The sequence below is a fragment of the Wyeomyia smithii genome, chromosome 2 (assembly GCF_029784165.1).
Source record: "Wyeomyia smithii strain HCP4-BCI-WySm-NY-G18 chromosome 2, ASM2978416v1, whole genome shotgun sequence".
Classification (NCBI taxonomy): domain Eukaryota; kingdom Metazoa; phylum Arthropoda; class Insecta; order Diptera; family Culicidae; genus Wyeomyia; species Wyeomyia smithii.
In genome coordinates, this window is record NC_073695.1 from 76666949 (window position 1) to 76810135 (window position 143187).

At 39.0% G+C, this 143187-nt stretch overlaps 11 protein-coding genes and 1 long non-coding RNA gene across 24 annotated transcripts in view; 5 read left to right on the plus strand and 7 right to left on the minus strand.

The window, feature by feature from the left end:
- Positions 1 to 34166: 34166 nt before the first annotated feature.
- Positions 34167 to 57762, plus strand: LOC129725083 (protein split ends). Of its 4 annotated transcripts, none has more exons than XM_055680497.1 (11): positions 34167 to 34702; positions 37335 to 37474; positions 37838 to 37926; positions 37990 to 38184; positions 38246 to 38415; positions 38482 to 38754; positions 38810 to 39001; positions 39499 to 40257; positions 41194 to 41367; positions 41463 to 41587; positions 47773 to 57762. In XM_055680497.1, the coding sequence occupies exons 2-11, from the start codon at positions 37447 to 37449 to the stop codon at positions 55137 to 55139; spliced, it is 9372 nt and encodes a 3123-aa protein (XP_055536472.1). In that variant the 5' UTR covers positions 34167 to 34702; positions 37335 to 37446; the 3' UTR covers positions 55140 to 57762. The 4 variants fall into 4 exon arrangements, with proteins under 4 accessions (XP_055536472.1, XP_055536475.1, XP_055536474.1 ...); XM_055680500.1 differs by having other exon boundaries at positions 41230 to 41367; XM_055680499.1 differs by having other exon boundaries at positions 34167 to 34694.
- LOC129725084 (uncharacterized) lies at positions 57566 to 59475 on the minus strand. 2 transcript variants are annotated; one of them, XR_008728013.1, is made up of 4 exons: positions 59305 to 59475; positions 58828 to 59245; positions 58482 to 58778; positions 57566 to 58417 (listed from the first exon to the last, which is right to left on the minus strand). XR_008728013.1 is itself a non-coding variant. In XM_055680501.1 (4 exons), the coding sequence occupies exons 2-4, from the start codon at positions 59243 to 59245 to the stop codon at positions 58088 to 58090; spliced, it is 1032 nt and encodes a 343-aa protein (XP_055536476.1). In that variant the 5' UTR covers positions 59305 to 59475; the 3' UTR covers positions 57566 to 58087. The 2 variants fall into 2 exon arrangements, 1 of the variants encoding a protein (XP_055536476.1); XM_055680501.1 differs by having other exon boundaries at positions 58482 to 58765.
- Positions 59476 to 60291: 816 nt separating this feature from the next.
- Positions 60292 to 71257, plus strand: LOC129725085 (major facilitator superfamily domain-containing protein 6). 2 transcript variants are annotated; one of them, XM_055680502.1, is made up of 7 exons: positions 60292 to 60422; positions 60593 to 60724; positions 67879 to 68054; positions 68127 to 68921; positions 68983 to 69152; positions 69209 to 69512; positions 69572 to 70207. In XM_055680502.1, the coding sequence occupies exons 2-7, from the start codon at positions 60658 to 60660 to the stop codon at positions 70028 to 70030; spliced, it is 1971 nt and encodes a 656-aa protein (XP_055536477.1). In that variant the 5' UTR covers positions 60292 to 60422; positions 60593 to 60657; the 3' UTR covers positions 70031 to 70207. The 2 variants fall into 2 exon arrangements, with proteins under 2 accessions (XP_055536477.1, XP_055536478.1); XM_055680503.1 differs by adding an exon at positions 71049 to 71257 and having other exon boundaries at positions 60297 to 60724; positions 69572 to 69749.
- On the minus strand, positions 71192 to 73141 carry LOC129725087 (biogenesis of lysosome-related organelles complex 1 subunit 6). 2 transcript variants are annotated; one of them, XM_055680505.1, is made up of 5 exons: positions 72508 to 73141; positions 72307 to 72429; positions 72167 to 72251; positions 72022 to 72108; positions 71192 to 71940 (listed from the first exon to the last, which is right to left on the minus strand). In XM_055680505.1, the coding sequence occupies exons 1-5, from the start codon at positions 72519 to 72521 to the stop codon at positions 71821 to 71823; spliced, it is 429 nt and encodes a 142-aa protein (XP_055536480.1). In that variant the 5' UTR covers positions 72522 to 73141; the 3' UTR covers positions 71192 to 71820. The 2 variants fall into 2 exon arrangements, with proteins under 2 accessions (XP_055536480.1, XP_055536481.1); XM_055680506.1 differs by having other exon boundaries at positions 72307 to 72426; positions 72508 to 72760.
- A 3106-nt stretch (positions 73142 to 76247) lies between these two features.
- Positions 76248 to 83184, minus strand: LOC129725088 (uncharacterized). Of its 2 annotated transcripts, XM_055680508.1 has the most exons (8): positions 82133 to 83184; positions 81756 to 81982; positions 80627 to 80781; positions 80464 to 80563; positions 79850 to 80182; positions 78488 to 78595; positions 78303 to 78427; positions 76248 to 77566 (listed from the first exon to the last, which is right to left on the minus strand). In XM_055680508.1, the coding sequence occupies exons 1-6, from the start codon at positions 82143 to 82145 to the stop codon at positions 78536 to 78538; spliced, it is 888 nt and encodes a 295-aa protein (XP_055536483.1). In that variant the 5' UTR covers positions 82146 to 83184; the 3' UTR covers positions 76248 to 77566; positions 78303 to 78427; positions 78488 to 78535. The 2 variants fall into 2 exon arrangements, with proteins under 2 accessions (XP_055536483.1, XP_055536482.1); XM_055680507.1 differs by lacking the exon at positions 82133 to 83184 and having other exon boundaries at positions 81756 to 82126.
- On the plus strand, positions 82807 to 87058 carry LOC129725089 (uncharacterized). The gene is made up of 2 exons (XR_008728014.1): positions 82807 to 83536; positions 83604 to 87058. It is a non-coding gene; the product is annotated as an uncharacterized LOC129725089 (long non-coding RNA).
- A 2592-nt stretch (positions 87059 to 89650) lies between these two features.
- Positions 89651 to 91669, minus strand: LOC129725090 (general transcription factor IIE subunit 1). Its single transcript, XM_055680509.1, has 3 exons — positions 91530 to 91669; positions 90337 to 91051; positions 89651 to 90280 (listed from the first exon to the last, which is right to left on the minus strand). Exons 2-3 carry the CDS (start codon positions 90981 to 90983, stop codon positions 89659 to 89661), a joined length of 1269 nt encoding a protein of 422 aa, XP_055536484.1. The 5' UTR covers positions 90984 to 91051; positions 91530 to 91669; the 3' UTR covers positions 89651 to 89658.
- A 153-nt stretch (positions 91670 to 91822) lies between these two features.
- On the plus strand, positions 91823 to 93119 carry LOC129725091 (rab-like protein 3). Of its 2 annotated transcripts, none has more exons than XM_055680510.1 (3): positions 91823 to 91961; positions 92327 to 92688; positions 92743 to 93119. In XM_055680510.1, the coding sequence occupies exons 1-3, from the start codon at positions 91916 to 91918 to the stop codon at positions 93094 to 93096; spliced, it is 762 nt and encodes a 253-aa protein (XP_055536485.1). In that variant the 5' UTR covers positions 91823 to 91915; the 3' UTR covers positions 93097 to 93119. The 2 variants fall into 2 exon arrangements, with proteins under 2 accessions (XP_055536485.1, XP_055536486.1); XM_055680511.1 differs by having other exon boundaries at positions 92758 to 93119.
- On the minus strand, positions 93099 to 93750 carry LOC129725092 (adenosine 5'-monophosphoramidase HINT1). The gene is made up of 2 exons (XM_055680513.1): positions 93500 to 93750; positions 93099 to 93441 (listed from the first exon to the last, which is right to left on the minus strand). Exons 1-2 carry the CDS (start codon positions 93614 to 93616, stop codon positions 93172 to 93174), a joined length of 387 nt encoding a protein of 128 aa, XP_055536488.1. The 5' UTR covers positions 93617 to 93750; the 3' UTR covers positions 93099 to 93171.
- Positions 93751 to 97076: 3326 nt separating this feature from the next.
- On the minus strand, positions 97077 to 102146 carry LOC129725093 (uncharacterized). Of its 4 annotated transcripts, none has more exons than XM_055680516.1 (3): positions 101740 to 102146; positions 99687 to 101161; positions 97077 to 97787 (listed from the first exon to the last, which is right to left on the minus strand). In XM_055680516.1, exons 2-3 carry the CDS (start codon positions 101158 to 101160, stop codon positions 97675 to 97677), a joined length of 1587 nt encoding a protein of 528 aa, XP_055536491.1. In that variant the 5' UTR covers position 101161; positions 101740 to 102146; the 3' UTR covers positions 97077 to 97674. The 4 variants fall into 4 exon arrangements, with proteins under 4 accessions (XP_055536491.1, XP_055536490.1, XP_055536489.1 ...); XM_055680515.1 differs by having other exon boundaries at positions 101679 to 102146; XM_055680514.1 differs by lacking the exon at positions 101740 to 102146 and having other exon boundaries at positions 99687 to 101672.
- Positions 102147 to 103868: 1722 nt separating this feature from the next.
- LOC129725094 (palmitoyltransferase ZDHHC16) lies at positions 103869 to 105638 on the plus strand. Its single transcript, XM_055680518.1, has 6 exons — positions 103869 to 104050; positions 104116 to 104263; positions 104334 to 104525; positions 104582 to 104699; positions 104756 to 104967; positions 105027 to 105638. Exons 1-6 carry the CDS (start codon positions 104004 to 104006, stop codon positions 105459 to 105461), a joined length of 1152 nt encoding a protein of 383 aa, XP_055536493.1. The 5' UTR covers positions 103869 to 104003; the 3' UTR covers positions 105462 to 105638.
- Positions 105639 to 114115: 8477 nt separating this feature from the next.
- Positions 114116 to 143187, minus strand: part of LOC129725095 (zwei Ig domain protein zig-8-like) — a 32487-nt gene continuing 3415 nt past the window's right edge. For both annotated transcript variants that reach the window (XM_055680520.1, XM_055680519.1), the window contains 5 exons: positions 131572 to 131952; positions 114899 to 115039; positions 114698 to 114843; positions 114422 to 114581; positions 114116 to 114322 (listed from right to left, as the gene is read on the minus strand). In XM_055680520.1, coding sequence (XP_055536495.1) covers positions 114186 to 114322; positions 114422 to 114581; positions 114698 to 114843; positions 114899 to 115039; positions 131572 to 131952 — 965 coding nt within the window. In that variant the 3' untranslated portion in view covers positions 114116 to 114185. The remainder of the gene's footprint in view (positions 114323 to 114421; positions 114582 to 114697; positions 114844 to 114898; positions 115040 to 131571; positions 131953 to 143187) is intronic.

A 143187-nucleotide genomic window follows, 5' to 3' on the forward strand; every position in this document is an offset into this window, starting at 1 on the left:
AAAGACTTCCCCGCTTCAATCGACTTGACGAATTCCACTGACGACCAACTTGTGTTTTTAGGATCCGGCCCGGGACGCACCGAATTAAGCAATATGGAAGCCCCTGACCCGCTCATCACAGTCGTGCCTCTGCAGCCTGCGCTCACCAGCCGTCCCGGTCCTGTGTTTGAGTATGGGGAAGGGGTCTTCCAGCTTGCTAGCATCGGCAAGTATTTTACTGATTTTAACGATTCAACACCTGATATTCCCGCACCTTCTAGTCATCCATCGAAAAACCAACCCGTTATTGAGACTAATCCTGGGCTACGGATTTTTTACCAGAACGTCCGCGGTCTCCGGACAAAAATAGACGACTTCTTCCTGGCCGTTACCGAATATTCGGACTACGACGTGTTTGTTATCACCGAGACCTGGCTGAACGAGGAGTTCATTTCGGCGCTGCTGTTCGGAAATCGTTATACTGTATACAGAAAGGATCGTGATGCTGAGCTTACTGGGAAAGAACGCGGTGGTGGCGTTCTGATTGCCGTTACGAACCAGCTGAAATCTAATGTTGTAGCAAACTCAACAGACAGCAAATTGGAACAACTATGGGTTCGCGTATCTACTGATGGTCATGATGTCTGTATTGGTGTGGTGTATCTACCTCCTGGTCGTAATCACGCTGCAGATCCGACGTATATTGAGCAACATATCGAAAGTGTTAGTCACGTTACAGATTCTCTTGGGCCACACGACTCTCATCTCCTATTCGGCGATTTTAATCAACCTAAACTTAAATGGAAAAATGCCCCCAATGGCCATATATACCCTGATCCATCAGAATCAACATTTAGTAGCTCTAGTTCTGTACTTATTGATGGCATGTCAGTTCTTGGTATGAAGCAGTTGAATCTGGTTGTGAATCACAAGAATGCTATACTCGATCTTGTTTTTGCTAACGAGATTGCCGCTAGGCAATGCAGTGTTTCGGAAGCCATAGAACCACTTGTTGAAATGGATATTTTACACCCTCCTCTGTCTGCTTCATTAAACTGTCCAAGGGCAGTTACCTTCGTAGATCCTGTAGAGACACCACAGTTTAACTTTCGAAAAGCAAATTTTGTAGCACTAAGCCATTCTCTCACACAAACTGACTGGACACCACTGTACACAGCAAATAATATCAATGACGCGGTCAAAATTTTTACTACCACTCTTTTGGATTTGTTCAGTCTTCATGTTCCTGCTCCCCGTCCTACTCAATGTCCTCCCTGGTCAAATAATCGACTCAGGACTTTAAAGCGAAGTCGAGCTAGGGCTCTTCGATATTACACTATGAACCGCAATATGATAGCCAAACGTGAATTTCAAACTGCCAGCAATAGGTATAGATGCTATAATCGCCTGCTATATTCACTGCATGTGAGGCGAAAGCAAAACGATCTAAAGCGAAACCCCAAAAGATTCTGGGCGTTTGTAAACGAAAAACGTAAGGAGAATGGTCTTCCGTCAATTTTGACTTATGGGACAGACTCAGCGGCCACTCCTGGTGAAATATGCAGACTATTTGCACGCCATTTCTCTAGTGTCTTCAAAGCGGAGGCTGCATCTCCACAGCACGTAGCCGCTGCTATTTGCAATGTACCAGAGGGAGTACTAGAAATGCGAAATACTGTATTCTCTGAAACGGATATTAATGCTGCCATAAAAAAACTGAAATCCTCCTGTCGGCCAGGGCCCGATGGTATTCCACCAATTATATTTAAGATGTGCGCAACTGCACTTTGCGCTCCCCTAACATCAATTTGCAATCAATCAATGGCTGAAGCATCTTTCCCTGATGAATGGAAAAAATCCATATTATTTCCTGTTTTCAAGAAAGGTGATCGTGAGAATGTATCCAATTACCGCGGAATAACATCTCTATGTGTAGGATCTAAGTTGCTTGAAACTCTTGTAAACAAAGTTTTATTTCATGAAGTTAAAAATCACATTTCGTGCGACCAACATGGATTTTTCGCCGGAAGATCAACAGTTACTAATTTAACGGAATTTACGTCATTCTGCTTAAGAAATATGGAGAAAGGAGCCCAAATAGACACCATATACACAGATTTGAAAGCTGCATTCGATCGCGTTGATCATAATTTGCTTCTTGCAAAGATTGAACGGATGGGAGCTGCACCTAATTTCGTTAACTGGGTTAAATCATACTTGATAGATCGCCGATTGTCTGTGAAGATTGGAGCCGCTCAGTCTGACTATTTTACAAATCTCTCTGGTGTTCCACAGGGCAGCAACCTTGGCCCGCTGCTTTTCTCTTTGTTTTTCAACGACGTGTGCACGATACTTCCGCGAGGGTGTCGACTTCTGTATGCAGATGATTTGAAAATCTATCTCATCATTAAATCAATCGACGACTGTAGAGAGCTTCAAAAACTTGTTGACATTTTCACTGAATGGTGTAGAATTAACGAGCTAGTCATCAGCACGAACAAATGTTCTGTGATCTCATTTACTCGTAGAAAAAATATGATTAGCTGGAACTACAACATTGGAGGCGAACAGGTAGAGAGAGTGTCTGTGATCAAAGACCTTGGAGTACATCTTGATACGACGCTCTCCTTTAGGGAGCACTATTCCGCTGTAATAGCTAAAGCTAATCGTAATCTAGGGTTTATAATCAGGATCTCCAAAGAATTTACAGACCCTTATTGTCTTCGTGCGCTTTACTACTCGCTGGTCAGATCTGTGTTGGAGTATGCTGCTGTGGTATGGAGTCCGTATGCTGATGTCTGGACATCAAGGATTGAAGCAGTTCAGTCGCGTTTTGTACGTTATGCACTTAGGTTTCTTCCATGGAGTAATCCCAATGAACTGCCTCCCTATAAAAATCGTTGCCGTCTTCTGGGAATGGACACGTTGGAAAGGAGGCGTAAACTGGAAAGAGTATTGTTCATACAAAAACTGCTAACTGGAAGTATAGATTCAGCTCGTATTCTAGCGCATGTTAATGTGAATGTCCCACCGCGTAATCTAAGAAGTTTTGATTTTATCAGGTTAGATCTTAGACGCACCGAATATGGTCAGAATGAACCTTTACGTATGATGTGCTCTTTATTTAACAATGTGTACACCTTATTCGACTTTTCTCTGAGTACAAATAGTTTTAGACAACGCTTATTGCGCACAAACGTGTTTGTTTAGTTTAAGTCATATTCATGTAGACCCTGATGTCAGATGAATGCAAATAATAATAATAATAATAATAATAATAATAATAATAATATTAATACAACATTTTGTTCGCCTTGTTTTCTGTAATAGAGGCCATACTTTGAATGATTGAAAACACTCTTGAACGCAAGAAAAAAACAACACGATAGATTCAAAAATTCACTCTAAAAAAGTTTTTATTTTTCAAACTACTTGGTCAGAAAAAAAACAAATAAGTGACTAAAAACAAAACGGATTCCATATCAAATCTAGAAAATCTATAACGAGCGTCTTAGCAGAGTGATTGAGATCAATCAAAGAAATAGTTATCGGTTTCCGTTATACTCTACTAAATTTTTTGGAAATAAATATTGAAATTCAGTCCGCAAATATATATTTCGACTGTGACGTACAGTCTTCCTCAGTGCTTATGTGGACAGTCCACATAAGCACTGAGGAAGACTGTACGTCACAGTCGAAATATATATTTGCGGACTGAATTTCAATATTTATTTCCAAAAAATTTAGTAGAGTATAACGGATTCCATATGGCAACCGGGATACGAGTAACCTTAGCGGAGATCGGATAACCAACCCCCGGTGGAAACTATGGTCGTATGCTGACTGGGAAGGGGGGTCGTACGCGGCTGTATCCCCATGTTAGGGGCGGCGTGCAACAGCGTCTGACTCGGAGCGGGTGTCTGAATCATGAAACGCGGTGCCTCGCTAACTATATCTAAGACGCTAGTGAACTCGCGAGATTTGGTATCGCAGCACTAGTAAGGCAGCATACCGAATATAAAATACTACGAAAAATCCAGATATAAATACGGAACGGAATAATCGGCACGTGAACGAAATAGGACATCGATTATTATAAACTCGGTTCTTGGAATGTAAGGACTCTACTCGAACCGGCACGTGCAGGCATCCTGGCTAGAGAGCTGCAGAAAGTGAATGTGGAGGTTGCTGCTCTACAGGAGGTGAGGTGGCCGAAAACGGGAGAACGCGAATTCCGGGCAGTAGATCCTATTGCGGGCACTTCATTCAAGTACCACATCTACTACAGTGGCGGCGTGAAAGCTGAAAGGGGAATCGGTTTCGTGCTCATAGGGACACAGATGAAGCGTGTCATTAGATGGAGGCCGATCAGTGACCGTATATGCGTGTTGAGAATTAAAGGCAAATTTTTTAACTACATTCTGATAAATGTGTACTAGGGTTGGGAATCGTTATATGGAAAAAACGAAACTTGATAGCAGGAAGCCAGAACCAAGTTTTTGTGTTCTATTTGGGGCCCCAAACAATCCTGAATTTATTGGAAGTCGATTGGTTTTGTCTCCGCTTGGCGCATTGCATTTTAAATTTATATGGAGATTAGTATGGAAAAACCAACTTTTTTGCATTTTCCATTCTAAAGACCGAAAAATGGCTCAAACCATAGGTTTCATGACTTCAAATGGTTCAAACAACTTGGCCGAAGACACTAAAGAGCTAAGGTGTGCCAAAAAAATACTAGAGCTGTTCAAAGTTGAGTATGTCTAAATTTATGTTGCAAATCATTTTTTCTGTCAACACTGCTAACAACATTACCAATGTACAGGCGTCAGTCAGATTTCCATCAGAAGTAACCTCTGAAACACGTTGTAAATTCTATTTACGCCTATTCACGCCGAATATGGACTTAAATTTGTTTGCTTGGTCCAGCTCGTTACGACAGGTTACTTCGGATGGAAATCCTACTGACGCCGGTACATTATAAACACTATATATATAGACCTGCGGACTGAATCGCAGCGAGCCAAAATGAACATAACGAAAAATTTGTATCAAACAAATAACAAGAATATAAAAAACCAGCGATTCCAGTGCTGCTACGCAGGTCTATATAAAGTGTCTATACGGTACATTGGTAATGTTGGCAGAAAACATGATTTTCTGCATTTAAATCGACATACTCAACTTTGAACAACTATAGCTCTTCTTAGGGACATTCTAGCCCTTCAGTGTCTTCTGCAAAGTTGTTAGGCATCTAAAATACTATACTCTAACATAATGTAGTGCATTATTGGAGGATTTTTGAGCTCTCTAGAAAGCTAAATGCAAAAACGTAGGTTTTCCCATATGAATTTTCATACAAATTTGAAATGCAATGCGCCAAGCGGAGACAAAACCAATCGGCTCCCGGTATGTTTAGGGTTGTTTGGGACCCCAAAAGGAACCAAAAAACTTGGTTCTGGAAAATCGATCATTTTTCCCCAACCTACTGAGTACGCACCGACCAACGATGAAGAGAAGGAGGAGTTCTATGAGCTTCTAGAAAAAACGTATAATGAGTGCCCAGGACACGACATCAAAATCGTCATCGGAGATGCAAATGCGCAGGTCGGGCAGGAGAACTTCTTCCGCTCGTGATTGGTAGAGAAAGCCTCCACTCTATTACGAACGACAACGGCCTGAGGCTTGTCAATTTCGCTGCAGCCAGAGGTATGGCTATCTGTAGCTCTTATTTTGCACGCCGGAATATACGTAAGCACACCTGGAGACACTCAAATGGAGAGGCCTGCTCCCAGATCGACCATGTTCTGATTAATGGTCTACACTTTTCAGACGTTACAGACGTGCGGTCGTTTAGAGGACCAAACGTTGACTCGGATCATTATCTCGTGGTATCCAAGATTCGCGCCCGGTTGTCCAACGTGTTAAAATCCAGGACGACATGGAGGATACAGTTGAAAATCCAGCGGTTATCAACTGGAGAAGTAGCTACAGAGTACCTGCGGAAATTTGATGAGCGGGTCGAGGATCAAGTTGGAGGTAGCCGGAATGAACAGTGGAGGCATATCCACGATGCAATCAGCACCACAGCGGGAGAAGTGTTGGGTACATCTGCGACAGCCACGTCCAATGAGTGGTTTGACGCTGAGTGCCAGCGAGCGACGGATGAGAAGGATGAAATCGCGCCAGAGTTCACATGTTAGCCACGACTGTGACTCGTCAGCCGCTGTCATGTGCAACGATAGAAAGGGGAACCTCATTACCGATAGAACGGAAGTGGCCAGGCGTTGGAAGGAACACTTTAGTGTGCTGTTGAATGATGAAGAAAACAGCGTGGTCGGAAGGAGCAGGATGGTGATTGAGGATGATGGCAAAGCTGTGGACCCATCATCCATGGACGAGGTTAAGAAAGAGCTGAGGAACTGCAAGCCAGCTGATAAGGACGGCATTCCAGCCGAACTTTTTAAAGTCGGGAGCGAGCAGCTGTATCGTGCTTTACACCGGATCATGCTGAGAGAGTGGTCCGAATTGCCTTCGGACTGGTTGGAGGGTCTCATATGTCCAATCTATAGAAAAGGCCACCACCTGGACTGTAGTAATTATCGGGGCATAACCCCTCTAAAAACCGTTTACAAAATTATCTCCCGTATTCTGTTTCAGAGACTGAGGCCGTTGTCGGAGACCTTTGTTGGTGATTACCAATGTGGTTTTCGAGGGGACGCTCCACTATGGACCAAATGTTTACCCTGCGTCAGATCGTCGATAAATTTCGAGAATTGAACCTGCAGACGCACCATCTGTTGATTGACTTCAAAGCAGCGTACGATACAGTAAAGAGAAAGTTATGGAGAGTTATGGCGAATTATGGTAAAACATGGTTTCCCAACAAAACTAATTAGGCTTATACGTGCAACCCTTGAATGCTCTACATCATGCGTCAGGATAGCCGGTGAGATATCAGACACCTTCATGACGTTAGATGGTTTCAAGCAGGGAGACGGACTGTCAAACTTATTGTTCAACATCGCATTGGAGGGTGCTATACGGAGGGCTGGCGTGCAAAGAAGCGGCACCATCATTACGAAGTCTTACATGCTTCTAGGTTTTGCGGACGATATCGACATCATTGGTATCAACCGTAGAACTGTGGAAGAGGCCTTCGGACCTCTCAGGAGTGAAGCTGCGAAAGCAGGGCTCATCATCAACTCTGTCAAAACGAAATACATGGTGGCTGGTAGAGATCGTGCTGCCCATAATTCAAAAATTGGCTAATATGCCATTTTTACCAAAATCGAGAAAACACTTTACAGATGACACCCTAAACAAGGTCCCTACGAAAGCCGATTGTCAAAAAATGCATTTGGAAAGGCAGCAAATGTGAAACAATTTTAACTAATATCCAAAATAATTGAGAAGTTGGCTAATATCCAATATGTTTCAACCTGTACACGAACCAGTGTGTTATTACTGTACTTTGTTTCGTCTAACTTTCGAAAGTGTGTGGCAGCCTGGTGATCACTGGCCTCAAGTAAGAAATCGTAATGCCGTTGCATCAAATTTTACTTTTGTTACGAAAAATATATGATTCAACAAGAATTTATTCGTTGTGCCGCAAAACCTGTGACTGTTTCCTATTGTAATGAATATTTATATTTTTAGAAATGCTATTTAGCTCTTTTATTAGAAGTTATATTGAAGAGAAAATTCAGATATCATTTTGGATTTGATGAAAAAAGGTAGGAAAGTGGATTGTGAGATTATCATGAATTAATAATATTTTAGTTATATTGTTACATTGTTGCAAGAAACAATTGTCTCGTCGTCCTTCTCGTCCTCACATGTGCTTCCGTAATGTTTTATTGAATTTAATGCCATTTTTATCATCAACGAACACGATATAATTCACATCGTATGGATATTAGCCAAATTGCACACCGGTTTGTCAACTGACCATTCGTTAATAATTGAAAAAACGGCTACTGCGTGAAAAATACTTGGCAGGTGGAATTTTCCTGCAGATTTCTCTGTTTCAACTCGACGGCAAGGTTCCAGCATATATGAAGGGTGATATACTCAATAAAAATGTTGACATGGACAGTCAAAACATGTTGTACCGACAAAAAACTTTGAAATGCGTTTTTCTCGAATTGATGCCTATGGCATATTAGCCAATTTTGACGTGGGACTACGTTTTTGTTTACTATACTGGGATGCATTTTGTAAAATTGGAAATGAAACTGGCAAATGTTGCGTCAGATTTCGAACGTTAATAACAGCATAACTACATGATGGATAACAATAACCAATATGTTGCTGGATAGATAAAATGTGTAACAATTTTATAACACGCTAGTTATCATTATTATTTCACTACTCAACGGTGAAAATTGATAAAAAGTTACAGGTAAACTTACGCGAACAATGAACCAATTACATGCGAGCATTCCTAGCACAGACGACGTAAATGGACACCATCCGTTCCCCGTGTTATTCTCTGTATCGATATCGATATAAAAATTGACAGAGTCTCCCCGTCCCAATAGGTCAATTTATTTTTGCTTCCATGAGCTTAGACTAAAATGATGAAAAGTTTGAAACAATTCCCATTCTTGAACAATTTCTAAACCTGCTTTCAAAACCTAATAAAAACTGATGTCTTGCTGCTGTTGATGGTGATTGAAAGTTTATCTCATAAATATGATTACCATAAATTATTCAACAAAAGTTGTGAATTTTTGCAACGGATGTATATTAATTTTATCTTCGATATTCACTAAATAATCGTGACCGGATAGTATCGAAAGAGTAAATTCCACACATACACATTTATAGAAGAGTAAGAGCCAGCGAATGCTTGTGAATTTTTGGTTTATTCACTAAGATTCATTAGAATTTCTTTTTACATTTCAAAATTGTTAGATGATATATTATTATTCGAAGCTTTACCATAATAAACGTATGTACATTAGCAGTCTTCATAATACTGCGAATGTAGTTGTAGGTAAATGAAAAAAAAATTGTCAAGCAAAAAACAAAAATGGAATTGTTGATTATTACGGTTTTTTGCTGGAACTAGTTAATAATTTTGTTAGACATATCTTCTTATGTTTGTCAATTAATGAACCTTTGTAAGGGCTTCTATATTATTTTGAAAGTAAGAACCATATTATAGAATTGATTTAATCAGAGTTAAATAAGACAAAACCATTTATTATAATAACGTAAGTATTATTGGATTTGGTTTTAGAGGATATAGAGTTAATAGAGTGCTTTTTCAACAAGAATGATATGCTTGTGCCTTGTCAAATACATGTTTGCACAAAAAATACTACAGGCTAATATTAATATCGCCAAATATATACGATATTCTTTCGAGTGTTGTTGAATATATTTAAAAAAATTGATTTCTAGGTGAGGCTGAGAATATAAATACGTACAGTCGCTGAGCAAACACCTTGATTCTGTCTACAGGCTCTGTATTTTTTGTAACAAAAAATCCCCTAATTACAGTGTTTAGTCCCACGTCACCATTTCATACAACCCTAGGGCTGTATACCTTGTAGTATTTGAATTATGGGCAGCGTGGTAGTCCGACGGATGTCGGTGCTAAGGTGGTGTTAGATGGGGAAACTTTTGAAGTAGTCGACGAATTTATTTACCTGGGTACACTAGTGACATGTGATAACGAGGTTAGCCGTGAGGTAAAAAGGCGGATAGCAGCAAATAGGGCCCTCTACGGGTTGCGTAACCAGCTGAGGTCCCGTAGTCTGCAAACCCGTACTAAACTCGCACTCTACAAAACACTAATTCTTCCCGTGGCCCTATACGGCTCTTGGTGTTTTTGAGCGTAGGGTTCTGCGTTCAGTACTTGGCGGCAAACTAGGAACTGGTGTTTGGCGCAGACGTATGAACCATGAAGTGTACCAGGTGTACAAATTGGCGGATATAGTTAAGCGGATAAAACACGGCAGTTTGCAGTGGGCTGGGCATGTAGCTAGAATGCCGGAAGAACGACCAGCGAAGACTATATTTAGCAGAAATCCCGATAGAGGCCGTCGACTTCGAGGTAAGCCTCGCACTCGTTGGATGTTTGCTGTCGACGAGGATGCCCGCGAAATAGGTGTTAGGGGAGATTGGAAGATAGCAGCCCAAGACCGAGTGACATGGCGACGTATTCTGGATTCGACATTAGATCGATAATCGGTCTCTCGCCGTAAAGGTAAAGTAAGGTAAGAAATTTTAATTACAGGAAAACAGGTAAATCCTAAAAAATATCTACAAATTGAAAAGGAAAGCAATTATAATAGTTGAGACCAGATACGTAAATAATAATGAAGAATAAAGATTACATGTAACTAACAAATGGAAGTCGAATGTGATTTCCGAAACTTTCATACATATTATTGCACGCATAGGAACAAATAATAAAAATATGGCTCCGTGAAAATCATCCGAAATTATTTCGAACATATCTCCAACTTAAAGAAATCGAAGGGTCAGAAATTTACATGATAAAAATGCCAAAAAATGTAAAACAGCGTAAACTCCCATAGAAATTATTTCCACATTAAATAGAAAACTGTTCGAATGAACAAAGAAACGCCTTTAAAACAAGAAAAACAAGAGAAATTTATCTTAAATTAGTATCTAATAACTTAAAAGAGCAACTATAAATCGAGAAAAAATACCAAACTCAAGGAAAAACTATACCAAGTTTCTTTTAAAATGCAGAAACACTTGTGTTAATGTAGCTTGAAACATCTGAAAACACATCTTTCAAATAGCAAAGATGATAACTGAATTTAGTTCACAGTGGTTAAAAAACGTCACTGATGTCTAGAAAAAGCCAACAATGGAAATAATGATGTATAACGCTTTATTTAGTCTAGTCTAGTCTAGTCTAGTCTAGTCTATACTAACACAACCAGTACTTGAAAGGATCCTGAAAAATGATATCCACCATTTTTATTTTTAAAATGATTTCCATACATTTTTCTTGTCAACGGCCAAGCCTACTGTGTAGCGCAATATAATACAATGTAATCTAAGAAGGGGGACAATCCGTATGTAAGAAGTAATATAATTCGTTGGGAGTGACAAAGCTAAGAAATTACACTCCTTTGTTGACCAATAATTGTGTATTACGCTTTAGTTAGACTGAAAAGATTAAAATTAAATATGATCAAAAATGAACCAAAAAGGGTTGTAAAATGTTTCCAAGGTAAAGAAGAAACACAAGAACTAAAGCGTCTCAAATTTTGTTAGAAAACAAATAAAGCAAATTTGGTATCCCGAACTACCTTTAAATGCTTAGGAACGCTTCTAAAATGCAAGAAAAAACAAATACTAAGAAAATGATCTAAAATTTGGTTTAAATTAATAATTTTATTCTATAGAAAAGGTCAAAAAGAAAATGATTTAATTTCAGTCAAATGGTTGAAGAATAGGAGCGTTCTGAAGGAAAAGGGCAAAGCAAAAAACTGATTCCAAATTTAGTGAAAAGTGGATTGATAGATGGACAAAACCTATTCCAAATTGAGCTTAGTTGGAAGTGCCTCAAAGACCTCTTCTAACGAAAGAAAATGAATTAATAAAATATATATCAGAAGCCAAATTTATCACAAATACAGCTGACAACGATAGTGAAACCAGAAGAGCAGTAAATTTTTTATTGCAATTGCAATTGATTTTTTTTTTTTTTATTTTATTTTATTGCATTTTTTTTTGGCTTATTGGCAGATTTCTATTTTTTTGTAAAAATATAGTTTCCACGTGGACGTTATCCAAATCCCCCTCTCCTACAGTGGACAAACGCGGACATTCGCGTACCACCTACCCCCCACCCCCCTCAAGTTGTCCACGTTGAATGTGGACAGCCCCTTAACAAAAAGATCGTTTGGAATTTTAGGTGATATCTCAAACATCATTGATAAAAATATTATTCTATCTAATATTAACAAATAACTGGTAATATCAATAGATCGTATATTTGTAAGCATGTAAGCTCCCAGTTGGTCTCGAGGTACGATGGTGGCCTAACATGTCAGTCGTCGTAGGTTCGAGTCTCGACTCGGGAAAGACTGTTAGTGCCAGTAGGATCGTAGCGCCTAGCCCCGCAATAATTGTCCTTTACACTTAACCGAACCGAGTTCCGAATCGAAATGTAGCACCAAGGCTTTGCTTTTTTATGCATGTATGAGTACGTACGCAATGCACGGGAAACTAATAAACAGTATCACCCTATTAGTATTAAAATGACATTTAAGCGAATGCCCCTAGAGGATACTATATTTCTGAACAACCGAAGACCCCTATGGTTCGAATATCCGATACTTCCGGGCTGGGAAATTTTTGCAGAAACCGATGACCCAAATGACCAGGACCCAGACACATACCGGCGATCATAAATGATTAAAATCCGGCACATTTCTAGCACATTCCAATTTTGCTTGACAGTGTCAGTGAATTAGTAATAGCGTGTCGTACATCTGTCGCCAGCAAAGCCATTGCAACATAGCTTGTACTAGAAACGTAATTCTCGCTTGATGCGTTCGTCTTCCGCTGAAAGGAAATGAATCCACAAACATTGTGTCGTGGTGGCTGCGAATTTGCAATCGTCCTACTGCATGTCCTTGGCATATATATCCAGGTTTGATCAAAGTTAGTTTGCATGCGACAGCCACCCACCGGAAGGAGGAAGACTGCAGTCGCCTGGTTCCAAAATACGCTCAGCAGCGCTCTGTAAACGACACTCTGCCATCGATAGTGAGGAATTGAATTATTCAGTCTGTAAGAAATCAAACAATTCTTCAAAGGAGTATTTCATGTGTGTCCCAGGTGTGCCGGATGGGGACTTAAATCGTCGAGACGACGATATCATACGTATGTGTTTGTGTACCACCCGTATCCATATCGATGCCAGACATCACCATCAACAGAAGCGGCAGAATGCAATTCGACGGTAAAGCTCTAGCTTAGGGATTTCTCCCGATCCGTGCAACCTGCTGCGGTGCAGCTGATGGTGTGTGGCAAACTGAATTTAAATGTATTAATATTACAGCAGACTGGAGTATGTTTGCTTATGCATATGTGCTCCAGACATCAGCATCGGTGCTATGTGAAACACACGGGGGGAAAGCACGGGGGATTTCACCTGGGGCTGGGTTGTATGGAGCCATGGTTTCATCAGCAATTGCATGCATGTGCAATGGTTTCGGTCTGGTGTGGAAAACTACTCTCGCCTGCATATTTTCGGGGTGGAAATTCCTGATTTACCTGGAATAAGACGTCTGATTGATGTTATAAAAGGGCTGGCATTCTCGAGGATTAGCGATGCAAATCCGGTGCACAGCGCAGCAGGTAGCGGAAAAGGAATAAATTTGCTCGAGATATTTTTGTCCTTGATTGACTGCGCTACACGGAGCAGCTTATTTTCTTTAGTTAGGAATAGAACAGTGGAAATGTCGTCGTCGTCGTTGCAAAACGCGAAAGGTAGTGGTAATCTTCTTTTTGTAATAATATGAATCCCTGAAGATTTGGATTAATGCAAAAAAAAATAGAAATACAAATTTCTGATCTCTTCGAACGGGGTTTTCAATGCAAAACCATTTTTTTAATATACAGCTTAAAAAAAGTTACTTGCAATTAGTAGAAACAAATTAAAATATGTCCAAAATCAGAGGTTTTCAGCATTTATTTTTGGTGAAGCGCCTGCATTCCATAAACAATGACCTTTCACTTATTTCGAAGTACATGTACATTAGAGATGGTCGGGTATGGGAAATTTGTTACCCGTACCCAACCCGTACCAGACTCATCGAGAATTTTCAAACCCGTACCCGACCCGAACCCGAAGTCGGGTTTGTTTGAAATACCCGTACCCGACCCGAACCCGAATAAGTTTGTTTTCAACTACCCGTACCCGACCCGTACCCGAAAAAAATAACCCGAAATTACCGGTACCCGACCCGTCCAGGATTTTTATTTTATTTTATTTTTTTGAATACCTGATTACCTCGTACATTTTATGCACTGATTGTCATATGTGGTTTCTCGAGATGTGAACGAATGTTAATGAACCAGAGTTCCAGGCGATGTATTGGTGCTCCCAGAATCCAGCGTAGCATCTGTCACTGAGAACGTCCGCTCGTCTGATGTTGAAAAATTTTATCAATTTTATCACGCAGCAAAATATCTATTCATAACAGTGTACGGGTAATTTGGGTTCCGTTAGTTACCTCATATTAAAATTGATCAGGGATTTCAATTATTTATTTTGTATGCATACGTATGATTCATATAAACTGCTGAAAATTTTTATTTTGTTAATTTACCCTACTAGCACAACTCACACAACAATGGTGAAAAATGCATGTCTGGTAGAGTATAAATTAAGCGACGAGTTTTATGTGCGCATCGTAGCAATCAGGAATCTAAAATTCGATATAACACAGATATTTCTGTACATGCGGCATCCCTGGTCACAGTGCAAATCAAGACCTGGGAGGGAGAAACGAATACTACACTAAAAAATTATCGAAACAGATGACACGCACATTCGTCGTTTTTTGATAGCGTGTAACTATTTTCCTGCTGTAACCCGAGTATGACTCGAACATCACGAATACTAAATGTGCAAATTTGTATGCAAAACACAGATTCTTCGAGTCAGTTTCTTCAGATTTTTGAGTTTGTTTATATTTACGTAGACTTGCGCAGAGTTGCAATAATTTTACAATTTCATACCTCACTATTTTGTGAAACAAAAATCAAGACTCAACCGTGATGAAGTGTATAGTTAGAAACTGTTACAAAACGACTTTTTTTTTTATACCCGAGTAATAATTACGTAGGAGGTCTGCCGAAAAGAGTTTATTTGCAAACATTGCTTACACGTTTAAACAACAAAAATGCTTTTAAAAAAATCGGCAAACTTTCAAAACTCGTAGCTTACCAAAGGACAGGAATATTATGTTTCAGAAAATATTGTTAATTTCATTGCTTGTGTGGATGTTATTTTTTTAGTTTTTATTGTTTATTTATTTCGTCAAGCAAATGTAGATTACATAAATATTTCATACAGTTATTATTTATAGTGTTTACAATGTTCTTGTTACGAGCTAAATATTTCTAGTGTATTTCAGACAGTTTTTAATTTCTTTTTTTTTTTGACATTGTTATGCCAATGGTTTTACAATGTAGATTATACTGACACATCATTCGATTTATGGGACCATTTTTTGCATAATTAGTTCTGCAATGTTTTTCTGAAAAAGTTTTCTCGTTCTAAGATGCCGTGAAGGTGTATTGAAGCTGAGTTGTGATAGTAATGCAGATTAGTCTATACGAATTGAAATAATGTCATTGACGAAGAATAGCATTGCAAATTCGTGGCGTTGTTTAAGTATTTGCAGATTAATGAGCATGCAACGTGCTTCGTACGATGACAGAGGAAATGCAGTCCAATTCAAGTTGCTTTACTTATGATGAAGTTATAGTATCATAATAAGTATTTTTCGAATAAATCCACGGTCGAGCAAAATGCAATCATTCTTCTATAGAAATAATGATACCGTTACCGATGCAACTTCGTGCTGCTTCGTATTCGCTTCTCCCTCCCAGACCAAGACTATGCTAAAACACCTAGGCTAGAAAAGTTAATAATTAAATTCTCATAATGCACGAAAATCGAATTACCCGCACCCGACCCGTACCCGACCAGTTAAGAATTTTTCAAACCCGTACCCGACCCGAACCCGAAGCCTTGGTATTTAAATTACCCGTACCCGACCCGAACCCGAAAAATATTTTTTTGGCGTTACCCGAAACCCGACCCGAACCCGTCGGGTACGGGTATCGGGTAAAAATACCCGTACCCGACCATCTCTAATGTACATGTATGAGGTAACGTTAAATCGGAAAAAAAAATAAGTCATGAGCCCGAAAAAAAGGCTTGTTAAGACAGTAAAATGTAAGTACTTTAGCTTTGTTTAGTTTATATACGAAAAGGAAATTCAAAGTTCTGCAGCGAAGCAGCGAAGATTTTGCTAACCACGATAGCGATTGGCGACGCTAAATTTACGTATTTTGTATTTAAAGATTGATATGCCTAAAATCAAATTATTTCTTTCCGTATTAGATTCTCCATTAAAGGTAGGGAACTCATTTTAAGCAGTTTCAGGAGCCGCCTGTGTATTGAAACGAAATACTCGAAATGTGTAAGGTGAAATATAAGCAGAACCGTAGCTACTCCGTTTTGCGTGCTAGGGCACAGAAATTTCACTGACGTTTTTTTGGTTAAAGGAGTAATTAGAAAAGTAATACAACTAGCTCAAATTTACAAAAGCTAATCTATAATATGTGAATAGGTAAAGTATTCGCTTTATTTATACGAATGAGAAAAATTCACTAGGGGCAATGCAAACGCGTACGGGCGGGCTAAGCCTCCCCTAGCTACGGGCCTAAATATATCTATTTGTTCATTACCTTTTCTCTGTTCTCTGTTCGTTTCAGATTGTAAAAGTGATTTAGCAAACTTTAACAATAATCAGTTCAAGTTCGCAATCGAGGGACACTATTCCCATCACCCCAAATCTGTTGTAAGCAGTTTGCATCTGTTGTACAGGGGATTTTCTTCTGCACCCTGGCCTGTTTTCCCTGGCAGGAAGACCTCCTTGGGGTTCAATAAGTAACATATAAAAAATTGGTAGAATTTCATTAAGGCGGCGCAGACGGCCGGAGGTCAAGTTTGAATTTGTGAATTGTCTGTTTTGAGTTAAATCTTACCGTTTTTTGAGATATTCGCTATTTTAGTGTACAGTTTACACCCTTGCAATCCCAACATGTGGCATTTAAGAAGGAAATGCAGGAGGTGTCTGTAATGTATAATTGAACACGTCATGTCCTCGAATATATTCTTACAATAGACATCATCATGCTTGTCTTTTTTCCTCAGAAAACCTTTGGTGCAGGAGAACATTTTGCACTGCGAAAACAACGCACATGCTAGAAAAGAGCGACAAACGATTTTTATCTGCTGAGTTTCCTGAGGGCACCGCGGTGAAATCTGAAATCTCTCTCTTGCGAGACAATGAACTATGGTGTACTTTCTCACACGTAAGGACATAACTAGGGTGGTTTACCGGTAAAACAAAAACCGGTAAAATCGGTAAAACCGATATTTTTTTCAGTACCGAAATACCGGTATTGGAGAGGCGAAAAAACCGGTATTTTCGGTATTTTTCTTTATAATGAAAAAAAAAAACTTCACAATTTTCATAAACCATTGTTAGGCTAATGAATGCTACTCACTTAGGTATGCGTTACAAATCACATGATGATGTATACAGGGTGTTAGCTCACTTTTATTCAAATCCTTTAAGGGGTGATTGAGGACCCTATTTGATGAAAAAAAAAAAATGTCTCAAAAATTCACAATTTTCGGCTCGTTAAAGGCAAACATAACCGAAAACTGAAAACAGTGAATAACTCTGCAGTAGTTGACTTTTGGTCATATGCGTAGAAGGATTTTTTTTCATCAAATATGATCCTTTATCGCCCCTCGAAGGATTTTATGTGAGCTCCCTAACACCCTGTATAATAAATACATTTAGACAGAAGCAACATTAAATATTAATTTATCCTTATTAATCTACCCTTAAATGTCAAAAAACTTCATATCAACAAAGCAAAACATTTATTGTTCAAGTAGAACAGCTAATCTCCTTACACACTCATACTCACAGAGGCAACGCGTAGGCTTTGAACTTACCAGTTTAACTACAAATTAAGAAAATCATAGTTTGTGGCAAAAATCACAATCATGTCAGCGAAAATACGCAAGTCATTATTCATTTTGTGCTATTTAAAAGTAAAACTAAAAAAAATATAATTAAATATAAATTTGGATTAGGAATTTATTTTTTGTTAATACAAAGTGTTCACAGGATGAAATAATCAACCAATGAAGAATTTCATCCTAAAAATTGCTGCTCCTTGAAAAAGTTAAATTTAAATAGCTGTAGCATGGTCGAAGCTTCGTCGCCCGTACCGCAGCGGGCTTTTATTAGCAACTCGCTGAATGTACCCAGGCTAGCCCCCTTCTTTACAACTTTTATGTAAATGACATCGACGAATGTCTGGCAAATTCATGCACGATAAGACAACTTTCAGACGACAGTGTAATCTCTGTTACAGGAGCCAAAGCTGCCGATTTGCAAGGACCATTGCAAGATACCTTGGACAATTTGTCTGCTTGGGCTTTACAGCTAGGTATCGAATTCTCTCCGAAGAAGACTGAGATAGTAGTTTTTTCTAGAAAGCATGAACCTGCTAAGCTTCAAACACAATTAATGGGTAAAACGATTTCTCGGGTTTTGGTACACAAATATCTTGGTGTCTGGTTCGACTCTAAAGGCACCTGGGGTTGTCACGTGAGGTATCTGATGAAAAAATGTCAACAAAGAGTGAATTTTCTTCGTACAATAACCGGACAATGGTGGGGAGCCCACCCAGGAGACCTTATAAGGCTTTACCAAACAACGATATTGTCTGTCATTGAGTACGGGTGTTTCTGCTTCCGCTCCGCAGCAAACACACATTTGATCAAACTGGAGCGAATACAATATCGTTGTTTGCGTATCGCCTTGGGTTGCATGCAGCCGACCCATACGATGAGTTTGGAGGTCTTAGCTGGAGTACTACCATTGAAAAACCGCTTCTGGAGCCTGTCTTCTCGCATTCTTATCAAATGTGAAATCTTGAACCGTCCTGTGATTGAAAATTTTGAAAGGTTAATCGAACTTAATTCTCAAACCCGTTTTATGACATTGTATTTCAATCACATGTCCCATAATATTAACCCTTCTTCGAATATTCCAAATCGTGTCGACTTATCAAATACTTCTGATTCTACTGTGTTTTTCGATACATCCATGATAGAAGAAACTCGTGGAATCCCGGATCATTTGCGCGTGCAGCAGATCCCCAAAATTTTTTCCAATAAATATCGAAACATCAACTGCGACAATATGTTCTACACTGACGGATCACTTCTTGATGGGTCCACTGGCTTCGGTATTTTCAATAACAATTTAACCGTCTCCCATAAGCTTGATAATCCTGCTTCTGTTTACGTCGCAGAATTGGCTGCAATTCAGTACACCCTAGGAATTATCGAAAAAATGCCCACGGACCATTATTTCATCTTTACGGACAGTCTCAGTTCCATTAAGGCTCTCCGATCGATGAAAGATGTTAAGCACTCTCCGTATTTCCTGGGGAAAATACGGGAACATCTGAGTGCTTTATCCAAAAAATCGTATCAGATTACCTTATACCTCGATACCGGGCAATGAGAAAGCGGACTCTTTGGCTAAGGTGGGCACAACAAACGGTGGAATTTATGAAAGACCAATTGCCTTTAATGAATTTTTCTCATTTGTACGTCAGCATATGATCATCAGTTGGCAAAATGCTTGGACCAGAGGGGAACTGGGAAGGTGGTTTCATTCCATAATCCCCAAGGTGTCGACGAACCCGTGGTTCAAGGGGTTGGATGTAGGTCGGGATTTCATTTGCGTGATGTCCCGGCTTATGTCCAATCACTATAGATTTGACGCGCATCTCCGTCGTGTTGGGCTCGGGGAAAGTGGTATCTGTGCCTGTGGTGAAGGTTATCACGACATAGAGCACGTTGTTTGGTCATGCCCTGTACACCGTGACGCCAGGTCTAAATTAATAGCTTCCCTGCAGGCCGAAGGTAGGCAGTCGGCTGTTCCTGTTCGTTATGTCTTGGCGTGCCGTGACCTATCCTACATGTCCCTTATATACGTTTTCCTGAAATCCATCCACGCCCCAGTTTAGTCCTACCCCCTTCCGCCTGCATCCAGCCTAACGACAAGAACACGTTAAGACCCCGGATCCGGAAACAGCAATCAGACCCGCACGATACTCTCAAGGCCCGAGGGAGACAACCCAATATGCCAGTCCGTAATATCTTGGCCCAGCAGCGGAACATGTGCTTACCTATGGCAATGAAAACCATCATACAGTAAACCAGTGCTTTTAATGCAAAATATTATAGCTTTAAGTTACATTTAGTTTCAGCTCGTAGTCGGCAGCGAGGATAAAAAATTTGCTTTTAGTTTTTAAGATACTTTAGAAAGGAAGCTACCAGATATAATTGGCGCCGTTAAACATTAAATTGTATTTGTGCCGTGTCAAATAAATTATAGATGAACAAAAAAAAATGTACCCAGGCTCACTCGTGTAAAAGTTTATGCTTTTTCTATCATTTTCTATATTTTTATATATTTTTTACCAACCTCTCATTTCAAATATTTATTTCGATTTCAGTTACAAACTTGTTCATATGCCACATTTTTCGTTTCTACATCAGGAGCTAAAGTTAATAAAATAAGTTAAAGTTAATAATATATAATTTGGACGAACTGTTCAAAGAGCATCGAACAGAATAAAAAAGTATTTACCTTCGATTCATTCGGATTCGTAAAAAGTAAATTCTGGTTTGATCGTGATTTCTTTATTTTTACTCCATTCATATACTCTTCTCAATAGTTTAAAATATTGTTTTTCTACGAATTTTGAAGTTATTCACTAATTTGAAACTAAGCTTTGCGATGTGAAAGAAAATATAATAAATAAAAATCTGCATGTTTTTTTTTTGTTATTACATGAGTTTTGGAATTATGTTCTACGTAATCATATTACTAGATTCATTCATTGGAGTTTTTCAAACACAGTTATCCAGTGTTGTATCTGGATCGTATACCACAAGAGATCAAAACAATAGTCTCAGAGGTCCTAATCTTAAAAAATCTGGATCGTAATGAAGCATAGATACACATAAATGCAAACACATAATCATTCAGCGACACGTCCATGCATAGATGCAACCTGAAACGCTGAACCTGAAAGCAAAATATAAATTTCAAATCCAAATTTATGTAGGCAACGTCTTCGGCAGTGGCTTACTTCGGCAGATTTTTGCATGAGACTGCGGCAGGAAACCGTCCAAAGAAAACCACTACCGGAGACGTTCACCTTTAATTATTTTTCAGTTTTATTTTTAAATAGTACAGAGAGAGTGACTTGCGTTGTTTTTTCGCGGACAATCATCATTACTTCCCTAAACTATGATATTAAGAATTTGGTAGCTGAAAAAGTAGGTTTAAAGACCACGAGTCACCCCTGGTTTGTATTAATCCGAAAAATATAAAAATACCGGTTTTTTACCGGTTTTACCGGTTTTTATTTTCATGAATACCGAAATACCGGTTTTTCGAAAAGTCGGTAATACCGACCACCCTAGACATAACGCACAATAATTACACAGCAGAGCTATCTGCGGTGCGTTTCACAGTTTGTTTCTTGAGCATGGCAGAAGACGAAAAAAGATTGGGAGAAAAAAAATAAACTGCGTTGCTCGTGCCGGTCGTGTTCACTCTGGTCGAATTCGTTTTCGCGGTGTAGCAACACGAGAACTACACCTTTGCCCGGCAAGTTTTTTTTCACTTTCCGGACTACTCGCCAGTGGACACTGTGGTGTACTTTTGCGTTTTCTCTGTAGAGTGATTCACCCCTCTTGTTTCTATCAGATGTCGGGTGAGTTGGGAGTGTGTTTGTCTCTCGGTAAGTAAGTGGTGAAAGCATTTGCTACACGCAGGCACATACTTAAAAGGAAGTGCGCGGTGAATTTTTTCTCCGCTCTTCCCACATACTGGGGAGAATGACAAGCATGGACATCATTATTCCTCCGAAAAGAGAGCAAAAGAAAAGAAAGGGAATGGAAAAGGGGAAAATATCAACGTTTGGTAGGTTATATACATATTATTTAAGTCGCTATGTGTGACGAGCACGTTTTTCACTATGAAAACTAATATAAAAATTAACATTGAAATCTAGCCATGATCTGAGTTGTAGAAGACAATATGTAATGATAAGTAGTCAAATAACATTCAATTCTTGGTTCAACTAGAAACTTAGAAGGAATACGTCTCAAATTTTGCTATTCTCAAGTGTTAGTATTCTTTTAGCAGTTACTCATGGGAGAAGGATTTGTGTTCAAGTTTTATAATACAGTTTTGTAATGTAATTTGATTCACGAGACCGGAACTAAACTTGAACAATTATGTGCAGTATCGCCAATTGGTGTTCCAAAAAGATGTTGAGAGCGACTGAGTTCTTGACACTTTTGTCAAATCAAAAAACTTAGAACTCTATTTTTTAACTTTTTGTACCGTGGATATTTCACCCCAAATTGATCACTTGGAAAATCGCGATAAAAAATACTAATCAAAAGATACTGATTTTAGAAAACTAGGCAATGTTTACGAGTCCTAAAATGCAACTTTTGGATGATTTACATACCTGTCAAATTTAACCCTTGCATGTCCGGTGCAATTTAACATATTTTCGAAAAAATATTAATATATATAATAACTCAGTCAAAACTCAATCAAATTTGATCAAACAAGTTTCTAAATAACAAAAAAAAGTATAGAATTTACTTGAAGTAATCTTAATTAGGGGTTGATTATGTCAAATTTGGAGAAGTGAGTAAAGTTTGATAAAAGCTCAAAAAATATAATTTTCAACAATAATTTTCCATACCATCAAAGTAATACTGATGAAATCACAGGAAACCTCAAAGATTTCAATTTCAGAGCTAATTTTTAAGCTTTTGCAACAAACCGAATTGAAATCGATTCAACAATGATCAAATGAGAGCAAATTTAGCAAACTGCAGCTCGTGAACCAAAATGAATAAACTTTAACCTGAAATATCGTTATTTTCGTTTCCAAACTACTTTTGATTGATATTTTTCAGTCCAGGAATCATCATTTATCATAAACATAAAGAAAAAAGCACATTTCCAAAAGAATGTATAGATTAGATAGGGGTGATCAATTCCACCCCGATTTATCTCATATTACCTCATAGAATTCTCGAATTTATTTCATGAAGTAGACGACAGAAATTTCACCAATAGTCATAAAGGTTTACTAGAGTACACGCCAGTACTTGTTTTAATTATATACTATTTGGCGAAAAATGTACATGAAGCTGGTTAATTGGAAAATATTATAGACATTGATCAATTTCACCCCGTTCCATGGTGTCTGAATACATAAAATTTTATCAGTTTTTTGGAACTAATTTCTATTTTTAACAACGGCTCTCACCCGTTCACATTCAAGTTTATTAAGGCAGACAATGTGTGCAGCAGGGGAAGCGAATAATAGGCGAACTGGAAATATGATACAGATTTGGAAAAATATACCGCATCCCGTGCTCGGGAACAGGGAGATTGTCCCGTTGGGATGCGGTATATTTTTTTCAAATCTGTTTCATATTTCCAGTTCGCTTATTTAAAAAAAAGCCGTTGTTAAAAATAGAAATTAGTTCGAAAAAATTTCGCCCTCTCAGACTAACTTTGTTCTCGATCACACAGGTCTATAAGAGTTATCAGCGTTAGCTGACTCTTCTGTGTGTAATGAGACATTCCTTTCTGCAAAGTTGTTTCATATAAAATGTGCTAAAACTTTGCCAAACAAAGTGAATTTTTATGTGTTAAATGAGAACAATAAAGTTGATTTCTAATATGGTAACTGCTTTAAAATGGAAAATAAGTAATAAAATAACTTGGCTGAAGACATGAAGTCCATGAAGATAAGGGAGATCAATTCTGCGTGGTTAACTGGTCAGCACTGCACTAAACTAAAAGAATATGAAACTTCATCGAATTCTCTAAAAAATAGGATACATAGGAAAGTAAAATCTACCAAAATTAGTGACGGTTTTTGGAAGATTTAGTTTATATTTATTCATCCAGGCACTCTGATTGGCCTTTACCCTTCAATGTACAAATATGTGCATTGAACTAAAACAAAGCTGAAATAAACCAAATTAAACACATTATCTACGCAACTCTATGCTACTTGCAAAGCTAACTAAGCCTCACTAGTAACTTCTGCCGCACTAGTTCGGAATACTTGTTTGTTCACATCCCCTGCTCATGAGGTGAGATTTACGGTAAAGTGAATTTCGTAGTAATCTTTCGGAAGGAAAAGCGAAAATCAAGCTTTACCCTTACGCAATGTGTCTTTCGTAATAAGTATTGAAATCAATGTGATTCAAATGTTTTAATATTATCTAGGGCACATATCTTTAGTTTTATTGTTGATTAATATTAATTATAAATTTATGCATCAAAACGAATATGAAATCGACGTTTACCACTAGTAGATCAATACATAATGCATTTCAGAAGATGTGGAGAGAACAGAAAGCAAGGACCTCCAGGATCATTCGCTTTTGAGCTAAAAAAATTTAACCTGAACCCCTAATGATCGAAAAAGAACCTTTGCTTTTAAGTTCATGGGATAAACTTAAGTAACAGGGCCCTTCCTCGGTTACTCAATAATACATCCGAGAATTTCCCAAAATATCGTACAACCAGTAACTTTTGGCTAGCGATCAACAAGAACTCCGCTAATCAATATTCAGCAATTAGTGATCAGAGACGCCTCGGTTTTTGATTATTGCACTAGTGATACGCAGTGAGCCCACCACTGAAATTTTATGACCTTTATTCACCTACACTGTTTAGGAAACTATTTATTTTATCTGGAATGAAGGGATTCTTTTGCTTCAATTTTCTTCTCAAGAACGAAGGGCGAATCTACTGAAGCAAAAATCACATCCATTTCTTCATCTAGGTTTCCAGCCACGCTTTCAATCCTGAAAATGTGTCCTTGAGGGGTATTTAATTCTAAATACGTATATCGCACAGCGGCGAACAGGGTTCGACGCTCGTTAGAAAGGATTCGATCGCTAACGAACTAATAGCGATTGAGCGAAGATGGTGAACCAGATTGCATCACTTGGACAAAGGAAAAAATGCACCTAATCCTTTTCCGTCAGTTTCCTTCGAACACTTTTCCACTTTTCTTGACCGAGCACCATCTATAGTGCACACTGGGGTAGTCACCTATGTGGTAGGGCAAATTTTCAAATATTGTTCGATAGCTCTCTTTATTCTTTATTCCATCTGGTAATATTGTTTTTTCTCTGCAAAGAATATTTAATTGATCAATTAATATTTTGTCCATCTACGACTGATGATGCACTAGTCAGTCGATTCGATATGTCTTCCACAGTCTGGCTCACGGAAGCGCAGTAAATGCAGTACACAGGGAGCGAGAATAATATTGATAATGCTTTTACCCAGCACGTTCACCACTGGGGCTACTGGAGCGCTAGCAAGACCGAATCTTTTCCGTGTCTGGTTTGATCCGAAACGCTATGGCTGAAGGATACTGTTTTCTCTCGCCAGCCGACACTGCCGCCATTGGTGCAGACGAAAGGGACGTGTAAAGCTGCTCACGAGCACAAGCACCGAACGCTTTTTAACCGGATTATTGAAGTGTGGAATATAAATTTGCCGATCCGAAACTTATCCCAGCTGATGGTCGTTTGATATCGACTGGGTACTCGAGAGCTGTTGAGTTATATTATGTTTTTCCTCCATTCATTGCGAACATTTTTCTGCTGAAATTTAGCATTGCTGAGAATAATTGGCTTTTTTAAATGTATGAATGAATAAAGGTAAGTGGGAACTATGATGATATCATTTGCATAATTTATGTTTCACTTCAATCCTTTCAGTTTTAGTAGTCAGAGCTCAAAAGGTCTTCATAACCATGCACAAAATGTCCGCTTGGTCAAGTTTAATTTTTCTTGAATATTTTTTTTTCAAATTTTGGTTTTGAAACTGAAATACCGAAGAATTGTTTGATTCTGTCGGTCAGTTGGATATACGGTGGCCACCTCACCCGAAGTCTCCGGGTGTGAGAGGTAATTTCCGGGTCTCTGGGTAAAAGCGAAATTTCTTTGAGCCAGCGAAATTGTCTTCAACTCGCTCTGGAAACGTCATAAGTCATCAATTTGGACAATTTGTTTTAAAGGCATACGCATTACCTGAAAACTCAGAAATTTAGCGAAGTAATATTGACAATATCTTCAAAGAAGCTTTGAGGGCTGTCGAATTTACGGATAATCTTCATCATTTACTAAATTCTATTGAAATATTTTGCTGACATTGTCACCAAAATCTTCGAGTTCGATCGGCAGTTAAATGATTGTCATATTATTTGTTAAAAAAGGTATTCGTAAATCTGAGGCTGTGACCCTAGATTTTCACTGGTTTTGTTTCAAATAAAATTTTCTAGTAAAGCACAGTCATTTTCGATTTATTTGCATGTCTTTTTTAGCGCACTCATTTTTATTTTGAGATTTCTAAACATTCGCTAATCGGTAATTTGATTCTGAGTTATTTTCAAAATTTTCGAATTGCTAATGACGGCAAATTATTCGACAAAATAATTTCTGATTCCAGCATTTTTCGAAAAAAGATTTGTTAGCGTTAAGCAAGCAATATTTCGGACTCTCCGGTGAAATAAACGTTATTAAAATTAAAGTCAACAGCGAGTTTACTGCTCGTTAGCTACGCAAGCAAAGTCATCGAATCGTAGCGGACGTCTAATTTATTAAATGGTGCTTCGATTCCACAGACTTACCGTCGGTAGATTCCCAGTATTGAGCAGAAACTTTTTCTTTCCGCTCGTTTTATTACTGTTGATCAATAAACATTACACGAAAAGCAAATTTCCGTGCTATAATCGAGCCAAAGTTTGATCCCTCGGTCGCTCGTTATTTTCGTTGGCCTGAAACTGTAGCGAAGGAATCTAAGGGAGGATACGAATTCCGGTATGTTGCATCTAACATATCATTCAACGATTGCATTTTCGATTCCGATATTATGATGGAACAAGCTGCAATTCCCTGCATCGGGCTCAAATTTACTGAAAGTATTTCCGCCTCGACTGCAGTGCGGTCGAGTAGAATTATAAACAAAACTGTTAAACTTAAAAGTTTATATCCGGAATGTTTTATGTTTACTTTATTCGGAATCGAACGATAAATCTGAAATTCATCTTTTACATTGGAATTTACATCACACAGAGAAACGATCATTTGTTACCAAAGAAAAGTTTGAAATAGTATGTACCTTGTTCCAAAATTTCCTTGTGTGGGGTGCTTGCAACCAGTTGTTGTACAACCCATACACGCGATGATACCAACAATGAGAAGTATTTGTCAAGTAATTTTGTACACGTATTTGGTTAAAAAAAACTGAGTATTTCTCGGGGGTGACAAAATTGTATAGCCTATAGATTTTCTGAAAGAGGGGATGCGTTAAGGCATGGGATTCACTCAAAGCAAAACTGTCTGAGGACGAATTGTAAGCAATTGATCATGCTTTGTAAAAAAATATATACAGTTTAAAATATGTTTATTTTTAAATTTTGTTGAGTTAGCACTAGATTTCAGAGCAAGATTTCTTTAAACCATAAAAATAAATCTACGTGAATGTGAACAAAACCATAACTTTTGACTATAAGGTCGGTTTGATTTGTTTTGTCTTCACAAAAATTATAGTAACATATTTGCAGCTATATTACTTTTCTTACTTTTTCTGGTAAACACTTAATAAAAAAATCGTTTGGTAATTTTTTTACAACAATTCATCGGTCAAGCGTAATATTACCGATGTTCCTGCAAAAAAACATCAAATCAACGACTATTCTGTATAAGCTGTAAGTTTTACCATAATTTTGTAAATTTTGTACCGAAATATGTGCTTAATTTTACGTTCATCGAAAGCTGCATAACTTTTTGCCGAACAATCTGTTTTTTTTGTCTATATTTTTGAGGCTTTCAGCCGGCGGCTGGTTCACCTCATAATCTGTAATATTGTCAAATTGTGAATCTGTAATATTGTCAAATTGTGAATCTGGCGGCCATTTTTCTCATACGTGCAAGACGCAAATATTTTTTTTTTGGTGCTGCTGATTTGTTTTAATTGTTTTTGTGTGTAAACATAAGATGATCATAATATGGAAATGATGAATTCTGAAACAGGACGTACGAATCGTTAACATTTTTCGTAAGTAATCTGGTTAATTTGGTTTGATTTTAAACGGTACCGGTAGGCTCATTCATAACCTACTGTTTCTGCCACCGGTATTTTTTACAGGTCCGGCATTTTTCTTTTTTCTTGAACTTTTTTACAGTTTCTTTCGGTAAATTTTAGCTCATATGGCTCATATTATCAAAAAGCTTTGAAAATTACCGACTACTCGGTTGGTGGATTCAAAAGCTATTCGGTAATTTTCGGAAACACCGAAGATTTCGCCGAACGTTCAGCTGTTGATATTCCGGTAAAATTTAACCGAATTCGATGTTTTATTTTAGGTGTGTAATCCATAACTCATTGAACAAGATCTCCCACTACAAGTATCTGAAACGGTGAAGGTTTGTGAGAGAAAAGGGAAAAACGCGTTCAATTTACGTTTGATACAATGAGGTGGAATATACCTTTTTTAGTTGGACGAAGTTCTTTGTTTATCTGAAAACCCTAATTCGAGAAAATGTGAGATGACTTTTTAGACGTTATTTTAGCCTACCACACAGTGGTGTAAATTGAAAATTTACTAACGGAAAGGGGACAAAATTTGTCACATTTAAATGTTTATAAGTATGTTTGATTTGAACCGATTTACTTTATTCTTGCAGCAATCGATTGAAGAATTATACACGCATCCGCCCAATTACAGAAAATTGTTGTTTGAGTTCGTTTATTTTGGCATGGTTGGATTTTGGCACACATGTGCCGAAAACGAGCGATTATGTCTAATCACATTTCTTAGTTTTTTTTGATTATTTAAACCAATTTAAGCTCAACATCCTCCAACAGAAGGGTGTTTTAGTTCTTTAGGTTGCCGAAGTGGATGACCGGAATCGGTAAAACGGTTTCTGGAATATGACCGGAACATGTGCCAGTAATATAATGAAAAAAAGTCATGAAAGGAGAATCGTTCATTTTTGGCATGGATCAATCTTAGCAACAGGAAAATTCTGCCGTGTCGTGTTTGGCAAAATCTAACTGGATCTGTATTTTGATTATTTATTTGCAGCACTCTATTTTAGAAGAAAAAATATTCTCTTTAACATTGATGAATGCCATTCATTCTAATACAGTCGATTTTTTTCAATACGCAAAAAGGTGGGCTTCAATACAGATCTAAATTGAGTACGATTTATTTAATATTTATTTGTCTTGGCTCACTCTCCGATCACCAAGCGGCAAAGATGTCACATAATAAAATTTTCCTGCAGTTACAATTTCATGGAAAAATAACGATAAAGAATTACAGTTTTTGAACAAAAATGTATATTCACAGAAAATTAAAAATGGACATGAGAAAAACACAGTGTAGAGTTCAAAAATAAACAACGCATTTTATCTGTACAATGAATCTAATTTATATACCCTGCTATCTGTCTCTACCAACACGTACAGAATTTTGTTGTCCCCGGAGGCGCAGCGTATTTTGCGGCATCCGAATGATCATATTGAATTCTGATATTTGCTACTATACGAAACAAACAAACAAATCAAACGGCAATTCGATTGTGTTCCAGTTCGCAAAACGACACCTACGCGGTAACCCAACACGCCCCACTGTGCGTCGACAGCGGCAATGTAGTCTTCACTTGGCTTGGCTGCACACAAATGAATATCGAGTTCTACTGCACTGATAGACGACGAGTGACCAGCGCTCTATTCATACATTGCTCTGTGCAGTATTGTTGCCTGTGCCAGCATGTTTTCCTTCAAGACATCAGTTTTAATACCAACAGCAGAACGTAAAGCTGTCTGATAGTGAAGGTGATTACGAATATTCCGAAAAAGCTTTCCCTTCAGGACATCAAATCAGTATAAGCTCATGGAAGCGAACATTAGTTGACCTATTGGGACGGGGAGATTCTGTCAATTTTTTTTTGCCACTGCTATACAGGATATTACAGCAGGCAGTTGGTGTCCACTCATGAAGTCTGTGCCAGGCGTGCTCGCATGTGATTGGTACATTGTTCATGAAAATTCGATCTTGAAACTTTTTTGAAGTTTTCACTGTTTAACATTCAAATGATAATGATAACTCTGAGAAATCACAAAATTGTCCATCATTTTATCAATCCAACGACATATTTATTATTGTAATCCATCACAGTATCACCGTTTGAAATCTTTCATTCCAACGTTACACCTTGGATTTAGTTTCCGTAGACTGTATCTCGATATAGTGCGGTTAGACGTAGTCCTACGTCAAAAACTGCTTCTGGTCAAACAAATAACATTCTTTGGTTGGTTCGTGGGACGAGTGCACGGTCCTACATGCTTGTGGTGCTTGCTCCTCTTCATCGGAACCTTGAACTTCACATAAAGTTACAACGTGAACTTCAAAACCCCTGAAATTAAAGTTCGGTTAGCATTTCATCCGTACCTTTGATCAGCACGAATATTCATGAGAAGCTGCTTGATCTCCTTCGTTGAAATCTTGAAGTTCACATAAAGTTCACGCAAGAACTTCAAAACCCTTTGAATTAAAGTTCGGTTAGCGTTTTATCCGAACTTTCAATCAGCACGAATGTTCAGGAGAAGTCTATGTCGTACTTCATTTATACTTTGAAGTGCATGTTAAGTTCTGACTGATGCTTTGCTCGACTTTGGCGAAAGAGAAGTTTTTAGAGATTAAAATTTGTTAATTAGTGATAAAAAATAAGTTTTTCAAAAACAATGAAGAAAAGTGGTATATTTTATTACAATAAGATTTTTTTATCTAAATGGACAAAGGAAAACGTAGCTATAACTCCAATAGGTAATATTATGGTGCATTAAGACATTCACTATCTGAACATTTTCGTTTGTTACCTTACAGAAAATTAATTAGGTACTAAGATACCCTGGAATGTGCAGATCAAAAAAAAATTGAACCGGATGTAAGCTGTGAATACAGGCGTGTTGCTCTCATCTCTGAGCATTTTTCTAATCTTGGGTCCTTTTCACGTTCGCCACAGCATGATGTTGCCGGTTTTGGAGGTCTGAATCCATTTCTCAGACACCAACGAGAGTTTTCTGTGTTCTAATGCGTTAGTCGTTTCGACTGAGGCCAATGGCATAACTGTTGAAGGAAACTTATTATTCGATTTTGAACACTTATCATATTTTGTGTATACTGCTTACCAGAATAATTCTCAATAAAAGTTTGAACCGAATATATTGCGTAAATAACCTTTTCTAACTACATCAACCAAAAAACTACGGCAAAATCAAAACTAACTAGAGAACTGTCAAACGTAAGTTCGCAATGCGTTCCGCGTGTACTTTTTCTGAACTCGTAAGTTCAAAAAAAGTTCCGCATCTGCCTTTTCTGAACTACCGAGTTCACAAAAAGTTCCGCGTGTACTTTATCTGAACTTCTAAGCTAAAAGAGAGACCCGGTATATTCCAAGTTATGAACAGGTAGGTAACGGAGAGAAATCAGCACATCGAGTAAAATCGATGCTTAGCTCCTATAGCGGGAACGGAGCAGTGGTATGAATCTAAGCTTCGAAGAGAAAGGACTCGAGTTCGAAGCTTGTGGTTAAGTGGGTAAGTTGCCAAAAATCAGGGAGTTCAATAATAAATAAAGCTAGGCAATTATTCTTTTTCTGATCTTGCATATTTCTCCAGTGTATGCTTATCATGAGATTATACCAACACGAATAAAATATCTTAACGATGAATTAAAAAAATACAAGTTGTTTTTTATTTTGAGTTTTTTGAAGTTTTCTTATCAAGCTGAATAGCATTCTGTGCAACAACCTAACAGAACTTAATGTGAACTTTCTCGTTCGGTTTAGAAGCTACTTTGTAATTACGGGGCCAGCGCTACGATCCTACTAACACTAATAATCTCTCCCGAGCCGAGACTCGAACCTACGACAACAGGCTTGTCAGGTCAACACCATACCTCGAGACCAGCTGGGAGGGTGGAAAGTACGGTTAATTACTTAAAAGTTGAGCTGATTAGCACTCTATTTATGATCATTAGCTTGGCAGATTAAGCTCTGAAATCTACTTTTACCCGAACTTTTGGTTACTTGGGAAGACAAAGAACAAATAACTAGAAGCTGAGGTAATCAAATCAAAAATATAATATGGATCCTAACACGGCTTGCACAGCATGAAAATAAAATGATCTCAAGGCACCAGAAAATTACATAACCAAAATTCCTGAAAAACTTGAAACAGCCAAACGGCCACAACAGAAATCAATTACAAATAAAAAAGAAAACCATTCGAAGCAGCAGAGAAACACCTCTAAAATCAAAAATCACAAGGGTTGTATGCAAAGCCACGACCGCAAGTTTAACGTAGAACTACATAAGGTTGTTTGTTGCGTCATATTGGGCTTGATTATTTTTAGGTTTGAATATGCAATAACCTAATTCTGAGACATATTAACTCTTCAATAAGGTAAATATTTCATCCTGGAAAGGATAATTTGCTGTTTAATTCAATATCGGATAAGATGCCGATCACATCTTTGCGTTATTACTGTCAGTGCGAATAAGGCATTTCTTGTGAAAGATAACACAGTAAAAACGTTATAACGTTAATGTGTTGTCAAAATGGGGCAACTTTTCATTGGATGCATTTACACTAGTGCCCGCTATCGCACAGAGACAGCATTTTACTACTGTAAGTGCCCCACTGCATCAGCTGGCACTGCTACTATCGATACTGATACCCGCTGCAACTGCTGCCGCTATTTTTTGCCACAGCTGTGGCCGCTATCCGCTGCCCCTCACACCCGTGCCCCTGATCAGCTGGCCCTGCTACTATCGATGCTAAGACCCGCTGCAGCTGCTGCGCTATCCGTTGCCATGCCAGCTATCCGCTGCAGTGCTGCTGCTGCTAAGGGAGGACTGCTCTTGTCGCTGTCTAGAACTAATATGTGCGGTTTCGGCTGAAACAGGCTCTTATATAGACCAAATAGTACATTTCAAATTACTAGGTTCATAATTCTATCGACCGTGCTTGGGAAGCAATCATATAACGACCAATCAGAGACGGAATTTTGCGTTTTGACTGCTGCAACTTTTTCCGGTTTTAGATTTTCATTTTACATCCCTAGCCGAATTTCCTGACAATAGAGCTTTCTGACAGCTCTGTGACGCACACTAAATTTGGGTTGTTTGTCTCATAAATGAGTCTTGCTTAACTCTACCGGAGTTGAGCAAATCGAAAAATATAGTCTTTTTTCAGTTGCTCGGTACAGGAAATCAAATATTCGTTTTACAAGATACTATCCGTAAACAAATCACAAAAACCGTGTAGGAATAAATTAACTTTCAAGTCGCGAACGATAATAAAAATTTCGCAATCAATGCAGGCATTTTGACAGCACTTTGTTTGCCTCATTTTCCAACCGCCTACACGTTGTGCACCAATACATGCACGATTGGAGAAATCTGGGGGTTTTTGAAAAAATATTGTGTCTGCGTGGATATTATCATTACGCCCTTCTCTTTTCTGTGGACAAGCGTGGACATTCGCCTATACCCCCCATTTCGCGTGGAATATGTGAGCGGCCCCTAAAATAAATTAGATTGTTTGTACGGTTCTAACAAATGGCACACATTTTCTTGTAATACTGCTTATTACCGACTGATCAAACAGGAAGCCACGTTAGTTAGTATTTCTTAAGTTTTCTGTAACTCGACTATTCGACTGTTAAAAGCCACACTACCCAAACATTAACTCTTCAAATTCAAAAAAAAAAAAACCTCAAAACAGATTCTTTATATCCCTCGAAGAAAGCAACGCTTTGGCGGTATCATTTTTTGCGGCGTCGACTAGTGTCGTTTACTACAAAAATGACAACCAGGGTTGCCAAGAAGAAAATCTGTTTTCAATTTAAAGTTTTAACGTCTGCTGAAAAGCATAATTTATACTCTGGCTTTTATATTTATAACCCGTTGTTACTATACTGTTTTCATTTTTTTCTTATCCTAGCACAAATAACTTCACTCGCATTGGATTCAATATGAGCTCATACCGCTCATCTCAGGCTCATACCGTATGTTTCAATTTCTGTTGTTACTATATAGTACTGGCAACCATTCCGATATGTCAAAACAGAAACACTTTCACGCACACCACTAGGCTAACTGCGTGTGCTTCAGGATGTTCGCCACTCGTCTGCCCAAAGTAGTGTCCGTTCGAACGCGATAAGTGTATGCAGCTAGAGTTGTCTCGCATACAGTAATATCGAACTGCGAAAAAAGAGGCAACCATTTTTCTCCGTCGATATCGAGTACGCGAGATTGTGCAGATTTTCCGTTTTTCATCGCTACCGTCGCGGGTGTCGTCGCCGCGGAATAGTTCTATCCGTTCGGGAACAGTGGTTTATTGGGAATATCTTCACAGTGGCGGGAATACAGGGCGCAAGGGTTGGATTTAAACTATTCTACAATTTGCTAGTGGGCCGGACGCGAAGGGTGCGCGTTTCTCTTGGTCAAAATAGCAGAAAGCACCACTGGGAGTAAAAAGTGAATTGTGATGTTTTTTATTCGTTTTGTCTTCCGGATACGACTGTTTTCGGGTGATAGAGTACCTGCCGTTCGATTAGCTTGGACCGAGCAAACTACAAAACCAACGGCTCTTGGAACGGAATTGGATAATTTGGCCTTGACTCCGATCAGTTAAACGCCATACTGGAGGGATCTGGATTAAAAGGATATCGTAAGAATGTACGGCTTATGGTTCTATTACGTTTTAGTTTTTGTGATAGAAGGTAACATTAGTCCGGAAGTGAAGGAATTTTGCATCGCTGCTGGCGTTTCATTTTTTTCCTCTTTATTTTGACGTTTTGCTGCTGTTGGTTTTGGGCCTGCTGGATCGAATCACCGAAGAGAAATTTCTTCTGAGCCAAGAAAACGCGATTCGGCTCGTCTGTGTGTGTAAGTTCCTGTGAAATCGAAATTCACACTACCAGCAGAAAAGTTCCATTCATTTGCTTCTACATATGACTTTCTGGCTAACAAGCTGGCTGCGGTGTTACGAAAGGGAAAAGTCAAATTTGCATCAGAGTTTTGAAATCGAACCGAGGATAATTGCCCGTAATGAACATGAAGTAGTGTTAGAAAGCATGAAGGTAATACAGAATCCAGCGTTATGCCTTCTTAAGTTCCAACCTGGCAGGCATCGGGCGATTCGAGGTGTTATTAAAAATCCATCCCATGCGAGTAAGAAGTCAGAGAGTAAGAAACAACGTTCTGCTCCCTTTAAAGTTGACAGCAACGTGAAGAGATGCCTGCTTATTTGCAGCGCAATGATTGAAAAATTGGCGCTGTTTTTTTAACAGAGAATCACGTAGATAGAGAAAAATATGCTTTATTTTGGTGTTGCATGTTGTGTCAATACATTGTTTTGCGCAGGCCAGTGTTACCAAACTGTTTTTTTTATTGTAAAAGTATCACTAAATCTTCAAAACAACAGGAATTATCTCAAATCTTTTTGAGTAATAAAAAATTTTTGTCTTCTTTGTTTTTGAAAATGAATATTCCTGCAGGGTGGCGAAACCTGTTTAATCAAAGAATTCATTTTTCGATCAGAAAAGAGCTTAGAGTATGATAACTGTGTGAAACTCAAACGGATGTTCATCAGGGTGGGACAAAAATAAATTCCAGCTCCCATGCACTTTTCGTGTTCCTTACGGGTCCTATAACAACCTTGTAACTTTTCAGATCGATTGGTGGAACTATATTTTTGCGCCCGATTTTTAAAGTTTCCATACGATTTTATATGAGAAAATCCACTTTTTCAAAACTTATTCTTTAACTTAGTTGGCTCCTAAAAATATATCGATTCTTAATATTTGTAGGAAATTTTCTGAAGACTCTTCTGAAGACCGTAAGGCACTACAATGCTTGTAGAAAAAGTTATTCACTCCAATCTGCTTAAATGTCTGACGAACGGCTCACCATTGCATTTTACTAGCAATACTGCTGCAGTATGCTTCCACCGATCTGAAAAGTTACACGGTTGTTATAGGACCCATAAGGAACACGAAAAGTGCATGGGAGTGAAAAAATAACCCCATCGCTTTTTTCCCGTATAACCGTGTCCCAGTCTAATGTTCATGTTTTCCACATCAATCGAATCACTAATACCGGAAACACAATTGGCATGATATATATTGCATGTGATTGAAAGTTTCAAGGATTGATGTTTGCTTTCATAAGCTTTGACCAATTTAGTGTCCTAAAGATAAAGCTTATTTGAATAAATCGTGTAGATCTGTCTACTCATTCTAATTATTACCAATCTAATGATTGAAGTTCACACAAACTACTCTTTTGTGAAACATTAAGATCAATCTCATTAAGAAAGCTTTCGTTTTCTTTTTTGCAATAGAAAAAATATTACATACATTGAGAACAAATTGACCGGAAACCAGGATTTGACCTGAATGAAATCAATGTTCAAGTAGCTGAAAGTTGCAGATTGATTGGTAACGAATTTGCACACGCCACTTAATCGTCACCAACATCATTAGCATAGAGTAATGGCAAAAATATTACCTGAGACTAGGTGTAGTTCAGTTTAATACCGCATGTTCTTTACCGATAACATTTTTAAAAATCAAACGATTGTGATGATATGTAATCAAAGGCAACAAACTGAAGCGGCCCTCTTGCAGTGAATGAATGCCACAAATGATACGCGGCAGGTGTCTCGAGTTAGTAGAAGGCAGCAAGTGTTCTATTATTCTTTTATTTTTTAATTGTTACAAATTATGTATAATAAATATTTTTTTAAATTTTAAGTTGTATGTGTTTTGAGGTTTTACAGCCTTCCTGGAATCATTCAGTTTTTACTAACATCAGAATTGAAACGTATTTTTTAATCCGGCGTTAGAGCCTATCAATACTCGTCTTCATTTCATCAAAAACTAGTGAATCACCTTAAAAAATAAAGAGTTTACTATATCTTGAAATAAGTCTAAAGTGAACTACGTCAACAATGCGTTAATATCTCGGATACAAATCACTTATTTTTTCTAAGATGATTAATCATAAACGAAATTTTAAGCCCTAAAACTAGACAGACAATTTGGGAAACGGCCAAATTTAAGTTATGATCGAAAAACTGATAGGCAAACGAAAACGCTCAATTTTTCTTTATTCAACCCATATTTGAATTTTGTGGGAAATGAAAAACACCGCAATATGGCAACACGGGTCCGTGGTTTGTTTTGCTCATGAACGCTAAATCGGTTCGATGATTTAAAGTAAAACTGACAGTATGGATCAACATTGGCTTAAGCCGTCCGATGGACTACACAAATAAAAAAAGTAAAACTCTGCTTCATATTTGCAGCTTGTCCATCACTACATACAAACACCAGGGAATCGTGGAGCTCAGATATTCTCGGTGTACAACCACGCGGGAAGCAGACAGACGACGATAACTCCGTTAGGACTCAAAGGGCATGTTTTCCACTTTCATTGGCCTAATTGGTAAGTACAGCAAACCAACTCTCATCCCGAACTTTTCTTATACTGACAGCCGACTTGGAACGAGTTTTGACACTATACAGTTTTATCAAAGTTCGACATATTTTTTTTGTTTACATTTTTTTTTATTCTACTGACATGGTGTCGACTGCCATTTGCCTCTGCAATTAACAGTATGCCTACGAAACAATTGGACACCCACCTGAGACTGGATCAAAAGTGATACGTTTGCCTTCGCATAATTTTTTTTCTGAGACTTACTAAATCATAGGATACTGCGGAACGAAAATTATCCTGACAAAACATTCACAATCAAACTTGCTGCATAGAAACTGATCGTGCCGGTTTTATTCATGAATTTTGTAGATATTCAATCATGGTGGGAGGTGCCCTGCATTGCACACTTCTGTTCGCTGTTTAGTAGCTCTTTTCAGTTGCCGGATTTTGATATAGAGGTATTTTTTTTTTAAATAATTCCATAACTTTGAATATACTGATAAAATGAATTTATATTTAAGGACCTCGAGGAAGCCCTATTGACCGATGCCGACGTTGAGAGTGAGGTTGATCTAAAAGTCTACAACGCACGTCTATTATCGGATCTTATCGTTGCACTGTTGAAGGGTTGTGATGCACTCAGCCAGATCGTAGCACACATCAGTCCGAGTAATTATCAGATGTTCCTGAGGAGACTATTTCGCCAGAAATGTCAGGTAATGCCTCGTATTCCGTAAACGCACCACTGGTTACTAACTATTTCCTTTTCATCACCAGGAGTATAACATTGACAACCCGTTCAATACTGATACCGATTTTGAGAAACTACCATTGCGTACTAAGATTCTCATTTTGAAATATCTATGCGATTTTCGGTTAGACTCGGCCGACGTATACAACAGTTTCGCTAATCTCGAAGCCGATAGCCTACGAGTGGAACCACTGGGGTATGCATTGATTGTTGCTTTCTGATATGAGCCTCGTTACTACTCTAGTTTCTTTGTATTGTCTAGCTACGACAGCAAGGGCTCCGCCTATTGGTATTTTTTTGGCACCAGATTGTACCGAGAGGATTACGAAACAATCTCCGGAAAAGGCAACAAATCGTCGAAACGATCGGTTTGGCAAGTTATTTGCTTCATCGAGGAAGACTGGCGTAACTTAGCCGGTAAGTTCCAGCGCTCCAAGAACGAGAACGAACGTGCTTTGCTGCAGCAGCTGGAGGAAAATTTTCTACCAAACATTCCAAAGATCTTTCGCGACAAAGAACGCGAGCGACGAAACAAGTACGCAAAATTTAACTTATAGCAAACTATTGCTTATAATGTACCCCATTTGCAGACTTCTCGAGCGTCGTACTTCTTCGCGCATAAAGCTCTACGAAGAACGTCGTTTAGCTGATCTCTATCGTCAACAAGAAATCGAGCAAGCGCAGAAGTCTCTACAGAGAGCAAATCGGCCGCCACCAAGGTCCGATACACCACCCTCCAAAGCTAGTATATCCGAAGAGAGAGCCAAACGTGCCGAACGACGGTTAGAAGCCAGAGATATTAAGCTATTCTAAGCAAGCAAAAATCAAGAAATCACGCAAAAGAGAAGAGCAAAACGACAGCTTCAAAAGAGCAAAACATCTAAACGGCAATCAATCGCATTTCAACAACGAGCTCTCCACCAAAACACACGCACTTTGTGTGTATCTCTCGAAACAATACGCCAAAACAATGCGAATTTAATTCCACTCAAAGCAAACCCATGCCAAATCTAGTTTATCGGAGAGCTGACTTGTGATTGAATAGATGTTATTTTGTTTCTTCTTCTATCGTTAGTTGCTGTATGTATGCATGATGTTTAAAATCATCATTTCATTATTATTTACTACAAATTTATGTTTTCAACTTCTCCAATCATTGTTCATCTCATTCTCATTTCGCTTTTTATCGATAGTTTCATTTGAAATTGGCTTAATACGTCAGGATTTTCCCATGTACTAATACTATTTGTCTGTTTGTCTATTTCCATGGCTTTTGCAGATCACGTTCGAACTCGGTCACAAGTATAGTATCAATTTACGCAAGCTCGCCAGAACCTCTCACCAGTGATCTTATCATTCAGCCAAAAGAAACCGAATCCCCAATCCTAAATACTACTTCTAGCAAGCATTCATACACAAAACTTTCGATCGCAACAGCTAATCTCCATTCCCCTGCTTCCCCATCCTCTGAATTAGGCTCTGAGCAAACCGTAAGCGCAGACCTTCTAGTGGGATCTGACAGTTCCAAACGAGATCCACAAGAAGAAGTGAACGAAGAAGAAGCAAACGCAAGTGTATTCGGACAATTAATAAACAATAGTTGCACTGAGATTATTGGCTCTAGTGCGAGTGTAGCTAGCAGTGAAAGCAGCAGCAGCGGTGTTAGTAGTCGCAACCGGGGAAAATCTCCTACATCGCCGTTGAAGGACGAACTTTTGTCGCCGCCTTCTACACCTCCGCCGCCAATTACAGGAAAGGCCAAACCGAAGCGACCTTACAAGTCAATTAGTGCCGAAATCGAGCGCCTATTGCAGTACAACCTCAATATGGCTCCGACGACGACCAAACTGCCCGGACGGCAGACCAACAACAGTCTTTCGTCAATAACCGGTCCGGTGATTTTACCATTCGCCGACACACCGCCAAAAACTTCCAGCAGTACTGCGGGCAGCAAAAGTGGCGACTCGAGTGCTGCCGCTGGTGGCGGTGGGGCAGCGAGCAGCGGTGGTCGCAAAAAGAAAAGCAAAGCCGCGCAAGTGTGAGTTACTGTCTAAATTTGATTGCATCTCTTTTTTTTTTTATTTTTACCACATATATTTTTGTATCAAGCCTTGCTAGAAAAATTAACCAGTTGAGTTTTGGTCATTGTACTACTTTATTGTGAATAAAATTGTAATATTTATCACTAGGCACCGTGATCATAATCATTCCTGTACGTTCATCTGTAGTCGTTAAGTTGAACTCATTTAATGGTAGAAACCTTTCGTCCTAACACTTAGATTAAGTATGAATTTCTTTATTAACGTCGAACAAACAGAGTAAAACCGCTTTTGTTGAAAGTTAATAGTTGCTTTTGTAAAACTGTTGTAATAATTTGAATATATTTTGAGCACTATCAATATTTTTCTTGAATATTTCAAACGATAATCTAAAAAAGTAGATCAGTTAAACCTCATTAAATATCAAAATAACTTTTAAACAGACTAATGTTCATATTTTAATGAAGTAATCTTATTGGTAGTACTTTGCATGCGTATGAAGAACTTGTAGTAAAAATTCTAGTACTCACTAGTCATTTTTCTTTCCCCGCTGCCTAATTAAACACATCCTTGTACATGCGTGGCTACCATGTAATGGAACGCACATGTGTGTTACGACCCCGATGTGTATATTTCGCACGACTATTGTGTTTATTAACAACGACCCGCCGATTGATGTGTTCATTCCTGTAAATATACCTCGGACTCGAAACCCCGGATAACCAATATAATCCCCAACCTGCACATATTGTACAAAATTCATCGCCCCACATCTTCTCACAATGGGCTATCGGATAAATATACGAAACTGGTAAAAAATGTATTGGCACAACACCTTGGTTAAATACCAACCATCACATCTGGCATTTTAACGCGCATACACCCACACGTCCTCGACCGTCTAACATCGATGGTTTATGTGTCGGAAACATCAGTTTCACTACATCTTCCACTCTGATTTCGTCGTTTAGTTTTACCGAAACCGAAGAAGTGCTACAAATTGGCATGCATAAGGTACTCGAGTATATCAAAAACCACGACGATGCGTGGCCATTCATGGATCCAGTGGAAGAGGATATTGCCCCGCGCTACTATTCCATTATCAGGAGGTGAGTAACAGCATCACAGCTGAACTAACAACTTGGCATTCAATGTGCGAGGCAACATGCGTCGAATTCGAGTAAACACAATGAATTCTTTTCAGGCCAATGGACCTGCAGAAGATGGAGGAGAAATTGGACAACGGGGAATACTCATCGTTTGGTGATTTTCGCAACGATTTCAGGTTGATCGTTAACAACTGTCGATTGTACAACGGACAAGCGAATGGTGAGTGATGCGCCAATTTGATTATTTTGCAACAAAACCCTGACGAAACAAGTTCTTTAAGTTAACAAATACGTGGATTATTCCTTGGTTCTGGTATGGAATATCTATTAACTTTGATGTTTGAATAAGTGTTGCTGCATATTAAAATCAAAGGGACACTATTCACCTTTTGAAATTCAAACGATTTTTGCGAGTAAAATGAAGCAACTGAAACAATTTCCAAATCCTTAATTCAAAAGTTTCAGAGGAACTTGAACACCAGTTTGAGTGTTCTGATTATGTAATAATTGTAAAAATTGGATTTTTTAAGTATGTTATAACTTAGTTTCCATCATCTGTATATTGTTTTTGAAAAACTAATTGCAGAGTCGATGCATCACTGTTGACATTTATCCGTGCGTCTTGATATTTTCTGCAGTCCAGCAAGACGTCCACGGTGGTCCCACAACATTCGCTTTCAGGTGGATCAGCTTTTTGGATCAGGGTAAGCCTAGTGTGCCCGATTCTCAGTCCCATTCGTCTGCTGCATTCTTATTGTCGGTCCATGGGTTGGTGGTATGGTTTATCTCGCGCAGTTTTATGCCCCGTGATGCATGATGCCAAATGAACTCCCATTGCTGTTGTATAGTGTAGCTAGTATAGGGATCTCCTGTGGGTTGTAATTTCTGTTTTTTTTTCCTCGGATACCGCTGTGAATTAGACGTTTCTGTTCCGTATGGCCTTATCGATGCTTTGGATCCAGGGGTATCTAGATCTACCGGATTCGAGAGTAGATATACAACTTGCAGAATCTGTTAGAATGGCTATTAATGATAGCGCGAGCCTCCGCAGAGAAGACGCTACAATGTCGTGGTAGCGCTTCCGATTCGGAAATGCCTACTTCGGACAAGCCTGATTCAACTGTGTCGTCGCCTTTGGACCCATCGGTATAGAGCAGCGTGTGCCTATGGAAACATCGCCTTATCTGGAGGGTCACCTGCTCTGATGTGTTGCTTTACGTCCCATATGAAGAGCGGTTTCAGAGCGTTCCATTCACGATCTGTTGTCCTAGGCCGTCGGCAGATCTTGGAAATGGCGGAATTGGGTTTTCCAGTCAACAGATCTGGAGTCCTGCGGACCCACTGGGAGGTTCGAAGCGTCGCGGTTTTATTCTCGCACTCGGACTGTTAGTCGTGCTAGAGATTGTAGGAGGAGCAGGTCGAAAGGCAGCTGGAGTGTTGCCTGCCTGCCTTCGGCCATTATAGCGACGAGAGCTTCGGAAGCGAGTCTGACCATCCGGTTGTAGGTTGGTGCTAGTAGTTTCACGGTCGAGTCTCCTTTGCTAATTAGCCTCATTCCATAGAATAAGCGTGTTGTGATAATCGTCGATCCTGCAGAAGTGAGCGACGGGCACTCCGAGGCAGTTTTGCTCCAAAACATTCGTAGTCTTGTGGTGCTCTTTTTGAAGGTCAACCTACAGTGGGTTCTAAAGCTGAAAGTTTGGTCTTAGGTAACTCCCAAGATTTTAAGCTGGTTCGTTTTTGGAACAGGGATACGGTCAATAGTTATATCTAGAAAATGGTGGATTGAACGGAAACAGTGGCATAGCCAAGGGGACTGTTTGTTAGATTGCTAAAAAGAATGAATGTTTGTTAAAGTACCGGGAAAATAAAGACCGCAAGAATTTAAGTCTGTTGCTAGCTTGATTTTTTTTTAACAAATTTTACTAAAACCTTGAAGAGAAACAAAAAATCCAGAGTTTTAAGGAGATGTGCCTTTATAGGTCAAATTTAAAATGTTCTAAAAAGACCACAAAATGAGAATACAACTTGTATAACTTGCTCATTATCGACCTGAACAGGTTCAATTAAAATAGGAAGTCTTAAAATTTTAAGTTTTCACGGAAATGAAAAAAAGTTTTCGACGTTGATTCTCAAAAACGGTTTTCTCGAAACTGTGAGTTTTGAGTTGTTGAGTTTATAATATATTTTGTTGATTTCATACTGACATTACTGAAGTCTTCCTATATGCAGGCAATATCGCGTAAAAACGCATAAATTCCGAAATTTCAGCAAGTGGAAACCATTCAACCTAATAGTGGTACGACACCCTGATAAGGCTTACATCAAATAGGGGCCCGCCACAAAAGATCAAATCTCTGGTCGCAGTGGAAAATGTACCCAACAGGAAAAAAAAAAAAACCTGTACCTATGTTAAAAATTTCACTATTGAATCAATTGAAAAATTTGATGGCAATATAGTAGCCACTGCCCGTTAACTCCAAAAACGATAGAAGCAATTTATTTGCAGCTCGCTTGCTTTTTTGTGATTATAAAAAAATGAAACATCATAGTAACTAGAATGTAACAGTAGGACTTTATTTATTTTGCATGGAAAAGATCGAAATAAAAAAATATTCAAGTGGTATCCTGAAAAAAATTATTTAAGAAATTTGAAATTTGTCGTCCAATACACCATGTATTTTAACAAAAAAAACTGCATAATCTAACACAGTAGGTCTTAAATAGAAAGTTTCTCATGAAAAATCATCAAATTTAAAATGAATTTCCTAAAGATGTTCTAAAATCACGGTTTGTTTACATAAAAATAAACCCAAAATGAATATTGTATACTTCTAGCACTCCTAGAAAAAAAACCGAAGTGTTCTAAAACACATTTAGAAGTCTTTGATTAGGCCAAATTTAAAAACAATATTCTTAGGACAGCGAAAAAAGTATAGTTTGTTGGTGGCAATATAGTTGCCACTGCCTTATTAAAGGGTCACGATGCCAGCCTTCTGAACATCGGTTGATACTTTATAAGTGTATTGGTTTCGAAATACGCTAGAGCATCAAATGCCCTGGGCTTGGTGGTTAGCCTATAGGGCGCGTACTCCCGGGTGGCGGATGGGAGTGGGAGATGAAGAGAGTTGGCCATCTGTTACTTTTCCTTTTTCCTATTATGACATCTCTTGGCTATCTCCTATGTGGGAGAATTCTTCTACTTATTTAAATATGCTTTTATTTTACAAAAAGCTAGTTTTGAAGAATGGATCTCACACGTGGACCAAACCACCGTTTTGTTGTTTTTGTTTTTCGCTTTTTTCCTTACTTTTTTTCTCTCTTTTTTTTCTTTCTATATTGTTTTTCTTTTTTTTCTGTTTTTCCTTAGAAATAAATCGTCGGTTAGATTCGGTGTTGGCGCGGCTTAAAATTTTGCAATTTTGAGTTTTCGGTGACAAACGATGCTAAATACGATTAAATTTTATCTCACAAAGACCCGTTTCAAAATTCACAAAAAATCCAGAGTTTTAATAAGATGTGCCTTTATAGCTCAAATTTAAAATGTTCTAAAAAGACCACAAAATGAGATTACAACTGGTATAACTTGCTCATTAATAGGAAGTCTTAAAATTTTAAGTTTTCGCGGAAATGAAAAAAAGTTTTCGACGTTGATTCTCAAAAACAGTTTTCTCGAAACTGTGAATTTTGAGTTCATAATAGATTTTGTTGATTTCATACTGACATTACTGAAGTCTTTCTATATGCAGGCAATATCGCGAAATCCGCGTGAAAAAAGCGTAGAAAAACGGCGTAAGGGGAGACATTAGGCCTTTGTTATGCTGGATGCCGACCCGGGCGGTCGGGCGGGATTCTTGCCGCGGGTAAATAAACAGCCGTAAGTAGAGCTGTTCATTGGCCTACGGCGGGAGTTTCGCCCGATCGTTCGCCTTGGCGTTCGGCCTGGCAGAGGCCTTAGTGTACCATTATTTATTATATACTTTTTTCTCTTTTCTCTTCTTCTACACAATAATGAGTCAGACATTATTATTATTATTATTGTTATTTTAATATTATTATCATTTTTATCAAATTTTTTAAATGCATTACAAGTGCATACATCCCAACCAATGTCTTATTATGTATGGCTAGTGATTTACTCGAAATGAGATAGTGGAAGTACTTGAGGGCTGCACGATGTCATGCTCAATTACAATGATTCGTGCAAAAATCTAGTATTGCCGTTTTGTCTTAAATCAGTAAGTTTGACAATACTGTTTTGATCCGCCTGATCGCTTTATCGTTCCATCTCCACTATTCTACTAGTATAGCATGGACGGTGTATACACTGGAGACCTGGCTCTAGGCCCCCTTCTATACTATACAATTACAATTACAAAATACGCTAGAGCATCAAATGCGTTATGCCCAACGCACATGTGTTGTACTGGTTCCAAATTTAATCAGTAAATGCGCTAATTTTCGCTAAAATTAAATGCGGTTGAAAAGCTTCATAAGTTAACTGATAAAGATAACCATCTCAGCATTAGACACCGAATTGAGTCGGGGCCTGTGGAGAAACTTTTACTTTTATCGAGTGCCCAGATAAGTTCGCTAAGGGTAAAATCCGTGTTGTACTTCTTATATAAACCGGTCGCTGGGTTAGATAAACTGCGTTCAATTTTTTTCTTTGATATTTGAATGTTGCTGGGTAGCTGAAGGTTGCCAACTTTCCGTTGTAGTTGTGATGAGCCAATATTTCAGCAACTTCTGGAGAGTCGTCAGTTGGACCTGATGAGCCTCTGATAGCTTTGGTGATATGGCGGCGCTTGCCACACAGTGTGTTGATGCATTGCCACAATTCTGCCGTCGAGTTTGCAGGAGAGATCTTTGCCACGAGGCTTTCCCATGATTGCTTTTTGACGTCCCTTACAGCTCAAACGGCTGCTTGAGCTTCTCGAACGCATGCAGAGCCTTGATTTTCTTCGGTTCGTCCTTAGAGAGCCACCGCAGGGCTCGCATAGTTTTCCTTCGAAGTTGGACAGCGGTTTTAAACTCTGGGCATCACTTTGTGACCCGTCTTTCCGCTTGTTTGTGGAACGCTTGCTTTTGCTGCCGACAGTTTCCGCTCTTCGAAGGTGTCTGAATCAACCAAAGAACCGGGTCGAATTGAAGCTGAGGTTAGCCGTTCGAACTGTCGTTTAAGATCACGAGTTTCCTTATGAGTGCGTTTTCAGCGATAAACCGATTGAGGGAACCTGTGCGACAAGATCCTTATTATTATTTTTTAGATTATTTAGATTGATTCCCATTGTCGATGTGGTTTGTAGCTGACCATTTGGTTGTTATGTTTCCTTTTGTTGTTATTGTTTAGTTCAGCGATTAGACAACCATTGGTGTCTTCTGTATTGTGAAATGTCGATGCCGCTGTAAATTCTGGAAACATTTCATTTTTCGAACCGTGTTTACCCACTGGCTTCGCGGTTGGGATTTCGGTCGAGGAGATAAAAATTTGACTGGCAATTGAGACGGCAGACTTTAACCTATCCCACTGTGTATTTTTGTCGACCGTTTCGTTGGTCTTACTGCGTCTAACTCGCCTAACTTCGGTGAAATTCACGTAGGGGTTGAAATTGTTTCCAGCGTCGGCGCTACGCACGGTGTTGGAGTTCTTAACAACGTCCGCAAGAGTTAGGCGGTCATTAACGGAGGATCTAAACGCTTTAGCATATTCTGCGAAGGTTTGGGTGAAGTGTACATTTCAGTTACAGTTACAGTGTCGGTTACAGGCCACCTGCGTAGGCGATGTACGCAGTGACATCTTCGTATTGATATGTACGTGCGCTGCGATTGGTTTGGAGAGGATCATTCTTAGAATACAAATGCCGTTGGGTACGCTAGACCAAACATCTTTTCAGGTCTCTTCTCGCACAGAGTGAAAAGTTTAATTTTCGCACAATAAAGTCAGAGATGTCGGTGCATTTTAGCCTGTTTGGAACTGCTTTGAAGTTGATGACAAATGTTCGGTCGACCGTAGGTCATTTCGTGACCAGGAATGTTGAAAATTTAGCTGTTTGAAAAAAATTTATTTGGTCAGGGTAAACAATCATACGTTGTAAGAAACGAGCTTTGTTTAACAAAATATTAGTGCCAAAGTGCGAAATATTAATTTTCCTATAATATGTCGATATCTATCAAAATGATTTGACTTTTAGAACTGGTTTGTAGAAACAACAAAGCTATCCGATCTTAAAATTAGCAGAAAACTCATAATTTTATTACTATAAAAAAATCTTTAGATAAACATGACATTAGACGCGGCTCTGCCGCTTTGTAGAGATAGAGCTTCCAGAAACATAAGTCAACCAAAAACTGCCGCTTTCCATAAACTAGGTTTTAACGATCTCATGTCAAATATCTTTGCAGAATACACCGAGATGGTCAACAACCTGCAGCTTGCTTTCGAGAAAGCGACCAAAAAATATTTCGACTCAAACTCGTCGGATGAGGAGCCAACGTTGGAGTATCCCTTATTTAAGGAGAAACCATTTGCGGCGGGTAACAGTGGAAGTGGTGCCGGGAAGAGCAATGAATCTACCAGTAGTAGTACCAGTGGGAATCATAACAATAATAACAATAACAGTAAATCTTCCAAAGAGACCAAAAGTAGCAAAAGTGGTGGGGGTAAGAAAAATAGTAACAGTGGTAAAAACAGCAGTAACACAAAAAACAGTAAAACTGTTAGTGAAGAGCAAATCAAAATTTCAACACACGGTGATGGCAAGAAGAAAGAAGAAAGTATTAAGGACATAAAGAAAGATGAAAGTGAAACCAGTGAAAATAATGCCGGAAGAAAACAAGCTGGAAACAGCGGGAGTAGTGCAAAGAAAACAAAACCTACAGAACAACCCGATGCGAAGAACAGTGCAAGTGAAAACAAAGGTTCAAATGCAAAAGGATTGAAGCGTAAGCGAAAAGAGAAAGATAAAAGCAGTAAAGTGAAAACGAAAAAATTCATGCCTAGCGAAAGTGGCGAAGAGGAGAATGAAAATGAAAAGGACCAAGAAACCGAAAAAGTGATTCCAAATGCAAAAGGAATTCGAGATGCAGAAAAAACGAAATATCGATCTCCAACCCCTGAACGCCAAGAAATGAAAAAGAAGTCCTCATCGAAATCAAAACGAAAGGAACAAAAAGGCAAAGATAAAGGAAAGACGAGAAGGTCTGAAAAGGAAGAAAAACAAGCTACTAGTAGTTCCAGTAAACGTGATTCGGTTCGAAAAGATCGTCGGTCACGTTCCCGATCTCGATCCGATGCTGAGTTCAGATCAGTATCCCCAGTCTCCAAGCGAATCAGTCCACTTCCGGGGACCTTTCTGACCCCAAAGAAAGTCGATAAACGTAGGGAAACATCGACACCAAAGCAGAAACATAGTAAAAAAAGTAGGAAAGAAGAAGAACACTCCTCCGATCAGGATGATATCAAAAACAAGGCAGACAAAACAGTTGACACGACATTTAGCACAGCTTCCCCATCACCAGTGGAAAACAAAAGGAAAAACAAAAACCAAACAACAAAGAAGCCGGTCCATAGCATCAGCGAAGAATATTCCGATAAACAGCCTGAAGCAGAGGAACGCTACAATCTGAGCACTGATGCTGATATTGAAAAAGAACCGATGCCAGACAAGAAAAACGATTATTTCTCAGAAGACAGCGTTCAAGATCAACCAGCCACAGAAAAAGAAACCAAAAGAGGAAAAAAGAACAGGAAAAGCAGCCAAAAATGTGGAAAAATAAAAGAGAAAAGCATAAATGAAGAAAAGCCTAAGAAATTCAAACAGAAGGGGAAGAATGGAAAAAGCAAAAAATCCAAAAGCAGGAGCTTCGAATCATCCTCGATGGTTTCCCATAGTAATGAAGATGAACTGAATGACTCGCTAGAAGATGAGAAGAATAAAAAAGCTGCAGCAGAGAAAGAGATTATAAGTGCCTCAAAAAAACAACCGAAGGATTTTTCCAAATACACAACCCTCCCCAGGGATAGAAGTGCGTCTAGAAGTTTTTCAAGATCTCCCAGTCCGCTGCCTTCAATCAGGGATGATTATTCTTCGTTTTCAGATCATTCAATGGAATTCGATGAAGCTGATATGGGAAGCGAAAGACACCCGGCAAAACAACTTCCTGCCCGACCAATTACACCAGATATTGTTGACAAATATGACCTTATTAAACAACGGAGACGCAATCAGGCCGCAGCTGCGCTGTCAGCTTCAACTCCAGTAGCTACTAATGACAAAGCTGCAAAGGCCAAAAATCATAAAACTCAAGAGAGTTCGAGTCGAAAGAAACAAAAAACCGATCAACCGCTAAATAGCAGTCCAAGTGCCTCCTCAATTCTGCCACTTACAAATAAAACAAAACCGAAGGTAGATGGGGAACAACCCATTAAAGCTAAAGAAACTGCTATCAAAAATAAAAAGAAACGAGATCATTCTCCTGCTGTCGGTCCTCGCTCTCATGATTCAGTGAATCCGGTACCTAAATGGACAGCCGAATCGGACCACCGTCCTCCGTTAGTTGAGAAACCACGGCTTTCGTATAAGGATGAAAAAGTCGAAAAGCAGCGAGAACCGGAGAAAAAATCAGATCCATGCGATGAGTATGATTTCGTGGACGATTCTCCAGTGGAAACCATTGCTCCGAAACAAGTGACACCCATTGCTTCACCAGTCGAGAAAATCCAGAAACCTTCCAAAAATAAAATAGATTCCAGCAGCAGCAAAAAACCCGCTAAAACTCCCATTAGCAGCTCTTCGCGTCCATTAACTATTGGTAGTACCAATAAACAGCCTAAACAATCCGGAGCCAACATGGAAGCGCTGGAACTTGAAACTGAACAAACCTTGAAGGATATCAACAAATGGTTGGAAAATACCCCTCGATTTTCCGAATACAGCTCTGCCAGCAACTCTCCCTCTCGGTACATCATGGACGATCTGGACGCAGTAACAGCTAAAATTGATGCGGCTGATTTTCGCAAACCAATACCACTTTCACAGCTCCCAGAGGAACCAGACAAACCATTAATTCCGTCACCTCAGCTGTCAATTGGCCCACCACCATTGGCGGCGCTTTCAACGAGCTCCGTTCCAAGTGTCATGTCGCCCAAACGGAACACACCTCCAATTCACGCTGCTGCTACTGCATTGAAAGAGCCCTCTAAACCTAAACTCCCAAAGGACCAACCACCTCAGGACGGCGTTAATCCAATTAAAGAAACTATTGCCAATCAACCCGCTGCTTTAACAAAACCTCAACAACAGCAAATTCCCCAGTCAACCCAGCCAGGACAACTACAAACTCTTCCAGCTCCGACTTCAAATGAAAGGCCGTTGCTGGGCCCACCACCTATCATTCCTCCCCATTCGCAGAAAAAGGAACCAAAGGAACCGAAACGAAAAAGTCTTAAAGAAAAGTTAAGTCAACTGGGTTCCCGAAAGCGGGAAACTGTTCAGCATCACCGCACAACCATAGATCGTTTACAGCCGGGTAAATCCAAGGGCAATCTAATTAGCTCAATTCAAAACCTCAACAAACCTGAGGAGTTGTTTCCGTTGGGTGGAGGTAGCGGTGTTGCCACTGGCGCTAGCGTTGGCCTTGCCGGAACGAAGCTGAAGGAGGTTAAAAATTCTTTAATCGTCAAAACGGATGAATCGAAGCCAAAGTTAAGTTTGGGAACAGTACTAAACACAGCAGAAGGTTTCGGTTTGGGGCAACAGCATGAGTTCGCGGATGAAAAGAAAGAAAATGTCGAAACGGTGGATAATGCTGTTAGAGATATTGACAAACCATTGGATTCGTTGAACAGCACTAAAGTTGATTCGATCAACAGTCAGACAAATAAGCTGTTGATTCATGATGATTTAAAAGCTGCCAAAGCAGAACTCGCTAAGACTGATCCGGCAAAAATTATGGAATCTCCAGAAAAGGTAATAAAAGCGGTGACAAAAAGCGACAAGCCATCAGCAACACCAAATTTGAGTGCTTGGTTCAAGGCTTTTGGTGGGGCACCGAAGAAACACAAAAAAGCGGAGGATGGCGAAGAAGCAGCAAGTAAAAGCTCTCCGAATGAAGGGACGAAAAGTAGTGACAATACATCGCCATCAGATGTTCCGCTAGTTCCCAGCTTGGAGAGTCCTAGCTATCCTTCCTTACCTGCTCCTAGACAAAGGAAAGCGAGTACGGGAAGCACCGTGTCAGAAAGATCTTCTTACAGTCAGGATCCGGATAGTCCGCGAATTGGAATTGATGAAAGAATTGGAGTATATCCAGCTCCTTACCCAAGTCCTATGGGCGCATCACCCGTTATGACTTCACCAAAGCTGGATGATACGCAGAAAAGTCCGTACCCAATGAATGGTGCAATCAAAGTTGGATTCTATCAAGACACTACAACCAAGAGCAGTCCCGAAAAGAGTTGCAGCCCGAGAGATTTGCCTTCGCCGTATCCACAATACTCACAGCATTTATACACGGCTAATTCTGGCATGGCCGCAAATAGTGTGTACGGGAACTACTCGTATGGAACGAATGGTGGGGTGCCTGTGACCGCAACTACCAATTCTGTGGATACCTTCAAGAGCTATGATCAGTACAAACAACCTGCTTCCCAAGAATCGGATTATAATTCATCGATGAGCCCCAGTACAAATCCAAACTCCCCATACCATAATCAACAATCGTCGCCTTACCAACAACAACCTAATTCTCCGTATCAACAACAAAATCCAACCTACAATCAGCAACAACCTATACCATCCCCGGCTTCGTCGGGTCCGCTATCGCCATACAGCAACAACTCTCTCGCGGCATCAGTACAACAAAGTCCAGCTCAGTCAGTGAGTGGCCATTCACCTTTCAATCCTTCGCCAACGTCGCCTTATCAAACGCCTCAACACCAGTCTCAGAGTCAGCAACCACCGCCACCACCACAAAAGCCTAACCAACCACAACAACAACAACCAGCGCAGCATTCATCTAAACCAAATACGCCTATTCATCAGAGTCCCAACTCACCATTCTCTCAATCAAATCACAGTTCACCGTATTCGCAGCAGGATCCCAATTCGCCTTATTCCCAAGGCCAGCTGTCTCCATTCCAGCCGATGTCGCCGAAAACTTCACAGATTCCCAGCATACCTCAGGGAACTACTAACAATAGTTTGAAGCTGGCCCCGCCAATTATTACGCCTCAACAGGCTGCAGCAGCCGCTGGAGTAACGCTACCGGAGTCACCTGTAAATAATTTATCCCAGCAACAGACCTCACCTCAACATCAGCAACAACAACAACAACAGCCACAACATTCTACCGAAACTCCTGGATCTCAGCTGCCTCTTCAGCAACCTCAGCTTCCTAACCAGATCAATACTCAACAAAACACTTGGAATCAACAGCCGCAATCGAGCTATAATCAATACGCTGATAGCTCTGCTTTAAATATGGGGACAAGTTTGCCGGCACCTGCCCACATGCATCATCACCATCAACAGCAGCAGCAGCAGTCACAATCCCAAACTCGACAGCAGCAGAAACCACAACCAGCACATCACAATGTACAACAGATGCCGCCTTCTGCTGCCCATCTGCTTTCGTCTCAGCAGCAGCAACAACAACAACCACCACAGCAAACACCACCTTGTGTGCAGCAGCAAAATTTTAACAACCTCACACCGGCCCATACGCAACCAAGCGGTGGCCAACAACAGCACAGTCATCTAAGCACTCTGCTGAGCAGTAATAGTCCGTACACATCGAATTACGGTCGACAAGCGTACGAATCAACTGCACAAAGTCAGCCACAACAGCAAGATGCTAACAGCAGCGTCAAGAATCAGACAGCCAAAGTACCTGAGCTAATTAATCTAGGCTACAACAGCGGGGGCAGTAACGAGGTCAGTAACAAGGTTCAACCACAACATCAGGAAGTCCCAATGAACATGGGCGCTAAACCAGCCGATAACACCAAAGAGAAAGAAATGGCCAAACAACAGCAAATGTTCGAACTTATGGGAGCTATGGGTTATGGGAGCCCGATGGACATATCAATCAGCAAAAGCAAGGCATTCGATATGTTCAACCGAGCGGCGACAATGACATTCCCTAGAGGTTTTCCTTCGGCAAGTGGTCAAGCCCAGATACAGCCGCAACAGCAACAAGATGCTGCCAAAATGTCCTATGGTGGATCCGGTAGTTCTGCCACCTACGATCAGATGCAAACGAATACTAATAAAGCACACGACATGAGCGGAAGTCATGTATACGGAATGCCTCATCAGCAGTCTCAGCAAACAAAAGCAAACCAAAATGACATGCTCTCGGCTGGAAATCTTCGCGGAAATTCGGCTGGATATGACCAACGGCCAGCAGCAGCTGTTGCATCTGTTTCTCAACACCAACAGCATCATCCGCAACAGCAGCAACAAAATAACATGGATCTTAGTACCGGTTACAAAGCGTTCAGTGGTCAATCCCCATCCACTCTCATGGATCCTGCATTACGTAATCTAGCCTCACTATCGTCTTTATACCAGACGGACGAACGGTTGCTAGCTTCCGGTTCATCAGCGGCTGGATATTACGATAAAAGTATACCGCCAGATGCTCATATGTACGGAAAAAATCTGTCATCGGATGCTTCTTCAACAATCGGTTCGACCACATCATCTTCGGCCTTGCAGCAAATGTTCAACACCTCGATGGCTACAACAATGGCGTACAATGCGGCAGCACGCGACCAACAGGCAGCCTACGGAACAAACTACCATCATCATCAGAGAAGCGATTTAATTGGTCAAGGGCAAAAAGTTCCACTGAACATACCTTCGGTTGCAAATCCCACAATTGCAGCACCAGAGACGACCAAACCAAAAAGAGGTCGCAAGAAAAAAGATACTCAAGACCTATTACAACAGCAGCAGCAGCAACACCAGCAGATGCAACATCAACAGCAAGCTCATCAGCATCAGTCGCAGCAACAACAACAGCAGCAGCCGAACGCAGCTCATCAAGGCTTCCAGTCGTATTCTGGCCTGAAAACAACTCAACCATCCAGTGCTTCCAATAACCAAACGACAACACCAGCTGCAACTTCGAGCATTGCAGGAGGTAATGTTGCTTCAAACTCCTCGGATCCTTCGCCAATTTCGCTGAAAACGGCAAACGTTGTTCCAGGCAGTGCTTTCAACTTTGGACCTGGGCCTGCTGGTTTAGGTCTTCCGTCAAGCTTGTACGGTGAAAACTCTCCCTATCTGGACGAATTCCGCGCCAATCCCAACCCATATCCCTATCTTACCTCTAGTCACCCACGTGGCCCGTCCGGGTCTTCTTCCGCATCCGGTGGGCCGTCGACCGACGGATCCGATAAGGTAGTTAATGCCTCAGCCGCCACTGCCTCTGCTGCTGCAGCAGCAGTAGCCGTAGCCGCAGCAGCTGTTCACCAACCTCCTCCATCAGCCGCTTCTCCATATCACCAGTTTCTGTCCCATCCATCGTCCCGCCCGTCGCCATATCCTTTTATGAACCAGCTGGAACCGCTGCACCAGCAATACATCCGCCAGGAAGAACTGCGCGCCCAAATGATGCTGAATCAAAGTCTAGGTTTGGGAGCTCCGGGGGCACATGGGCCACCCCCAGGAGCGTATGGACAACCTGGAGCCTACCATCCGGCTCTTGGCATTCATAAACCCTACGATGCAATGAACTCGATAAATCGACCACCGTGGCTATAACAAGAGCAAGATGTCACCAACGCTACCTCGGTGGTGGTGACGGCCAGGACCGGTTCTACTACTGCACACGAAGACGTTATGGCACCAGCAAATATCAATCAAGAGTCTGCTATTACTACTACTTCTACTACCGTAGAAGCACCCGAGCAAGCCCGGAACGAATCTATGGTTTGGGAAGCTCGCCGGAACCATACCCACACCTTCTAGATCGCGCAATATGTTATCTCGTGATGTTGATTTTAAACAAAGTGATTTTAAGTTTTAAAGTTTATTTTTTTAAACTGCGACGTAGATATATATAAAAGTATATACATAAAGTTTTTTTTTCGGTTTTTCGAAGAGCAGGAAACAAACTGGTTAGTTTTAGGAAAAGAGATACGATATGTATTTAAAGCATAATTAAGCTTAGGCACGGTGTTGTAGATTGTAGATACGAATAAAGCATACAACTGGACGTCTTTCAGTCGGTTTTTGTGTTGAGGATAGACAACATAATGGCTATGGCTGACGGCCGGATTATTTTGAAACTTGCAGTTGTGCTGGATATTTGAAACTGAACTCTGCACATATTCTTTCACGATTTTGAATGTTCCTCATGGTAAATAGGTATGAATAATGGAAGATTGCTCGCGAATAGACTTCTTTAGAAGAATCTTGTTGCTTGTTGGTAAACTTTGAATACTATGAGTGAAGCACACCAATGAACGCTTTTGGCTAAGCATGCATTTTTAATATCAACTCATCACAATTTTTTTTATACAGTGATTTTGGTTTTGAAATAATCTTTCAATATTCGATGTTCAATTGTGTCGGCAGCAAAATAGTAGAGACATCTCAATTGTCTTCTTGTTAATTTAACGTGCATATCCAAATATCGAACTTTCAATTATTTATCGTGCAATACCCAATTAAACGGTTTCTGTGTCAAACCTCAGTGCACTACCCTTTAGGGTGTAAAAAACCTTCATATAACCGACGAATGAATGTCACAGTGTAACCTTAGTGCTGTAACTGAAAAAGATATGCAATTTCTTAAAGTTCATTTTGCATAACTATAAGATTTTTTCTCAATAGAGTGCCAAATGGCGTCCAAAATTAGCTTCGTTATTGTGTAATGTTTTGTTGAATGCCGTAAATGAATACAAATTTAAATGACCTTTTGTAAATGTACTCTACAAATAAATTTAACTAGCCTTACCAGTACAATAGACAGAAATATTAGTTAAGCTTAGTGTGCGCAATAAAAGAGCATCAATTAAAGATCTACGTTATATATTTGTTGTCTAAATCTTTGTACACTTGCTTCCACAAAGTGGTTTTGCTTATAAGAGCAATCAGTGTGTTTTAATAGTAATAGTACTAGTGATACTTTTGATTAATAGTGCTGAGTACATGATATACAACAATGTAGAATGTGGTCTAATCACATTAGCACACCATTTTCGGCACATTATCGTTTGTTACATGTTGTCTTTTGCTTTGTTTTTCTTCACATATATTTGTAAACTCAAATCTTAGATTCGAGAATCAGCTGTCGTAAAATAACCGTAACTTGTGTACACTGTAATTATAAACGTTGAATTTTGTTGGGTTAGATTAGGTTTTATGTTTTGCTTCTAACTATGCAACTCAATGAGATTAATCAAGAAGGAATGAAGCGTAAATAACGGTTTCATTGCATTGTTTTTGAAGCAGTGCTTTGGCTAAGGTGAATCGCGTTTCACACTCTCTAAATTGCTGCATCTAGTTTTCAAACTTTCATCAAGTCGGCTAAAGTATATAACCCTACTGACCCCAATGACCAATGATGTTTGCGAGCCCGTAGAAATCACGACAGCAGAGTGTCAATATGGTTTGACACAATAGTTTAGACATGTCCTCATCGTGGTATTTTGGCGGAACATTAGTGACCTATATAGACCAATTAGCATTGCTGTTTGAATGTTGCATCTTATGGTCCTATTTAAAATGCTTCATTTGTGGAGCCGCACCAACAACTTTAATATCAGAAGAAAACTACTTTTCATAATAGTGTAAATAAAACTAATTTAAGCAATCCCTTTAAACAGAATCAAAATACTGAAAGTGTGTATATAGATATATTTTAGTTTCGCATATTTTAACATGTGGTCACAGATCAGCACCATGTTAAAAGGTACGTGTTTTTAGGGTTATAAGTCTTCTATAGAGTTATGAGATATCGTACAATACCTGTAAAGTAATTAGTTTAATTGGGAACATTAACCAGACAAATGGAAAAAGTGGATAAACACATACAGAAATGTTTACTTTATAGTAGACCATAAGATAAAAAAAAGAAAAAAAAAACATTCAAATGCAAAATTCTATGTTTACAAACTTTGGATAACAAAAAAAACATGTTGATTAATAATATGTTTAGAGGAGTAAATAAATTAAACCGTATACACAATAATCGATTTAGTTTTATATATATTATAAACCATTTACTACAAAGGTAAATCAAACATATATTATTACTGATGATGAATACTGTTATGATATGGAATAAAGTGTGAAAGTAGTAGAAAAATATACAAATAAATTGTGAATGAGACAAATGTAAAATGAAGAATGAAGTAAATATATTGAAAAACTGTAACAATCGAGTTACTTACAGGAATCCATCCGAAACTACCTGAATTTTTATTGATAGACTCCTGAAACCTGGTATTTACCAGTGTAATTCACACGACGAAATTCGCTCCCAGTCACCATTGCGTTTTTCTCATACCTACTTATGCAATAGAAAATTACTCTTACTAGGTTTGTTTATTCTTCACACAATATATTTGAATCATATGATTTTTCATCACTTTTAAACCTACATAGAATACTGATTATTAATTGTGCATGCTTGGCATCTAAGCCTAATCAGTCACATTTCCCTCAATAGTTGTGCCTAAATTAAGCAAATCGTTCCTCCGGAATCACGTTTTCCGTTGTCGACAAGCCGATCGTCGAACTTTTTTCGCTGAAGCACGCATTTTCGAGTACCGAAAGAGTCGAGTTTTACAAAACATCTCCAATTTATGGGGATCGTACGTCGGATCGCCAATACAAACAATTTTAACCAACAGCTGAATAACGTTTCCAAACTCTCGGAAACCACGCTGTGATTTCTGTCCTCGGTTTACCCCGGTCCACGTGAAGAGATTCCAGAATGATCTTGTGAACAGGAAATCGACGATGGTATAGCAAGCGTTATCTCCATTTCCGACGCACGAGTTTGGTGTGATTATTTTGGAAAAATATTTCAGCTGTAAAACAGGAGAATATATAATAAGAACACATTACCGCGACCTTCGTCCGAGGTTAACGTACATATTGTTCACAAAAATGTTCATCTGCCAATTCCGTGTTCCATTGTGAAAGCTCCTCTTCAGTATCGATAGGCTTACGTGTCTCAAGTGGCATGTCTATTTCTAATTTTTTTATTGAAACCTTCTCCGCCTTCCTTTTTGAAGGTGTCACGAGAGAATCCATTTTTGCTTGAAAGCAGTCTTCCACAGCAGTCCGAACTGCTGTATGAATTAGAGAGCTCAAGTCATCTTTCAGATCGCGTAACTCTTTTCTAAGGTCTTCACGAGTAAGTACAGCTGAATACTCTGTCAAAAATTTCTATTTACAAGTTGACTATCATTATTGAATTACAGAAACATTTGATTACCTGCTAAACTTTCCTTCGCCATATCGTCTTCGATAGGTTCCTCATCGAAGGGAAACGCTTCGCCCATTTCCAACTTTAGAGCAGAATCTGGAATCGGAGGAAGATTTGATGCCAGCTCAAACAGCATATCATCGGTACTATCTTGCTCCATCACGGAGGTATCGAATAGTATTCTATCGCTTAGAAGAACCGTTGTTGCTGCTGCCGCCTCCGCTTCACCGAAGCTTGTAAATTGTTGGCCTACAATTGCAGGAATCATTCTTGCAGGACCCTCGTAGGAATTTCCCTGGACGCGCATTTTCTCCACAACATCGTCGAACGAATCGGGCAGCTTCAGCAAGTCACCTTTGACCCAACACACCGGTACGGTAAGAATGTTTAATCTTTGTTTGTGAATAAACTGTACAACGGTAAACATCTGGAAGCAAACCTTTGGTTTTCAACACCGCGAGAAAGTTGTGCATATTCAATACTTACCACTTGTCTTTCGAAAATTTTACCCAAAGTAAATAGGCTTGGTTTGTTATAAATTTAACCGATCGTATTGTCACAGACATGCAAATGAACACAGAACTAATAAATCAAGTTTTCCCTTAAACCTAAGACTTCTAACTGGACTTCTTTCCTTTTAACTTGTCTACTTGTCTACTAGCCAGGCTTGCCAGATATACAGATAGTTGTGCATGCAGAATTTGCGATGCATTGTTTATAGTGGCAATATTTTTACAGCAGCTTAAAATACTTGATGACATTCTTAAAATTGTAAAACAAATAATACTGTCCCAAATTTATAATTATACAAATGTCAGTAATATTTGATCTTTCTACGTGGTCTACGTCTACGGCTAGAAAAAAAGAAAAGATTGAGCACAAATTTTAGACGGCATCACTGGCTGGAGCGTACATATTTGACATATAGAAATTCATTGCGATGAACTGCTAAGAAATGAATCTCAAAACGGATCAAGAAAACAACGAATCGAAACTCGTTGCATAACCAACACATAATCGACGAGCCATTCGGTACAGCGTTGCCATTGTGCCAGATAAATCTGGATTTTGCCAGATTTCGGTTTGCGCGCCAGACAAACAGATAAACCTCAGAATCTGCCAGATATTTGTAAATGAGCCAGATATTTGCCAGATTTCATCCGCGTCGTCTCGCAAAAAGGTCATTAATGCCAGATATTTGTAAATGAGCCAGATATTTGCCAGATTTCATCCGCGTCGGCTCGCAAAAAGGTCATCAATGCGAGATGGGCCGTGCCTGGCCTTTACCTACCTACACCCGGCGAGAGCAAAAAAAAAGGTCATCACTTTCAATTCTGCCAGGAATTTTATCCAAAAATGAGTGACAGATTTTTGTCAGACTTTTTATTTTTGTTTTGCCAGATTTTATTCAAAACTAAGTGGCAACGCTGATTCGGTATATGACGCGCATGAATACACATATAGTCAGTAGCTGCCGAACCGTAGCTGAAGTGAGAAGTTCGAAAATTGTGGTCTAGCGAGCGAACCTAACTAGCCGGGTACATGCGTTTTCTTATGCAGTAAACTGTATTTGTTTACTGCTTGCCAAACTTTAATTCACGATGGTAAGCTGATTGTTAGCCGCAACAAGGTTCTAAACACGACTACGGAACGAATGAAACAGAGTTGTGTTTGCTTGAAGAAAGTGTTTCAGTAGTTGCACAACTCGACTGATTTAGGAATCTTGGAATGCCCAGTAAAATGTTCAATATAAGATGACAACAAATTTTTGCAGCAAATCGTGAGAAATTTGGATAAGTAAACAACAAGATACTTCATTCAAAGTAAACAACCAGAAGCATGGGAAACATGGAGATCAACTCGAAGCTGCTGCCAATGAAGGCCCACTACTTCCTATTCAATGCAGGTAATTTTTGGTTTTCGCCCTATACGAACAGTTCTGCGAAATTACGCTTTACAATCTTCGCGGACAAGACAGGTTCAGGTTTTCGGGCGTTATGTTTTAGACAGTGGATACCCGTACTGCCGCTATTCGCATAACAGTCCTATGTTAAAGTCCTATGTTTACTTGTTTTTTTTTTTTGTTTTGCGAAAATGGGTCCATAAAATCGAGGTTGTGGGAACCAAACCTTACTTTTTTAATGGTTATTCTTGAAAAGCATGCCAAAATGGACCCATTATCGCAAAAAATAGCAAACACTCAAATTTTACATAGGACTGTTATGCGAATAGCGACAGCGTAAACATATGCTTCACATCGATAAGCATATAGCGCTAAATCGGAATCGCATTTTCGTGCAATTCAAGGACAAATTCAAAGAATTAGTTTTGCTTCCAGCTGTATTCATACGAAAAGATTGATTCGAACAAAGGCAACTAGTGAGTTTGTTGCCACCCCTATCCCAGAATGTTGCCGTAAGACGTAATTCTGCGTCAAAAAAATGAAAAACTGGAAACGCATAGTTTACCATAACGACAAACACAAGTTTAAAGCGTTTTACCCTTTCTCCCCTCAAATCCTCACTATTTCAGAAACTGTCCATGGTGGATTTCGTGCAGTGTAGAGATGGGCAAAATGGTTCTTTTCGAAGAGCGGCTCTGAATTGCTTATTCGCCATTGCTAATACCGACTCATATGAACGGCTTAAGGCTCTAATACACTCTTCGACCAAGCGTCAAATATTTGTCACTTTTTGACAGATAAAAATTTGGTCAAAGATATTTTTTTTTTTGATGCCCGTAGCAGTTCGCTATTTATGAGGCAGAAGGCTCAAAGATAATTGTTTGTCACTCTCCAATTTTAACATGGGGCAAACAACAACCATGATGTAAAATAAGTCAAATATTTGACCATTGGTCAAAAAATAAGTCAAATATTTGACCATTGGTCAAAAGGTGTAATACAGGCTTTATAGTTCACAACGATTTGCTTGCGAAGCTGACTTGTTTTTTCCGGTAAACTTTGGTTTATGAACCATCAGTTTTGGTCCGCTCCCGTACCTTGGTAATTTTCGTAAGCCGTTAACTCGGTTGTTCTTTTTTATGAACCGGCTCGTGAGCCATTCACCCATCGCTAGTTCGAAAAATCCAAAAAGAATGTTGGATGAAAAATGATGAAGAATTTTTGTTGAACAATTTTTAATTATTTAAGTTTTATGTAGAAATTTCTTGAAAAACAATAATCCAATTTTTCTGCCTGTCTGTCTTTTAACGAATCAAAAACTCCACGCGAAACTAAGCGTATTAAAAATGTTCAGAGATTAACAATTTTCAAAATGCATTTAAACCTGCCTATTATTAAAGAAAGATACAAACAAACTGTCGAAAAATTCTTCGAATTGTCGAGTGACATAATAAAACGAGAAATAGCAGATCAGCAGCGTCGTCTACCTCTCTGATGTATAAGTATATTAGCAGGAAAACGAGTTGATGTAAATTGAAACTAACACCATTCTCGTCGTTGTCGCTAGTCTGTCTATCGCAAATGTGGCAGTTTGGAATATAATCTTCCTCCTTATCTGTCTTCCAGACGTACTGACTGGTTTACGATTGTAACCATTTGCTGACAAATCGGAAAACGCGATAAGATACACGTTGAATTATTCGAAAATTTTGACAACCTATTCATTCGGAACGGTTAGGAGAAAAATATGAGTAGTAGGAGATGCTTATCTTCTATAGGTCCTTGTTTTTTTAGTCAGGGAAAAAATAATTGTTCGTGTTTTGTTGTCTTTGCAGTAATAATCTGATGATATACAAACTGGTAATGTTTTAACCTATATTACACTGATAAAACCTACAATTTCAAGCAGTGATGCGTACAGGAGCAGAACGATAGTGCAGTGCAGAATGCAATGCAATGCACAACATGATAAGCAACAATAGTGACGTGCGTTCGACGAACTCCGTTATCCGCTCGTTCCCATAATCATTGCCACATGTTGCTCTAATCAGGAATGAGAGAAATTCGATACTTTTGCATATAGATTATAGGCAAATTGGTATGAAAATATTGTAACAGATAAATAAATATATTTGCGACAACCTTTGCCTTTGAATTTGATAACTCGCTTATTAGGGATCTGCGTCAATATGGTATAAAACTAAAGAAAAACTGTTATGACTTTTAAAATGTATGATTTATTGAAAAAAAAAAAGAAAATTGTTTTGAAGATAATCTAAGAGAAATTCACATTCCAGAACATGATCGGCATTCTCAGCAGTTTCTCTGCTTTGCCTCTCACAAATTAGTTGTCCCGTCTTCGAAAAGATCCTCTCATATGGAACAGAAGCCTGGTGAGCATGATCTGGTCAAGGTTAGGGTTTATATGTTTTTCCCTTAATTCCATCAAGCGAGAGTCTCCAATTCTGAATCAATACGGATCAGCAATGTATTTGTCCAGTTCCACAATGCAGGCAGCCGTTGGACTTTTATTTGCTTGAAGTTTGCTAATGGTTTCATCGAATTGTTCACAAATTTACGATTTAGTAACAAAAGGCTGGTGCTCAGTTTTTCATTCCTCTTTTATTATAATACAATTTCGTTACATATCTCTATCCCCAAGACCCAAAGTCGTTTTACTAAACCACTGAGGTATTCATCAACCAGCTTTTTGAAGATTGGTAGAAAAGAATCAGATGATTGTTGTATTTGTTCAGTTTGATCAACCATCATGTGGGCAAGTACTGCGCTTTTGGACAAAGTGACGGATTTTTTGGTAGATGTTCCAACGGTACCGTCAAACGGGGCGACTTGCAACCCTTGCAACACTAGTGTTGACACTTAAGGTTTTTATTTTTCCCGTGCACATTTAACTTACAGGTAGTCTTTTAAAGACACACTGACAAAACACAAACTTTGAAGCTATAGGCAGTCAAAGACCAGTCCACAAGCAACCGAAAACACGTCTGATGCAGTCTCCATTCTGTTGACATTTGTGAGGTTTATTATTTGCTAACTTTTTGTAGTACAATCATTATTTTGGTTTTCTATAAGACCTCTTATTCCCTAGTTGCTGACGTGTGCGCTTAGGGGAAAGAATGCATGAAAGACCTCCGGACGCCGGATTTCTTTTACGTCCAAGGCAACCAGTTCAGCATTCTCCCAAGGCACAAGTGACCGAGTTCCAACCTTCAGCCATAAGGCGGTCCTTATAGTAAAGAACCATGTAATTGGGGTCTTGTAGCTACATTTTGCAAACTTCAGTTCTATCACTTCGTGCCTTTGCTCTTCTATCCTTTAGAGGAGAACGTTACAGCGGCCGGATTTGCCGTTGTCATTTGGTTACCGGGAACTCCCTTGAGGATTATCCCAACTTTATCCAGGCTAGCTACATCCCTGAGCAACCATCTGAGTGGGAGTTGTTCGCTGAACTTGTAGGTCGTCTTTGGTTCCTGCAGCACCGTTTCCACTTTGGTCAGCCTTCGTTCTAGTTGTTGCAGCCTGGTTACTAGTATGGGAAAAACAGGCGCGTTGCCTCGAATAGAGGGATTTCGTTCTCTTCGCTTCGGGCTTCTCTTCACTGCTACCAGTGGCGGGGTGGGCGTGACCGGGTGACACCCGGGGCGGAGAAATTGGGTGTCACCCCTTTCCCCCTGGGTGTCACCCCTTTTTCCCTGGGTGTGACCCCCACCAGGTTACAGTGAAATCATTTTGTTATCAAAAATTGTGAGAGTAGCACATTCGTTTTCAATAGCACTAAATCTAACCATTTTTGAAAAAATGGTTGAGATTATACTCTTTGGAGAAAGTTTATATAATTTTCGAGGGTTTCACCACGACTTCCACCCAATTGATAGTTAATCTCACGGATATCACCATTTTGAAGGAGACACGTATGAAAATTTTCCTCATGGGTGTCTAGTCTAGTCTACACTAACACAGCCAGTGCTTGGAAGGATCCTGGAAAATGATATCCATCATTTAAAAATGATTTCCATACATTTTTCTTGTCAACGGCCAGGCCTACTGTGTAGCGCAATATAATACAGTATAATCTAAGATCGGGGACAATCCGTACCAACCGATCCGTATGTCAGAAGTAATATACCTAATTCGTTGGGAGTGATAAAGCTGAGAAAGTACACTCGTTTGTTGACCAATCTCCTGGGATGGAACATAGGTATTTCCTCCTTATTGAAAATTTTCCTCATGGTTGTTACCCCTTAGAGGGTGACACCCGGGGCGGACCGCCCCCGCCGCCCCCACAACGCTACGCCAGTGACTGCTACCATGTTTACCATTTCTGGATCGTTTTGCAGTGCTTGGAGTCGCCTGGACATTGGTCGATAATACTTTCAACCAAGGCTCTTCACTAGAAAGCCCGGCCAGACGCATCACTCTCATCGCAATCGACGCAACGGCATAAAGGCTTTTTGAGACATCACGATGCAATTCTACTTTCGCTTCTTTCATTGTCCGACAGTTTCCACAAGCTGGAGCTGGTCTTATGGTGACATTGATGCCATCATCACTGTCGTTTTCGTTGCGTTTTGGGGTATTCGGTATGGAAGAGGGGCGGGGCCTAACGTGGTTGGTAACGTCTCCGCCAACCACGCTCGGCGCTTGGGTTCGGATCCCAACTCCGACATAGGTGTCGATGGTTGTGGGGTGGCGTGATCCACTCACAAAGTCACAACCAACCCAGCGGGTCTCGATTTGACCCTAGCCGACACCGAGAGATTTTCTGAGGCGAAAAATCTCTGGGTTAACGCCTTCCATCGCATGAGGAAGTAAAGCCGTTGATGCCGGTCCGTTAATCAACGGATCGTAAGTTAGAGTCCTGAGTGGAGTCGCCTCTCCGGGCGCCGATGATTGGCACACCAACAGTGGCGGAACTAGACCGACGGAAAATTGAACTAGTTTTGCCACAGTTTAGGTACGTTCTGCTCTTTGTGAAGCTGAGAACAGTTTTAATGTATATAACAAAAAACACTCGTGTAATATGGTGTTTGAAAATAATATGGTGATACTTTTACCACAGACAACCAGACGTGCCACTCGATGACGATTTCTTACTTTACTTTACTTTGTTGGATAACGGACCGTTAACCGGTCTAGGGCCGAACGAATTAGAGATGTCTAGCTTCTTCTGTCTTGGGCAGCCGCTCTCCAGTCTCCTCGTACACCGACAGATCGTGCATCTTCTTCCACCGCGTGCGAGGCCTACCACGGAGTCGACGGCCTCTTACTGGTAATCTACTGAAGAAAGTTTTGGGCGGCTCTCTCGTCAGGTCCAGCCCACTGAAGCCTGCCCCGCTGTATTACCTTCACTATATCAGCATGTTTGTATACCTGGTACAACTCGTGGTTCATGCGTCTGCGCCACACTCCATCTTCTAGTTTACCGCCAAGTATCGATCGCAGAACTTTACGGTCAAAAACTCCGAGCATTCGTCGATCAGCTTCCTTCAGCGTCCATGCTTCATGTCCGTAAAGGGCCACCGGGAGTATCAGCGTCCTATACAGCGCTAGTTTTGTGCGAGTTTGCAAACTACGGGACCTTAGCTGGTTACGCAGTCCGTAGAAAGCCCTGTTCGCAGCTGCAACTCGTTTCACTTCACGGCTCATATAGTTGTCACATGTCACAAGCGTACCAAGATAAACGAATTCGTCAACCACTTCAAATCGTTCCCCATCTATCTCCACCTCGGCACCAACACCACGGGGACTCCCACGCTCTCTGCCAGCTACCATGTACTTCGTTTTGGCAGAGTTAATGAGAAGTCCCAATCTCGCTGCTTCTCTATTAAAAGGCACAAAGGCCTCCTCCACGGCCTTACGGTTGATACCGATGATATCGATGTCGTCCGCAAAGCCAAGAGGTATGTTGGATTTCGTGATGATCGTACCGTTTCTTTCCACATTTGCTCTTCGTACTGCACCCTTAAGAGCGATGTTAAACAGTAAGTTGGAAAGCGCATCCCCCTGCTTCAGTCCATCCAACGTTACGAACGCGGCTGATGTCTCGCCAGCTATCCGCACGTACGATTTTGATCCCTCCAGTGTCATACGACTCAGCTTAATTAGTTTCGTAGGGAAACCATGTTCCAGCATGATCTGCCACAGCTCGTCTCTTGCACTGAGTCGTATGCCGCCCTGAAGTCCACAAACAGATGGTGAGTCGGTAAGTTGTACTTCCGGAACTTATCGAGGATCTGTCGCAGGGTGAAAATTTGATCCGTCGTGGAACGCCCCTGCCGAAAACCAGCCTGGTATTCGCCAACAAAGGATTCCGTTAACGGTCTCAATCTGAAGAACAGGATACGGGAGAGCACTTTATATGCGGAGTTGAGCAACGTTGTGCCTCGATAGTTGCCACAATCTAATCGATGGCCTTTCTTATAGATAGGGCACATAAGGCCTTCCAACCAGTCGTTCGGCATTTGTTCATCGGCCCAGATCCTTAGTATAATCTGGTGGATCGCATAGTACAGCCGCTCGCTTCCCGCTTTTAGAAGTCCGGCCGGGATACCGTCCTTCCCAGCAGCCTTGCCGTTATTCAGCTCACTAATCGCCTTTTTTACCTCCTCCTGTGTTGGTGGCTCCACTGCTTGTTCGTCACTCAAAATATGACGATGACGATTTCATCGACCATAAAAATAATTTTAAAATTTTGCTTAGTGGGCAATAATGCCGCTAGTGTCGCTATAAGCAAGCGTGCACATTCATTATCAAAGGCAAAAACCGTCAGTGATGCCGCTGTTGTTGATTTAAGCAAGCGCGCACACCCATTAACAAAGACAAAAATGGTTTTACGAAAATAATTTAGTAGGCAATAAGCTCACATAGTGGCGCATGAGTGTAACGTTTCGAATAAGGACGAAGATTTTTCAAGATTTTTCTTCGAAGAGGCACGTCTGTTTGTCTGTGCTTTTACTATAGTAAATATCACTGACCAACATCAAATTTAGCGAAATTGTCAAACCAGTTTTCGAAAATTAGGGGACTAGTTAGTTCATGGCAAACGAAAATTGCAAAATCACACAAAAAGACAAATCCGAAACATTGAAAAATTCGTTTACAGCTGCTATTTATAATTTTTCTTTCTCAATTTGCAGGAACTGCACCGGTGGTTCCCTTCATGCCAACCCTAGTAAGGCAACTCGGATTCTCGACCGTTATAGTGGGAACCATTTACACTGTGTTACCGATAGTGGGCATGCTGGTCAAGCCTCTTTTTGGCGTTATCGCAGATCGTCTTCAGCGTCAGAAGTTGCTGTTTTTGATTTTCCAGGTAGATCTCTCAAAAAAAAATAAACATAACACTAAAAAAATTAAATGCATTAAAATAATTTGATTTTCACAGATCTTATCAGCAGTTCCGTTTTTCCTTATCATGTTCATCCCGGCAATTCCCCAGGAATCAACCGTTTCATTTCACTGCCACGAAACCTCGAATTTACGATACTGTCCCCCAAGCGGCAGCTACTTGGACAAATGTCTCACCGATCGGATTGTCGAGGATCAGAATAGTAATGCCACACTGCACTGCCAAATGGAATGTCAGACGGAACCGTGGATGTGGGACACGGTTTGCAAGTACTGGCAGGTGAAAAAATATTGCGACGCAACCAATATACCCTCAAACAGAGTGCTAAGACTGACCGGTTTGACACCGATGAATCATATCAATTTGTTGGATGACTGCTTATTCTTTATACTGAAAGAAGGTGAAATGGATGGGGATCGCGTTCCTCTTTATTGTCCCGCTAACACCACGGATTTTAGAACCAATTGTCAAGTAAAGTGTGACAACACAGAAATCAACGAAGCGATTACGCAATCGAAAATTCCAGACAGTGAAGTGAAAGGCTTGTATCAATTCTGGCTGCTGTTTCTGTTTCTAATCCTCAGTTGGGCCGGTATGGCCGTAGTTGTTAGTGTCGGCGATGCTATCTGCTTCGATTTACTAGGTGACCGGCCGCACCTGTACGGCAACCAGCGATTATGGGGTTCTGTGGGGTGGGGCATTTTCTCACTGCTTGCCGGATTTTTGGTGGATCAATTCTCGAACGGAAAAACTACCAAGGACTATACAGTGGTTTTCTATATGACTATTATTATTATCGGTTTTGATATTGTGGTCTCATCTAAACTTAAGGTAACACCGGTATAACTGATCGATGAGATACGAATCACTCTAATTAACCACTTTATTCTAGCATACTCAAACAAGACTGTCTACCAACATTCTGGCAGATGTTGGAAAAATTTTCGTCTCATTCAAAGTAGTGATATTCTTCCTGTGGTGCATACTAGTAGGTTTCGGAACCGCGATGATATGGAATTTTTTGTTCTGGCACCTTGAGGATTTGGCTAGCTTGCAGCAAGGGTGAGTGAAACGTGAGCAAATAGTACTGTGTTTGTTAACACGAACTACTTTTGCAGATGCGATCATACGGCTTGGATCAAAACGCTCGAAGGGATCGTTATGTCGATCCAATGCTTTGGGGGAGAGCTTCCCTTCTTCTTCCTGTCTGGGTGGATACTGAGGAAAATTGGACACGTACACGCTATGAGTCTTGTGTTGCTAGGTTTCGGTGTACGCTTTCTTTTGTATTCGTTGCTAGTGAACCCCTGGTGGGTCATTCCAATCGAGTTCATGAATGGCATTACCTTTGGACTATTCTACGCCACGATGGCGTCCTATGCCAGTATTGTAGCGCCACCTGGAACGGAAGCTACTATGCAGGTTTGTACATTACCGCATGTATACCAAACACACTATATTGGTTTAATCTTTATTTACAGGGACTCGTTGGAGCCGTTTTCGAAGGTGTGGGTGTTTCGTTAGGCAGTTTGTTAGCCGGGAACTTGTTCGAAAAAATTGGAGGAAGTAGAACCTTCCGGTTGTTTGGCGCAACCGCACTGGTTCTATTCGTAGTACACGTAGTCATCCAATTTACGATGGATCGTTTTGGAAGAAGGGGTAAGCAAGGCGGCAAAAATGTCCCTAACGATCGAATATCAAACCACCAAACGGACACGGGTGATGGTAATAACGTTACTGCCGAAAATAGATCTTTCGGTAAAACCGGTTCAGTTCTATCCGATTCAACCGTGCAGGAAGAGTTAGAAGATGAGGTAGCTAAGAAAGTGTATGAACAAAAACAGGAGGGTTTAGAGCGAGATATGTTAGAACCTACGAGTATTGAGGGAAATAACGAATTTCAAAATGTTAGTCTGACGAAAAATGTTTCAGTACAATAATAATTTCAATCGTACTAGTTATCAGTTATACTCGTTAGTTGAGATATGACAAAAAAAGTTTTTAATTAAAATATTTTACTATTAGGAATAATCGTTTAACTATGTTATTGTAAGCGCTCCACCGATGAACCTCCAGAATGCATGAAAATAAATATTACCGCAGCTTTACATTTTAAATTTTCCTGTTTTCTGCAGATTATTTTTTGTATCGTCAACACGCTTGGACGTAAAAATACCTTTATTATTGCATTTGTCTTAAAGAGAATTTCAAGTTACATGCTGTATACTAAAACAAACGTTTGAATCAAGCCCCCCATTTGTTTTAAAAATACGAGTGTTGCTTCAGTTTTTGAAACCGAGTGAAAATTCAGTGCTAATTTTGTATGAAGCAGTTAGATATTTTTATCTCCACCTAAATTAACCTTACTGAATTGATCAGGACGAATATAGATAAAAAGTAGATATAGATTTTTATAAAAAAATCCTAATATCCCTACAATGTTGTGCGACATTGTAAAATACAGTATGACATTGTTTCCTCAATGTGCTAAAATATGTAAGAATCGTCAAATGCGCTGCTTTTCTATCAGATTACCCAATGCAACTGAACGTGAATGGCGACTCGTAGGTGTTATCATCTAAGATACGGTATCTTTTATTACTCAATCAAAACCAGTAAATCCCCATAGCACAGTTCAAAATCTTTGATTAGCGCTACGGAGATGTTTCATTAACTGCAATGTGTGACCAAAGTGAACTGCAGTATGCGCTCTAAGGTCGACAGCTGAGTGTTGACAAAGTACAATCGGTATAAATCATGTAAGCAAACCATTTTGATTCGTTGTCGTAGAAATCGATTGCATGTGTGCTCGGTATGATTTAATGTAGACCAACGATAGCGATAGTTTACAAGTTTGCGTACCAAGAGAAGCAATATATTTTTGTTTATATTTTGCACGGCTTTCACCTTCATCGTTTGAAAATAAACACCGAAATTCTAACGAAATCAAATTTTCAGGACCCATCACCGGATATACATCACCCGAAGATGCACTAAATCAAATGGACGACCATCAACCGATAGTACGAAGAGGACAGTAAACGAGGCATTCATCATATGACAGCGTCTTTGATTTCTCGATGAGGAGAATATTTGTAATATTTTGTTGTATAATTCTAAAATTTATTAGCATTAAATAGAAAACTAAATTATTCAATACAATAAAATAGATGAGTTTTTTATTTTGCATAGTATGTAAATCGATAATGACTATTTAAAAAAAATACCGAGGGAAAAAATCTTCCAATTCCACAATTCCATTTTATCCGAGTGAGCTATATAAATTCCTTAATAGAGATGATCTCTGTTTGATAATGTTTTGTGATATGATCAGATTATTTATATTTTATCAGATTGTGTAAAATTCTAATAATAAAAATAAACTAAAATGCATTTATAATTGTTGAACGATTCAACTTAGAGACTCGACAACCAATTAAATTATAGTATTTGAGAATTTTTTTAGGGATTTTCCAATCCGTGTTAATGGTTCTCTACTAACGGCCAAATCCCGAATAGTCTTCGACCAAATGCTAAAGGAATTGTTCCTTTCTGTCCATCATCATTCAAATTTGGCTAAATTCCGGCCTTCCAAGAATAATCATGAAATTCAGTCATTTGATACGAGCATACGTTGAGATTATACCGAAGTCGTTTCAAGGTTGGCTCTGCTAGCCATAACAAGTTTGGAATAAATTAAATCAGAGCTAAAGAAACTATTTCTCTAGCACTACGACTTTTTGTTCGGAGTTCGTTTGTTGTTTGCGACCAGAGACTCCTCATAGTGCAGCTGCTGCAGTTTAGATGCACACTGGTTGACTTTTAGTTCTTGCATGTCCAAGGCCTTACCCTTCAAACAGAATAAGATGAGGTTATTTGGAAGCCCAATACTATACAAAGTACTGTATATTCATAAACATAAGCAACTTACTCGTAAACTTTTCGTCCGTTGATGAACCTGGTGCATCTGAGTTTTGATTCGAATTGCCTTCTCCCTGTAGTATTTTATTTTGATGACCTACAAATAGAACAATACCGTGACTAACCTTCCTTCTGACAAGTACTGGTCATAAAACCATTTCGTTGATTTGCTGCACATCTTGGGTAGAATAAACCTGTTTTTCTTTTTCCAGCGCTTTTTGCACCTCTTCCTGTTTATTTCTGAAAGTAAAATAAATTACGGAATTGTTTGGCACATAAAAGAGCAATTTCTTACAGTAGTTCCGACAAATCAGCCTTCACTTCGTTCAGTGTGGGTTCATAGATTTGCAGCAGTCCGGAAGAAAGAGCTTTGACGGTATCACTGTAAGCACTAGTGTCCTCCCCCTCAAAATCGCTGCTTTGTTGACAAAAGACATAAATCGAAAAGCAGCAAATATAATTTCAAATTATAGGGAATAATTTATGAATTACTCACATGTCTTGTGACATTTCGCTTATATGGTTTGCTAAGAACGTTTACTGCATAAAACAGAGTAGAATGTGAGCCTTTTTTTAAGATTTTTTACAAATAAAGTTTGCGTTGTTTACGTATGTACCAGGCCGTCCTAATGAACGTAATGAACTAGCTAGCAATGGGCGATATTGTATCGGTATCGGAAATATCGATACTTTTGAGACGATATTTCGATTTTTTGGATCGATACACAAGCGTCCGATACTCGACCGTATCGATACTGAAAACCGCGATATTTGTATCGATATTCGTTTATGCATACGGACCAGCTAGCTGACATGTTACAAGGGCTAACATCTCAATGTGTACACGAGATCACCGCCACTTTTGATACGCTATGTTATGCTGTCTGTCAGCGTCAGTGGAGCCCACACATCGTAGAACCGCTGCGAGGTTGGCTGCGATAAAGCCAGGGGGAATCTATCTGTCAAATATCGTGGAACCGTGACCAACACATTTGGCAACAAGGCGTCTGCATGTTTTGTTTTTTGTCGTTTTGATCGAAGTAAAATGGAACGTTCTCTTTAAACAAAACTCGAGAAATCGCGGAAAACTTCTATTAATAATGCGTTCCGTAGTGAAATTTTGGAACAGCAACAAGTTTTTAACGAAAATTGGTGATGTTTTATCGTCACATTGGTAATTTATCAAACGTCATGGACCAACAAACTTCATGGACCAGAGTTGATCTGCGATAACGCACACATATATGAAATTTGACAGCGGTAAATTCCCCCTGGATAAAGCAAAGCAAATCGGATGGAGATGCTAGCTAGTTGATACGAGCTGGAACCACTGAAAAGCTGCCACTGTCAGTATAAGTATCGCACAAGTCTATTTGACACTCTTTGACCAAGCGTCAAATATTTGGCACTTTTTGACAGATAGAATTTTGGTCGAAGATAATTATTTGTCACTCTCCAATTTTAACATGAGGCAAACACGGGCAAACAACAACTATGATGTCAAATAAATTTGACCATTATGTCAGAAGGTCAAAAATTTGACCATTAGACAAAGAGTGTACTACAGGCTTTAGATGGAGAAATAGATAGAGAGAATGTTGTGAGCCAAACGAACTGTCAAAATCTGAGCCAAACGCAGCATAGGGCCAAATTCGAAATTTGTTTTACTTAAGCCACACATTTAAAGCCAAAAAGGAGTGCTCAATAATAACGTGTTCTCAAATACTTTCAAAAATAGGCATAGCTCTACGTTGCATTATTAAGGCACAAAACTTATATTGTTTCTCTGACAATTGATTAAAATATTGTTTGTTTACATTTATACTAAGCTTCATTTGTTTTTATTTCAATTAATTCTACTTTCTGCGTTAAAATGCATCCACAAACCCCTCAAACGAAATTCAACGTTATCAGAAATGATGTTTGGCTTCGATTTAGTTGAGCTATAATCCAACGAGCGGGAGCCCAACTAAAACGTAGCCCAACTAAACATAGCCCAACGAGCGAAATTTGACTGTATTTTAAAAACAAATATAAGTTTTCTGGTTACACTGTTCAGATCGAATATTTGCAAGCGGAAACTAACTTATGCTTTCCGTCGACACAAGTTAGAGTACAAGTGAAAAAAAAAAAATGCAATATTTTTTAGTTAGAAAAGTTCAGCGGTAGACTTCACTATCTTATTTTCGCTGACATATCTAACTTTTTTATGTCATCAACTTCCTCATCAATTAATATGGAAGTGTGTCAATAATTTATACAAATAAGACTGGAGCTTCACAGCCCATTGGGCCAGTGAATACAAATCTTGAAGATATAAGTTGTTTAATTCATTTGTTTGCCAAAGCTCAGAATTTCTGCATTACCTGTATGTATTTGTTTGTGAAGTCATTTGATTCATGCTGCTCTAGAGAATGCGGATAGATACCAGAAAAACAACAAAAAGTCGGTACATCAAATTTTCATTTTTATTGCATAAAAGTGACAGGTCGTTTGCTGCATGTTCGGTAAAACAAAATACAACTTGCTGGTTGTCAGCTATGACAATTTGCTGTTCATTCAGCAAAGCATAAATCAATTTGCTGGTTAACCAGTTAATTCAAGGGAACCATGTTTCCGTCAGGCACCAGATTCCATCCGCCCATCGGATCATAGGCAAATTACTGTTGAACTAGAGATGTATGATTATCATTTCAACTTTTAAGTTCATCTAGCCCAACAAGGACTTAGCTATGGTCCCATATTCGCTATCAGGAGCTTAGCGATGATCCTGTACCAGCTGCACAGCGATTCGGCGCGTTTTACTAATGACAGCTTGACGTAAATTTTTTGACATATCAATTCTTTTGCTAGATTCCAGCAACCATTCATTTAATATTTTCTGTTCAGCAAATAGTTTTGCTGTATTTTCGCGAATCACTGAATCGAATACTGGTTTTCAGTAAATTCAGGGTGGCCACTCAATATAAATTTTCAATTTCCCGGTTTTTTCCCGGTTTTCCCGATGATATTTAGTGAAATTTCCCGGTGTTTTATTTTAAAAACATATGAGAAAAAAATCAATTTTCACATGCTTATTTGTGCCTTGCAAAAATAGTGTTACAAAACTATGAAAAACATTCCTCCTTCATCGTGTTTAGCTGTTTGTCGACTTTAGCAAGTACCTTCATGGTGATCTGCTGCACAGTTTTCGCCCTCTTTATCTCCAAATCGTTGACAATCTTTGCCTTCTCGCGCTTTTTTGCTTCCTTCTGCATCTTTCTCTGTCAACCTTCTCTCGAGCTTGCAGTGCTTCTGTATCAGGATGCCAATGAAATGCGTGGGATAAATTCAAGAGTTGGGGCATAGAGTTTTTGTCTTCTAGAAAAATGTCCTCAGGCAAAACTTCAAGCGGACTTTGGGAAGAAGAGCCTCAGAGTGACCAATGAAAAAAATGCACATGAAACTGTCTAGATGCATTATGCAAAATGCATGAAACGTTGAGATCTGTTATTTCAAAACATTTTTTTTTTTTCGAAAAACTTCGATCCTATGACTTTAAAATTTTCGAGCTGGGGTCAATGTAATGTATAAGAAATTTTCTCATGATCCGTAAACTGACACTCTGAATAAACAATTTGAAAAAAAAATAATTGAGCTACTGTTTGTTTTTGATATAGAAAAAATCTGAGAAATCTTTAACAAATAGCTCTTCAAGGTGGCGTCTTTCCCCAACAAAATCAAGTAGTCAAAAGGTCCAACACAGAATGAAAAATTTTTTTTTTGCTGCTTGTGGTTAAAATCATACCAAAAATCGGGAAGTACAAACCGGGTAGCTCCGTTCCGGTCCGGCTCGAAATAAAATCGAGACTCGAAGTTTCCGGTCCTATTTGACTTTTGACCGGATTCTCCCCGATGCGATGTCGAACACTATTCACAAGAAGTTTCAATACGCCTCCCGCGACGCTGATAACTTTTTGACTTCTTTAAAATCTGACAATATATGTCACGGAACAGTAAATTTATCCACACGGTTATAGGATTCTAACTATGTTTAGGTTGAAACTACTCAAAACGCCCTTAAACCGCACAAACTCAGATTTTGAGTAAAACCACCATACTTGCTTCTAAGTAAAGTGATCGTACCTAGATTTGAATAACTGAACGTACCTAATAATGGCTTGTTTCTACAAGAAAGTGGATGATAAATGGGTGATAAATCTTTATTTTAAACAGACAAATAAGTCAATACTGCCAAGCAGTTTTATTTTCACAGTCCATTATACCTCATAAATAAGTAGTTGCTACAAATAATCGAATTAACTATACCCATATTCAATCAGTTTCTACTTAATATCATTAACCAAAATTGGAAAGTTTTATTTTCATGATGAGTTAGTGCAATCGACGTTTAGGCAAATTGGAGCGCTCATCACCAATCATAAATTTGTATTTTTGGCGAACAAATATTTTTACTACCCGAACTTAAACAAAAGCTAGGAAGGTTTAACTGATCATTTCTATACATAAAAACCTAGTTTTAGTAGATTCAACAAATAAATGGAAAAACCCACACTAAAAAGAAGTAGTTTTGCTGATTAAACATAACCATAACTGAATAGCTTTAGCATTTTTACAAGGTGCTTGAGCCCAAAAGTAAGTAGTTTCAGGATTCAATCACTGAATATAAATGTGTATTTTCAATGAAAGAAAACGACAAAAACACGCAAAATACATTAATTACATGCACAATTCAAACTATACCGTAAATAAGCGGACATAACGAATAAATAAATAAACTGCAATCAAAAGCAGGTACTATAATTTATTATTTATTCGTCTTAGCTTTTTATTGTGTTTAAAACGTTTCAAATTGTTTTTTCTGTTATTATTGATCGTGTTTTTCGTTACCTATAGATAATTGTTACTACTCATTATTATATAAAAATACCTAAATTTAACAAAGTATATATCTAGTAAGCGATTATATGTAGTGTTTATTATAAAAGCATTCACTTGCCAAGCAATTCGGTATTCACTGCTTATCACCTTGATTTTAAAGTAGTTTTTATTGATAATTGTTTTTATAAGCTACGTAAATTATGATGTATATAGATGAAATGGAAAATTTTAACAATGAAGAAACAGGCATTTGTTTTGTTTTATCTCAGCCTGGGACGTATTATATGCATTAAAAAAGGAAAAACTATCTAATAAAATGTTGAAGAAAATAAGTGCGGCATTTTCTGCGTTTTTGTTTTCTCTAATTCTGGTCAATCATTCAGTTGTGATAAAGCATTACAAAGATCATTCACTCTGTTACGTGAACTGTACTTAATTGTTTTGAAGACACATAGCTCAATGAGATCAATAATTTTAGCCTGGCCAGAATTAGGTTTGATGTTAAAAACAGTAAATGATTTAAAAAAAATTTCCACTGCTTTCTCACTGGTAGCAATTTCGACATGATGTGTTTCGTCTATCATAATCACGTATCGACCGGCTTTGAATTTTTCTGCAATGCATATGAGAATTGGACCTTCAGATTTGTGCTGCAGCTCCGCTCACTCATCTTCCTGAAAACACGAAATTGGAAATTGTTAGAAGATTATTATTCGATGAATTAAACCAGACACAATCGATATTTATCATATTATATAATTTATATATAGATAACAGTTTTATGAGCCTTAGTTGTACACTTTATCGCGTATTCTGTAGCAGGATTACAGTTTATTTTCAATAGAGAGCAAGATAGTTGATTACCGTCAGTGTGAGTCAGTGATTACCGTCAGTGTCAGTGATACCTCTACACTTTTTGAATAGTTGCAAGAAAAATTCAAATAAAACTATTTTTTTTTACAATAGGCGATCAAAATAACAAGAGTGATTTACTATCGTTCTCATACATCAAGTAACTGAATTTTGCTAACCTCTCCCATTGGTGACCATACCTTCGGCAGGGAAACTATGCCATTAGCGCGGGGCAGAGGGTCACTGGGTTCGGCGCATCAATGAGCGACGACTCACAGAAAGGATCTTACAGTGACGCTCTTGTATTAAGTCACATATCATAATAAAAAAAAAAACAATATTTGAACATTATAGGTACAAGAAAACATTTTTCTACTAAATTTAGATTTGTATCGATCTCTTTTCAAAAACTGAATATTATGGGCAAGATAATGTAAATCTAAACAAAATGCTTTTGGAAATCCAGAAAGTTTCAAAAAAATTAAAACAAAATCGTAATTAAATTTTTAAAATTGTCCGAATGATATAGCCATTACCACGAGAAAGAATTATTGTTACCTCAACCCATTTAATCAAAGGTGCTGCAACAATTTCAGCGGCACTCAGCATTTTGTCGGTGGTTTCCCTTTTAGTTCCTCGCGCAGTAAGAAACACGAGAGCTCTCAATGCTCCACGAATATATTCTGTAAACAGTGAAAAATATATGAATAGACATATAACTGATTTAGACATTCATTTCCTACTATCTTCCACTTCTGCAAACGTTGTGTTGCTAATAAGACAGCATCGCTTTAATGTTGCAGCAACGCTACCCCTTGTGTTGTGTTTAGTCTTGAGAATGCTTGTTGAATCTGTAAAAATTAAAATGTTTTTTTTTTTCGAATTATTGAAAAACGCATAATTAATAACTATACTATGGACAAATGTACTATACAGTATACATACAGCCGTAAGGGCATCGTCTTTTTTACGATTAGAAAACTTTGTATTTCTTTGATAATATCAAATGAAGCTTTCCTATCGTATGAAGTTAACATTGCGTGCAAACAAAAACATCTAGTCTACACAGTCAGTACAGTAACTGTTCGCTAACTGAACACGCTTTAACTGGGATTCCCAGTTAAAACGACAACAAACGTCACTAATCAGAATGAACGGGGGGTATGTAAATGTGGAACATCAAAAGATGATGCTGCTTCTTGTTGGTTGGGGATTAACTTTCTACGTTGGCCTTCTAGTTTGGGGTTTAATGGCAACATAAACAGTAACAACACGAACAGAACTTTCTGTCTGGCGATGAAAATTTAAGTCTTTGATGAAATTGTCTCGAAGTAGCATTAGCGTACTGTTCATCAGAATCCCCCTCGATGTTTATTTACGTTTGAAATGACATCCCAGTTAAGCCTGTAGTACATTCTTTGACCAAGCGTCAAATATTTGTCACTTTTTGACAGATAAAAATTTGGTCAAAGATAATTATTTGTCACTCTCCAATTTTAACATGGGGCAAACACGGGCAAACAACAACCATGATGTCAAATGAATTTGACCATTATGTCAGAAGGTCAAATATTCGACCATTGGTCAAAGAGTGTAATACAGGCTTTAGCGAGCCGATTTCAATAACTTCCCAGTGCTCTTCGCCCAGTTAGCGAACAGTTACTGTACTTGAAAGAATCCTGGAGAATGATATATTTTTCATTTGCATTGTGTGCAAAAAACATCTATGTATATGTATATCGTTTTTTTTTTCACGAAGGCGAGAGTAACCGCCAAAAATATCTTGATTTTCATGATGACATAAAAAAATAATTTTATAAATAAAACCAATATTAGCTCGGCAAGCGCTATGAGCTTTACGCAAAAATATGTAAAAACTTATGACAGTATTTTCCGGAAAATAGTGCGAGTGGTAAACGAATATTGTTTGCTTCATGAAGACCCACGCACCTTTTTCACACAACAGAGAATAAGTAGAATGAGACGCGAGCTGATGACGAACAGAAAATAACAGTTAAGTGAGTACATTAGTTCAAGTGCAGAAACAAATTTGCAACCTGTAACATCAACAACCGGAACAAATTAATTAGGTACTTATTTCTCACCATGTCTCCTTCGAATGACGGCAAATGCGGAAACACCGATATGATATCACTAAAAGTTGCTCCGGTTTTGAGGAGATATTTGTGGTAGTAAAAAGTAGATTCCATTAATTCTCCAATTCTTCTAACATTTTCCGTTACCGCACTTATCGCTGCACATAGCTCTGCTTTTTCGACAATGTCGTCATCAACTGCTGCCATAATGACTAAATCTTTATCGCGGGTGAATTTCCGTTTTTCTCGCGGAAGATCCTTTCTCATATTGTTTGTTCGTGTTTCGATGAGGCCTGTGTGCGCTCCTCTTAAATTACCGCCATTTTTCCAGAAGAACGCCGACTTAAACAAAGAAAAAAAGAAGGATCAATCAACAGGTGAATTCAAGAGCAAATTAAAATCTTAGATAAAAAACATTGTCATACGTGTTGGGTTTAAAAATAGTGAAAAAAATCTAATAAGATGAGACTTTTGGTGAGACTTTTCTGAGACTTTTGTAACTGGCTTGATATTAGGAACCAAGTCACTCAAAAAAAAACCTACTAACAGCCTATACCTATCTGGCGAGCTCACCGGTAAATTGTAAAAACATAGTGTCCCATCAAATCAACTTATTCAATTACCTCTTTCGGGGCCTCTGGCATCCGCCTTGTGCCTTCTAATTGCGGGAAAGCAACCAGTATTGATTTTGCCAAGTTCCACTTCTCATGCATTGTCGGATATCTATTAACAAGATTAGCAAAAAAAGTTATTTCCCCGAAGGTATTTTAACGGGTATTTAACTACCTATGATGTTCAATCATGTTTTGATAAAACCATCGGTTACACAAAATTCTTGTCATTTGTCGTATTTTGTTAATATCCGGTATTTTGTTATCATATAATTCATTGTAGAGTGTCGAATAAAATCCTGGAGCGTTCTCTAGCGTTTCCTTGATCATCTAAGAATAAGAAAATATTCTTTCATCAAGCATTCGAGAAACATTTATAGATAAAAAGAATAGCATTGGTAGTCTTTCTTGAGGGCCCCTACAAATGTAGAAAAAATAAGCTTTTCCCAAGCAAAACCGAACTTCAAAAGTCTTTGATCCCCAATAGGAGAACTGACTTTCTAAGCAGATTCAAAGTCTAGAAAATATTTCCTTTAAATGACACAGCAATGTGCAAATTGTATTCTAAACACTGAAACTAAATAGATGAAAAAAAACACTGAAATTACATTGCGTATTTATTTAAGCCTAATAGTTTAAAACTGAGAGGGGGGGGGGGGGTCTTTTCCGAAACTGATTGAAAATATGATTTATGGCATTTAAAAGTTGTAAATACGGTTTACTGAAGAAATTGTGTTGTGGTTTTGTAATTAGTAAGTTTTCAGCTAAAAAATCACATGAGATGTTCTGAAAATTTGTAAAAAATCATACAGTCTAAGAAAAAAATATTTATTTTTTGAAAAAAAAAGTTAAAAGAAAATTTTAAAATTAATTATCTAAAAAAGTTCATTTTATGGTATATTTTTATGGTCAAAACGACTTGTTTGATTGGCATAGTTTCCTTGGCAAAGTTGTAGATAATGATTTCATCTTTCCAAAGAAAAAAAGTGACACCCGAAAAATATTAAAAAAAAATGTGTATTTCCAAAAAACTTGTATTTGTGTTTTTCGCTTCTCAAAAATGAGTCGTGTTCCAAAAAATTCAACCAATAGCACAAAATGACATCTTTTACATAAAGAAACGTCTATGCTAAGTGTCAGCCAAATCAACAATGATAATTTTAAAATACATTAAACTGGGAACTGCTCAGCCCCCGTAATCGCAAGAGTTAATCGGAACCCCATTTTCTTAAAACTTTGTATGAAGTGGTACAACTGTTTGTCTGTGCTTCGAATAATAATCACTTTAGTCGGGCGTGAATTACCTGAACATCTGGCGATACACACGGCAGAGCAGATGATGACCCACAAACCGGTTCGTGCGATAATACAGGCGACTTATTACGTGCAATTATATCCTGCGGTTGTGAAGTAGTTGAGGTTATCACCTGGATTAAATCCAATATCACAACTCGTGGCCCCATCTCGATACCAAGCTCTACAAGATCCTCTTTAGTTAATTTAATCAAAGAATTGTCGTCAACTTTAGCGCCTGAAAACAAATACATTCACATGTCAGATTCGTAACATTGCAAAGGTGTAAAAAAGCGAAACAAAACAATCAGCAGATCAAAAACAACTAACATGCAATCAGTATAATTAGTTTTGTATTGTTATGTGAAAAAAGAAGAGGTGTATTTACCTAGTTTTGCCATCACTGCAAGTCTAGGAATTCATATTGAAAAATATATGATCCCTGTGTTGAAATCCCCTAGCTGTAGTGCACCAAGGCTGGGTGCTCCGGGTTTTCTCGAAATTTTGTGGACTCGCTACCAGCTCCGTTTTAACAGTTACTATTTCCTAAAAACTAACGAAACAACCGGAACGTGTCATTGCTACAACTAGCGCTAACGCTGCAAGTGCAAGTGCAAGTGATTATGGACACGCTTTCGCTTTTCTGTTTGTGTTATTGGAAGGCCTGTCACCGTCACATCGTCACCCAATGAAGTCTACATAGGTACAGCCTGGTTCAAATCCCAGGCTAAAACAAGGGCTCAAAGGGCTTTTTTTTGTTAACGTTGATGTCGTAGAAAATAAAGTGAATACCATCTCAAATGGTTTGGAGAGCTACGTTACAACCGAGAAGCACATGTTATTTGCCTATTTTTCGCTTCTAATACAGGAAAATGTCTGCTTCTTCCTTACCTTTATATACCTCATTGGCATGTCACAAAGCATGGAAATATAACTCACGTAACGGATAGGACTAAATAACTATTGGGGTAGGGATGGGAAAGCTAAAAATAATTATCGATAATTACCAGGTACGGTACAGAGGGTTCTAGGGACTCAGCCTCAGCTGTCAATATTAAATTGAAAAATTGGATTTTCTTTCAACAGCTGCTCTTATTAAATTACATATATTTTCGGTTTAAGATGACACTACTCTTATATCAACTAGCTAGTGGGATCTATCTGTCAAGGAATATCTTAACCAACATAATACGAAACGAATAAAGCTACCACGACAAGGGGAAATTGAAAACGAACAGTTTGGTGTGTAACATATCCCCGAAAACTATTTTTCCTAAACACATCATCCCGAATGTTTTATCCCCGAATGTACCGTTTTACCGAATGTAACATTCCCTCAAATTTAATTGCTTTTCGAAATCCCCCCACCCCCGCAGTAATCTCCTTGTGCAGACAATATGTAAAAGAGATAAGTTACTGCTTTCCAAAATTTCAATTTATACGCTACCTCTTTCAAAAGTGTACTCACTTTTAAGGTGAACACAGTTAATAGAAGACATTTGACATTTTACGCTACAAAATTGAACAATATTATCAATACAAAAAGAATATCGATATTCTCGATTAATATCGACAACTTTCCACCCCTATCGTAAAAAGTAAATAAATAATCTTTGAACAGTGAAAAGTAAAAAACCCTCAGCAGTAAATCTATGCCTACATAATTGTAACAATCTAACGTTATGAATTATTAGTAATAAGTATTGCCAAAAATCAGTTTATGCACATTCTAAAGTGGCAATTATTGAAAACTTCATAGAAAAACAAAAAACTCACAAGAAACGACAAGCAGGTAATTATTGTTGAATTTAACCAAAGAGGCATCTATGAAAGTGATGAAAATATATACTTTTTTACAGGTGTGAAGGCTGACAGGAAAAAGAGAAAAACAAAATCATCTGAAAAAAAACTGAGAATGTTAGAGCATTTGCAATCACAAAAGCAAACGATTTCAACATAAGGAAGATATTTTTTAACTGGAAAACAGCTTATTCCCCGATAGATAAAACACCGGAAGAACCTGCTCTGTTTTGATCGCCGTCGTTAGGCCTCGTTGAAAAATTTGATAAAGAAATCACAAAATTAGGTGTAAGTGTAAAACACCAAAATCAGGTGTAACCTTCAAGGCTTTTGACCTCTTTGGGCTATGCTACCAGAAGTCATAGCCAGTAATTTTCACCGATGTGAGAATGTGTACATACGTTTTTGTCAATTATCGTTATATTTCAAGCTGATGTATAAAGAATCATTATTACTGAATTTCCAGAAGTTATAGGTTTTTCTGGTCAAAAGGTTTCCTACAGACGTTCTTATGACATTCTGAGTAAAACTAGTTTTGAAAGCATATTGCTGTGCACGAAACTGCGTTTTTAACTCTTGTACTATAGCTGTAAATTGGTTGTTCAAACTTATGATTGTCATCAAGACACCGTACATTTTTTGTTACACCTCACATATTTTACAATAAAACCTGGTCGGAAATCAGTGTTATCAATACGGCAATGCTTCACTGTGGTTAATCTATCGGGCAAGTCAAACAATATGCTTTTAAATTCAAGATACTCTTTTGAAATTTGTTCTTCGCTTACAATATGAATTTTACCTAGTGTGTAATCATGTTTTAAAATATCATAATTCTGTTTTAGATTCATTCTCTTCATAAGACTATAGGTAATGTTTTTGAAATTCATACAGTTTCTGGCTATGCTTTTAGAAGCTTTGAACTTGGCTTCGAATGCCAAACAGCTTCCAAAACATATTGGCTGATTTTTCTGAAGTATCATCGGGTAGTGACTAATATGGTGAAGTTTATTTATTGGACGTAGATTAGTGAAACATCTTTTAAAACAACTGTGTAGATCAGATATACAAAACTTCAAATCCTCTAACATATCAGAAGAAACTTTACTAGAAAATGATATGAATGTAAGTTCGAGTAAATTTTTTATTATAGCCGTGAAGTCTGCATTACGGTCGAGAATATCATTAAAAACGAATGGGAAAATTCTCAATAACAGCCATGTCTGCGAAGCTGATTGACTCAAAGCATTACCTTTTGTTTTTAATAATTTTGACGATAAATTACTGGATGGTTTATCGCGAATTTCAATTGCACCATAATCAAAATTATCGATTCTTGAATTAATTTCATCACAAGTTAATAATTTTTGTTCATTTACAGAAATGTTCAATATATGTTTGATCATCATGGGAGCTATGCCCTCTAATATATCATGCATTGGATCGAAACACCAATTGTCCGCTATATTAAAATGTACTAAAGAGTTTAATATGCACCGATTGGCAACACCACTATCGGAGGGCATTTGGATTTTTTGTTCAACAGCTGCTAAATCTTTAGCCATACTTGGAGCAGTTCTTTCTGGAAACGTTGCCCCGAAATTACCCTCCATTATATCGCCCCGTGAAATGTAGCATTGCCTGCAGAAATACGATGCTTGAGGACCTAGTAACTGAAAAAAATCATGCACAGCCAGCGTATCACCAACTACATTGCATAAAACTGCTCTCAATGTGAATGTTTGTCCATTTATGATTAGCGGTATTCCTTCATCGGATTCCAATCTTTTCAAATCTCGTATTAACGGTTTTAGAACCTTCTCATAGCCATATTTTTTCAAAAGGACAGACCGAACCATGAGAATCGTATAAATGCTACGTGGTGATGAATTCACAACCGGATGAAGGTTTTGAATTTTAATGCTAATGTTGGTGATTTTCTTTTTTCCTTTCCTGGATCCCAAAGGGTTGAGATATTCAACGTCATCAACGTGTAGTGATAGGCGCAGAGCATTCGGGTATCGTTGAAAATAAGAATGGTTTTTGAACTGCCACCCATCCTTGAAGGAACATGTGCCATCATTTCGCGGTTCTTCAGTATTGACCATCTTTTTCGCATCACCATTGTTCATTATTAATCGAAGTATGCTGATAATCGATATATAATGAGCCATGTCATTGAGTTGAACAATCTTATGCCTAATTTCAGATTTTTCAGACGTACATAATTGGTAGCGGGCTCTTCGTTTCGAACCTAGACAAACTAGTTTCTTTATTTTGCGCTTCGAAAGTAACACTTCCTCAGTAACTGGCATTGCGCATTTACTTTGCATAGCGAGCTGATCTATAGTGTCGTTAAACGATCTTATGGCCCCAAAAATTTCTGGTATTTCCAGCTCATTAAATAATTTTACCACCGATGAATCATTGAATTGAATATTGGATCTTGAAAAAAATCTTTTCACAACCGTTAACGTATATTTCTGACTCAATTCCAATCCAGCAGCACAGCCGTCCATGAAATGTTGAATTTTATTCTCTGGCAAAGAGACATCGCAACGCATGCGTGTGACACGGTCTATCATTTCAGTGGTTAGCTCTTTTATACCAACAGATTTTTCGTAATAAAATCGGTTTTTTATTACATTCGCATCTCCCATTTCATTATCAAGATTTTTATCATCATTCTCTAAAATGGGATTGGGAATGGTTTTAGGAGGTGAATCGATAATTGGATGACGTTTTATTAGATGTTCCTGGAGATGATAAAAGCTGGCGTAGACTGCATTGCACATGCTGCATTTAAGCGGTGGCCAACACTTGCTGTGTGTTTTCAAGCCATGTACTGACTTGCAATGTTGTTTCATCTCATTTATATGGCCCTCGATGATCTGATCACATCCGTCAACGGAACATACAAATCGTTCGAATCTGGTAATTCAATAAAGTTCTCGATATAGATAAGTTCTTAACTATGGTCAGGCCCGGATTTGAGGAGGGCCTAGTTGCAAATGCCCCGGGCCTCCCGACTCGAGGACCCCCTTAGACGAAGTGAAGACCTCTTTTTTGGCTCGTCACCTTCCAGCGGTGCGAAGGTGTAGCACAATTTTTCGTCGAATTCGCCCCGGGTCCCCTAACGCCCAAATCCGGCCCTGACTATGGTCTCTGTTTAATTAAATTTAATTTAGGTTTAATTTCAGAATAAAAATTATTGCGTCAGCTAAAAAATCCAAGTTTAATGATATTTAATTTAGGTGTAGTTTAAGAATAAAAATTATTGCGTTAGCTAAAAAATGTTCGTTGAAACTATAATTTCTAAGTATTTCAAGAGATTGTGGGATAACAATATCTGTTAAATCTAAGCGTATCACTAACCTTTTACTTTTCAAATGTTTCGGAATCCAAAATGCGTTTTAGCTGATCCATGGTTCTGGAAGAATGAAAAAAAACATATATATCCTATAAACAGCTAGTCAAGCCTAAGGCAATCGAAAATATATATTTTTCAATTAAAGTTTAATAAATACCTTTATTTTTCCGTTAATTCGTTATGTATTTTTCAGCTTGCTCGGCCTTTAACACACTTAGTATACTGTACACCCGTTCTCGATCGCGTTGCAGCTTATATTAACTAACCATGTCTTGACAGTAGCAGATACAAAATTTTCATCCAAAATTAGGTAGAATAAATCCTTTCGAGCAGCAAAAACTGTTGATGTAAGAGATCGAAGGAAACTACCAATTTCATTGGTAAATACTACCTAAAACATTTCACTCAGAAAAAGGTATGCCGTATTTATCCTTCATGTAGGTAATTTCTACCAATTTCGCTAGTTCGAAATTACTCATAATCGATGTTGGCTTAGGCGAACTCAGAAACTGGTAGTCTTTGTACTCATAATTATGTAGCTTCATTTAACCGTGTAGCATTGGCCGATATCGTTTCGATACTTACGGTATCGATACCTTGGGCCCAAATATCGCTATTTCTTATCGATGCAAGCGACTTCGATATAAAGCTGGATCGATACATTCACCCCGATATATTTTTGATACTGAAGAGAAACTATAAAATCGGAAAATATTGTTGATTGCTACAAATTGTCTAACGGAAAAGCCTTGTAGAAGTGCGCGGACATGATCCATCGCGTTAAAGTCTTCTACAAACAGTGCAGAAATTTGGTTTGTGCTCTTTGTGTAAAAGACACCAACAGGATTGAATATACCCGCTCATTTCTAAGGCGGTTTTTCATGCCTCTTGCGAGAAAAATGCTGCCGCATTTGGTAATACTGTCTGTGCAGAGCAAAATCGTAAGCGCCGAGTTTTTGCAAAAAGGCAGGCAACTAAGAATAAGAAGCCAAGATTATCGTCTGCCCTATATTTCAAATAAGGCCGCAGACGCGCGTATGCTATTGCATTGATTTGTGTGTGTTACATATAATTCTGTCACCACTGTTCCATTCTGGTATCATTGGTCTATTGACCGCAGGGATACAAAATATGTAGATTTGTCTTCAAAACGCAGATTAATTGTATTTTTTCCAGAGTCTCTGCAGATTTTTGTCAGAGTTTCTTTATATTTACGCAGACTTTCTCAACTTCCGTGAAAATTTTTGCAGACTTTTGCCTGCGCGAACGCATTTTTTCAAATCACAGACAAATTTTTTCCAGACTTAAGCAGATTTTGTCGGTTTTTCGAATAGCTGCTTACATTTCTTAAAAACACCTGGCATCTCTGATTTTCCGTATTAATGATCAAGAAAAAATGTAGCTTTTCATAGACCTGTTTCAAGTAGCAGGCAGAGTATCGATACATCTGGTATCGATGCTCCGCCCTCGATATTAACCTGGCATCGATACCACCAGGGAAAATTTGTCGATACTCGAGTATCGATACTTCTGCAATTTTTGGCCAATGCTATAATGAACACAACCAGAGGTGCCAAACATTTTTATTTTTCTACAGTTGCCTAGAAAAAATGAAATCGATAGTATCGAAACATTGGCTTTGCGGCGATTGGAAGAAATAATTAGTTTGATTTTAGATTGGTAAAGAACATAATCCTAACTTTCTCAAAATTACATGCTCAACTCATGCTTAGAGCACTATTGACATTCATTCTTAACAGCTATCTTTCAATTTATAATTATCGGTTACATGAACAATAATTTGAAATTGCATTTTCTCATTCTAATCCACCACTATAAGCAGCGTTGTCACTAAGTTTTAAATAAAATCTGGCAAAACGAAAATAAATAAAAAGTCTGGCAAAAATCTGGCCCTCATTGTCGGATAAAATTTCAGACAAAATTCAAAGTGAAGACCTTTTATTGCTCTCGCCGGGTGTAGGTAGGTGAAGGCCAACCACGGCCCGTCCCGCAATGATGACCTTTTTGCGAGACGACGCGGATGAAATCTGGCAAAAATCTGTTTCATTTTCAAATATCTGGCAGATTCTGAGATTTATCTGTTTGTCTGGCGCGCAAACGAAAATCTGGCGAAATCCAGATTTGTATGGCATACTGGCAACGTTAACTGTAAGCAAAACCGTGAGGCGCCCTAATTCCGTTCGGCTCCTTATCCCGTGCTCTTCATATTGAAATGTGAAAAAATGCATAAATTTAAAAAAAACTCGTTTAAAGGGGTTTTCTGTATATATAAAACCATCTTCAAACATATTTTTTGGAAAATCTTATATTCGATATTTTTTTCACATTTTTATAAGGAGTGCGCGGGATAAGGAGCCGCACGGAATTAGGGCGCCTTACGGTACGAGTTTTTTTTTTCATATCTTCACGATTCTACTTTGATTTGTAAAGTTAAAAATACATTTTTTAAATTTTTGCAAAATATACCCCTACCCTACATGGGCAAACTGACTTAAGACATTTCGAGAAGTTTTTCATTCTTCAATAAATAATCGAAGGATGATAAACATTTCTTTTAATCACGTTTAGCTCAATAAAACGCAGCTTTTTTAAATGATACATAAAAACTGGTATATCTTTAGGACACAACTGGAAGCGAAACATAAGGCGTAAATGATTTTCTCATAAAGAACAATACTAAAATTATAAATTCAACATTTTTTAAATTATTCAGCTTCGATCGTCTAATCGTACATATGACTAAAATGATCCTGATACACCTGAATATACGTTTCTTTCTCCTGTGGTGTCATTTCTGCTATCAGCGTATCATTGATTTCATCCAAGGGGTACGGCCTACCGGCTACCGTTACCGTTGGCATATCGTCATCCGAATCGGTGTCCATAATTTCCACTGTGGGGATTTCCGTATTGTCAATGTCTCTTTCGTCTTCGCTACTATCACTACTGGCATCATTGTTAAGCCCTAATCCCTTGATGGCATCGTTCGTTGCACTGCGAGAACTTTGTTTCTCATGCTGCAACAGCACCGACATAATATCATCGGCTTCTCTACGATTTCGTGTGGAGGATATGACACTCGTATTAGTGACCGCCGGAGGTTGAGTGGATGTGAAGGCAGCTTTCTCCAGAATCGATTCCACCGAGTTTTCATCCAAATCGTTAGAAATAACAGTCGACTCCGTCATCCATACAGGACGATCCTTTCGTTGCGTTGCGGTTTCAACCGCGTCCGTATCGCCGATAGTGACATCTACTCGCGTTTCTTCGACAGCAAATCCACTGGTTCGTGTAGCTTCACCGGACCATTGTTCCGATGTGATCCTGTTTGTTGGTTTCGCGACACTGTAATAATAGTTATAAATATTAAACCTTCTCTCACGATTTTTTTTATAACATACCCTCTAATGGTATCGATATCGACTGGTTCCGGTTCTAGAATTTCCGGAGCAAGTTTGATGTCTTCAACTTGTCTTAACAGATCGTACAAAGGTTGCAACTGTTCGTTGAATTTGGCTAATAGCAAACGAGAATCTTTCTTCGGTAATGCAGAACTGTCTTCTTCCACAGTACTTCCGCAATACGTGCACCGAAATTCAGCGGTAGCGATATCGAACAGCTGATCTGCTTCCAGATCAGTGAATGTTTCATCACAGGAAGGACACTTGAAACTGGCGCGACTAGTTGCATCACGTTCTTCGGTTTCCATACGTTTTCGCATATGATCTAGCTTGTACTTGACGACATTTACGAACGTTTTGTAATTGATGAAGTAGTAATTCACCTTTTGTGCTTTTCCATCAGGACCGGTTTCCATTTTTAGCCTGACCTGCAGAAATTTATCATTCTTCAGAATCGATATCCTTGCTCGCAACATTTTTCGTTCGAATTTTAGTAGCTCGCAAATATCGTCCTCCTTCATGCAGGGATTTCGAACAAGCATGTCCACTACCAGGGCGTCCTCGATAGTGTAGAAGCCACGCACAACGAAGCGTGCCAGTTGCTTCAAACTGCTTGGAATCTCTGTCACGTAACGTTGGTCACTCATGGTGGTTTGCTCGGTCGAAGGATCAATTCGTTAGGAGTGTTAAATTTGCGATATTGCAGTGTATTAACCTAAAAAACAAATATCCAATTAGTATCTTCATGGTCCCGAACTAGCTCTGTTATATAAGTTATCGCATGAACAGTTATTGTATGATAGGACTATGTACTCCGCAAGATATCATTTTGACGTTACTGTGGTGCATCTAACCAAAAAAAAATCATACGCTTCCAAATAGTTTATCGACAAAGAACTTACGTTATCAATTAATCTGTGACTTTCAGCTACTTAAATAAATATTGCATTTCAGTCGAATCAACTCGCAGTTAAAACATTTTTGGTGCAAAGAACACCTTATTGAACAAGTTACATTTTCAAAAGGCATGTTTTCCTTCAAGACATCACTTTGAAGTAGATTCCAATAACAAATCATTTAATTGCTTGATAAGGGAGATTGTGATTCATGAATAGGGCAGAGTTTGCATTGATGACTATGAGTTTTTTTTTCCTTCTTATTCGACTTTTGATACTACATAGAAATCAACTTACCCCTTAACGCACGTGTCGTGGCGCGTATTCAGAGTCTAGTCGAGATGACACGATACTCTAGTTCATCCGAGATAGTGAGAGTATATACTCCGACTGCGATTCTCTCTCTCCCGCATACACCTCAATTTTATTTCCCGACCGGTTTCACATGAACACCAACAAACCGAAGTGTATCCGAAGTCGTGAGCTAATTTGACAGCTCGTACCACTCGCAAAGACCGTTGATTGTATGTCTGTTGACCAAATGAATCTTCACGCTTCTATCAGAAGCTCTCTCACTCTCCCGCGAACTTCCACTGTTCAACCGACGGTGCCTGCTTGAAGCAGTGTTGTTTTTCTTCCTCTGGAGCTAGGTTGGAGTTAATCACTGAACTACTTTCCGATCTATGGCCGCCATAGACAAAGTTCGTGTCCTAGTTGTAGGCGATTCCGGTAACGATCAGCATTATTGAACGGGGATATAACTTTTCGATCGAGATTAGGCACTCCTTCAAGCTGAAAATCGCACTTTTTCTAGCCTTCGAGCAAACGTCAAGCACTATAGCGTTTCGCCATGTTGAAAATTACCAGAGCCGCATCCATCAGTTGGCCAGTGATGCCAGTTTCTCAAAGGACTCTCAGATTAATGCTTTACCTCTTCGCGTAATATTGGAAGCTAGGGTGGTACAACAATGATAACATGAAAAATTTTGGGAATCGAATGAAACAAAAAATGTTTCTCCAAACTCCAATACTCACCAAAATTTGAATATACTTAAAAATGTCACTAACATTCTTAATTTTTTTTTCGCTTCAAGGAGTTGGCAAAACTTCTCTCACACATCTGATAGCAAACAACGAGCCACTCACTTCGCCAGGATGGACCGTGGGTTGTGCTTTAGAGGTGAAACTACATGAATACAAGGAAGGCACACCATCGCAGAACACATTCTTCATAGAATTGTGGGACGTGGGAGGCTCGATCAGCCACAAAAACACGCGAGGAGTTTTCTTTAATCCAACCCACGGAATTATCCTGGTGCATGATTTAACGAACAAAAAGAGTCACGAAAATCTCCAACGATGGCTGATTGAGATACTGAACAAGGATGGGAAAGATGCCATGAAAAGTGGCGATACGATTGAGATCGATCCTGAGCAATTTCTCGGATCAACGCAGGTACAGTTGATGGTGAAATACGGAGTATATTTCGTATGCAAAAGAAATTTTTAGTTTAAAAATTTGCAGATCCCCATTTTGGTAATTGGAACTAAACTGGATCTACTGGATGATAACCATAAAAACAAAATTCTGAACAGAACGTCTGCGGGAAGTATAGCCGAGCAATGCGGTGCAGATGAAATATGCCTCAATTGTCACGAAGCAAGAAGTATAGCGGCTGGAACAACGGATGCTGTTAAATTGTCACGCTTCTATGACAAAGTGATTGAGCGTAAATACTATAATAGGGAAACAGGGCGAAAATACGCAGGAGCTTACAATACAGCTTCATTCAATCCGTTCGGAATACCTCCTGCTTCAAATACGACATTCTACAACCAATCGGTACCCGAATCAGTTCCGTAAAATATATTGCAAGCAACTTTTAACCACTTTTATTATTCATTTGAAATGTTTATCCCTGCTTTGACAACTTGAATTTTAACCCGGTGGCCATTTCATCTGCCGACCTCCCAAGAAATGCAAATGTAAATGATAAACCGACTGTGCTCCGTTGCGTCCATCGTTGATTACGACACGAAAACCGTCACCTAGTCCTTGTTCAGCGGCAACCTTTTTACCGACTAACATCAAATGGCCCAGCAGAGCTACATCCTCTTCAGCTGCCTTCGAAAGTTGCGCAATCGGTTTTCTAGGAATCACCAAGAAATGGGTTGGAGCTTGAGGATTTACATCATGAAATGCAACGCACTGAAATGATAATTCAATATGTGTTAGCATGGAAGGAGATAATAAATATCATTTTCACCTTGTCATCTTCATAGATAAAAGTGCAGGGGATTTCCTTGCGTAAAATCTTCCCGAAGATTGTATCCTCCTCGCTTGTGGTGCTGGCCGCTTGGGCCTTTGCCACCTCATCTGCCATTTATATCACCGTATCAGTTATTATTTCGCTTTAGGATAATATTGTTCCGATAAAAATCACGAGTTTTCTCAGTTTTCTGCAATAATAGCAATAATTAAACAAAAATAATGACAGCCGGTCTACACCAGAGATGCCAGATGTTTTTGAAAAATGTCTGCGACTGCTCGAAAAACCGGAAAAATCTGCTTGAAACCTGAAAAAAATTTATTCGTGATTCGAAAAAATTTCGCTCGCGCTGGTAAAAGTCTGTAAAAATCTGCACACATTTTGAGAAAAACTGCGCAAATATAAGGAGACTCTGATAAAAAATCTGCAGAAACTATGGAAAGTCTGTGAATATCTGCAAATCAATAAAAATCTGCACACGAACTCTAAAAATCTGCACATCTGGTATCCCTGGTCTACACTGCGGTTGTCAAAACTGACTGTTAAAAAACGAATCTGCGATTTTGATACACAAAGAGAAATAAAACTGTAAATTTTGTCGACCATGTGTGTTGAGCACAACTGAATTATACATAAATGATATATTTTTATTTTTTCAGATAGTTACGTAACTGAAAAGTTTGCTCCAAATTGAAAACTTGGAGGGGGGTCAGGTTGTTCAGCGTTACGTAACTTTAAGGGGGGAAGTCATATCGAACGTTACTTATTGTTACATAGGGGGGAGGGGGTCTGAATCAAGATTTTTAGCGTTACGTAATTTGTGTACGACGCCTTATCTTACTTAGGGCTCATTCAAATAATACATAACGCGCTCAGGGGTGGGGGGTATTTAGTGAAGCGTTACATTGCGTGTGGCAAACATGTAAAATTGCGTTACGTGGGGGTGGGTGGGTATTGAAAATTGCCAAATTCCGCGTTATGTAATATTTGAATGGTTCCTTACCAAACAGTCCCAAGCCGATGGAGTGGCCTTTGCTGTACACTCAAAATATTTTTCACGTTATAATTACCGGAAAAGTTATGTGAATATTTTCCACTGTCATTTTCATGTAGATTTTACGTGATTGTCATTTAAGTTCATCATGAACTGGTGAGATGATTTATTCTGTGAATCTTATTCAGTAGACATATGCATTTCATGTGAGTTGCACGTAGAATTCAACTGCCGGTAAAGTGAAAAGCATTTGGTTGTCTGATACGTTTTATACCACGTATAATTTTCAATTATGGATTCCTAAATTTTTAAGACTGGAAATAGTTTTCAGAAATAATCCAAATGTGTTGCTTGTTAAGTCGCACGGACATGCAAAATCGCCAATTCGTAAATGAATTAAACGACATACAAAATGACAAAAAGATATTGCGGCATTCGCCGGCGATAATCACTGTTAGCTGCAATTGTTTATGTTCAGGCGATTCCTCGCAATTTGAACTGAATCTGTGTGAAATCTCTATTCCGGGTTCTTATGGTTTTTCTGAAGCTCACTTATTGCGAAGTCATTGAGGAATTCCTTTTTATGTTCAAAGACTGAATCAGACAACGGCTTCGCCGTTTCGATTTCTGTGTATTCTCGCACGGACAGTTCACGCGATACTTCATTCTGTTTGACGTTGCCAAGTAGACGTAGATGCTACGTGATTAAACATAGATTGTATGTGATTTTCACGTAGATGTTATGTTTGTCACATAAATCATGCAAAATGACAGAAAATGAATAAGTACAGGAAATTTCACGTTACAATAACGTGAAAAATATTTTGAGTGTACGTGAGAGTCGTCTCCATTCCACTCGTCCATGGCTGCAGTTCGCCAGCTCTGCAGTCTGCGTAGGGTCCGCAGGTCGTCTTCCACCTGATCGATCCACCTTGCCCGCTGTGCACCTCTCCGTCTCGTCCCTGATGGATTGGTTACAAGAACCATCTTTACCGGGCTGTTCTGCCGTTGGCTGGCATTTTGACTTAAGCGCCAAATTTTCAAATTTCATATTTTTACGTATTACTGTAGTATAGGTAGCCACCTTCAAGATGCTTGTTGCCGTTTTCAAAAATGTTGATAAATAACTGAGAAATATCAAAAATAAGAAGTGACGTTAGCGCCAGTTTGCATAGAAGTGACGTTGCGCTACGGATGCGATAGTGTATCATGCTTGTGGAGTGCATAATTTCAATTATATCCTTACTGCTGACTACCGACTAGTACGCATAGCAAACTAGACTGCTCACATGCACCGACGTCACTTTTCGTGCAACACGTTGAAATGGTTTTGCTATTTTGCAGAAGTGACGTTGGCGTTAGAACTCCATGCATTCACAAAAATACACATGTTAAAGCAATGGGATGCGTTTTTCAACATATTTACTCAAATTCTATCAGATCGGATTGCGCAATAAAGCGCTTCTGTTAATTTGCGAACGAAACGATTTGAAATAAATTACTTCTGGAGCAATTTTGTGCTTCTGGCGCTTACGTCAAAATCACAGCCCCAGCAGTGTTGTCCGACTTCCTTACAACATTCCCAACACACCGCAACCTGCCTATCTTATCGGTGTGGACGATAGATGGCTCCTCAAGCAGCTCCTGCAGTTCGTGGTTCATTCGCCTTCTCCACGCTCCGTTTTCCATCTGCAGTCCACCGAATAGGGATGGGCGATACTGATGAAAGTATCGATACTCTGGTATCGCGAAACTTCAATAGGCTTCGATACCAGGTATCAAAGTATCGATTATTGATGTTTCGATAGTATCGGTATCAGACCTGCAATTTTTTTTCGGAAATCATCATTTAGAAAGTATCGATACCGGTACTCATCTCTCGAGGTGAGTATCGATGCCAAAATACCCGATACCGCGACCCCTAGTATCGATGCTAGTATCGCCCATCCCTACCACCGAACATGGTACGCAACACCTTCCGCTCGAAGACCGCGAGGGCGCGTTGGTCCTCCACAAGCATAGTCCATAACTCATGCCCGTAGAGGACTACCGGTCTGATCAGCGTCTTGTAGATGGATAACCTAGTGCGGCGACGAATTCTACTCGATCGGAGCGTCCTCCGGAGACCAAAATATGTACGATTTGGTTTTTGAGTTTCTCTGCTGGTATCGTTGTCGGCAGTTACCAGTGAGCCCAGATACACGAAGACCGTTGAAGACCTTCCAGGGCAATGTTAAACAGTAGGCACGAGAGACCATCACCGTGCCTTAGACCTCTTCTGGTTTCGAATGGGCTCGAGAGTGCCCCCAAAACTCGAACTACACACATCACTCGATCCATCGTCGCTTTGACCCACCGCGTCAGTTTGTCCGGAAATCCGTCGACGCCTTATTGCCATCATCTTTTTGTCTCGTTTCTATTTCATATTTCTATCTCGTAAATGTGCTGAAAAAAATTTACCTGACACTTTACCACGTGGAACGAGAACCAAAATAAACCAGTTTTGACACATGCTTGTGACTGTTATGAATGTTTTGGTTAAAATAACTGTGAAAGCTAACGGGACTGGTGATACGCTAGTAAATAAAACGCGAGGTGTACTCTTCGACAGTCAACTATAAACTCATTTATTCTCTGCATCAGAACACTGAGCCAGCCAGTTGTTCAGACAGGATTGTATTCTAGGGTGGTCACCACAGTTCTCCCCCCTTTAGTTTAAACAATATTTTTCTGAAAATGGCCAAACTTCACTGCCATATAGGTATTCATTTTTTTAATGAATGCGGTTAAACATGACTGCCGCTTTAACTTTTTTTTCAGATAGTGGCGAAACAATACTGCCACAAACTCAAACTTATGTTTGTTTTAATATATAAAATCGACATCCCTTTTAGGACGCTTCGGTCTACTAGAGCGACGCAAACTTTCTGGATGACAACTCGAACTTGACGGTTGATTCGATTGCGACCACTGTCGCGTAGATGGGCTCTCCTGGGGATCAACTTCCTCAGGCGGTAAACACGCCGATGTGCCGCCACCTTCCGAATCACAAACCATTGGATGATCGTCAGATGTGCCTCGGTAGATATACGAATCTGCTGCGAAACCAAGGAATCCGCCAGCATCGTCGTCAACGCTTTCATCGTCATCGTCATCGTCATCGCGCGCTCTTTTCCGGTTAACACTCCTTCCTTCCTCCCTCGCAAAAATCAAACCGTGACGATTTCTGCGAGCTCCAACCAGCTTCAGCTGATTGCGGTGCGCCAGATACACCCGACCTCCGACGGAAGCCTGAAAAGTTGTTAAGGAAACACGTTTTAAAAATTTTGCTTCAAGCCATCGTCGAATGTCAGTAGGTTTGAAATTTTTAAAGTATACTAGATCTCCTGGGCGCAACTTGTCAATCCAGTCAGGTTTATGATAATCTTTGGTATTATATCTATACACAGATTTATCCACATTATCACGCTTCGTCAGATGATTCCTAAAACTATTCCTAGGATGGATTAAATCCAACAGCGTTTTGGGTTTATAGCTAAACAGTCTCTCTGAAGGAAAAGAACTACTACCTTGTAAACATGTATTCCTGAATGTTAGAATGTGGTACCTGCTTTAGAACAACATTCATTTGACAACACACAGAACAAGTTTTAACAAAATTTTCAATGTCAATACTCATGCCATGCCAATAAACTGTTCTTCTGGCCATCTGCTTTATTTTGGTTATTCCTGAGTGATTTTTATGTAGTAAACGCAGAATTTTCTTTTGCAAACTATCAGGAATAACGACACGGTCTTGGTATAGCAAACAACCCTCTACTACTTCCAAGTCTTGGTGTTGTGCGTATACATCTAAAAAACTTCGATCTAACTTCTGTGGCCAACCATGCTTCATGTAGTAAACAATTTTTTGCAAAAACGGATCTTTTTGTGATTCACTCGCAATCAAAGCATGGTCTAACGGAAACTCATTGGAAACATTCAAACTCTTTATGTATTCCTTTTGCAGACTTAACGGAACATTTTCAGGAAGAGGAAACCGTGAGCAAAAATCTGCGTTGCCCATCTTTGTTGACGGCCTGTAAACAATGTCAAAATCGTAAATACTCAGTTCCATTACATATCTCTGCAGACGCGTCACAAACAACGTATTTTTTCCTTCCTTCCCGAAAATTCCAATCAATGGCTTATGATCAGTATACACAGTAAACTTTTTGCCAAAAAGAAACTTATGAAACTTTTTGATGGTGCTAACAACTGCCAACGCTTCTAAGTGCAAAATTGGGTAGGATTTTTGTGCATTTGATAAACTGAAAGAAACAAAACTTATAGGTCTTTCCTCATTCTTGATTTGATGTGCGATTACGCCGTCTAACCCATAACTACATGCATCTGATACAACGACAACAGGTTTCCTCGGATCATAAAACTCTAACAGCTTTGAACTCAGCAACGCCTGTTTACAGTCTTCAAACACTCGACTACAATCTGAGTCCCAAACAAACTTAACGTCTTTTTTTAATAAACGATACAGACAGCTGAGGCGTGAGGACAAATTGGGTATGAACTTCCCGTAGTAATTAACCAAACCCAAAAATGCCTTCAGTTCAGAAACATTATTCGGAATATTAGCTTTCCGAATAGTCTCGACCTTTTCCGGGCACGGCAACAAACCTCTGTCGCTTAAAATGTGACCCAAGAATGGCAAACTTGAAACAAACCATTTGCATTTTTGCAGATTAATCTTAATATTGGCATTAGAAAGACGCTCTAATACCAAATTAAGCTTCCGTACACAGTCCGAATAGTACTTGCCCGCTATCAAAACATCGTCTAAGTAACAGTAAACTCCGTCGATATCCTTCAAAACCTGATCCATGATCCGCTGAAATATAGCCGCACTTGAAGAAGCACCCTGTGGCAAACGATTGTACGTAAACAAACCTTTGATTGTGTTAATCACCATGATTTTTCTTGACCTTTTTGACAACAATAGCTGTGTATACGCACCAGACAGATCAAGAGAACAAAAAACCTTCGCGCCAGCCAAAGAAGCAAACAAATCCTGTGTTAGTGGGAGCGGATACACATTAGGAATCAAAACTTTATTGATGGAAACTTTACAATCAATAACCATCCTAATGCCACCGTCCTTTTACACCACTTGAATTACGGGTGACGCCCACTCACTCGAATCTATTGGTGTTATGACTCCATCCTTTTCCAAACAGCCGAGGTGCTGTAAAACCTTGTCCCTCAACCTGCATGGAACGTCATAAGCACGCTTAAAAACCGGTGTATGATCTTTCAAAACTAGATCTGCTTCGAACCCTTTAATTGGCGTACATAAAGATTTATCAAAAACATTGGCAATCTTACTCTGTATCTCTGCAACAATCTGGTCCGGGCAAACTGCCAGTTGATTGCTGCTGCTTCCAAACGCCTTCCTCCAGTCAGCAATGAATACATCCAGCCAGTCTCGTCCCAACAAAGGTGTGAAGCAACTTCCACTTCGCAAAACGATCAGTTGAACAGTTTTCGCTTGGCCGTTAAACTCAACTTTTACTGTTATTTCTCCTTCCACCTTCAACTTACTGCCATTGATCACTGCTAATTTCTTGTCGCACGTCTCTAAAGGTATGTGATCGAATTCTCCCTCGTACATCTCCAAACTGATGACGGAGACTGCAGCGCCACAATCAACTTCCATCTTCAACCGCAAGCCGTCAACGAAAACGTTACGGAAACACGGTTCGTTGATTCTATTGACTGATGATATCATCAAACAGTCCATGTCGTCGTCATCCGAGACGGATCTATTCAATCGACGTCTCAAACTTTTCTGATACTCGTTCAATTTTGGCTTTGCTGCTGGAGAATCGACAAACTTCACTGACTTTTTCTTGTTTTTCAAGTCGTAACAAAAACGACGTGTATGTCCACTTCTACGACAGAAATTGCAAAACAGATTTCGTGACTTTGAAGTGGAACGATTTTTACGGTCAAACGAAACTGATCGGCTTCTGCTCCTTCCTCTGCTAGGCTGACGACTCCGTCCACGCGAGCGATCTCGGAAATCAGACCGATTGTCCCGATTCCCAAGCCTGTTCAACACGCTCGTACGGCGCGAACTGGAATCTCGAGAGATTATTTTCACCCTCTCTCCTGCTGCTTCCGTATTCGTGATGAGTTTCTCCGTTTTCGCCAAGGTTAGATCGTCCTCATCAAACAAACGCCTTTGTAGCTCCTCATCGCGGATTCCACAAACCAACTTATCGCGAATCGCCATGTCCTTAAACTGTCCGAATTCACACAACTCTGCTTGGAGCTTAACAGCTAGTATGAAATCCACAGCTGTTTTATTCGGCCCTTGTTTGCGTTTGTAGAATCTGTAGCGATGGATCAAATCGCTTTCCGTCTTGTCATACCGTTTTTTAAGAGCATCCGTAATCTCCTTAAACGATAAAGCTTTCAAATCCTTGCCAGGGAAAAGAAGCTTTATCTCGCTGTAGACTTCCCTGCTACAGGTAGCGAGAAACGAAACTTTTTGCTCTGCCGGATCAACCACCTTATGATGCGCAAACACCCAGTCCAACTGCTCCAAAAACTGCGCAAACGGAATAGTACCAGGAACGTACGGCTCGATTTGATTCACTAACGGCATACTTGACATGATGAAGAAAAAAAAATTAAAAAAAAATTGACAAACTAAAACTTGTACTAGTGTGCAAAATTACAAAAATATTTTTTTCCAGTGTATATTTCACTGGTGCGATCAAATCAAAACAAACTGAATTTGATCTCCACACAACTCAACATAAAAAAAAAACAGCTGTGAACAACAAAACACTTTTGCCTATTCCGCTTCGTGCGGAACGAAAAATACAAGCAAGAATACAATTTGTTTCGGCGGTGCGATGAAGCAGACAAAAAAATGCCGCCGATGATTAGTGTTAGTGCTGAATCAAACAGAACTTACATGCAAAACTTTAATATGCTGCTGTTTGATTATGGTAGTGCAGCATAAACTTTGGCAAAATCAAAAATGGCTCTTTTGCCTATCCGATCACGGTAAAAAACAAAATGAAGCGCAATTCCTCCTGCGTGCTAAACAGTCGAAAAAGGCTTACAATCGCACTTTAAACATGCAGTTAAAACAAGATAAACTGTGCAAAAACTTACGTGGTCGTTGACGCAAACCTGTTTGATTAAAATCAAAAAACTTGTTAAAAGTAAAACAAACCTGATTTACCAGGATAAACTGTTTTTTTTTAAAATGATTTTTATTACATTGCGGAAAAACACTACTACCGCTTTTCAACACTAGCTCTCCGCAAACACTTGGCGGGGCAAAACTTTTTTATTTTTCTGTCGCTTTTCACTCCAGCGGGAAACAAACTTTCGGCAAACTGAACGCCGCGAAACCACTTCACCAGCAAACTTAACGCCGGAAAAAAACTGTTCGTAGGCTACGGAAACACTGTCGCAAAACCAAAGAAACCGTTCGTACACACGCGAATTTCTAAGGAGGAAAAAACCGATTTCCTCGTCGCCACTAAAATAACTGTGAAAGCTAACGGGACTGGTGATACGCTAGTAAATAAAACGCGAGGTGTACTCTTCGACAGTCACCTATAAACTCATTTATTCTCTGCATCAGAACACTGAGCTAGCCAGTTGCTCAGACAGGGTTGTATTCTAGGGTGGTCACCACATTGGTAACTCCCAAAAGTGCACTCGGCTTCTTTCGGGTGTAGTCCGGGACAGAAAAAGTGTAGTTAGAGACAGAAAAAGTGTAGCCCGGAAAATGAAAAAAAAAACATTTACAGGGTAAAAAGTTTAGTTCGAGTGTAGCTGCACCGCGTAAACGATTTCGACATAAGGTATCATCGCAGACAGACGTCCAAGCTGAGTTACAAACTTGTGTAAAGATTTTTGTAGTGGCAATCCGTAACCAGATAGCGCTACCAGTGACACCTGCCTCATAAACCAGCGAAAAACAATGTATTGTAGCGATAAGGTCACCAGGCGGCGCTAGTATACAAGTGATTTATAATGCAATTCTCTTTGAAATTTTACACGGAATTTTCGATCAATTTTGTTCCTACTTGGACGTCTGTCTGTAGTATCATCTTTGTGTAAACTGTTGTGATTTTTATGTTGAAATTACCGCTCGCTTCATTCACTATACCCAGAATATAAATTTCCAATTGACACTACTATTCAAAGTACTAGTGTCGGTGCGGCTTTCAAAATGCTTGCGTTTTTCATCTGCCACTCATCGATTCTGGTACCAGCGATTCTTATACCCATCAGCTCTTGGTTGGTTTATCCATGAAACAAGAGAAATGGAATATAATGTCCCACAATTGTCATTAATTTATTCTCGAATATATATATGTTTATAGAAGGAAAAAGCAAAGATTTAACGCTTGTTTTCAGTACATTGCGCCCTTACAATAAATTCCATATTTTATGGTTATTTAATAGTTTAAAAAAATAGTTCTTTATACCGCGTGAAAATCATTAACAGAATTCCTAATACAGATTTTCACCGGTGCATGGAGATCCTGCAAATACAAATCTCGCCAAACATGTGAAATGGGCCCATGTGCCATATGTAAACAAGCCACTATTTCACGTTTTTCAATAAATACAAGCTTAATCTACCCGTACAAATAAGATTGTTTGATCAAGAGTAAATTTATTTATCAATAAAGCTTATTGGTAAGGGCAGATTTCGCTTGTATTAATCAAAAAACGAGAAAATTTGGCTTGTTTACATATGGCACATGGGCCCTTTTCACATGTTTGGCGAGAAATCGCTCCTTCCTAAATCTGGCAACGCTGTTTTGATCTAATTTAATCAAAACATCAACAAAAAGTATATGTATTAGGGATGGGAAATATCGACTAAAATCGCTATCGATAATTATCGATAATTTCCCAATTCTATCGGTAACTATCGATAATTATCGATAGTTTGACAGCTAGAAGCAGATGCAGAGAAAAAACAAAATGTTGCTTCCGTTGTGGACAGGAACAATATTTAATAGTTTATTCGCACACATCGTTCACACTTATTCAAAATTTCGCCGTTGTCCGTATGAGTTAAAGTGAGCGAAAATGATTATCTTTCAATTTTCTAACAATTTTAAAGAGGATTTCGTGTGAGAGCGAACAAGCATCAAAGTGTCTTTCAACACTAGCAAGGTCAATTTATTGTTTTCAGTTCTGGCATCATTGTGGAGTATGCATGCCACCGCGAGAGAATTATCAATAACTATCGATAACGCTTAAAGCTTAACGATTCTATCGATAGCCGGCAACTATCGATATTATCGATAATTATCGATAGGTTTCCCATCCCTAATATGTATTGCAATATTAGAAATCAGCGGATTTATCTTCCGCTACTTTCTTAAACCATACTCAATCTACAGTATTGTAATTAGTACCAGTTTGTTTTAAAATTTATCCTTGGACATATCCTATTAATAACCCATCATGAGTCGAATCCGGTGGCGCCTGAAAGAGTTTCCCGTAAAATTGATGTGAGTAACCTAAACTATGTATTATGTATCCTTCGATAACTACTAACTCCTACTTTTCCTGGAAGCAATTGCATTCGATTCCGATACCAGTATTCCATTCAATGTATCCGATCACTAACTTACAATCATCACATGAGCCAGTCGTACGCATCCGATGTCTGTTTGGAACCGATTTTCTGGTTTGTTGATAATTTCACTCATCTGCTCGGTCCGGTTCGTTTGTGAATCTACACATTCACTTGAAACAGCATTTTCGTTAACTAAAAATCATTTTTGGTTCTAGTTCTTTGTGTTTGCTGTGGTCTGCCTTACAACCACCGTAGTATTGATCTGCTATTGGATTGGACTGCCGTATTGGTGGAATAAAAGTAAAAATATGACCTACTTTCTGCTCATCGTGGGTCATTGGTTACTGATCAATGTGGTGTATAATTTTTACAAAGCGGCAGTTACTTCCCCTGGTGTACCACCTGAGGTATTGGTGCAATTTTGTTTAAAGCCATAAAACATTTAACTGTTTTCTAATTTCAGAGGGAATTAATAGTTGAGGCTGTTAGTATATGTAAAAAATGCATAGCACCCAAGCCACCGCGCACTCATCACTGTTCTGTGTGTAATAAATGTATTCTCAAAATGGATCATCACTGCCGTTAGTACAATAAGGAAGATAAAGTTATTGAGACTTACTCATTAGGTTTTTTTTAGCTTGGCTCAACAACTGCGTTGGCTACGGAAATCACCGCTATTTTTACTTGTACATGCTCTACACTACTTTGGGAGTACTATTTATAATAGGCTTTGGATTTGAGCTTGGATATAACGTCCTTATAGTAGGGGATGGAGAAGGTTGGAATGAAGTTGAACCACTACACGGACATCCAGTTCGATTCAATCTTTCTGGACATATTATCCCTGTGGTTTGTAACATAATGCATACGTTGTGTATCGTCTTTACAAAAATCTTTTTCATTTTTAGACAGAGATGAATGACTATTTAAATGATGGTTTGGAACCCGCAAAACATGATTTACCGATACCTCATGAATACAATAGTAACGCCATCAAACATCGAGCTATAATATTTATGGCCCTGATTAATGTTGCTACACTGTTCGCTCTCGGGGCTTTAACGGCATGGCATAGCTCGCTAATCACCCGTGGAGAGACGAGTATTGAAGCCCACATCAATAAGTCTGAAACTAAACGGCTTCAAGCACTAGGAAAACCTTATGAAAATCCATACAATTTTGGTCCCCGGCGTAATTGGAGGCTTTTCCTTGGTCTAGTTCGGAAGCGGACCTGGTGGAGACACGTATTGTTACCATCCGGTCATAAACCTGAGGGAAATGGACTGAGTTGGTTAACGATAAATGACTTTGCCGCGATCGATGGCGAGGACGAGTGGCCGTAGTCGTTCAGTCCGTGTAGTCTCGAGGCCCATTCGCTATAATCCAATCTTACCACATAACTAGTCTTTGAAATAATCTCGATCTCTAGCTTATTTGTTTTGCAACTAATAGATACACTAATTGTGGGCAATAATGTGAAATTATTTTGCTCTATTAAAAGTCATTGTTCATCATTTTCATTCTGTTTTTTTTGTTATGAATATGAGCCGTTGCGGAACAGAGTGCCATCGAGCAAATTGTTCAGGAGAAGCACTTTTCGGGAAATCTCTGAATAAAATTCTGTTCAACGGATTCTTTTAAACAAAATGTTCTAATATAAAGGTTATGAAGTCGTTAACATTGGGATACATAAAATTAACAGTTTCTTTGCGAAATCGGTGATTTTATCTCACCAATGTACATAGACCACTCTGACTTCATATATATTTCACTGAAATCCTCGAATCGTTTCGGAACAGAGTGGTCTAGGTACACAAACCTGGTAAATGACCATGTAAATGACAATAACTCGTATAAAATGGCTAGTGTCACATGTTATATGATACATATAGCATGTCACATGTAAAATGTCACGTGTAACATTACATGTAACACAACATGTTACATAATATTTTACATGTTACATTACGTGTGACATGTACAGAACAAGTGACATGTTACTTATCACATGTAATATGCTACATGTTACGTGTTACATGTTAGTGTTACACCGATTGACGTGCATAGACCACTCTGTTCCGAAACAGAATGGCAATTCTGTTTCGGTCGAAATTTCAACACGGTATAAATCAGCTTTAAAGTTCGATTTTTCGAAATTGTTTTAATCTCCCAACTTGGGTTTCTTGAATAGATGCGGTTCATGCAAAAGTCATTTTCGAAAAAAATGGTATTTAGACCACTCTGTTCCGCAACGGCTCATATGATGAGAACATTTGTGTAACATATCTCGCTCAGCGCCCAGGAGAGATAAAGGAGTGGGAGGGGTGTTATTCAGCGAAGCGTGATACTGCGAAGGGCCATCATGCAAAATTGGTCCCTATTATGGGTGACGAGGCGAGCAACTTGCTTTCGAGCCCGTACTCAAATATTTTTTTTAATCAACCTGAACCTTACAATTGTATTTTTGTGAACCCGAACCCAAGATTTTTTTGGGGTCCATTTTTATACTACTTACGAGCCTGCCCTAAATCTTTGAACTAATTGTATTAAAATGTTAGTGATTTTAATAGGTGCATGATGATAGACATCATTAATCCGGGCAATCCAGTAAATCAGTTGTGCGCATGTAAGAAGCCGTCGCTTCCGACGGCGAGACGGCCATGGGACAACACAGTAACCGCGGGCCGCCTTGGTTCATTGCTCGCGGCAAAGCCGCATTGATGTGGTTTGCAATAAAAATGTTCACAAAAAACTGGTTGTGTAATAATGGCAAGTTTCCATTTTATTAATCCATTATTTGATGTTGCTTAAAAGAATTGCCACAAAATGAATTCGGCTTTTCGTTATTTCTCGAGAAACATTTCAAAAGGTCCTATCTGACATTTGTAAACAAAATACAATTTATGCGTATTCGTTTTAAACAGCTTCTTGTCTTTAAGCTAATTGAAAAAAAAAATTGGTTTTGATTTCTAAAAAAAAATCAGTGTGGGCGAAAAAAACGTCCAATTTGAAAAGTAATACAATATCGCACAGCTTTCTGATTGGACCTTTTTACCTGCTTCTGTTATTAAAACGAAAACTTTGACAGAAACAAATTGGACCTCGTACCTCGGACCTCGTAAAAAAGAAAATGGAATTCGTTTCGTCCAATCTCGGTAATTTGAAGAATTATTTTGGAATTCCTTGAGTAATTTTTTATATTTCGTTATGGTAGATGCCATAATTTCTGTGAAAATTAAACTAAATTTTAAAACTAAAAACAGATTTCAGATGTTTTTCGTCATTCGACAGTCAATACCATCCCCGGCCATGTCACTACCGTTCTACTGACGGAGGTTCACCTTGTCCTGGTCCTTTTTTCCAGTCTATGCCATCAGTAGTCGGTGTCACCACCCCAACAGCCTAGAGAATAGCCATTCAACTCCTCATGATTGTTCTTTTTCTCTGTGGTAAAATTTCATGCGAAAGCTTCTATCATGATTGGATGGGATACTAATTTTCTTGATAACACGATTTTGTCAGGTTCATCGCACTCACACCGTAATCGTTTTCGTCTCCATTATGATGTTTCACGTCGTAATTAGTCATTGACGTCAGGCAGCACAGACCGTGGCCGTACTGCCGTAAGTGATCGATACCCTCAACCATTTTATTGTCATCGTTCACGTCGCGATCAGCCCTTCACGTCAAGCAGCAAAGATGAAATCCGTGGGCTTCCTGTCCAAGTTTCTGTTGTTAAAGGTTTTCATTTCATGCATATAGTGTTATTTACTATGCTAGTGTTTTACAACTTCAGGTGGTAATTCGTCGTTTCCAGTGATGTACGACCCGCAACCATCTCACAATAATAAATTAAAATAAATATACCATAAAAGATGTTTACGTTTCTTGTAATTTTTTTTAAAGAAACTAGGTATATTAAATATTTTCACATCGCATGACATATCACATTTCCCTTCTTGATTGAATTTAACATTTTCAATTTCTATTTGATCCCCCACTTCGGTTTTGCGGTCATTTCATAGACCACTACACTGCCACCGCCTGCCTAAGTGGGTACTGGATTCCTATTTATTTTAATCCACAAAGAAGAATTTTATGTAAGAATAATGTTGGTCAAATAAAAAAAACCCTTAAAAAGGTAAATAATGTTGTTATGGAAATAAATTTCGAATTCGAATATCATACGTTAATCATAAAAATATATTAGTTCGTATTAATCCTTTGGAGCCATTAAATCCAAGGTCCAATGTGTCGCTAATATTTACTAAGAGACCAATCAAATAGGTCCTATGTGATAAGGAAAACAACATAGGTTCTTTTCGGAAGAAAGTTCGGAAGTCGGAAGTCCGACTTCCGAACTTTAATTTAGTGCTGGCGCCACAATATTGATATAAATTGGCCGTTTGGAGCTATCCCTCGATGCTAAGTACACAAAAAAAAATACCCAACTATGTGTATTTTGACGTTAATAAGCCCTTCTGTGCGGAAAGGAAGTTTGAGATAAAAGGGCTATTCCCACTGCTTCCGTTCAGGGACCGGGCCGGGACCGGGCTCGTCCGGGACTTTTCATGCATTCACACTGCGCCGTGCTTGAACCGTGCCCGCGCTGCGCTCTGGCTGAGAAATGTTGATGTGTGTATGTGGAAGAACGTCTTTCTCTTTTTTTCATACCGCAGCTCACTCCGCGCGAAATATGTCACTACAACATACACGCATCCACCCGAGTGCCTTCCGTGCACTCTCCGGCCAACACAAAGTATCGTCGGCAACGATAGTTTTTCTCTCGCACTGCAGCAGCACGACGGCAACTCAACGCTGCCCCGGTCTGGGCACGGCGCGTCGGTGTGAATGCGTTCATAAGAACGCATGCAATCAATCTCAAACGAGCCCGGACGACACGCGGATCAGCCACGGCCCGGTCCCGGAACGGAAGCAGTGGGAAGAGCCCTAAAATCGGTTTACCTACATTTGAGGACGGCCAGTCATCATTTAGGCAAAATCGGATACCTTTAATCAGTGACGTAGCGTGACCGGGTGACACCCGGGGCGGAAAATTCGGGTGTCACCCCCACCAGGTTGCAGCAAAATCATCTTTTTATCAAAAATTGTGAAAGTTAGCACACTTGTTTTCAATTGCACTAAATCTAGCCATTTTTAAAAAATTGGTTGTTTCTACGTGTTCGCTTGGTAATATTTTCTTTGAGTGTACATACATGTGCGATTGGCGTAAGTATCGATTCTGACAGTATCACCCATTCGTCCAACCTTAAGGATCTGTCAACTTGCGCCTGCTCAGTTAACACCACTTACACCGTTTATATATTTGCCATTGTTCTTTATTGCAGATTTTGCAACAGTTGTTGTTTTCCTGTCAATAAAATTTATGGCTGTTAGTGATAAATATCAATGTTTTCAACGTTGTTTTACTCGAAGATCCTAATATTTCAAAACGATATGAATGCTTCCTTGCAGTCAGTTCAGTTGGACGAATCAGCGTTGATATCTTCTCCAAAAAGTACCAGTCTCCGTAGTTCGAATTCCAGCGTTGGTCCTCCTACCAATCGATACAATCTTCGTAACCGAGGTAAAAATCATCATTATACAAACAAGTATCAATCGTCAGGTATTTATTATTTTAGGACCAGCTACATTTGCCTCCTTGGCAGAAAGGGAATGCCCGATATGTTTTTCCGAAGTCTTTGACAAACCTGTGGTTGTAAATTGCGGTCATACATTCTGTGACCAATGTATTCGTCAGTCATTAAGCAAATTTAAGAATTGCCCCTTATGTAATCAGGTGATGATAAAGTCATTGTTCCTAAGCGACACTAGCTATACAAAACGGTTGACCATGAAAACGCGAAGTCCTCTGCAACAAACTATCCGTTTGCCGAACACAGGAAAGGATATCGCTTCCAGTCCTTGTAGTGCAGTTGAGAGCATTACAGATCAACAGAAAAAAATAAATGAAAAACAGATTTTGTCCGAACGGCAAGTCTCTCGAAAGCGCAAAATCAGCCAATCAAACGGTAAAGGTCTTCGTAAAACACTGCACTGAAATGGTATGACAGAATGGATGGGCATTTTGATGGCTTCTTTTATTATTGGGTTCTGAAGTTTAATAAATTAATGTAATTTTTAATTTGTATCTTTACTTTTTGTTTTTAACTGTTTAACGGGAAACAAGACAGTAACAGTACATAGTTTACATCCACAAAATTTTTAAACGTAATCTAGAAACAGTTTTGTTATGCGTAACAAAATTTTCTACAATTCAGAAAGATTTCAACGGTATCCTTCATGATTAAATATATAAAAATCTATTTAGAAGAAACTGAACTGAACGAAATAAACTCGAAAACTGCCTTAAAAAAGTTTAATCGTAAGGTAGGGTTCTGAAAAAAAACTGCTTTATAGTTTTTCACATAATTCACAATTTCTTGTTTCAATGTTAAAATTTACTGTTATACGTAGCATTGGTATGGCAAACAAGTTGAAAGCTTCTTTCAAGATGATCGTATACAAGTTTGTTGCAGATAACCAATAGAATATAATTTGGTATATTTTTGTAAAAATGCTATTTTTGAATGTACTATTTATTATGGAGGCAAGAGCGTCCAAGGAATAAGAAGGTGCTCTAATCCAGCTTTATATTCATCATGATTTCGGACGCTATAACAAAAAGCTTGTAATATTGTTAATATGTTATCCACTCTCGTGACACCTCAGCTTACGTCAGTTTCGAGTCTTTATGTATTTTAAATATCAGAACCAAGATAAATCTAGCATTTGTGTTGCTAAAACTTTGGCAATTCTAAAACTGAGATAAACAGCTTTTCATTCTTCCGTTTATTGCCTCAAAATCAGATCAATTCAAATATTTTATCAGTTCAGTAGTGTTGTACAATAAGAAAAGCAGTAAATAGGGTATATATTTGTTTATGTATTATTTAAAATGATTTTGCTAACCAGATTTTTTTTGCCTGACTTTCTGCACAGAGAACAGACGTTCATCTTCTTTTCAAAAGATGTGTAAAAACTTGCAACCGTCATTTACCACTAAGTGGTAATGCTCCCGCTATGTGGCGCTTTTGTCACTTACAAACCAAGCACTGATATCGATAAAATATCGATACAGCAATATTTATGCAGTGTAACTGAGGCACCACAAGTCGTTAGTGTATTAACGTATTTCGATTCAAATTTTTACACACGATTTTCAAATTTCTTTATATGAACATGAATGTCTGTTCTCTGTGCTTTCTGTACAGACTGGAGAGTGCAATGACACTTCGAAACTTTGTGAGAATATATTAAAGGGGCCATCCACATACCACGTGGACAGCTTGGGGGGGGGGGGGGGGGGGGGTTGGCGGTCCATACTTTTTTTTAGAATTTATATGGCAGTTGTCCACGGAAGGGAGAGGGGGAGGGGGTCAAAATCGTTGAAAAACTGTCCACGTGGTATGTGGATGGCCCCAACTAATTTTAAAAGTTTGTTTCACCGTTTAAATTTGTAACCTCTACATTCCTGGTATAAAACAGATTGTAGGCAATATTCATACCCTAAAGAACTCAACAGGACAGTAACACTCCCAACAAACAGCTTAAACAGCTCAAGCTCAGCCAAAACCCGCCTAATAGCAGCTTAACAAGCTGTAATAGATTAACTATATAAACAATATATCTCGCCAAACATGTGAAAGAGGGGCCATGTGCCATTTGTAAGCAAACCAAATTTTCTCGTTTTGTGATAATTACAAGCGTACAAATAAGATTTGTTGATGAAAGAAGTTTTTTTTAATCAAACAATCTTATTCGTACAAGCAGATTAACCTTGTAATCGCGAAAAAACGTGAAATTTTGGCTTGTTTACACGTGGCACATGGGCCCTTTTCACATGTTTGGCGAGATATGTAAAACTATACGTGGAGTACTAAAAAGCAATGATGAATGATAAAAGTATTGGAAAAAAATTGAGTTTACAACAAAAGAGTAATAGTTGTGTCCAAATTTGCGGATCGCAAAGTATTTGAAGTTAAGGCGAATACTACAGGGTGTTCAATAAGATCGAATACAATTATGTAAAAAAAATGAAAATACAAGATATTCTCAAAGTGATATTTTATTGAGGTAATATTTATTGAGAACCTTTACGACGTGTTACCTGGGACGACCATACATTAAAGTCCAGGGAATTAGGGTCCGGGAAGCTGAGAATCCACAAAGCGTTATCGAGAAAATCAGTGAAATTACACGCTTGGACGATATTCGCCATGTGGGCCGATGCGCCGTCCTGTTGAAAGGCGTTATGATCCTTCCCGTAGACGTCCGGAAGTGCTAGGGCTACAGTATTCTCCAGCACCGCGGATTAATATCAACGTTTGCATTAAAAAATGGACATTTTTCGGATGGTGACAAAAATACTAAGACAGATTATTAAGTTTGATAAATTTCCCATGGAAGGTAATTATATTAGCCTACTTGCGAAACATTCTTCGCCCTTGCGAGCGGCTTTCCGGCAGTTAACCGGAACATTCGCCATGGCGGACGAAAACATACGTGTAGGTACGTTTTTGAGTTCTTTCTTCGTTTTATTCGTCAATTCCTATTCAATTTTTGCGACAACATTGTTGGAGTAAATCTTACGCTTCAGGTTTGCCCAGAAATTCTTGATAGGACGCAGCTGGAGGACGTTGGGCGGGTTCACCGACCACATTGGTGTACCACATCGATATTCAGCTGCTACATCTCTTCCAACGATTGCTTCGAGTAGTGGGCCGACGCCAAATCCGGTCGAAATATCGCGCCTTCGCCCTTATGGTATTCCTTGAACGACGCAACTTTCAGCAAGCACCTCGTACTATGAATTTCCCCGTTCACTGCCAGTCCGGGGAAGTAAAACACGAAGTGCCCTGCCAGTCGTTGCCATCCAGGGTGGGATAGGTCATGTCGTCCATCGCGCACGCAGCGATGTAGCCACTTTTCCCTCGGTATTCCTCTTCGGCATCCTTTGGAGCTTCTTGTCACTCAGGGTCGATGGCCGTCCGGAGCCGGGCTTTTTCTATGTTCCAGTAGTTGTCTAATAGTGCCAAGATGTTGTAAATGTCGGAATAGGCGTATCTGGCGTCCACAAAGTGTTGCACGATGTCCGTTTTCGACGCGACGGGGTATCGTTCTTTAAACGCGCACTGTTATGAACGGAGTAGCTTCACTGTTTTCGCCATCACAGTTAGAGTTTGACTGATAGAGCTGTCATTTTTTCCTGCTGACGCGTGTGTTACTATGATTAATGCTGCGTAGGTAGTTTGTGCGTGTGAGGTAAGCCCATGAAAAATCGGCAATTTTTGTCCATTTCAATGCAAACGTTAATTTTCACATTTTTCTCGAAAAACATCAGCGGGAGTTTTTCACGTCTGGAACTTTACTACGACGTCGGGCGTTCATCAGGTGCGGTATACAAACAACAGATGATAGAAAGTCGACACCGTGCAAAGTATTTTGAAGTTAGAAGGTATGACGATAGGGTCATGATGTATGTATTGTAATGGGAGCAAAAATAGTTTTCATAGAAAATTTAATGGCTTGGCGAAACTATTTCATTGGTGTTAGTGGAATACTGTACGGTGGATTATACCTTCTAACTTCAAAATACTCTGGACAGCGTGTGCGTCGGTTAGCCTCTACATGAGGCTAAAGCTGACACCAATACCAATACACAGAATGCACATGGTGCGCACCTATACAACAATAAGAAGTTGTATTCGAACTTATTGAAAACCCTGAAAATACAGTACAGATTCTTTGGTTTTAAAACCAGCATCATATCTTAGGGTTTAGAAAACCATTTCAGAGATTCTGATCACTTATTCGTTTGTAGTCCAGAGATGTCTTTAGGTTGAATTACAGCTAGTGTCTACAGTAGTCCTACAGGTGACAGTCACACACATCGTTTTGTCGGTAACTAACCAATAATAGTAATCGGTTGTTAAAATACTGTTCTAATAATCGTATAATCTTCTGAATTATTTACAATCTCTTTTTACATAAATAGCCGAGTGTCTTCATCCGGCTTTGTCAGGATTATAATAAAATATGCACAAACTTAGAATGGCAGCTACTGTTGCTTTCAGTGCCGTAACTCGAGGTTTTCCTGTCACATCGTTGCTCCTGCTGATTATCGCACTTTGTATTTCATCGCCTGTAAAAGTAACAGAAGATAGATACAGGGTGGGTGTTATTTAAATTACAATTCATTATGCAGGTTCATCATTTCCGTACAAACAATGGCCATACCTACCATCTAAAATATGAACGATCGTACTGGCGCTACCGTACAGTTCCGGTGCGCACGTGTAGTTGCCAGCATCATCAAAGTCAACATTTTGTATCTGATGATGCAACGTGATGCTGTTCGGAGGAGATTTATCCCGTTTCCGCAGTGATTCGTATGACACAATCTAGGTAAAAAAAATGGTTTTAATGTTTTTTTGTTGTACCAGATATAAACCAAACTGATAATATAATTTGATAGCAATATTGACATCGAAGAATTCTTGAACAATTGAAAAATTACATCATTTTGATGATACCAAATCACGTGGCTGGGCCGTCGATCGTAGTTATGGTTCACAATGCAAGTGAGGTTGAGAGTTTCTCCCTTATACGCGTAGACAATAGTTCCCTCAAGAATTTGCGTGGTGGAAGCTAAGTTTAAATAATCTGTAAATAATTAGCCATCAGCTGGATGCTGTTATTAACGATTCCCTCCGTTTACCTCTATCCGCGTACATACGGTTGTAGATGTCTCCATTCTGGTTAGTACCGCCGTTGTGAGATCTTTTCGTCTCGGATAGGCTGGGTGGTATTGGTATATCGTACAGAATGTCGTCCTGCCTACGCACCAACTCGAACTCATCTGGAAGAGACCGACAGCAGAGGGAAATTTTACGATAGTTTGGCAATTAAATTTAACTTCATTGACAATTTTGCTCGAATTGCGGAAAACCACGATTAAACAAAGTGGAAAAGTGTGATCGCATGCCTTTTACTCAGGGCAGTATACTAGGGGAGACAGTGATGGAATTCGTTCAATGGAATCGCAGTGAAATCACTGCTAAAATTCGAACGTAACACAAATCAAAATCAACCCCTAACTCTGAAACCCCTCCCTCGCTTGGCTACTGGAGAGAAATACCGGCGTGGCTATAAATCATTCTCGGGATCATGTTGCGCGCTCGAAGCGGAATCAGGTGAAAGAAGCGAAGAGTGTCAACACGGGTGTAAATTAACCAGTTAATAACTTAAATACCACATTAATAAAGCTATGAATGTCAAAAAAAACGTCTCTTCGAGAGCAAACACACTACATATAACTAAAGTCGCACACGCACCCGGTGTCATCTTCATCCAAGACAGAACCCGGTAAAGGGTAAGTCTAATTAAAGTACGTGACCCTTTCGTGGCTGGAAATAAATCAGAACTGCGATTGATAGGTTACGATTCTCGTGTTGTAAGGCAAGTATTACAACCATAGAATGTGGTTTGAATGCAGTTGTCATTTTAATAGCATGCGGCCATCCGTTCCGCAGTAATCTATCAGTTCATAATTGAGCTGGAAACATCTTGCTTCGCTTTTGCAACTGTGGGGTCATTTCGCTGCACATGCCGACGAATCGCTCAGGCCCAGTCCTGTTTACATGTTTGAAAAGACGCCCACGGTTTGGTAAGCACGATGCCAGCTACTTTATAGACCGCGTGGAAAGATGAAAAATGAGACGCGTGGGAACAATGTTGCAGGTGCCGAAACAAGAACGGACGAAATTTGGATGGCGTAGCACGACTAACAGGAAATTATTTACAGTTATTAATCTTGACTTATGCACTGATAGTTGACCTGGGGCAAGATATAATCCAGAGAAATCGTTTTTTAGTGTTGATTAATGCTTTTATAAGCCCTGTGTGGGTAAATAAATAGCAGTAGGAGGAATATTATTCAAGGATTTTACGAGATGCTCGCCGTCGTTTTTAATGCGATAGTTGGCTTTAACCTCCAACGAAGAGCAAATGCTACAAAACGGTAGCGGAGCAATAAATTAGCTCAACAACCTACTTTACATGCAAAATCTTGCGAAATGTAATTAAAACTGTATTATACAACCAATATACCACTGAAACATGCTTGTACGCGAAAGAGTAAAACAGGCTGCATCTTCTCAATCAAAACCGTCCTACGACAGATCCATACGTATGTAGTAGAGATGGTCGGGTTTGATGTTTTTCAAACCCGTACCCGACCCGAACCCGAATTTTTTTTTCTGTCGAAACCCGAGCCCGACCCGAACCCGAACTTTTTTTATTCGTTCAAACCCGAACCCGAGAATTTTATTTCTATGAAACCCGAACCCGAAATTGTGGAACCCGAACCCGACCTGAACTCGAGATTTCATAGATTTTATAGTCGGGTTTCGGGTTTTCATACCCAAACCCGACCTGAACCCGAAATTTTCAAACCCGAACCCGACCCGAACCCGAAATTTTTTTTTTCACCAAACCCGAACCCGACCCGTACCCGACACTTTCAAAAATTTTCAAACCCGAACCCGACCCGAACCCGTCGGGTACGGGTCGGGTTCGGGTTTCGGGTTTAAAAACCCGAAACCCGACCATCTCTAGTATGTAGGTACAAATCATCTTCTCAGACCGTAGTACACATCTGTATACAAGACAGTCAGTAATCCTGGCGAGGGAAAACCTAAACAAAGCCGGCGTGGAACGGTTGTCTCGGTTGGTTAGGCGATTGCTGAAGCGTGCCATGAGCGTCATGATGTGTCACCCAATGTTGCCGTCAGATTCACCACAAGTAGGCACGGGATTTTTCATACGAATAAAGTTGGAATCGCTCTTAAAATTTTGACCTTAACCCTTAAATGCGCACGATGTTAAAAAATAATCTAAAAACATAAAATCTTTGTTCAACAGGTTAACTGCTCTAGAACTAACCAATATGCATAAAAAAATTGAAAGATTTACATTTTAATGTGCCAATATTACCATGTTGTTTTTAAACAACACTGTGACTTTATCGCAAAATAAAGTCGAAAAAATTACTTTCGTTAATAGTAACTTTAAAATTGACCTTTTGTTAGTATAATTACTGATAATTCAAACATTTTCACTAACCACTAACCTTATTTTAAAATTTATTATCAAAGACAGTCAGCCCATTCGTGAATCTCGCCATGTTTTTTTTCGTTTCCGAGATTTTGACGCCAAAAATAAAAACAAAACATTCAAATTCAGTACTTCCAGCTGTTAAGTTTTCTTCGTTAGAGTCTAGAGAGTTGTTCTAATGAATTTTATTTCTAAAAAAATACTAAAATACGTATATTTTAAAACTAAATAATTTTCTTGAAAATCATTAAAATTACATGTGTAATGATTGATCAATTGTTTGCACCAAAGTCTATGTGTATAAAGAGTCGCGCAAAGATGAAACCAAAGGAACCAAATCAGTGTCAAACGAGGGTACCAATCGAGCAATGTAAATAAACAAGGTGATAATGTTGGGAGTGTTGTAATTAAGCGTGATAAGAATATGTGTTTTTTCGAAGTTTTAACTACATATTTTGAATCCAGCATTAAATTTGTACACTGGTTCAGTTCAATTTAACAAAGCATCACCGACCGGTGTAATCTTTCAAAACTGTGTACCTTGTGAAGAATTTCAAAATATGATATTCGCTTATGCATGGTGAAAAACAGAACTGTATAGTTCTTGGCAACAAACGGCACAAAAACTGTGTTGCCGAAACGAAAGATTTTCTCTTTGCGCAACTCTATATCAAGGGGATGGCAGCCCTATCTAAACTCTACACGTTTGACAGTAGTCAACATATCGGGGCTTTATTTAAGAATAAAGCCACGAGGCAGACGCCCAGCAAAAGTTCCATATACTTATTACTTTTGTCGGGAAGACTCTTCACTTATTCAACATAGAAAGAGATAGCATGTTGCCATCCCTTTGCTCTATATACACCGACTCTGGTTTGCACCGCTGACGAATGCATAGAGTAGCAATTCGAGCGCTATTTATTAGGTGGAATCTGAGATTTTTACGCTTAAAATCGTCAAGTGAAATATCCTAATCTCAAAATTGTATGGAAAAAAGCCACCGTCTAGTTTCACTTTAAAGCAAGTTACTACCTATTGTAAATAAGGTACCTCCCAATATTTCCGTTCCGAAAAATGTGAACTTCAGGTAGCGTTACCGACTGCTCTTCACCCAAATTTCACCGTACATTCACAGGCAAAACAAATACTGCCTGAATTTACTTTGCCTTGGTGCAGAACGTTTTCTCTTGCATATACCTATGTAAATAAACATTCATGCATGCAAGATGCCAAGTTAGTTTTATTTGATCAGCCGACTGGCCTTTGTTGATATGTGTGCTTTTAAACGCCCGTACAGCATTATTTCAAGAATAAACAAATGTGTTTACTAAAATAAAAGCTAAAATAAAAGTTTATCATTTTGATGTTTTGTTCGGTAGAACCTATTTTGACAGAAACTATGTATATTGTTTTGTATTAAAATTAGTACTTAGTAAATTTGTTTAACTGCAAATTAAGTACCAAAGCTGATTAGAGAAGCGAAGTTATTCTGTGCTACTTTACCCTAGCTTTCCATCTTTTGAACTTCGACATCCCTATGACTCAAATCAAAATAATCAATTGAAGGTTTATGTAATTTTTATTTATCATATGTTTTTATTTATCATATGGATCATCAAGCCAAACTGAACTCTAACTTGTTAGACCAGCTTTCCACCTAAGGCCAACTAGAAGGAGCAGAAATTATTAATATGTATTTTGCCTTTGTCCTAGAAAGGTCACTGCCTTTGTCCTAGAAAATCACTGAGAAAACCAAAGGTATAAAAGTGGCCCCGATGGCCGAATGTTTTATACCACTCGACTCAGTTCGACGAGCTGAGCATTTTCTGTATGTATGTATGTATGTGTGTGTGTGTATGTGCAACTTTTTTATCTCACTCACTTTTCTCAGGGATGACTTAACCGATTTTCATGAAATTAATTGCAAATGAAAGGTCTAGTTGCCCTATAAGTTGCTATTGAATTTCATTGTAATCGGATTTTTATTTTAGAGGTCATGTATCAAAATGTAAAAATCATGAAACATTAACATCTCAGAAACCACACAACCGATTTTAATAAAATTTGTATCAAATGAACGGGCTGTCTCCAAAACCCTTAACTTATAGATTTCGTAATGATTGGATATATGGTTCAAAAGTTATGTAAAGAAATGTTATCCAGAGGCTGATTAAACTCACTCATTTTACTCAGAGATAGCTGGACCGATTTCCACAAAATTAGTGTCAAATGAAAGGTCTAGACTCCTTATAGCTTGCTATTGAATTTCATTGTAATCGGACTATAACTTTGTTCGTTATTTATAAACATGTGAAATCACGTTATAAAAAGAAACATATTCTAAAGACTGCTTAAACTCACTCACTTTTCTCAGAGATGGTTGAACCGATTTTCACAAAATCAGTTACAAATGAAAGGTCTGGAGGCCCCATAGGATACTATTGAATTTCATTGCCATCGTACTTTTAATTTAGCCACTGTGTTTGAAATGTGAAAATCATAAAACTGCATTATCTCCTAAACTGCTCAACCAATTTTCACAAAACTGGTGTCAAATGAAAAAACTTCCTTGAAAATCCTCAAATAATAATTTTCATAATGATTAAACGTGTGGTTTAAATGTTATTGAAAGAAACGTGTTCCGGAGGCTGTGAAAACTCACCCATTTTTCTTAGAGACGACTGAACCGATTTTCACATTCATTGTATGGAAGGTCTATTAGCCCCATAAGACCCTACTGAATTTTGTTGTTATCGGACTGTAACTTCGTCCGTTATGTATAAAAATATGAAATCGCGTTCTGAAAAGAAACATTTTTCAAAGACTGCTTAAAGTCATCAATTTTTCTCACAGATGGTTGGATCACAGATGGTGCTGTTGGCTACCCAATTTTATTATTTAGAACTAGTTATGAATACAGTAGAAATTATCAAGATGTATTTTTTTTCGAAAATTCGAAGTTTTTTGGTAAATTTGTTTCAAGAAATAATAAAGTCCGAATGAGAAAGGCTGGGTCTCGCCACTAGGTGGATTAATTTGTGCTGTTTTCTAAAAATCGAAGAATTTGTGCAAATATCTTATACTCAGTTTGATATTCAATTCCCAAAGTTTCAATAACTTTCGTCTCAAGATAGGGAAGAGCACGATTTGATTAGACGATGGAATACAATTGCAACTCCAACGCCGGAACTCTGAATTCTGTCAAATATATGAGCTACCTAATTAAGATCATATATTAGTTTGATATTTGGTTTAAGGGAAGTTTTAGTAATAATTGCAAGTGCGCATTATTTACTGTTAAAAATTAAAAAGTTAATTTTCAATGGCTTTCAATGAACGAGCGTTTCAATTCAAAATTTTGTTTGGTTTTGTTTGTTAAATTTGAAACAAAGTCATTGGGAAAATTTGTTCCAATTTGAATTGCTTTAAACATGAAATTTACCTATAACATAACATGGCATTCATAAGATCGAACATTGCCTGTTGTAGAGAAGAAAGTTCTTCTGCCGCAATGGGTCTCAGGCAATTAATAAAATATATTCTCAGCAGCAATGTTGCCTTAGTTCACAACTGTATTTTTGTTCACTATCGTTTTATGTTTACTTATATTATCGTTTTTTTTCGAACGCGTTTATGTTATATCATCGGTTATTAAGCGTGCTTGGGCACGAGTAGAAGAATTGGATGCTACTACTGGTACAATTAGAGATTTGCCTTAACAATAGCTAAACGGACAGGACATTGGGAAAAATTTGACATATGGTTATCGTAATAATTGACATAAAGGAAATTTTAATTATTTACTGGACATGTGTCCTTTTTGTGAGAAGAATTTTACAAATTAAGCCTTGTGGATCCATGTGACAAAGTTTTATCGTTGGCAAATACGGGATTGAGTGATATGTTTTTCATTCCCGCCAAATTTCTTATGTAACTCTCATAATTCACAAAGAAAATTCCACTTTTGTGACTAATTTTACCACGTGATTTTAGGGGCTATGTCAAGTAATTCTGTCAAAATATTTTTTAAGCGAGATCTTCAAGTAACTGCTTCACGATGACCCAGTACTTCTCTATTGGCCGCAGTTCAGGTGCGTTCTGGGGATTGAGATGCTTCGGTACAAGATTTACTTCCTTAGTCAAATTGCTTGCCAAACCATGTACTTTTTGGCGAACTTTGACACCTTCTGCTTTCTAACGTCCTTAGGAGCTTCGAATTATAACCCCGGAAGCTGATGAAAATCTGCTTTTATATATTTCTCGTCATCCGTAACGAGGCAATGTGGTTTCGTAAACATCTGGGTGCAGAGCTGCCGTGCACGGCACCGTATTCTGTTGTTCATTGCGATTCGGGTCTTTCTGAACTTTGTACAAGTAAACCTTCACGTTTTTTCGCATCTTGAACAAAATTTTTACTCAAATGCAGTTTTTTAACCACATCTCTAACTGAACTATTCGGCTTCCCCTTAAAGCTTGAACTAATGGCATGTGATCGGATACACTATACTGTGATCCATTTTTATTCCGACTCCTTCATATTCGCAACGATTGCACTAGCAGCTGAGTGCAACTTAAACAGTGTAAACAATACACATTGAACAAATTTCATCCAGATGTTCAATAGAAAATACTCAATGAGTAGAAAGCTACAGTCATTTGAAAATGATGCCTTTTGATTCCGTACACCTTAATCTGAGGAGCCTGCGAAAAACACCGCGGTGAAATCTGAAAAATCTCTACGGAGAAATAATGAACTGGTGTGAGCTTTATCACACGAAAGGACACCACGCACAATAGCTATACAACAGAGCTCACTGCAGTGCTTTTACTTTGTGTCTCTTAAGCATATTTCAAATGAGGGAAGCATCTAGGTAGGAAAGTAGATTGTGTTTGGTTGCTTTGCTACTCGAAACCGAAAAAAGTAAATCGAATTCGAATGATATCTCAGCAGTGCGTACCGTGGAATACTTCTGTGTATTTCAACTAAAGAGATTTAGAAGCTTCTTAGCCGCAAGGATACAGATTCCGCTTTGATAAGCGAGTGGTCGGGGGTCGAATCTTAAAAGTATCAGGCTATTTGGTTGTCAATGTCTTCAACATGGATTTATTCTCAGGCTCTCCACTCATACCCTTCCTTCAAGCTGAATTCTATGGTACCGCTGACTTTCATCCTAACAAAAAAGTCCCTCTTATAATAAAACTGTTTCGAGTAACGTATAATAGTTCTCTTCTGGGAATTGTAATTATGGCGCGGTCTTGGCTGGAAGAACGAGGTTTCGATAAGACTCCTTCCTCTTGACAAAATAGGTCCTTCTTATAATAAAACTGATCCCAGGAATATATATCCTCTACAGGGAATTGTAATTGGCGATACTGGCACGGGGAAAGAGGTTTCGATAAGATTCCTTCCTCTTGACATAATAAGTCCCTCTTAGAGTCAACCTGGCCAGAGAGGAACGTTAGGTGTAGCCTCAGTTCAGGGAATTATAATTTGGCGATATTGGTAGGACAGAAAGAGGCTCGGTATACTAGAACAGTAAGCTTGATACGAAAGGATAAACTCTCACACACAAGCAAGGATATGAATGAAAAGCGTATCATTTACTTCACGGTACGGCCAACAATATTAAGTGCGGAGTACACAAAACACCTGAGCAATATCACAATAGACCAAATGTCTCTGGTCGCAGTGGTGAGTCCACACAGAGGAAAAAAACTAAAGTGATTCACCGCCTTGTTTTGCTTGGCTGTGGTGTAAGCAGCAAGTGAGGTTATTTTTCCTGCGAGCGGCAAAAGCACAGCACAAATAAAAAAAAAGAATTTTGGTGCAAGAAATTGGTACAAAAAAAAAGAAGTGAGCGGTGAATATTCACTCCGTTCTTCCCATATATTGAAGAAAATAACAAGCCTGCAGTAAGGGTAAATATTATTAAAGCAGAGTCGGAAAATGGTGTTCTGTTGTTGCTGGCATGCTTGGTTTCGCTCTTTTGCTTTTTGAATGCTCATTAAACTATATTTTGTTAAGGAGGCAGAATTCGAACAAGTCATATATATCATAAACAAGTCATATAAGTCATAAAGCACTTGTAGAAATACTCTATCTCTACAATTTGTCCAAACATTGTTGAAATTGCCATAGGTACATGTCGTGATCCGGAGAGCAAGCGGATGCTTGAGAATTTCCCTCGACGCTATCCATTGGTAGTCCACTAGCAGCCAGCGGGTTATCGGCTGCAGCCTGCATTGGGTCCGGTTGAGTGAATGATGAAGCATAACATGCTTGTATCAACCCCGGCACTGGCCGCCTGCACGCAGCATGTCCAGGTCCTCCGCCCTGTACATCCGTTGCCGAATCGATGAGGCCCTCCGCGCCATCCATAGTCCTTCCTCCGGTTTGTGTGTCGTCCAGTCCCGCTCGCGTTCTCCTCTTCTACTTGGCTAGAGTTGCCATTGCGTCCATCGCTGTTGAAAGTATCCGCAAGAATGAGCCTTTTTCCAAAGGTGCGTTTTTTTAATACGCTTTCTAAAAGTCACCAGTTGCAGAATGTGGAGCATATGTATATCTATATGTTGAATCATATGAACCCATGGACTCATCGGAGCGTAGTCCAATAAAAACAAACGCACCGGGCAGAACGGAGGAGATGGAGCATGAGGATGATTTCAACCTCGACAGCGAATCGCTGGACGGAGGACCCTCTGCTTCATCCTTAATCCTACTTTCTCCACAAGGGAATGACGAAAGTCAAATGGACTTAGTTCCCGGTCCACAGACAAGGCCCGATGACGAAGGGAAACCCGAATCATCGGCACCATTTGTCAAGCGACTTTCAAATGCGCAAAGGCGGCGACTGAGCAAAAATCTTCGCTCCGGTCTCTCGTACGAAGAAGCCAGGAAGCTGGCCCTCCTTCCAAAAGAGCAGCCTGCTCAATCGAACCAAGTTGCCGTCAAGCGACAGCGGTCGGACGACTTGGTGTCCCCAAACACCAGTACTAAGTGTCCACAGCCTAAAAAACTGCGGAACGGCACTGGTTCGGGTTCGAAGCCGCTCCCGAAGGCCACATATAGGGACATGGTGGGAGCTATAAGCCTTGCGGTTACTTCTGCTACCCACCCCAGCTCCCTACTCACAACGGACCAGCTTCAGGCTGTCCGGACCTCCATCCTCGATCACATTGCGGACCAGGAAAATCCAACCACAAAGCCCAAGTTTAACGGTTGCCATCTAAAAAATGGCTTCCTGCAACTTGCCTGTGCCGACAACGACACAGTGCAATGGTTGGAAAGGGAGGTACCTTCTCTCGTACCATGGGAGGGAGCACAACTTCGTGTATACCACATGAAGGATCTGCCGAAGGCCAGACGGTATGTCGGTTACTTCGCGGACAGTGCGAACTCTCCGGACGAGAAGATTCTTCGTTCACTCCAGAATCAGAACGACCATCTCTCTACCAAAATGTGGCGAGTCTGTAACCGCAAATTGGTAAAGACCTTGGTCGAACTAGTTCTGGATATTGACGAAGAATCGGCCAAACTCGTTTAGAGTAGAAATAATGAACTGCACTACGGTTTCGGCAAAGCACGCATCCGGAAGGTAAGCGGAAGGCCGAACGTCACAGGCAGGAAAGACTCCGTCGCGATGTCAGGGAAGGTACCTGCGGGTAACTTCTCCGGGAGTACTCTGCCACCACCCAGGCAAAGCGATCCTGCGAATGGGCTAAAGGTTCGCGTGGGAAACTCCTCCGGGAGTGCCCCACAACCACCCAAACGCAACCCTGCGATTGGGAAGGTACGCGTAGGATGCTCCCCCGTGAGTGCCCTGTCACCACCCAAACAACGCAACCCCGCGGCTGCTCGGACGGTTCCGCCGAAGACTCGCAAGAGTGTGAAGCATCAACCACCGAAAAGTCGCACCCCCCGGAGTCAAAAACCGCCACAGTGTGCGCGACGACCTTCTGTTGCCAATCGACTGCTGCAACCGAAGCCGAACAGTGAGGAAGAGCAACTTCCATCAACCAGCCAAACCGCTGTTGGCAGCCGTCAGCCAATACCAGGATCATCTTCCGATCCGGACAAAGACGGCAACTTCACTGCAAAGTGAGCAGCCTTCGCTGCTTGCAAGCGAATCTCCATCACGCAAAAGGCGCCTCGGGTGTTCTTTGCAGGAGATTCGCCAAAGAGCAGCTAGCGGCTGCTTTCATCCAGGAGCCGTGGATCAACGAATCCAAAGTTCTCGGACTTAACGCTCCTAACGGTAGGTTAATCTACTGTGACACGCAGTCCAAACCAAGGACTGCAATTCTGCTAAATAGAGAACTAAATTTTTTACCTATTACAGAATTTATCCAACGCGACGTCGTTGCCGTCACGGTTGAAGTACCGACAACCAGAGGAAAGCAGGAAATGGTTGTCGCGTCGGCCTACTTCCCGGGCGACCAAGGTGATATACCGCCACCCGAAGTTGCTGCGCTCGTGCGGTACTTCAAGGCCATCAACAAGCCGTTTCTGATCGGCTGCGATGCCAACGCTCACCACACGATCTGGGGCAGCTCGGACACCAACACCAGGGGTGAGTACCTACTTGAATACCTTACTTCTAACGATGTCAATGTATGTAATGTAGGGAATAACCCCACTTTTATCAACGCTATCAGACAGGAGGTCCTTGATTTCACTCTGTGTAGCGCCTCTATTTCTGAAAGGATAAAATATTGGCATGTCTCCGATGAAACTAGTTTGTCGGACCACAGACACATCGTTTTTAATATAGAGGCTAACCCTCTGAAAAGAGAGCTGTTCAGAAATCCTAAGAATACAGATTGGGAATCCTTTAAGGGACACCTGATCGATTCACGAACTTTCAGTTACAGCAACATTCGAAATTCAGTTGACCTGAATTCGGCAGCAAATGATCTACAAAACAGAATCATGGATGCTTTTGACGCTAACTGTCCACTAACACAGCGGTCAGTATGCCGTGACGTACCCTGGTGGAATGATCAACTTAGTGACCTTCGTCGGGAAACTAGGCGGTTGTTCAACAGGGCGAAAGTCACGTCTAACTGGGACGACTACAGGGCGTCCCTCACTAAGTACAACGCCGAGCTACGCAAGGCTAAACGGAAATCCAGAGTTAGTTTCTGTGAAAGAATCCAAACTCTGCCGGAAGCTACGCGGCTCCAAAAGGCGATGTCCAAAGACCATACTAACGGTTTAGGACAGGTGAGGAAAGAGGATGGATGCCTCACTGTCATTACCAAGGAAACGCTGGAGGTTCTTATAAACACCCACTTTCCTGGATCGACAGAGACCGAAGAACTGAATAGTGATGGGTCGCGGCAGGACAATTCGAGACATATGGCGTCTCGGGAGTCCATCCTGCTGGCCCGTCGACTGTTCACGGAAGCTTCAATAGGTTGGGCTCTAAGCTCATTCGACCCTATGAAGTCTCCTGGTCCAGACGGCATACTACCCATCTTTCTACAAAAATCGGCCGCAGTTATCATGTCCAAACTCATCAACCTCTTCAGAGCCAGCTTTATCCTGGGCCATATTCCGGATAACTGGCTGAAGGTGAAGGTAGTGTTTATCCCCAAAGTTGGGAGAAAGGACAAAACCCTACCTGAAACTTTCAGACCCATAAGTCTGACTTCATCGCTTCTCAAGTTGATGGAGAAAATAATGGATAAATATATCCGTGATGAGTTTCTTAAAGACTCCCCGCTGAACAGGAACCAACATGCCTATCAAAGCGGCAAGTCAACAGAAACTGCTCTTCACAGCTTAGTGACGTTGATCGAAAAGTCCCTAAGTTATCAGGAGACGGCGTTATGTGCCTTTCTTGATATTGAAGGGGCCTTTGATAACACGTCCTTTGCATCAATCGATACGGCTCTTTCTAATAAGGGAATCGACCAAACTTCAAGGAACTGGATACACGCAATGCTCTCTAGCAGAGTGATCACAGCAACCTTGGGAGATTCGTCTGTAACAATGTCAGTGGTCAAGGGGTGCCCGCAAGGAGGAGTTCTCTCGCCCTTGTTATGGTCACTAGTTGTCGACGCACTTCTCAACAAGCTTTCACAGCTTGGTTACGAGGTCATTGGATACGCCGATGACATCGTCCTCATCGTCAGAGGTAAAGATGACGCAACTCTGTCGAGCCGAATGCAAACGGCTCTGAATACCACCATGTCATGGTGTTTACAGGAGGGTCTAAACATAAACCCCTTAAAAACAGTCCTAATTCCATTCGGCAGACTATGGACGATCTCCATCACTCCTCCAATACTGAATGGAGTTAGACTGGGCTTCAGCAATGAAGTCAAATATCTCGGAATTATTTTGGACAAGAAACTGAACTGGTCTGCACAACTGGATCATGCCGCTAAGAAAGCGATCTCAGCGATCTGGGCCTGCAGAACTCTGTTCGGTAAGACCTGGGGACTAAAACCAGACTTGGCACTCTGGTCTTACAAGACCATTGCCCGACCAAGAATCACCTATGCTGCCCTAGTGTGGTGGCCTAAGGTGAACTAAGTGACTGCGCAAGCCAAACTCAAAAAAGTTCAAAGACTTGCATGTCTTTCGGTTACCAGCGCTATGCGAACAACTCCAAATGCAGCCATGGAAGCTATGCTTTGCCTACTACCTCTACATCTTCATGTGAAAAAGGAAGCAGAGCTTGGCGCTCTAAGGTTGCAAAGGAGGAAAACCATACTTGAAGAGGACCAAATCGGCCACCTTCGCATACTTAGGGAGTTCAAACTAACTCCGCTATTAACCACAGTCTCCGACTGGATGGACGTTAGGACCAACATGGATATTCCATATAGAGTGATTGAAACAAACCGCTCTATGTGGAACAATGGAGGGCCTAATCTTCCACCTGGCATCGTCAATTTTTATACGGACGGCTCGAAAATGGGATCCCTAACGGGATCTGGTATATACGGACCCGGTATCAGGGAAACGTTTTCCCTGGGAAAATGGCCCACCGTTTTTCAAGCAGAGGTATATGCCATATATATCTGCGCAAAAATATGTCTGCAACGCAACTACAGACATGCGAAAATCGGTATATTCTCGGACAGTCAAGCAGCACTACTAGCACTTAAGTCCGTCAAATGCGCTTCCAAACTTGTTTGGGAATGCATTGAAACTCTACGGGAACTTTCCCGACAGAATTCAGTTTTTCTGTTTTGGGTGCCCGGACACTGCGGAGTCGAGGGTAATGAACACGCTGACTAGCTAGCAAGACAGGGATCAGCTCAGCGGTTTATTGGTCCCGAGCCGTTTCTGGGTACGTCCATTACCGCTATCAAAAGCGAACTTGGGAAAGGCTAGAAATAGTATCCCAATGGCAACAGGCACAGGGTTGTAGACAAGGCAAACAGTTTATCTATCCGAACCCTGGAACCGCCAGAAAGCTACTTAGTCTAAATCGTAGTGACCTATGGATAATCACGGGACTCCTCACCGGACACTGTCCCGCTTTTTATCATTTAAAGAAAATCGGCGTAGTGTTGAACGACACCTGCCGATTCTGCAAATCTGAACCAGAGAGTTCAGAGCATTTGCTTTGCTCTTGCGAAGCTCTTGCTTCCTCTAGGTACAACTTCTTAGGAAGTTACCTTTTAACTCCATACCAAGCATGGAGCTCCAATCCCAAGCAGGTCATTAGTTTCATCAACTATGTTGTACCTAATTGGGGTACAGGTTTACAACAAAACAGTTCTACTCCATCAATGAGTACGAACATTCCGTAACCTGTGCACAGCAATCGGGGCCCGCCACAAAAGACAATCAGCAAGAATGTCGCAGTGGCATTTCAGTACCCAGTGCCCTTCAGGCATACAGAGATGTATATCTATCCCCACTCACAGTTGCTGCATATGAAGCACATACAACTATACATTTTATTCGAGCTCTGCCATTCCCGCATCTGCGTGTACGCTGCTGGTTGTTTATTGCTCTAAGGCAATGAAGATATTTGTAGGGAGGTTCAATTTATATTTCTAGACTAGGAAAACTAAACAAAGTAATGTACGATTATTTATTTTATTTATTATTATTTTTTTTTTTTATACACTACATGTCAACACCACAGTACAGTGTAAAATTCAGGCCAAGCTTGTAAAAACGGAAGAGCTACTCTTTTGGTACCTACGAAAATAAAACAACTCTGGCTATGGGACTATAGCAATTTTAACATTACAATGTTCAGACAAATTGCGCTTCATACATGACTTGTTTGAATTATGCCTCCTTAACAAAATATAGCCTAATGAGTATTCAAAGAGAAAAAAAGCGAAACCAAGCATGGGTGCTGGTAAGAAATGGAGAGTCCTGTATACCAAAATTTCAGCAGAGTTGGTGGAAACGTCAAAATTGGAAATAAATATTTGTCCTCTTTCCAAAAAAGGCGCTAGAGACACCAAAATTATAAATAACAATGCGCCTCTTTTTTATATGGACTGATGAAAACGCTGTGTAACAGACCATCAAATTGGAATTGGTAGTAGATATCTACTTCAGAGTCTTCGGCAAAACCCTAATTGATAACTACTCATTTCTTGCATAATTAACCTTGTATATTTTTTTCTAGGTACATCGATTCTAGTAATTAAAATTCCTTCAAAATCAACATAGGCCAAAGTATGTTATGTGTGAAAGATAACGATTCTCTAGTTTCACCAAACAGGGTTTCTGACGGCTTCGTTAAGTATTGTCGACCGAGTTTGCCTAGCTCTACTGTTTTCCATTTCACTTAGAAACTCGATAGATTTTATCTTATTTTGAACATTAAATTTTTTTTATTCGCATGAATGAATAACTTAATTGAACACATGTTTATTGTTTTTTAATCAGAAATGCAATTCAGCTTCAACGCATTCAGATATTTCATGCTGCCTGAGAAAACATTCACGGAACAAATTTACAATAGTAACAATTTTCCCTACAAATACACGATTCCTCAACTTCAAATATCCCAAGTTTCGTCCCACTACAGGGAGCAAATAACCCATGCTCTTTGAATACTTACGGTAAATGAGATTTACTGGATGAATATCAGAACAAATCTTAGTTTCGAACAAATGTTAGGTTCCCTTCGGCACAGCACATTGATGATGTTCTTGTTGCCAGAGCAAAGGGAAACTTTTTGTTGTTGCACCGCAAAAAATAAATAAATAATAGATTTTTTGTTTTTTGTTGTTGAATAATGTAACTTACAGAAAATTGTTACTTTTTTTGCAATAAAAAAGGTGCTACACACTTTAAAAATTCCAAAATTTGCTCTTTTTTTCTCGGGCAAAAAGGTATATAACCCCTTAAGTGACTGGAATGACAGTTTTGAAAGTAACTGTTATGGACAAGTTTTGCAAAATGGCGTCAGTGTTGTGTAGTTTAAAAATAACAAATCAAACTATCAGGAAAACCGAAAAAAGAGACGTCAACTTTCTAAAATTATTGAGGAGGCAAAATGATACGTTGCCCCTGGGAAGAAATATTGGGGGGATGGGGGATGTAAAAAAGTGACTTGTCTCCCCAAAGATGGCGCCTATGATTAGATGTATTATTGATGTAATAGCGATGCATACTTACTATACTTACTATAGTATGTAATAATGTTATCATATAATTCTAGAAGCTGGATTAGGAGATTTCTAAATTGATGCAATTAGCCGTACTTTTTCATAACACATAATCAATTTGATACCAGTATAACCCAAACTGGCTCTATGGCCGAAGTCGATTGCGAAAAAGCTATAAAAGTCATAAAATTACGCGCGAAAGCCCAATAATAAACCAAAAATTTCGTAAGTTCGTAATGTGTTAAATGCTTACTAAACTCATTAACTTAGTATCAAAGAGTACAAACAGCGGAACAAAAAAAGGAACAAAGAAAAAGTCTTAGTGGTATAATCCTTACAGCTTATCAGTTGAGATAAACTTGTCTCTCTACCAACGAAAATTTCAACCAACCAACCTTCAACGCCATGTATAAAGGTTAGAAATTTTCTGTCAGGTTTATTTTGATGTTTCATCCCCATTTCATGCGAGACACCACACGTAACATGCAAATTAAGTGCAATGGTTGCAATAAGATACGTGTGTATACTAATAATTGTCATAATACGGTTACCAACATGTCTGCAAACAACCCACCGTTGGTGGCATCATGCGGACTGCTAATTACTATTTTGAATTAGTAGAAGGCGCTTGTTTGATTTTGCGAGCTTTGAATATATTCACAGTTAAGCTCACATACTCACCGAGTACAATCAAATACAGCTGCAGGCTCTTGACTGGCAGGGTCGACAACTGGCACTCGTAAATGCCAGTGTCTTTCCGCTCGGTCCACTTGATATTCAGGATCCAGTCGTCCGTTTCGTTGTTATGCAACGCCTGAAAGCGTTGATCGGCCGTGTATGTGTAACGATCCACGGTCAAAATGTGCAGATCGTTGTGCCGGATCCAGGACACTGTGTAGGAGCCGAGATTTTCCACTTTGCAGGTCAGAAACACCGGATCACCTTGGCGGACGGTTGCGTTTTTCGACGCTGACGTCACGAAATATGGTTCCGGTCGGGGTTGCGGTGGTTTTGGTGTTTCTGTCGGCCACAAGTTGGGCCGGTACAGACCGTCCGTGAAATCTATCGAGACAGAAAAAAAGGAAGAGAAGATGAAAATTATTCATTTAGTAGAACATTGGTGTTGCTGCTCGGTTTCAATCGGTGCCGTGTACGGCGACAGTGATACGCTATTACTAATGTGATACATTTTGAGGGAACTGAGGTGTAAACATTAGACAGGCAGGTGCTTGGCCTCTCAAGTGGTATTTTTTATTTTTGTAAAATGTGGGAGATAATAAATAGAACGTCAACGAAGCTGTGCGAATGAATATTTCATCTTGACGGAACAATCATTTTAGGACACTATATGTTTATATTTCTTGGTACAACAAACTTTTACCCAAATAATTCAGCATGTATAAATGATAGCAATATACAAGAAATGACCTCTACATTCATTGTGTTATGGCCTAAGTTTATAAACAAAATTTATAGCACAATACCTACTTTGAGAAAAATATAATCATCTGACGCAATGGTCCATAAATGTCAATAACTTTACCAACAAATAAATAAAAGTCCAATGGTATCGATTAACTGTTATAACTAGCCTACTAACTCTCTGGATTAATTTGTTAATTGAAGATCATAACGATAAGTGACGTTACATTAGTGCTAATGTGTATCAATCATGATGGAATAGGTAAACATAAACACACCGGTAGAGTCACGTTTAACTAACCGACCGGATCAAAGGCCTGCCACTATGGCGTGCGAAGTGCTGCGTGTTAGGTAATTTGAAAACAAACTAAAAATCCCTCTACACGCGAACCACGCCTGTTGAGCGCGAGAAAATTCGCTATCCACAGCGCAGTGGATGGTTCGCTAGGGGGGCAATAAAAAATTTCGGTATTATTGTAACTAAGCTAGGGGCTGAGATAAAAATGTAGCCATGTGTATTATTCTATACCAGTTTACCTCGATGACGTTATCCGCTGTTTGGTTTAGTGAAAATGTGTCGAACAAGAATGTTTATGTTGGATTATAAGAGTTAATGTCTAATTAAGGGAGGAATAATGTCATGTTTTTTATTTGCATTCAAAAAGTACTCGTGGTCTGTCTGACAAGGTATACCCAGAGTTGGACTGACGTATAAGTTTTGTTTAGAACAGAACAAATGGAATAGATTTCCGAGCTAAATGCAGTTCTATTGCCGTTGAATAAATTAGTGCTTACTTTCATCTAGAGAACGTCATATTGAAGCCAACCACATATTACATAAAGGTCGAGCTATGTTTGCGTTGAAAATTACATCTGTGATTGTAGAGTGCACCGCAATTGGAACCAGCGGTTTGTTTGGTGTACTGAATAGCCTGTCCGAGTATCATTTATTCTATGTTTCGTAGAATTAAAGAACGATGAATGAATGCAGTAACGGGATGCTTGTTATACGAAATAATTTATTTTCGAAAGCTTGCTGAGTGCTGAGTAAAAAGTGGGATGCAGTTTTTTTACACAATGCTTATTATGACCATGAAATGAACATGCTAAAAAGAAGGAAATAGGATAGCAAACGGCTTCGGTAGTGGTTTTCTTCGGCAGGTTTCTGCATAAGATTGCCATCTTAAAATAAAAAAATACATGTTCATTCGTATTTCTGTTGATAACAAAATTTTCCACAGTAAAATATGTATCTATCGTACCAAATCCTCGCTTCTGAATTCGGATTTGCGCTTGGGCTTAGATTTGATTTTGAATCTGGCTCTCTAATTTGGATCCGAATGTTCATTCATGTCTGAATATGTTTCAGCTTTTAGATCAGGATCCGGATCTGAATTTGAGCTTTGATTTAGTTTTAAATCTGCATCTACGACTGAGTTGTGTGCAGGAACTGCGTTTGTGGCTGAATCTGTATTTGGATTTCATTTAGGATCTGAATTTCGATCTGGATATGGACTTTGATTTTAATTTGTTACTGGACTCATAATGAATATTGATCCAGATTGAACTAAGATTTTAATCCAAATTGGAATTTGAACTATACATATTGAGATTTGAACTTGGATCTGAAAGCTTCAGATTTTTGGATTTTTGAAATTGGATTTGAATCTGGCTCTAGCTCTGTATTTAGATCTTAATCTGTAATTGGATTAACATCTGTACTTGATTTAGTTTTTATACTGGATCTGGAACTGATCCAGATGTGAACCTCCATCTGTGTGTGGATTGTAATCTGAATCTCGGTTCAAATTGCCAAATTAATTTGTATTTGTATCTAAATATGTTAATGGGCATGGATTTGAAAATTGAATTGCATAGTAAAAAAATCTGAATATTACACGTCACATACATTATATCTTATTGGATCTCATCAGAACGAAAATGCTTTAAACCTGGGAAGGGAAGCAATTCGTTTACACAGTATATAAGTAGTATTACCTATAAGACATTGCGTCTATAACGGTTCAAGTAAAACTGTTCCATATTGATGAGTCGAAGACGAAACGCATCGGATAATCTATTACATCATCATTTAAATTTCAGTTGCTTCTGACGTAAACCACGATTTTGCTTGAAAATTATGTGCAGTATCATTTAAATTTGAGGGGAATGTCATGGAATTTTCTATTATAAGCGATTTGACATAAATTTTGGATCTTTTTTCCAACTGTGAACTGTGGAATTGACATCTGATTTTCTTTTGTTAGAACTCGGTACATACAATCTGTATTTGATTCCTTCGGATGGTTGATCTTTCTCGGTGAGAAAGATCAACCATCCAAAGGGAATAAAATTATACGGTGACTAAAACCTCAAATAACTCAAATAATCTGTATTTGAATTTAAAATTAATAAGAATTTTAATTTTATTTTATTGAGTATTAAATTAGAAATTAACAACATGTCGCTAATAAACTGGCAATCGCACTCCCGATGTTCATTTCCATTGTTCTCGCAACACTGCAATCATCTCATGTCGTTTTCGTTTTCGTGGTGTAGCTACACTTTTTCCGTGCTATACTTTGCGGCTTCAAATAAAACATTTTCAGTGTCATTGCATTGGTATGCGTAATAATGGGATAGCTGTCAATTCATTTTGTTTTGGTCATTATTGCATTCGTCATTTCGTCTCGTTTCCATTTCATATGTCCATCTCGCCAATGTGCTGAAAAAAATCTACTTGACACTCCACCACGTGGAACGAGAACCAAAACAAACCAGTTTTGACACATACGTGTGGATGTGTTGGTAACTTCCTACAGTAGACTCTGCTTTTTTCGGGTGTCGTCAGGGACAGAAAAAGTGTAGGGAGAGACAAAAAAAGGGTAGTCCGAAAAGTCAAATAAAACATTTTCGGTGTCAAAAGTGTCGCTTGAGTGTAGCTGCACCGCGAAAACGAAAACGACATTAACAGCCACAGCGCTGTCAGTCGTGTTAACAAAAACAAACAAATGTTAGTTGATAATGCAGTCCACCGAGCTGTTCCAAATTTTTTTTTTTGTTGGGATTTTAAATTGGGTAATCTGTTAGATGAATATCATCTGGTGTCCGTACAAAAGCATATTACTCGAGATAGGAACTATGGATTTGAATGATTCTTTTTCTATTTGTTTTGTTTTTTTTTTCTGTGTGAGGTCACAATGCCATAAAAATAACAAAAATCAACTGAAGAAGCAATGAATCGTTGAAAATTAATTTTCAGGTTTTCCCGCCTTTCACTGCAAGAACAACGCCATCAGATTACTATGATTCTAGGCTGCATACAATAGTCAACAAATTGGGTTGTTTAGCAACTCACGGATTTCTGATTTTTATGTATCACGGACGAACTGTTATTGTAGCGATTTTGAGCAGATTTCGAGCAGTTTTTATTCGTGATGTGAAAATTGAATGAAAACGATAGAAAATTTTTGAAAAACACGTATCGGTCAGAAAATGCAGCTCCTTAAGATGATTTAAAAACCTGATATAGCTCAACAACCCAATTCAAGCTGTTGTGGCGTCGTTGTCGTGGCGGTTGTAAAGCAAACAAACACGTGTTGATGACTTACATACAATAATGTGAAATTAGTTTTACCTTTGTTATACTAAACAAAGGTTATAAAATCGGTCGAAAAATGCAAAATAGATCCAAGGCCCGGAGGGCACGATATCATTTCTTATCACATGATTGAATTTGCAACAGCAGCATGCTGTAGCAGTGTTGCTGGAAAAATTCAATGGTGAACCGTTCGTCAGACATTCAATCAGTTTGGGGTGAAAAACTTTTTCTACAAGCATCGTAGCGCCTTACAGTCTTCAGAAGAGTTTTTCACAGGAAAATTTCCTACAAATATCATGTATCGATATATTTTTAGAAGCCAACTGGATATCTCTAGAGAATAAGTTTTGAAAAAGTGGATTTTTCCATATAAAATCGTATGGAAACTTTAACAATCGGGCGCAAAAATATAGTTCCACCGATCGATCTGAAAAATTACATGGTTGTTATAGGACCCATCAGGAACACGAAAAGTGCACGGGAGCGAAAAAATAACACCATCGTTTTTTTTCCATATAACCATGTCCCAGTCTAATGTGTATGTGTTAATAATGTGTATGTGTTAATAAATTACCCTTTAGCTTTTTCTTAAAAAATTAAATTAGATTTTTGAGGAAACTGCAATGCACACTTAGTTCTTTTTCTCGCTTGCGAAGCTTCCGTCCTCATTTCCTTCAAAATATATATATCAAATTGTACGTTGAACCCAGATATGCGAATAATATGAAACTTTACGGCTTTTTACAGCATTGTGGCAAAATCTGATCTCACAGTGTGCAAATGTAACACAATTAGCGATGCAGATATTTCGAAAAGCTTTACCAAAAATGTATAGACCTATTTACGTACGAATGTGTTAGTACCTCCCGTTGAGGAAAACATAAACAAATCACTGTTTTGTTTGCGATGCTACGTTTTGAACAGCTGGAAAAATTTTCAGTTGAACACTTATTTTATGTTTTAAATTCGGTTCTGAATATACTTTTCACTCGTGACCAGGAATCTAAAGTAGCTGGTGAACGTAATCGGCAAAATAAGGAAAAAGTGCTAAAAAATTGTGAACATCGAGATGCGATGATTTACAGTTTGGATGAAACTAAAGCCACTTTACATGGTTATGCACGTTTACTAGCGTACGCAGGTGGAAAGTAACTTATCTCTATGATATGATACTCTATGCTATTTTTATATTGCTTTTTAATTTAAGACTGAGTGCAAACAGAGTATCCACGTTATTCCACTTCTCGTTATTGCATCAAGCTTGATTTCTGATTTTATCATACAGCCTAGGTCTTCGAATAAAATAATGTTCTCAACTACACTCTGAAAATCCAAAATTCTCAAATGTCGTGGAAAACGTTCATTTTCAGATAATGCAGATCGAGATAGAATTAAATTGACAACCTTCATCAATAGTTATATTTTTTCCCTGTATAATTCTGAACTATAATTTTCGAAAGCAGATTTGTTTCAATTTGTAGAAAATACTAGATGCTGATTCATAATTCTAGGTCCTGCGGTTTCTAAAAATAAAGTGAATGTGATATTCAAACCTGGATTATCGGGATTTAAAAAATTAGAACTACATTGAACTACCATACATAATTGCTGTTCTAGTATGAAATCAGCAGCATTGTTATCTATTACTATTTCCCCACGTTCGATTATTTAAAAAAAATTGAGTTGCTTTTAGCCAGCATTTAAAAATTGGTTTGTGATCGAAAAAATAAAACTCATATACTCCAGTGATAACATCCATAATATTTGCGAAAACCACGTCAAGCTTTAATTCAATGATCGTCTTCGGTTCAGCCTCTGAAAACTATCTTTAAAATTCATTTCATTCATTATTGGAATTGGACTTACATTGGTATACGATTTGAAATTGACTGGCCTAATATGTATAAAATATAACAAAGGTTTCTACACCACTAGGTGGATTGATTCAGGTTTTATTAATAAATTTGCTGATATCCACTCAGAGACGTCATTAAGTTTTATACGCACATACACCAGCTATTAACCTGATTCAGTTCTAAACTGTTTAATCCGTGAGGAAGTATTTATAATACCGTGAATTTATTCCGTCGTGATTTCGGTGGGTAACGATTGTAGTTGTGATTGTATTTCGCTACTGAAATGAACCGAAGTACTTTCAACATTTGAAGCCAACAGCCAACAAATCGCAGGAGCAAATGACAAATGTGATTCGCATCGTTTGTAAAATTTGAAAATAAAAACTTATTCTTGCAATTCTGCTAACGACGTGTTTTGGCTTGAGTTGTAATTATCTTAACCGCTTGCGTTCACTTTAGAGTAAAGATAATTGATGGGCAAATAGACACCGGAGATATATTCGGAAATAGAACGACAAAAACGGTAAAGGTCATGCCCGCACGCAGACTAGTAATTTACTAAATGTAAAAATAGTGAAACGTTTTGCTTTTGCCAATTTCAAATATTACGGTTACGGCTATTATCTTATTGGCTTACAGGCCAAAAATATATTCCATTATGCAAAGCACTGTAGCTAATCTTATTTTTTTTAATTTGGATGAGATCCCTATGATACAATCAATTTTACGTTATATAAATTAGGAACGCTAATTTAACAGCAATTTGACACAGAATTTCGTATATTTTTAAACATTTGACTCATGGTTTTAGATTTGTGTGGCTAATTAATCCTGAGTAAATCATTTCTGCATCATTTGAAAACAATTCTTTGACGGAAAATAAAAGTCGTTTCCAATTTCAGTCGTTCAGTGACAGCGTCGCACGCAATCCACATTAGTGAACAAGAGATCATTTTATTTTAAAGACGTACTATTGTTGGTATATTTGTTCAGAAGGAAGGTGTTTTCTGAGATGTGAGCTGTTTAGCTCCTCTGATCCGTTGTTTCGTGGCACAGCGAGATCGAGTGTAAAATTATGTTCTTCTATCGTCTAGAGTTTTTACGGTGGCATGAGAAATCATCCTTGGCTGGCTTGGTTATACTTTCACATTCAGCTTCAACGTTAGAACCGAGAGATATATTCTAGCGCTATATGTTTCTCTCATAACAAAGCGGATGCGGTTTGGTTTTGACTACAGGTTTAATGTGAATAAACCTCATTTTATGTTTCTCTCGGTCGCGTAAAAATAGATATGGTGTAAATAACAAACAACGAAATGATAGTATTGTCAAAACTGAAAACAAAAATATATACCGATAAGAATTTGGTTTCTACTAGTCGGCAAAATAGTGCCCTGCTAATTAGTCAAACTCTGATGTGACTCGTATGGAGCGGTACGTCATCGGTTTGGCCAGCTCGAGTGATGTTGAAATAAGATGTGTTTCTGGCGGCGTCAAGAGTTTGATTACTAAAACATGGACAGACGGTAGTCTGTCCTGTCCAGGCACGGAGAAGATTACCGATGATGTGTGATGTGCTTCTCTGTCATGTTGGCTTCTCCATCGGAGATGGCGCCATGACGATGTGCGAAAAGATTTATGCACCGTGACGGCTCAAGAAAACTGTACACACCCATAACACATGTCCCAAGTTGAAGTTCCTAATGAGGAATGCGTGGTGTTGATGATGGGTTTACGTGTTGGGTGTTTCTGGTCCGTTCTCTACTGGAAGGTGGACTCCCAATCCGAAGCAGCCGATACAAATTTACGGGTGGAATAGAGCTATAGTACGTACAAATGAACCGTATAATTATAGCCTAATATGCTGTTTGAACAGCTGTATTTTGCAATCTATTACTTCATTAGGTCGGCAGTCCTAGAATTGAATCACGGTCATGAATAACTATTTCGAGTATTTTTGTTTATAACTTCGCCTAAAAAGCAATCTTGATGTATTGCAAAAAGAATTAAGAACGTCAAATAACCTAAAGTCGTTTGAATGGAACTTAGCACACGTATGTGACTCAGAAAACTGCGTATTTTCTGCGGGTGTACAAATTTATTAGACTTACGCAAAAGTGAATTTCTAAAAGGGCGTGCGTATTTTGACACTGCCTTCATTCAAATAACTCACCAACCTTTGGTTGTAAGAAAAACTGGCTGCTAATGAAATGTAGGAAATGGTTACTGCAGACAGCATGTGCAGTAGGGAAAACGAAAAATAAGCGAACTGGAAATATGATACAGATTTGGAAAAATATACCGCATCCCGACGGGACTTGAACCCGCAATCCCGTCGGGATGCGGTATATTTTTCCAAATCTGTATCATATTTCCAGTTCGCTTATTTTTCGCTTTCCCTACTGCACATTCTGTCTACTTAATGAACTTGTGTGTTAACGGGTACATGCCGTTGTTAAAAATAGAAAATTAATTCAAAAAATGGTTACTGTCTTCAGAAAAACACGAATGAATCCATCTACCGGTGTGATCTGGCCTTTCTTAATACGATATCTCTTATTTGTTAAAAACATTTTACCATATATGTTTAAATTCTTAATAAAAATATATGTACAAGTCTGATGATATTTTTCGTTCTGAGAACAAATTTTATTTTACTGAAAATAATATTTTTTGATAACCAACTAGACATAAAATGTATCCAATATCTGTTTATATAAAATATGAGGTACTGTAACGCAGGTAATCTTGTTAATATTCAAAATAAATTAAAAATCTATTCTATCAACAGCTCAACAAAAAAAAAAAAAAAGTTCTTCCCTTCGTTTCTGAAGTGTATTAGACTGTAGAACGGCAGAATATCATTCACTATGAGTATTTTTAGAGATAGGATAATGTTCAAAGGACAGAAAACCAGACGCCATTTTGAAATTCAGAATAACGACCTCCGGTTCCTCAAATATAAATATTTTCAGAGCCGGGGTGATGCCTTGAGGCAGAAAAACGACCCCGAAAGATGAGACCCAAGATACCTCCTGTTTTCGCAAAACATCCTAAAATAATCCAATATAATCTAACATGAGTATATCCGGAATCGGAATATTGCTCAGAAACTAGGAATCAACTCCCGACATCATTTAGAAATCTGACATGGCAACCTCGCGTTACTTTTTTTAAGAAAATTTATGTACTTTGAGTGATAATTGATTTATATGAGGTAAATTGTGATATTTGAGAAGCGAGTTATAAAATATAAGAATTAAATCATTATTTTGAAACCTTTTAAACGCCAAAAACGATATAAAATGTGAAATTTCATAACGCAGTTGGTCTAATCGATATTTTTCCTTCTGCATTCGACTGTAGAATGGCCTAATAACACCAATAACCATTATGGGTATTTTCGAAATCGAGACAATGCCCATAGGCTGAGAATCGACTCCTGACGCCATTTTGATTATTCAGATGGTACCTTTAGGTTTCTGGAAGACAATCTAAAATGGCCAAATATTTTCAAAAACATGATGACGTGCAGAGACCAGAATCCAACCCCAGACGCCATGTTGAAATTCGAGATGGCCAATGTGGGAATTTTAGCTCTGTGTGTTCTAAGAATACTGGTGTTGTATGTTATGCTGTAAGACATTGATTGTTTGAAGTGATTACGCACATACACACTTGCATGCGTGAGAACAAGTAAGAGCGTGATGCATAAACATACGAAATCCAATATAAGCACACAAACATTTAGCCACACATATAAAAATACATTACCACATACAAACGTACTTACACACACTCTCGTATATAGATACATTAATACGAATAATAAAAGTATATACTCTTTCTTTTTTGATGATTCATGATTTATTCTCAAATACTTAAGTATAAATAACTTTCGACAGGAACGTCTCGTTTTGATTGTTTTTTTTTTAATAACAATTCAAATGTTTAGCAAAATATTACTTTTAACTAGCACGTTTTTCTTCGTAACTTTTATATTCACTAGCATAATTGCGAATAAATTAGGTATGTTTCTGATGGATGCCTTTTAAGACGTCAAACTGGAAAGAAACGAAAGATTATAACTTTTCAAACAATCGAATGCATTCCTGTGAAATTTATTGCACCTAGCCACCAACGCTTTTTTCATAGACTTGAATGGGTTTCTCGTACACATACTGTTGAAGCGACGCAACCGGCGAGCAATTACTTTGCGGTACTTTGACGGGTTTCGACAATGGCTAGAGGCAACAAATTCTACAGGAATGTTTTAAAAGTAAAAATCTTTTTTGAGCAACTATTTATAGAACATATTAGGGTAGCTGTTGCAACATTTTATTCAAACATCTTTAAAAGCGATAGGACTTTGATGATTATGCCACTCTGAAAAGATGTGCGAATGGAGAAAAAAAAGTGAAAAAATTTATATACCGAGAATTTTAGAGGACTTTGATAACTTTTTTTTAATATATCTTACAGTTTAAGAATTATTTGATATTTTTGTAATTAGTGCTGGCATGCATTGAGTAAAAGCCAGTCACTACTTCAAAACTATAGCAATAACTCTGCTGTTTTTAAATATGCTTTAAAATTTAAACATCCATCATCACTCCAGGATGATTGATCACTTCCTTGTTTTGGTGAATTCGTAGTGAAACTATGCTGCTTGAATAAATTTGAACAGTCTAAAACGATTTAAATGAGTTTATAAATGTGAGACGCAATTTGGGGGCGAACATTACTTATCCAATAATCCAAAGTTGCATGTTACGTGACGTCTTGGGTTGTCGTTAAGATGCAAACATATAGTACGCTTTTGAAACGATTGGGACTCTACATCGTCTTTAGGGAAAAATTGAAAAAAATTAAAATAATAATCGTTGTATTCATTATTTATTCTTAAGAACTAGAATAGGAACAAAATAAAGAAGCTCTACGTATCTCAAGCTTTTTGTTTTGTATTTGCTTGAACCGACTGTTTGTATGCAACAAAAATGGCTAAAAATACAGTTTATTTTTAAATAATATTTTAGTACAGAATAGCAGAAAATGCATGAATAGTAGCAATGCTCAAAACAATAAGGAAATATAACAACAAATCCCAGGCTCTACGAACGCTCTCTAGCATAAATTTTAAAAAAAGGTAGAATGATCAAAGTCACCCCGGCTTATGATACTTATGTTTGTATTTCACTTTACACATTTTGAGAATTTGAACTCAATGCACAGAATGCTACATAAGCTGCTTAAAATTGGTTTCTTGTCCTATGGCAGCTTCTGGTGCAGTTGATATTCAGTTTTTCAGAAAGAAGCGCAATAGTTTACGAATGAAAACATGGATCATTTCCACCTGGAAATTTTTCTGATATGTTGACTATAAATCCAAGGATATCAAACATATATCAAATTTAAAGT

Coding starts and splice junctions, on each gene's coding strand:
- LOC129725083 (XM_055680497.1), top strand. CDS start 37,447: ATGTTTTCCACTTTCATTGGCCTAATTG. Junction 37,475..37,837: donor CACTTTCATTGGCCTAATTG/GTAAGTACAGCA, acceptor TGAATTTTGTAG/ATATTCAATCATGGTGGGAG. Junction 38,416..38,481: donor CTACGAGTGGAACCACTGGG/GTATGCATTGAT, acceptor TGTATTGTCTAG/CTACGACAGCAAGGGCTCCG.
- LOC129725084 (XM_055680501.1), bottom strand. CDS start 59,245: ATGTTTACCGTTGTACAGTTTATTCACAAACAAAGATTAAACATTCTT. Junction 58,766..58,827: donor GGCGAAGGAAAGTTTAGCAG/GTAATCAAATGT, acceptor AATTTTTGACAG/AGTATTCAGCTGTACTTACT. Junction 58,418..58,481: donor AACATTTTTGTGAACAATAT/GTACGTTAACCT, acceptor CCTGTTTTACAG/CTGAAATATTTTTCCAAAAT.
- LOC129725085 (XM_055680502.1), top strand. CDS start 60,658: ATGGGAAACATGGAGATCAACTCGAAGCTGCTGCCAATGAAGGCCCAC. Junction 68,055..68,126: donor TGCTGTTTTTGATTTTCCAG/GTAGATCTCTCA, acceptor TGATTTTCACAG/ATCTTATCAGCAGTTCCGTT. Junction 69,513..69,571: donor GAACGGAAGCTACTATGCAG/GTTTGTACATTA, acceptor CTTTATTTACAG/GGACTCGTTGGAGCCGTTTT.
- LOC129725087 (XM_055680505.1), bottom strand. Junction 72,109..72,166: donor TGCAGCAAATCAACGAAATG/GTTTTATGACCA, acceptor TTCTATTTGTAG/GTCATCAAAATAAAATACTA. Junction 71,941..72,021: donor AACGGACGAAAAGTTTACGA/GTAAGTTGCTTA, acceptor TTCTGTTTGAAG/GGTAAGGCCTTGGACATGCA.
- LOC129725088 (XM_055680507.1), bottom strand. CDS start 81,998: ATGTATTTGTTTTCAGGCGCTAAAGTTGACGACAATTCTTTGATTAAA. Junction 80,782..81,755: donor GTGTATCGCCAGATGTTCAG/GTAATTCACGCC, acceptor TCTTATTCTTAG/ATGATCAAGGAAACGCTAGA. Junction 80,564..80,626: donor AACATGATTGAACATCATAG/GTAGTTAAATAC, acceptor TCTTGTTAATAG/ATATCCGACAATGCATGAGA.
- LOC129725090 (XM_055680509.1), bottom strand. CDS start 90,983: ATGAGTGACCAACGTTACGTGACAGAGATTCCAAGCAGTTTGAAGCAA. Junction 90,281..90,336: donor GATATCGATACCATTAGAGG/GTATGTTATAAA, acceptor CTATTATTACAG/TGTCGCGAAACCAACAAACA.
- LOC129725091 (XM_055680510.1), top strand. CDS start 91,916: ATGGCCGCCATAGACAAAGTTCGTGTCCTAGTTGTAGGCGATTCCG. Junction 91,962..92,326: donor CCTAGTTGTAGGCGATTCCG/GTAACGATCAGC, acceptor TTTCGCTTCAAG/GAGTTGGCAAAACTTCTCTC. Junction 92,689..92,742: donor AATTTCTCGGATCAACGCAG/GTACAGTTGATG, acceptor AGAAATTTTTAG/TTTAAAAATTTGCAGATCCC.
- LOC129725092 (XM_055680513.1), bottom strand. CDS start 93,616: ATGGCAGATGAGGTGGCAAAGGCCCAAGCGGCCAGCACCACAAGCGAG. Junction 93,442..93,499: donor TTATCTATGAAGATGACAAG/GTGAAAATGATA, acceptor TTATCATTTCAG/TGCGTTGCATTTCATGATGT.
- LOC129725093 (XM_055680514.1), bottom strand. CDS start 101,169: ATGTCAAGTATGCCGTTAGTGAATCAAATCGAGCCGTACGTTCCTGGT. Junction 97,788..99,686: donor CATAACACCAATAGATTCGA/GTGAGTGGGCGT, acceptor ACAACTTTTCAG/GCTTCCGTCGGAGGTCGGGT.
- LOC129725094 (XM_055680518.1), top strand. CDS start 104,004: ATGAGTCGAATCCGGTGGCGCCTGAAAGAGTTTCCCGTAAAATTGAT. Junction 104,264..104,333: donor TCACTCATCTGCTCGGTCCG/GTTCGTTTGTGA, acceptor TTTTGGTTCTAG/TTCTTTGTGTTTGCTGTGGT. Junction 104,700..104,755: donor CAAAATGGATCATCACTGCC/GTTAGTACAATA, acceptor GGTTTTTTTTAG/CTTGGCTCAACAACTGCGTT.